The sequence below is a fragment of the Hypomesus transpacificus genome, chromosome 21 (assembly GCF_021917145.1).
Source record: "Hypomesus transpacificus isolate Combined female chromosome 21, fHypTra1, whole genome shotgun sequence".
NCBI lineage: Eukaryota > Metazoa > Chordata > Actinopteri > Osmeriformes > Osmeridae > Hypomesus > Hypomesus transpacificus.
The window spans coordinates 4,894,718-5,018,766 of NC_061080.1; the positions used below are offsets into that span (position 1 = coordinate 4,894,718).

The following is a 124,049-nucleotide window of genomic DNA, read 5'->3' on the forward strand; positions in this document are numbered from 1 at the left end:
AATCTCTGAACGGTTTACTAAATGGAATAGCTCAAAAAGTATATTACAACAATGGTGAAATAACAGAAGAATTTTTGAAAAATGAACTTTTTCCCGACCTCGCGCAAGAGGAATTTAACGCTTTGCACGAGAAGATGAGAGGCCTTTTGAAGGTAGTTGTTCAAATAAATATGCTGTGGATTTGCAAGCTTTCTACCGTATCACCAGTTTCAGACTACAAAGCATGTATTATCACACTTAGCGTTATAGCTAGTATTTTCAATAACCTTGGACAGTGACAGACTCACTTTGGGAAAGCATGCCCTACTGGGAACATTAGGGGAGACTGTTGGGCAAAGCATCTAATTGTCTTCTTGGGAAAGGGCAACATTTGGGACACTGTCATGTAGGGGCAGCATAAAGGGCACTTCATAACAGCACCCTTTTCCATTGGAAGTAAGGGCATGAGAACAGTCCAATTTAGGCCATTATAAGGGCACCTTATAGGGTACTGCATCACGTTTTCTATACTATAAAGGAACTCATTAAGACATGTTTTTACACTTATAGAGGGCCAACTGTCATTTATTGCGTGGGGCATCCTGGGCACTCAAGCATATTTCACAATGTGAATGGCAGACAGTAGGGCACTTGGTCTAATTCTTGCCACTCAAAGGCATTTTAGAAACAACCATGGGGGCACCAGGCAGTCACCCCCTGAGTCTTCCACTGGGCCTGGATACACCCATGGGGACAGTATATTGCACCTATAATATTGGGGAAGCCAGAGGAGAGGTAATATAGAGGCTTGTCAACGTACAGGCTACTTTAAACAATGAAAATACTTTATCCAATTGAATAAAGAGTCTCCTTGATTCTTTGTGTTTCAAGATTACCTGAAAAACTGATGATAATATTCAGGTACTGCTTGGAGAAAAGGATATACCCTTCATATTTCCTGGCATAGTTCAAGAACGTCCCACATGCAAAGACATAGACAGATGCAGACAGACTGAACAGTGTCAAGGCTTGGCTACAGTGGGTAATTTGCTTCCTTGTGTGTGATTCCAGCAAACTACATAGTCTAGGCATACCTACATAAACTGCAGTCTACTACCCTCCTTTCTACTATTATAGTCTATGTCAGCCTAATGGGAATGTGTGGTGCGTTTTTTGGGTGGAAGCACTAGTGTGTCAAGACATTAATTTACCTTGATTGCTGTGGTTGCACGTGTGAGTGTGTGTGAACATTGGCAAATGTTCACACACACTCACACGTGCCAATTCACTTGGACTGGACAATTATCATATCGGCCTATCAACGGGCATCGAGGAGGCATAAAGAGAGGACGACGTGACAGGGACAGGAGGGTTCGAACGGACCAGAAAGGGACGACTGAGCACGACAAGGAAAGAGCAACCACACAACAGAACAATAACCGACAGGACGTTCACTGTGGACATTTATTCTGATCCGAGGATTGCTGGGTTTTTCCCTTTTTTTTTTTACTTAATTATCTCTGACCCTTTTTTAATGTAAAATTGAACTACTAGTCTTTTATTATATCTCGTCTTTTGTGGTTTTCTGTGTCCTGGGCATTTTGGAATATTAAGCGGAGGAAATCAAATCAAATAAAATGTATTTGTATAGCCCTTTTTACACGCAAGCATGTCACAGAGGGCTTCACATGCGCCCATAGAACTGCCCCTCAACCAACCTAAACCCTTAAGGAAGACAAGGAAAAACTCCCAACGGGAGAAAAAATGGAAGAAACATTGGGAGGAGCAATTCAGAGAGGGATCCCCTCCTCCAGAGATGGGTGGTAGGAGAGAGGAGCAGAACACAAGCTAAACATAGTCATACAGTGTCAATGGGTTTTGAAACACCAAAACCCATTGTTTGACTTTATAGACGTTGGATGGGACCGGGAAACTCGCTGTTGGCCGTCATGGAGACTGGATTCCGGGTGACGACCTGGTCCAACGTTGGCAGACCGACGACCAAGCAGGTCCTGACAGCTCAAACCCCCCACACCACAGGGAATGTGTGGGGGGGGGACAGAGAGAGGAGAGCAGGGATTAGAGAATGCCAGGAACAGCTAAGAGTTACAGTCATAATAGAATAATAGAGATCCCCACCGGTCAAGTGTGGACTAGTGCAGCAATTTAACAGAGCTAAAAAGGGTATTTGATGCAGCCCCACACACCAAAACAGCGACAGCCCCCCTCGGTTGGAACATGAAATCTTTTCCAGGGGAAAGAACTCTAAAATAGGTTATACTTATACGAATAAGGATGAAAACAACCAGTCCCCCGTTGTCTCCAACTAGTAATAAAAACTATAATAGTAACAAGATACAGTAACCGGTTTACTTTATTTGTAACATCTAAATGGGCAATGTGAACATAAGCTATAATTACAATTTAAAAGTGACATGTGATACACACATAGGCAAGCACACACCCCAGGTTTACATAGAAAGTACATACATACTTCCTTTTAACAGTCATAGAATTGACTAAACAAGAACGTTTTTAATCTAGTTTTAAATGTCGAAACGGTATCAGCCTCCTTAATTGAGATGGGTAATTTGTTCCAGAGAAGAGGTGCTCTATATGAGAACGCCCTACCTCCAGCTGTTTTTTTCTTAACTTTGGGTATTACCAGATAGCTGGCATCTTGAGATCTTAGAGTCCTAGCGGGGTAATAGGGTGCAAGGAGACCGGAGAGGTTCAGTGGTGCCAATCCATGCAGAGATTTGTAAGTTAGTAGTAAAACTTTGCTCTGGCTTGGATAGGGAGCCAGTGTAAAGAGATAAGAGTAGATGTTATATGATCAAACTTTCTTGTTTTAGTCAGTAGTCTAGCAGCAGCATTTTGCACCCGCTGTAAAACATTTTGGTAGGTAATTGGGAGGCCAGAGAACAACACATTGCAGTAGTCCAATCGGGACGTAACACAAGCATGTATTAGTTTTTCAGCATCATCCTTTGAGAGGAATTTTCGTATTTTGGCAATATTACGTAGATGGAAAAATGCGGTTCTGGTGATTTGCTTAATATGGTACTCAAACGAAAGGTCTGGGTCCAATGTGACTCCTAGATTTTTTACCAGCTGGCTTTGAAATACATTGACGCTGTCTAAGTCTAATGTCAGATTGGATAAATTATTTCTATGTTTTTTTGGGCCAAAAATTTGAACCTCGGTTTTATCCGAATTAAGAAGAAGGAAATTTGCTGTCATCCAATTTTTCAACCCGGAAACACATTTTTCCATAGCATGTGGAAATTCTCCAGGCTTTATAGACATGTATAGCTGAGTATCATCTGCATAACAGTGAAAATGTACCCCAAAACTTCTAATTATGTTTCCTAAAGGCAACATATAGAGTGAAAATAACAGAGGGCCTAGAACTGAACCCTGTGGTACTCCGTATTTTACAGTGGAGCTCCTGGATGAGCAACCATCATAGTAGACATATTGTGATCTATCAGATAGATACGATCTAAACCACTGAAGTGAAGTACCAGAAATCCCAACATAGTTCTCCATACGCTCAAGGAGAATCTCATGATCCACAGTGTCAAAAGCTGCACTTAGGTCTAGAAGAACCAGGACAGAGCTAAAGCCTGCGTCAGAGGCTAATAATAGATCATTGACTACCTTGGCTAATGCAGTTTCAGTGCTGTGGTGAAGACGAAATCCACACTGGAGAGGTTCATAGATATGATTTGAGGAGAGCTCAATAAGCTGTTTTGCCACAGCTTTTTCAAACATTTTGGAGAGAAATGGCAAATTTGAAATTGGCCTGTAATTGCTAAGACAACCTGGATCCAGGTTTGTTTTTTTAAGAAGGGGCTTAATAATAGCTTGTTTGAAATCGTCAGGGACTTGTCCAGTTACAATAGATTCATTAATAATACTAAGCATAGGTGGTCCAATAATAGGGAGAAGCTCCCTACAAAGTTTGGCAGGGAGGGGATCGAGAAGGCAGCTAGTGGGTTTCGAGGAATCTATCAGCTTGATGAACGCTTCCATAGAAACAGGGTTCAAGTGAGTGAGAGCCTCAACATGCAGCATGCTGGGTACAGCGGGAAAATCAGTGGTGATGGCCACTCCTCCAGGACTATACAGGTCTGTAGTTTGTCCCTTATTGCATAGATTTTTTGGTCAAAGAAATCTAAGAAATCATTGGGAGAGAGATCTGAACTAACTGTACTAAAACTAAAAGTACTGAGTGTACTTTTCTTAGTGAGTTTTGCAACAGTATCAAATAAGAACTTGGTGTTGTGTTTGTTCTTACTAATCAACTTAGAGAAATATTCTGATCTGGACCTGATGAGGACTTGCTTGTACTCTATTTGGCTGTCCTTCCAGGCCAGGCGGAAAACCTCCAATTTAGTGGTACGCCACTTATGCTCTAATTTTCTAGTGGACCTCTTGAAAGTGCGGGTTTCCTCTGAGTACCATGGAGCCAGTTTCTTGTCTTTTCTTTTCCTTGGTTTGAGTGGGGCAACAGAATCTAGGGATTGCTGAACAACCAAATTCAGGAGGAGTCATACGGCTGACATCTACTCTCCTTTCTATTACTTTCTACGAAGGATGGTAGGCTGCTCTTATGTGTTCATTGCCATCCTTAAGAGTTGCTAAAGTGTTATTTTATATATATATATATATTATTTATGTTTTTTATTTTTAAGAATGACTATTAAATCTATCTAGATGAACTATGCTGGGCCTGCTGAACCTATACTTCTTCCACAGATACTGGTCAGGGAAGCATTACTGTCTCTGAAGACCCTTGGGGCTGGTGGGATAAACACTCTTTGTATAATCTGAGCACCTTCATCCACCACAGGCTTATCAAAGAACGGATACGCCATAATTGATTGTAACTTGTCTTGAGGCTCTGCTTAGTTTCTAAGGCCTTATTTTATGTCAATTAACCAATGGCTTTCTTTTTTCTTAACTTGTTAATTTAAATTAATTAATTAATTGGAGATGAAGTAGGCCTAAACATGTGAATCATTCATGTCTGCACGAGTCTGAATTTACGTTTCCGAACACGGACTAAAGTGCTTTGTGCGCAGGAATTTACTCGACGGAACTGTCTTTTGTACGGCGGCGTATTAGGGACAGTAGAGAAAGAAAAAAAACGGAGCCGGAGGAGAGGGGGGGTAATATTTCGAGATTAAAGTGGTAATTTTGCGAGAAAAAAGTCGGAGATTCTCCGAGTTTAGAAAATCACAAATTTGCTAGAAAAAAAGACAAAATTTTCGAGATTAAAGACGTAAATTTGCGAGAAAACAACTCCGGGATTCTCAGAGTTTATAAAGTTGCAAATTTGCGAGATAAAAACTAGTACATTTACGAGAAAAAAACTCGGAGATTCTCCGACTTTATAAAGTTGCAAATTTGCGAGAAAAAAACTAGTAAATTTACGATTTTTTTATTTTTTATTTTAGCTTTATAAAGCAATCTCTTCAGTTTGCATGGTCAACCTCAGCACAGATGCCTCCGCTTTAGTCTGCAGTAGGATAATGGATGACCTGATCAAACTATATTTTTCATTAGGATTCAGTAATAAGGAAATACTCCTGATTTTAGCCCAGAATCACCAGATAGTAATATGCATTAAGACTTTGAAAATACATTGCCGTGATTTAGGCCTATTCAGAAGAAAACAGAATAGTAATTTGGATGAGGTGTTAGCCTTTGTGCATCAGGAACTTCAACGTAATGGACAGATGCAAAGATATCGCTGGCTACATTTACGGGCAATTCAATTGGGATTCGTAGTTCAACAGGACACAATACGTCAGATCGTATTGTGGTCGTAGAAAACTACGACGGCGTATTAGGGACAGTAGGTAAAAAAAAAAAATCTGAGCTGGAGGAGAGAGGGGGGGTAATATTCCAAGATTAAAGCTGTAAATTTGCGAGAAAAAAGTCGGATATTCTCCGAGTTTATAAAGTCACAAATTTGCGAGAAAAAAACTAGTAAATTTGCGAGAAAAAAGTCGGAGATTCTCCGAGTTTATAAAGTCACAAATTTGCAAGAAAAATAACTAGTAATTTTGCGAGAAAAAAACCCGGAGATTCTCCAACATTATTAGGCTACATCGAAAATATGGATTTGTTTTTTCTCAAGGAACCTCATTCCTTCACTTTGCATGGTCAACCTCATCACAGCACAGACGACGTTGCTTGCCATGTACAAAGCCTGCAGTAATGGATGACCTGTTCGTGGTTCAACAGGACACAGCCAAGACGCTCCTCTTTTCTAAACTGATTCACACCTTGAGGAACGACTAATTTGAGGATCTGTATTGTGTCCTGATGTTGAACCACAAATCGAATTTGAATTGCCCGGGGATGTAACTAGCGATATCCTTGCATCTGTCCATTGCATTGTAGTTCCTGATGCACAAAAGCTATCACCTCATCCAAATAAGTATGTTTCCTTTTGAATAGGCCCAAATCACGGCAATGTATTTTCAAAGTCCGAATGCTTATTACAATCTGGTGATTCTGGGCAAAAATCAGGAATGGCCTATTTCCTTATTGCTGAATCCTATTGAATAGTATAATTGAGACTTTTTTCTTGCAAATTTGTGACTTTATAAACTCAGAGAATCTCCGACTTTTTTTCTCGCAAATTTAAGACTTTAATCTCGGAATATTACCCCCCCCCCCCCCTGCGGCTCCGATTTCTTTTTACCTACTGTCCCTAATACGCCGTCGTAGAAAACAGCACAGGTTAACAGAACAAGATAAAATGTTGTGGTTTGGCGATATCAGCCATAGGATTTCTGCCATCTGCCCAATACAATGGAGTTCAATAGGCCTTCTTTTGTGGCGCTCCGAGCACCAAAATATTTGACAAAAAAAACAGTGCAACTGTGCAAAACACAGTTGAGCATGAGCTACACAATGTCCATAATCCAGATGTTGCTGTCCAACACTGCATTGAATTCGGATCGGAAGTCTGGGAAGTTCTTATAGCAGTCATATATAGCAGCAGTTCTTATAGCAGCTAGTTCTAGAACCCTTCCACATGTGTGCCCAATAGGCCTTCTTGTGAATTCTGACATGTTTGAAAACAGAATCTCAATTATGCTACATGTGATCACATCACTTCCTGTGGTGAACCATAGAAATTTGCCAAGTTTTTCCTCATCCAATTCCCTGAGGTACCTTTTAAGGTGGTTCTTCACCTCCCTTTGTATTGGCATCATCATCACAGGGAACTGAAGGAGTCCCTGTACTTTCTTAGGTGTTGGTTTGAGGTTGCCATACATCTCGACAAGCTCGCCATGGTTAACAGTGATATTTGGCTGTAACACCTCCCTCCAGCAATCTATCACAAACATTGGCTTTTGCACAAGCTCTTTATGTGCGATCTCCATCAGGATCTCTCTGATTGTCTCAGCTGCGACGCTCGTTCGAAATTCATAGTTGTCAAGGATCTCCAGAAGCTCATCTGCATCAACAGAGGTAAAATCGTCAAGAGCCTTCTATAGGATTTCATGATCTTGGCAACTCACAAACTGCATGAAGGTTTCAAGTAGATCACCCTTCACTGCCCCATACAAGACCTGTTCCATAAGAGGGAGAGACAGCTTGATTGGTAGGTATTGACATGTTTCATAACCTTTCAGAAGAATTCTGCCAATAGCCTTCCAAGTGTCACTGCTAAAGTCGTGTCTGATTAAAGGCACTTTCACTGTTGTTCCAACTGTACAACAATCATAGAATTCTTGCCAGAAAAAACTATAAACATCTCTCACAACTCCTGAGCCAGTGCCATTTTCTTCTGTATTATTAGGAAGTAGTCGTTTTATAATCAAGGATTGTGTCAGCACTGCTGGATCCAAGAATTCATTGACCATTTCATTCAGGCAGTTACCATGGTGTATGGTTACAATCTTTGGCGGTCTTGACGTAGAGGGTGGCTGTTGTGGGGACCCATCTCTGGACAAAAGTGAAGTAGAGGGTGACTGTTGTGGGGACCCATCTCTGGACAAAAGTGAAGTAGAGGGTGACTGTTGTTGGGACCCATCTCTGGACAAAAGTGAAGTAGAGGGTGACTGTTGTTGGAGCATGCCCTCAAAATCATATGGCTCTGTGTAATTTTTGTCACTTGAATGTGTACTGCCGCCTGGACCAAATGTAACTTCATAGTCAGATACATCCGTTGTGAGGTCAATGTTTGGTGTATTTTGCAGCACTATATCTGCTACAATACAGTAGTGATCGGTGATGAACTGAGCACCTGTGATATCATTGGAGCCAATGACAAATAATAAAGGGTTGTCCAGTGAGCCACCTTCTATGCCATTGTTTAAGGATTCATAATCTTGCTCGTGCAGTAGGAAAGGATCCTGTTCCTGAAAATAATTGGCACTCACTTGACCAACATCATCCTCCTTCTCTTGAACTATACCAGAAGCATCCAGATGCAGTTGATCTAAATCACTATCTTCATCATAATCACTTATCTCTCCTACATTCTACTCCAACAACTACTGTCCTTGTGCCCCCTCCTTGTTTTGTTCTCATTTGCTTTACTTGTCCATTCTCACAAAACAGCCACCCTATTTCAATTTTGCGTTGACTTGCTCTCCCTCTTTTCTTTGCAATGGTTGGAGATTCGATGTTTGGCATGGTTGGAGATTAAAGTCTTAAATTTGCGAGAAAAAAAGGCGGAGATTCTCTGAGTTTATAAAGTCACAAATTTGCAAGAAAAAAGTCTCAATTGTACTATTCAATAGGATTCAGCAATAAGGAAATAGGCTATTCCTGATTTTTGCCCAGAATCACCAGATTGTAATAAGCATTCGGACTTTGAAAATACATTGCCGTGATTTGGGCTTATTCAAAAGGAAACATCATACTTATTTGGATGAGGTGATAGCTTTTGTGCATCAGGAACTACAATGCAATGGACAGATGCAAGGATATCGCTAGTTACATCCACGGGCAATTCAAATTCGATTTGTGGTTCAACATCAGGACACAATACAGATCCTCAAATTAGTCGATCCTCAAGGTGTGGATCAGTTTAGAAAAGAGCAGCGTCTTGGCTGTGTCCTGTTGAACCACGAACCAAAGTATAATTTGATCAGGTCATACATTACTGCAGGCTTTGTACATGGCAAGCGACGTCGTCTGTGCTGTGATGAGGTTGACCATGCAAAGTGAAGGAATGAGGTTCCTTGAGAAAAAACAAATCCATATTTTCGATGTAGCCTAATAATGATGGAGAATCTCCAGGTTTTTTTCTCGCAAAATTACTAGTTTTTTTTTCTTGCAAATTTGTGACTTTATAAACTCGGAGAATTTCCGACTTTTTTCTCACAAATTAACTAGTTTTTTTCTAGCAAATTTGTGACCTTATAAACTTGGAGAATCTCCAACTTTTTTTCACGCAAATTTACTAGTTTTTTTCTTGCAAATTTGTGACTTTATAAACTCTGCGAATATACAACTTTTTTCTCGCAAATTTACGACTTTAATCTTGGAATATTACCCCACCTCTCTCCTCCAGCTCAGATTATTATTTTTTACCTACTGTCCCTAATACGCCGTCGTACCGTCGTACTGATACGCCGTCGTAGCAAACAGATTATCTTGTCACGTATCACTCATTAAATTAATCATTCATAACCCACCTAACTACTTCATTAATTTCACTTTAGGTACACTTACCGGATGCAGCCATATTCAATAGCCTGTTGCACCTTGCCCGTGTCTGTGACATTCCGTGCAGTCTGTGTGAGGTTCCTTAGAAAACCCTCCCCCGCAATTATTTGCAAATTTACTAGTTTGTATCTCACAAATTTGCAACTTTATAAAATCGGAGAATATCCAAGTTTTTTTCTCGTAAATGTACTAGTTTTTATCTCGCAAATTTGCAACTTTATAAACTCGGAGAATCTCAGAGTTGTTTTCTCGCAAATTTACGACTTTGATCTCGAAAATTTTGACTTTTTTTCTTGCAAATTTGTGATTTTATAAACTCTGAGGATTTCCAACTTTTTTCTCGCAATATTACCACTTTGATCTAAGGGAGGAATATTACCCCCCCTCTCTCCTCCGTATCCGATTATTTTTTCTCTACTGTTCAAATTCGATTTGAAGTTCAACAACAGGACACAATACAGATCCTCAAAGTCGATCCTCAAGGTGTGGATCAGTTTAGAAAAGAGCAGCGTCTTGGCTGTGTCCTGTTTAACCACGAACCAATTGAAAAGTATAATTTGATCAGGTCATCCACTACTGCAGGCTTTGTACATGGCAAGCGACGTCGTCTGTGCTGTGATGAGGTTGACCATGCAAAGTGAAGGAATGAGGTTCCTTGAGAAAAAACAAATCCATATTTTCGATTTAATAATGTTGGATAATCTCCGAGTTTTTTTCTCGCAAATTTACTGGGTTTTTTTTCGCAAATTTGTGACTTTATAAACTCTGAGAATCTCCAACTTTTTTTCTCGCAAATTTACAACTTTAATCTCGGAATATTACCCCCCCCCCCTCCTCCTCCTCCGGCTCCGATATTTTTTTTTTACCTACTGTCCCTAATACGCCGTCGTAGGAGGGGACCAACTACAGAAAACCAGAATCTGGGCGAACCAATGAAATTGCCAGGGCGGGCTTAATACGATGATGGACAGATGATCAACAGTAACGTAATCACCCACGACACAAAAGAGCGCTTAAGTTGAATTCGTTTTGAACAAACATGGCTATCGCTGGAGATCTGGGATGTTATGATTCTGCCATTGAGTCTGTTTTAGAAGACAGCGCATTAATTTTGAAAGAGGAACAGAGAGACGCAATCAAGGCATTTGTCGATGGAAAATGTTTTTGCCGTCCTTCCTACGGGATTCGGTAAAAGTTTAATTTATCAGCTGGCCCCGATGGTCGCGAAGAAGATGGGACACAATGAAAACCAAGTGGCCATTGTGGTTTCTCCTTTTCTTTTGTGGAGTTGTAATCCTAAACGGAGAACTTGTTCGTATATGCATTGCCCTTTATTGTTTCGCTCAAAAAGGTTGACCGTGTGAACAAGTACTCCCCCTACCCTTAAATTAATTTTACAACACAGGCAAAAATCGTTTGTATTCATTCTTCAAGCATACTTCAAGTCTGCTTGCAGTTTAGTCAGTAAAGATTTAGCTGCCTCTCAGTTTAGTTCTGTTGACAACAAATATGCGGCGCTTAACATACGTCACATACTCTGTTGCTCTGATTGGTTGTAGATCTATCCAATTGAGCGAAGAGGCATTTGTTTTCCAGGCTCGTGTGAAACAGGCCCCGTAGTCAAAGCCCATTGGAGAATTCTTAGACTCATATTCTGACTAGAATTATGAGTATGATAACGTCAGGCTACACCCCCCTGGGGCCTGTACTACGAATCAAGATTTGGCGTTAGCGAGGTAACTTCAGGTTCAACCCAGGGTTTTCTGTACTACGACGGTGGATCACTTGTTACCGGGGTAGATCGCCATGGTAACACATGCTGAACGGCTAACCTGGTCGGGAGCAGGATAAGTTGGAGATCAGGGGCCCGTTCGTCGTAAGGGTTGAAGCTAAGTTAATCAATTGTGATTAACATCACAATTATCAATTGTGATGATTCGCTAACTGAGAACCGCAAATCTAACTGAGAACCGCAAATATCTGTTCGTCAACGGCTGATCCGCATCCAAATCATGTGGTTAATTTCAATCAGGCTAAACTTATCAGGGCAAGTGCACGAGCACGTCCTACTTCAAAAGGCAGGAAAGGTCGATCACCAAAACCGTAATTTTTTAACGGTATGATGGCGGAAAAGACGAAAGAGAGAGCGGTGATATTCTCGTCATCTGAGCAAACTATTATAATGAGTCTCTACGAAGACAATAAGCATATTATTATGGCTAGGTCAAACACCGCCACAGCTGCCAGAGCAAGACAGGCAGTTTGCAGGGCTCCAGACTAACTTTTTTTACTAGGAGCATAGTAGCCCCTATCTGAACATTTTAGGAGCGCAAGCAGAAAATTTAGGGGCACACCTTATATTGAACTGCAATGCATTTATTAATGTAACTAGAGAGGGTACAATTCAGTGGCAATTTTAGACCTTTTTTAGGAGTGCTCAAGCACCCCTAAATTTAATCTCAGCACCCCTAAAAATAATATATCTTTTAAATATATTGTTTATTATCATTTGATGCTGGTAGTTCATGAAGAAAGTGACATCCTTAGTTTTTTCATTCAATATTTTACATAATAATACATAAATGTATTAATTGTTATCCAGTGAAATAAGGGATTTATATTAGCAAGTGGGTTTACGTTTAGCACTTTTGCAAGGCATGATGTCACATTCTCATTGGGGGCTGAGCACCCCTGATCCCTGCACGCGCTTAGATTCACAAATGCATTTTTTCTAAAAGATATCCTCTGCAGCCTATCAGATGTCCCCAATTTTAGCCAATCATCGGAGAATGTCTAATATGGGTAGACGGGCTCTGCGTTAGCCTAGGAAACACGGTAAATGACTAAACATGAATCCTGCCATTCTCAACAATATTCAATCACGTATGATCATCGGTTTAATAAGATTAACAAGCAACATTTCACCTACATGCTACCAGACGACATTGCTCGTGATCTGAAGGAGACGATGTCCGTCATTATGGCAGGTTGTTGAAGACCACATAGACACGTTAATGTCATTGGCTAAAATTCGAAGAGACGATCTGATAGGCTGCAGAGGATATCTTTTAGAAAAAATGCATTTGTGAATCTAAGCGCGTCAGGAAAGTTCCAAAAATCCTTACCAACGAATGCAGGGATTCACACCAACGAATGCAGGGATTTGTAACTTGTGTTTGTCAGGTTGCAAACGAATGTAATAGGGTCATTTATTTGTGAATCGCGTTACATTTGTGAATCACAAAATACAATTTGTGAATCGTGTTACGTTTGTTTGAATCGTGTTACGTTTGTTTGTTTGAATCGTGTTATGTTTGTATGAATCGTGTTATGTTGGTTTGAATCGTGTTAAGTTTGTTTGAATCGTGTTGTCTTTGTTTGTTTGAATTATGAAACTAATCTAACTCCATACTTTTCGATCAGTCCTCTGACACCGCAACACGATACTTGCTGAGTATAACAGCGCAACAGCTCAAACACAGGCAGGGATACAGTAGCAACACTAGTGCTTAATAAGTATTTAGCTGCTAGGCTCCATGACGCCGGGTAAGAAGGGCTCTTGAAACTGCTCACCAAAAGAACGAAGGGCAACCCACTTGGCAGATTAAGACGTTCGTAGGAACCTAGCGAAAAATAGCCTAAACTTTCCAAGACTTTTAGCTAGGTTTATAAATACTTAGCAAAAAATAGCCTCAACTTTCCTAGACTTATAGCTACGGTATTAATGCAGAAGGAACACTGATATCGCTGTCTTACTAGAACGTCGTATATGCGTCGTTGCTAACGTGTCCTGACATTGTGCACACCCAATTAATTCAAAATGTGTAGGTCGCACAAGCGCGAGTGTTTGTCAAAAATGCTCGCACTGTCTCAAAAACTGGTCGCAAAATGCGACCATTTGGTCGCAGTCTGGAGCCCTGGTTTGGCAAAAAAATTGCCGATAAACTAAATGCGTATTTTGGTAAAATGTATAGGCTCATCTTTAGTACCTTATATTACCCCGATCAATCAGATCAAATTTTTTTTCACATGTGCCTGCTGGCAGTAGGCTTAATGGAAATTAATCATCGAATGAGATCTTGCTAGCGAAAATAATGATATCAACTCTTTCAGAATAAGTATAAAAACAAGGCCAAAGAGTATCTAATTGATACGAATTCATAGACACTTATGAGGATATATGTAGGCCTACTGAAAGTGCATGTACTAGGGTGATATCAGGTAAAATGGGCCACTTTTTGGTAAATCGTTTGGGACAATAATACAATACCATGTATGCCTTTTCCATGTGTTTTTATGATTACTAATGACTGTTTTTGATCCTTTTTTTTTTAAATGATGTAACAAAATATAATTATTTAGGCCCTACAGTTCTTGAAACATCAGCTGTGGCAACTTTTTTGGCACAAGCAGTTTCAGGTAAAATGGACCAGCTGTTCAGGTCAAATGGGCCATGTGAAACTGCAAAGGGAAATAGTAATTTATCATCAATTTACATTTTTAAACACAGTTGCTTACACAGCCACATAGCATTTAAACTGCATTGAACAAACATATTCATATGTGCCATAATAAAAAATAAAAAAATTATCCTGAAGCCCAGACTCGTCAGAGTTCCATATATATGTGACGATGTGCCCTCAATACCCAGCTCGACCAAAAGGCTCTCATACTGGTTAAAACACTGGTTAACCACCTCTTTGTTAAGTCCAGCAGCCCGTGCTGCAGACAGGACCTCTGGCTTGCGCATCCCAAGCTCTGGGTTGCGCTTTAGAATGTTTTGATTGTGTCAATGTCTTGGCGCAGAGGCAAGCTCCCTTTCCACCTCCTGTGGAAGGTAGGGCTTCCGCCCTGACACGTTCACTGCCAGTCACCTTTCCACTGATGCGTCTTTGCAGTGTGGATCGCGGCACACCCCATGCACACTCACTGTAATTCCTTTCTTCTCTCCCTCCATGTATTCATCTAAGGCCCCCTTCATCCTCTCCTCTTTCCACAGATTGTAATTGTTTGGTCTTCCTTTCCATCCCTGTTTTATCTTTGTATCCTTTCCTCTCTGGTCCTTGCCCCTCCTCTCTTTTCTCTCTTCCTTCTCCCTCTCTCCTCTCCTCTCGCTTCCTTCTCGTTCACCATACTCACTGTACATAAAGTATCTACTACCATTATTACTGTTGGGGGGGTCATGGTGTGACACACACCCTCACACACACACACCCTCACACACACACACACTCCAACACACGTGTATGTGTGTTTGTGAGTGACACAGAGGATGGCCCATTTTATCTGAAACCATGTTGCCCATTTTACCTCAGTGGGTTAAGGTAAATTGGACAACATTATTTGTGATTGATGCCATCAAGACAGATATTTTGCATAGTTTTTTATGCGCATGTTTAAAAAAATAAATATATTTATCATCCTTATAATAGTTTAGTTAGATTTAGTATGCCAGGCTACTTACCATGCAGCTTTCTGGTGCAGGCTTGTTTGAATTATTGGCCCGCCCACCATAGCAACCATAAAGCAATCAAATCCCCTGTTACTTGTCAGGGCTGGGTCCCCTAACCTTAAATGGACCATTTTACCTGATGGCCCGTTTTACCTGATATCACCCTATATATGTGTATACAGCGTCGGAAATACACGAGGGCAAAGGGCAAAAATGCCCCTAAGAAATATCATTTTGCCCCTGATATCACTAGGAGAGGGGCAAAAATTGCCCCCAAAACAAACGTTTTGATTTTTTTTTTATCGATCCAGTATTTGCTTCAAAACCAACTTAAATGCGATTTTGCTCCGGAGGCAGAAGCGCTCATTGCCACAGGCAGCAGCACTCGCTGCTAGCTTTGTGACGCATTTGACGTCAATCGCGTCACAAAGCAAGGGACAAAATTAACTCCGCTTCAAACCCCCACAAACTTTTCTCTACCTTCTCCACCCTTCTTAACCCACCTCCCCCACCCCCTCCCTCCACCCTGACAGCAGACGATTTCTCCTCCTTCTTTGAGAAAAAAGTCGCCGACATTAGCAGTCGGTTCCCTAAACCCACCCTTCCTACCCCCTCACCCTCCATTACTGACCCAACTAAATGTCTAAACTCCTTCTCTCCCCTGTCCGAGGCAGAGCTCTCTGACCTCATTCTCTCTCATCGCCCCACCTCCCGTCCCCTTGATCCTGTCCCCTCCCCTCTCTTTCAAACCATCTATCATAACTTTTCTGCTCCATGTTCTAAACTCCTCTCTTACCTCTGGCACCTTCCCCTCTGCCTTCAAACAGGCCAGAGTTACCCCTTTACTCAAAAAACCCTCCCTTAACCCTGCCGTCCTCCAGAACTACAGACCGGTACCATTGTTGCCCTTCTTTTCTAAAACAATTGAACGTGCTGTATCTAACCAACTGTCTAACTTCCTTTCTCAGAACAACCTGCTCGACCCCAACCAATCGGGCTTCAAGACCGGCCACTCCACAGAGACTGCCCTCCTTTCAGTCACCACTGCCCTCCAGTCTGCCAGAGCGGCTTCCAGGTCATCCGTCATCATTCTGCTGGACCTTTCTGCGGCGTTTGATACGGTTAACCACCAGATCCTGCTCTCCAGACTTTCTGAAATGGGCATCACTGGCACTGCACTCCAGTGGATCTCATCCTACCTGTCGGGAAGATCCTACCAGGTCTCCTGGGGAGGCAAACTGTCAGGCCCACGCCAGCTCTCCACTGGTGTCCCACAGGGCTCCGTCCTTGGTCCCCTCCTCTTCTCTCTGTACACCACCTCACTTGGACCAATCATCACCTCCCATGGCTTCTCCTACCACTGCTACGCTGACGACACGCAGCTGTACCTGTCGTTCCCTCCGACCGATCCGGGGATCTCAGCTAGGATTGAGGCCTGCCTCGCAGACATCTCCGCCTGGATGACTGAGCACCACCTCCAGCTGAACCTTGCCAAAACGGAACTTCTCATCATCCCGGCCAAACCCTCCATCTCCCATGACTTCTCAATCACCCTGGGATCTGCGACGGTGACCCCCTCATCCTCTGCCAGGAACCTTGGGGTTACCATGGATGACGAGCTCTCCCTCACGGCCCACATTGCTGCGGTCTCCCGGTCGTGTAGATTCACCCTCTACAACATCCGGAAGATCAGGAGATACCTGTCTGAGCACTCCACCCAGCTGCTTGTCCAAGCACTTGTCCTCTCCAAGTTGGACTACTGCAACTCGCTGCTCGCCGGTCTCCCATCATGCGCAACCCGACCTCTTCAGAGAATTCAGAACGCAGCGGCCCGTCTGGTCTACAATCTACCCAGATGCTCCCACGTTACCCCGCTCCTCATCTCCCTCCACTGGCTACCCATAACGGCCCGCATCAGATTCAAGACCCTGGTACTGACCTTCCGAGCAGTGAACGGGACTGCGCCCGACTACATCAAGTCTCTCCTGCAGCCTTACACCCCCACCTGCCACCTACGGTCTTCTTCAGACAACCGCCTGGTGGTCCCACCTCTCAAGACCGCCCGGTCCCAGCACAAGCTCTTCTCCTGCCTGGCACCCCAGTGGTGGAATCAACTCCCCACCTCCATCAGAGACACGGACTGTCTCTCCACCTTCAAGAGAAGGCTCAAGACGCACTTGTTCCGGGAGTACAATGGTACTTAGGAATGGTTTGCTGAACCCAACGCTAGTTTCCTCAAGGTTCACAATGACTCTTGCTTAGACTGTTGCTCTTGTTGGTTAGTGGTAGCTGATTTAAACCGTTGTATTCTTTTTTTTTTAGTTAATCCTATTTTTATTGCTTTCCTACAGGTACACCTGCACTTAGAGATTAATGTTGTGTAATTTTAACTTGTTTAACTACATGCTCTTATGGTTTCTTCCCTTTAGCACTATTTTTTGGTTGTTCACAATATGTACTTCTTGTTTTTGACTACCCGCAATGCTGTGGGGCTATCTTGTTGTTATTATCAGTGACCTATGCACTTTGTGAAGCTCTCTCTTGGAAGTCGCTTTGGATAAAAGCGTCTGCTAAATGAATAAATGTAAATGTAATGTAAATGTAAATAAATTTCTGATTGAGAAATTAGAACACTTCTAGAGTTGTTTACTCAAAATAGAAGCGTGCTCACGGGGAAAGTTGTAGAAAGACCTTAAAATAGGGTTTATCATCAAAAACCATTAAGACGCTCTGGATAAGAGCTTCTGCTAAAAATGACTAAATGTAAAATATTGTCGTTATGTATGCGTTATTATGCTATGATTACTGCTCTGGCCCACTTGAGATCAAAGTGCACCATATGTGGCCCCTTACCTAAAATGAGTTTGACACCCCTGCCATAGAATGTTTTGGATTCGCGCCTTGACCTATGTTGCATGCGCGTATATTATCGAACGTTCTAAAAAAAGAAAGAAAAAATGGAGCGCTTCTTGATCAGACCTGCGAGTGTGAGGACACCTGAGGTTAATCAAACAGTCTCCGTTACCATCTCTGGTTCTAAGGACTAAATTAACTCACCCAGCGACCATAGAAAAATGGAAACTAGATTGGCTTGGGGTGGAGGTAAATGACGAGAAAAAGACACATTTTTTGTAAAGCCTGTCGAACTTGTGCTCAACGAGTTGCTGCCAAAGTCGTCAGTCCAGCACAAGCAAATTCTTCCGCTGATTTCATCAAGGGGAGTGAAAATATCAAGAAATACGTGGCCTTTTGTCACCAGGCGACCAAACAACACGCAATCGCCTTCGGTGAGTGATAACTTCATTCATTTCATCATTGATTTGTCGGGCCCTGTCATAGCCTAGGGCTGTCAGGCCCTGTCACACAGGACTGTGACCAGCCGTGACAGGGCCTGAGGTGACAGGGCCTGACAGTCGGCCAGTTTAACCATAGATATATGAATTTAACTGCCATTAGGCCGTGTTTCACACTTAATTTTTTTTAAGCGCTGCCTTCAGAGCCTTTAGAGCGCTTTCACCTCAGTCTACAACTTTCATGTTGATCTATTTTGGGGGTACCGGTAACTACGGTAGAAGGTTACTACCTTACTACCTCGTCCTGATTGGTCAGTTGTCAGAAAGGCGCTTGACGTCACCCAGCGATTTTCTAAAAAGTTGAGAAAATTGTACTCAAAAAGGCGTCCTTTCCCCATAGGGTTGCATGTAAAAAAGGCGCTGGCACTTGAAAAAAGAAGTGAAGTGTGAACACGGCCTCAGCATGCTAGCTTCCTTGCGTCAAAACTGATAGCTTGTAAGCAAGGCATTTCAGTAACATTTTTGGTTTTCCAAAACCTTTATTCTTTTCTAGGATATTTAAGTGTGACAGCAACTGACCCTGTAGCTGGTCCTCTTCAAAAAAAAAACATGCAAAAACAAGCTTTAAATTATAAGTAATTGAGAAAAACTAATCTTTATCAGTGACAGCTTCAACTCAGTCAAATGATGTCACATCCGCTGAGTCATAACCTTAAAGGCATATTGCACTCTTTGTATGTCGTTTTTATGTAATGTGACAGGGCTGACCGAAAACATGGAGACAGTTGTAAAATGTGATTTATTTGTAGAATTTATTTAGCATTTATTGATTTTAATGAATTAATGTGAATGATAACAACTTCAACTTTTATTAATAGTGGGGTTTGTTAAATAACAATTTTCAGAATAACATCCTCTATTTGGGTAAAGTTGAGACTGCAGTTGACTGGGGATTTTCAAGGTTTAAATGTATAGATGAAGTCTCTTATCACATATAACATACTATTTTTGTTTTTACAGAAGCATGGAGTAATCAGCTCAATGACAGAGAGCCAATTGTGGAAGCTGTGAATCTGATGCAGAAGACAGCGTTCTGCAAAATGGTCAAGTTGTTTGACATTGCTTACCATATTGCTAAACACGAGAAACCATTTGCTTACTATCCATCTCTTGTCAAACTGGAGAAGCGGCATGGAGTTGATTTGGAAAATGCCTACATTAACCCCAAACAAGCAAGGGTTTTTACCCAGTACCTCGCAGAACAAATACATCTTGAGGTTAGCAAGCAAGTACTGTCTTCCAGATATATCAGTGTCCTTGTTGATGGGAGCACAGACAGGTCAACAACTGAGAAGGAGGTCCTTTATGTGAAATACCTGCATAAAGATGGTGTCCCTCGCATGGCATTTGTGGGGTAATTATCTATGATCAATGATCTCTTTTCAATTATCTATTGCTCAAGTTGATTGTTTATCAATTAATCTAAAGGTTATTTACACACATACAGTACAATGATTTCTCTGAAGTGGCTAACTTCTGTTTGGTGTGTTAAAAAATTACATTGTGTGTTTTTATCATCCTAATAGAACTGAGGACATTGAGAGTGCCACAGCTGACGGCTTCCTGCATTGCATCCGGTCACTGTTAATCTCCAAGGGCATCCCTACCTGGACCGATCATCTTGTTGGTTTCGGAGCAGATGGAGCCAGCGTTAACTTTGGATGCAGGCAGGGCATCTACACAAAGCTAAAAATGGACATGCCATGGCTAATAGGCATTCATTGTTTAGCTCATCGTTTGGAGCTAGCCTGTAAGAATGCCTTCCAGGGAACATATTTCAATCAAGAGGTTTGTGTGATATTTTAACTTTTGATATAAAAAAACATATTATAAAAACCATAGTATTTATTAACATTGCTGGACCCTAAATCCAACAGTATAAACTTTGTGGGCCTTTTATTCTCAACGCCTTGTTTGTGTTTTTCTTTTCCTTTTTCAGATTGATGGGTTCCTATCTTTCTATACATCCTTCTATCGAGGGTCAGGGAAAAGAAGACGGGAGCTGGACCGGCTGGCTGAACTGCTCGACGAGTCTGTCCTGACACCCACTAGGGTAGATGGGACCAGATAGGTTGATCACCGCAGAAGAGCCCTTAAAGCACTCGAGACGAACATCCCTGCAGTCATCGCTCATCTAAGTGAGGTGGGAAGTGATCAGCGGCAAGATATAAAGAAAGCAGATGCTGCAAGAGTGAGAGGATGGCTCAAGAAGGTTGAGTCCAATAAATTCCTCCTCCATATAGGTCTTTACATGGATGTTTTGGGTGAGTTGTCCCATCTATCTCTCCAGTTCCAGAAAGACAGCATCTCTCTCCCCACAGCTGTGGAGGCTATTGAGACTTCCAAAGAAGTGCTGAAAGACATGGCGAAAGGTGATGGCCCAAAGCTTAGAGTAGTGAAGGTGCAGTGTAGGTGTGGTAGTTACAGAGGTGTAGCGCTTTCTGACACTTATGCAGATGCTGAAGAAAGATTGAAGAGTTCCAGAGAGCCGCTCATCCATGACATTGTGGCCTGCCTGGATGACAGGTATCAAACAGACACAATTCTCATGGCCATGTGTAAACTGGACCCTAAGCACTGGCCTGAAGATCTGACTGAGTATGGTAATGAGGAGGTCTTGCTGCTCCTAGAGCATTTCAAGGAAATACTAAAGAAAAACGGGTGTGATGTAGAAAACGTAATGGCAGAGTGGACCCGTCTTAAGAAGGTCATCAACAGGAATTACAGAGGTCTAAAGTGGGAGGAACTATGGTCACAGATTCTAAGGGTGTGGTCTGAGGAGTTCCCCAACATACTCCACATCATTGAAATCATTCAAGTCATGCCGATGTCCACCTCCAAGGTAGAGAGGGCGTTTTCTCTTCTGAATCGAGTCAAAACTGACTGGCGGATCAATCTCAACACAGCCACAGTGGAAGACCTAATGATGATCTCACTGGAGGGACCAGAAGAAGAAGATGCAGCTGCTGCTGCTGGATGTGTCGAATCTACTGTGAAAAAATGGTTCTGCAGTGGGAAGAAAGCAAGGCGGCCCCATATAAAACCCTATGGGAAAAGGCAGCAGGTCAGACCAGCAACTTCTCCAATGGCTGACAGTGACACAGATGACGACAATGATGAACTGGTGCTATTTGACAAATAAGCCACTCATTTATGTATACGTACATATTTATAATTTTTCTCCACTGTACATATAACCTAATATGTACTTTTTAATTATCTGAAATGACATTTTCCCCTCAGCACTGCTGAGCGTTTTGTTTGTAGATTCAATTTAATTAATCCACGTATAGCCCTTTTATTGTGTTTTGTTGTTGTTCTTTGTTTAGTCTGTCCTATCTGCATTTCCGGTACTAGGTAGGAACAACATGATTAAAGGTAACAAAATAAAAAGTATATAATATAATAAAATAAATATAATAAGTTATAATTATAAAAAATAATTATAACTTAATAGTTGTAAAAAAAAATAAAAAGAAGAACAAAACAAATATGATTGTCTGATTTTTTCTTTGAAAAAAGAATCTAAGAAAACACTTTGAATCTGTAGACTACTGCTTAATAGTCTTATTTTTGCCATTTGGTGACAATTGCTCATATACTGTTAGCCTAAATAAGCATATTCATTATCTTGAACAAAGGTTAAATGTTATTTCACAATTTTCAAAAAGTGCCCCCAATTTTTTTTCAATGCCCCTGGATTTCAGTCAGTGGGGGCAAAAATTGCCCCCCCAAAAATGTGTAAATTTCCTACCCTGCATGGAGGCGCATTTAAAAGACATGAATCAGAAGGGTTACACTACTTTAGTTGCTTTTTCTGTCAGTAATCCAAAGGCATTTCCCATATTGGTAAACCTTTCTTAAACCAAGTTGTAATTCTAGACAGAGAAGAACAGACAGAAAACTAAGACCGCATCACCAAAGCCTGTTCATTGGAAGAAGAGGGACCACAATGGGGACATTGTTCACCAGCGCCCACGAGCCCTTAGAAAGCAGTCAACATCACAAAGACCAGACGAAGGAAGACATGTTTCTTCTTCACCGCCATTAGACCATGGCCAACACCTAGACCATGGTGAATAATCTTTTGTTCCAAATGCTGTATTTCAACAGTGTTTTGTGGCGATGTTGGAGTTACGATATTATTCTTTTTTCTCCTCCCTTTTGAAGATTTGAATATGCGGCAGCTTGAGGACCTTCTACAGGACTCAGAGAACATGTAATCGCAAGATTTTGTTCAGCAGCCACCATTGTCCAGTTGGAGTCAAAGGCAGAAAGAGGTCCAACAATGTTGGCAACAGGCGAGGCCACAGAACCTTGACAATTTACTTTCTGCTGAGAACATCGTACAGATGACATGCAATCACTGTCACGTGAAAGAAGCTGTCATCCGTTGTGGGGAATGTATGCCCTCAGAGTGGTTTTGTGCTGAGTGTGATGGCTCGGTACATAAACACCACACTCTACACAACAGGCAAACCATCATGGATGGATTTTTCAAATACATCCCACCAACAGAGTCTGTGACACTCTGTGACACTGGAAAATACAGCATTTGTGAACAAGGTTGGCATTTCTTTTACAATTGATTGTCAATTTTCTTAACAGATCATTCTTATCTGAAATTGAAATGTGTTATTTAAGTCATTACTCACAACCCAAACATTATTAATTGTATACCTTATGGTTCTTTGCCTTGCAGATTGTTTTCTGCCAACAGCTCTACCTCAAAGGATATGCTCCTGTGACACCGCTGATGTAGCAGTCTCTGTTGGTAGATCCATCATACTGGTTTGCATAAATGGTAGGATCTTGTTAAACTGTTGAATTTTTTTATATTACTAACACGTCACTTTGGTTTCATGTTATTGATTTGCCTTTCATGTGCTCTCAGGCCGTTATGATCTTCACGTTCCGGTGCTAACATGCAAACATTGCAACCAGAAATGGGCTCCAGAAGTCAGTGACTTTGTAAAGAGTGGTTACTGGCCTGCTACCATGCAGGCACAGACACTGTTCCATCAAGATCTCTTCCATTCCTTTGAGGCTATGAAGACAGCAGCTCCAGGAATGTCCAGACAAGCCTTTACAGCAATGTTGGACCAGAGAACAAAGCAATATGGAAGAGTAAGTAAAGAGCAGTTCACAAGGTCCACAAGTGGCTGTAGTAGGTAGTACATATTTCAGATTATAGACTGAAGACCTTACCACACAAAATAGTCATTTGCATCCTTATGGATTTGAAAAGTTGCATACAAAACACAAAACATACAAAGGCAAAGATGTAGTTTATCGTTTTTGAAAGCTGTATTATATTATTTTCTTTAGACTGGCAAAGTGAATGCAGATGCATTTCAGAGAAGATTTCTGCAATTTGTGTACTGCAACTATGAAGAGAACCAACTTCTTGGAAAGGAGCCATTGGTCTGTCCAGTCTGTAGCCCTGAAATGGTGGCTGTTTCTGTGGATGGCAACAGAAAGTTGTACAGGTTCCAGAAAACAAACCAGTGAGTTCTGTGCACACATTATGAACAGCCAATGTAGTTAATATACAGTATGTCCAGCTGTTAATGACACTGTTAATGTCAATGTTTTTTTTGATAAGTGCTACATAAATAAAAGGTCCTATTACAAAGGTAGTCCATAATACATTGTCTTAAAGGAGTGAAGAGCCAGGGTTCTTCGATGGAGTGTTTTTAGCCCGAGACTCTGAGGTGTCCAGTTTTGTTGAGGAGGTCCGGGGAACTGTCAAGAGTGTACGTTTTACATTATTCTGAACAACATTTATTGGGATTATTTTGTTCTAATTAAAGTAGAAAACACGATTGCCTTTGGAGAAGGGAGTCTATGATCAGGTGGGGATACAGCACTAGATTCTTATCCAGGGGGCACAGTACATTCATATTGCATATTGCTTTATCCTTCAAATGTAAGATAGGTCAGGCAATGACAAAATCTTGACAGTTAAAGTTTGTGTGTTTGCGTGAACAGTCCTGCAATCTAGTGTACTTGAATTAACTATTGTCATGTTCAAATGATTTACTTTGGTAGACCGCAGGAAAAGCGATGTGTGGTGACACCCAATGGAATGCAGCAAGAGAGACTTCAAAGCGGGTCAACAAGTTGGATGAAGAAGGTGTGGAAATTGCTGTGTGTAGACATGGATTTCTTCTCAAAGGTTGGTATGGGTCTGATTAAGTAGTAGTAAAAAAAATAAAATAATATATATTTATATTATGATCTAAAGCCTCTTTCATGTGCATTGTGCTTTTTTTAAAGGTCTGAATATGTATAGAGGAGAAATCTTTGCATATCCAATGTTTCTCCAAAAAGAGTTCCAGAGTGCTACATTGTGGGCCATGGATGTGACCTGCCGATATGTGCCATACTTGACAAAAGTGTCAGAGGCCTTGACGCATCTTCAACCCCTTCAGGAAATGAGGCGTTGCTTGTCTGTGATGCATGCCAAAGCCCACAATACAAAATGCGAGGTGATGCTTTTAGCTACTTGACCATACATTTTAGAGTATGATGTGGCAAACTGAGTGTAAAATGCCATACAACAACTGACCCATACAACAACCTGGGAGTGTATTTAAAGTTTTTCTGTAGCCCGTAAGTGCTGCCCTCTAAAGTTGGTAATCTCAGGATATGCTTCAATAACGTGTGTCCACACCGCTTTACACATTATCTTCTTCCTGTAGATTCTGTGGACTGCAAGGAACCAGGAGGGCGCCGGCACCACTCTCGGTGAAGAAGTAGAGCAAGTGAATAGTTTTCTCTCCAGATGTGCCCTTACCACCAAGTATATGGCCAAGTCAGGTTTGTAAGCTTATTTCCCCCTGCAAGCCTGCAAATGTACATGTTTTACAAAATTGTATTGTGATTTTGTTTTGTTCTTCACAGTAAGAACTGACATGCTGACTGTCCATGCTATGGGGTGGAATGAACGGAAAGAGAATGGCCTCCATATAGCCTTGTCTTCTAGATTCAAGAAGGTATGTTCACATACTGAAGATGATTAACTTTTTAAAGCAGTTACATATAAACGTAACTTTTACTTATTATACCCAAAATGCATCAGGTCGTTATAGTACCCCCTAGTAGAAATTGTAGTGGTACAGGACCTCTGGTAGTTTAAAAGACCTTCTGTATTGTTGTTTTCAGACAGTAGAGAAGACTGTGGATGTAGCTGAGAGCCTGAAGACAATGCAGGAGCAGTTGCATTGCTGTGATGACATGCTGAAACAATGGGTTGTTGATGTCAAGCAGTGGGCCAGTAGCAGTAAGAAAAATACTTAATTCATAAACACTCTCAGTCACTTGGTTGTAATATCTGCATATCTGTAGCTTAAATGTTAAAAGTGTATTTATTTTATCTTTAATCAAGGAAGCGCAGCACCTGGTCCTGTTGATGCTCAAAGTTTGCAGATCACAATCGAAGCACTCTTTGTGAGCATTTGTCAGAAAAAGCACTACCTTTACAGACAGAATGGTATGTATAGTGTAAACATAACTAATGCAGATAAATCTTAGGCTATAATGATATCTTCATTACCATGGCAGCTCTTTTTACGTACTATTGTTTTTACTGTATTTGCAGATCGCAACAAAAGGCGACAGAAAATAACTCAAAAGATAGCCCAGGAAAAGAAACGGTTGCTGGAAGACATCCAGAGATACAACCAACAGCCTGATGGTGACCTTGTGGACACAGAGTTAGTTGTGCAGAAACTCTCTAACAAAGCTGCAGAGAGCATGATCTGGCCTTGGCAGGAACAGAACACAGGTGTTGCATCAAGATTTAACTTAAGTATGCATATAAAATGTCATCAAATTAGTTTATTAATGTCAAATGTTTTTATTCCTTGACAGACGGTGTGGACATCCTCACAAAGAAGAAGCTCTTTGACCACATAATGCTTGCCTCACGACTAAAAGAGGAAAAGCAGATCCTTGTGAAGGAGATGCTGCAGCACTGCCAGTACCTCAAGGACTCAGTGGCAAAGGTCCAGACACTGATGGGCACTGTTTTAGTGAGCACACAGACAGGAAGTAAGTGTAAATCAAATGATCTGGCTACATGCACTTTCAAATTTATAGGTCAAACTATTTAAGTGGAAACGAATCCTGCTAGTATAGTCTTCAGTAAATTAATTTCAACATAAATTAACAACATTTCCAGGCTTGCCAAATGGATTAACCGAGGAGGGGTCCAAGGGCCTCATCAGTGCACTAAAAAGAAGACTGCAAGACCTGAGACTCCAACAGCAGACCATAGCAGGCACCTACAGATGCACTCTCAAACCAAGTAACAGGCTGGTGGAAGAGGAGGACAGGGAAATGGAAGAAGACATGGACTGGCAACGTGGCAACAGCTCGGATGATGATGATAGTGATGAGGAGGAGGATGCAGAGAATTGAATTCAAGTCACTTGGATCTGAATCACTCAGTCACAGCTGTAATCGCCTCAGACCTAACTTGATATACTGTAATGTATACTGTGTGTTCTCTCCCTTTGATCTCTACCTGTAATGGCCCAGGCGAGTCAATTGCAACAAAGGCTGCCTCCAGAGCATTACTGCAGCAGAGCACAGAGCATTATTTGTAAATGAGTGGTAGAACATAACACTTAACTTATAACATGGGTGAGTTGGTGACCAAGCTAACGTTTTCGGGTTTTTGTTTTAGATTCACTGTTAGGTAAGGGAGTGCGCTGGCTACGCCTTCCCATTGCGGGGAGGGCCAGCGGCTCCCAGGTTTTGGTTTTATTTTCACTAACTCAGTCTTGTTTTTCTGTTCAATAAACTTTCGTATTATTTTTTACATACATTGACTTGCGTGGTTGGACTCAATTTATGTTGGCTGGCAGATTGGGCAATTGGGAAATGATGGGGATAAATTATTCATTTATTATTCATCATATATTTATTCATCATATATTTCAATTATCCAGATTGTTTTTGAAAAATTCTGATTTAAGTCTGTATAACTCGAGACAACTATTATCTCAATATTTAATATTGATTAGTGACCATTAGTGAAAATCTGAGTCTGGATGAGGTTGAAGTTCTGTGTGTAATATAAGGTGCGTTCGACTTCATGCAGCGCCGGCGTCGCCTGCAGCCCGGCTGACATGACGCAGCCAATGGTATTCTCAGATTCAAGGCAGCCGGCTGTCGACGCCGCCGGCGCTGCATGAAGTCGAACGTACCTATAGACGCATTTTCTGTTGATAGAAATGAGTGGGAATATTTGGCGTATAAACCACGCAAATAGGGATCCTCCCAACGGAACCCTGAGTTAGCTGAAAGCTACTGATAGCTAACTGTAGTTCTTTAAAACCAACGAGATTCCAAACAATCGTAAAACGAAGTAATCGGATGGTTTCTAATTATGCGAAATTACACATGATGACAAACCAAAAAGGCTAAATATAGCTACCAACAAATCTTGCCATACACCATGATTTAAGTAGCCCTAGCCTACACAAAAGGTGTGTTCGACTTCATGCAGGGCCGGCGGCGCGGACCAGCCAATGGCATTCACTCCTTCAAGTCAGCGAGGCCGGCTGTCGGTGCTGCCGACGCTGCATGAATTCGAGTAGACCTAAAATCAAGGCTAATCCCTCGATGCGTCATCTCATTTAAAATACTACTCCATTGCCAACTAGGGCATTTAATGCTAATATTGATTACCTCTTCAACACCTCCATTATATTATAATCTATTCATACATACTTTGTATGTGATATATCAATTGTTAAGATGTTCTGTTTTCAAACCCTAAACATGTAAACTTTGAAACATGTAACATGCCTAGTTGAACTACAAATATGGCGTCGTTCAACATCTCGATTCAGTGTTTAATGGAATACGTTTGTAGTTATTTTAGTAATTTGTGTTTTACACCAATATCATCTCCAATTTTATATTAGATTGATCAGAAATGTAAAATGTACTTGCATTATAGATCAATACGCATTATATTTAATCAGCACTACAAAAGTAAACTTTGGAATGTCTTTTTCTCATACTTTTATTTTATATTAAATTCGAGTTTTGAATGTTTTTGTCACACATTGCATGGAATGTCTCAATGGAGCAACATGGAAATTTTCAGCCTGGTAGCAGCATACTTTGGAGTACAAGACACATTTTAGATTTTGAAAATGAACATTTCAAGGTGGCGCTGTTGAGCCTCTATCTGGCTTAGAGGTAAAGCCATGTGAAAAAAAGTATTTACTAGTCCAAAATATTCGACAGGGCAAGCCACGGACATGTACCACCAAGGACATCAAACCCCTAACCCTAGCGCTGTCTGTTCAGACCATGTCTTATGCAGAGCAACTAATCATCTTTTAAGTTTGGGGATAAACAAATGCACAAGTGGTTCTGTACCCTGGTTCTGTTTGTGCTAAACCAGGACTATGTGCCACCAAAACATAATTTGACTTTGACCACTGATGTCGTCTATTTAGATTATGAATGGTCTTGGAATCTGTCCAAGAAGACTGTCGTACAACTACGTCAAACCCATTTTTGGAAAGGTCTTAGCTTGCGGGTTCATTTATGTAAGTTTGACACATTCCTGTAAACCCTTATCTGATATATTGACCTTTGAACCCTTGCCAGGGGTCACCTTAAAGCCCTATATTTAGTAGTAGTATGGTAACTAGGGTTCCTTTCATGGCACATAGTCCTGGTTTGGTACAGTGAATGACTGGGGTTAGATAAACTGTGTCTTTTAGTTTCATAACCCTAGCCCCTACAGGGGATCAACAGCGCCACCTAGAAAACGTAATTTTTCCTAAAATTCAATTCAATTTTCTTTCCTATCTGAAGCTAGGATCATCCTGGGATTTTGTATTTAGACCAATATTGACACTCTTCACATCATACTGGAACCATGTACGAAGATTATGATGTCAAATAATGTTAAGTAAAGTTTACATATAAAGATATTTAAATGTTGACTTTTCAAGTACTGATACATTTTGTCTTTCATAAAAGACCAATGAATGTATATTTGTCATATTAAGTGATTTAAATGTAACTGAGGACAAAGATCTTCTCAAAAAATTAGTTTTTAAATTGAAAGTAAAAAAGAACTACATTTCCCACAACCCCGCCAATGTTATGTTTTAACGCTAATATGCGCCATATTTGTAGTCCACGTAAGTTCGCTATGGTTATCATTTTAGTTAAGTGTAGCCCACATTATTTAATGACCTATTCAATTACTTTAAAAACTTGTATAAGTCTTACCACGTGTCAACATGCAAAAAAATAGAATATATAATGTATAATTCACATAGCCTATCTTCATGCCATCACCTTTATTAAGGCATGGATTATTCTGAATGTGACGTCATCGCGCCACACTCCCAGTACAGATTATTCATATTCAGCCAAAAGGAATCCATCATTTAACATTGTATGTAATGTGGTGTTAATAAGATAACACATTTACATCCGCTTGTGATGGCCTAACTTTTAATCTAAGTTTTCTCTTCATAGGTAGTCTACTCTTACCTCCACCAAGCAAAGGATCAGACGGTTGCTTGTAGGCTAACATAAGTGAGTCCAACCATGCAAGTCAATGTTTATAAAAGTAATACCAAAGTTTATTGAACAGAAAAACAAGACTGAGTTAGTGAAAATAAACCAAAACCTGGGAGCCGCTGGCCCTCCCCGCAATGGGAAGGCGTAGCCAGCGCGCTCCCTTACCTAACAGTGAATCTAAAACAAAAACTCGAAAACGTTAGCTTGGTCACCAACTCACCCGTGTTATAAGTTAAGTTTTATGGAGGCAACCATAAATCGATGCCTAGAACCCAGGAAGTGACTAAATGACTAAATGTAAATGGATAACAAACAAAACTTGAACTGAGAAAAAGATTGTGGCCGTAACAGTATCACAATAAGCTCATAACATGTTACAGTGTATATCAATAACAAATATAGAATTGGGAACTCTTTAAACAATAACCAGGCAGCTAGGCACAGAAATATTAACAGCAGACTTCCAGGTATCCTCCCATTCTTTTACACTGTGAAAAGAAATACACATCAGAATCAGAATATGGTTTATTCACTATGTATGTGAACAAACACAGAATTTACGGTGGCAGGGAGGGGCAAACAATAAACATACGGATCTTAAAGTAAGTAAAAGTGCAAAAGTTTAACTATTTCTTAGAACTAAAATCTAAGAATAAAACAATTTAAATATAAAATATGTATAAAAATAAGAGTAAGACTAAGTAAGTACAATTTTGATAACATAGTGGTTACTTTATCAAAAGTTAGTGAAATACAGTGATCAATGTTATCTGTTTTTACAATTTAACCATGAGATTATGTGACTTAAGTTAAAGGTCCCCATGGCATGCTGTTTATGGATGCTTTTGTATAGGCCTTAGTGGTCCCCTAATACTGTATCTGAAGTCTCCTCCCGAAATTCAGCCTTCGTGCAGAATTACAGCCACTACGAGCAGTCCCACAATGACCTTTCCTCAGGATGTGCCGTTCCTGTATCTGTAGTTTTAAATGCTATGAGGAGGAGAGAGGCGGGGCTAACTGCCATGCTTCGGTCGTTTGTAAGCCATGATGTCTCTCGAGGAAAAAACAATATCGTGCTTGCTCAGTCATAGCTAATTTTATCATTGGCGGGCCATATTCTTTGGACGGTGGCCATGATGTTGTGGCCCTCCTCCCCACGGGGTTCGGGAAAAGTTTGATTTTCCAGCTACGCAGCTTGCTCCCCCCTCCTTGAGTCACCACCTTACCGCGGTGGGGGGGTTTGCGTGTCCTAGTGATCCTGGAAGCTATGTTGTCGGGGGCTTCATGCCCCTGGTAGGGTCACCCAAGGCAAACAGGTTCCAGGTGAAAGACCAGACAAAGCGTGGCTCAAAAAACCAACCATGAAGAAATACAACAATGGTTCTCAGTTGCCCCTGCCCGGAAGCGGGTCACCGGGGCCCCCCCCTGGAGCCAGGCCCGGGGGTGGGGCTCGATGGCGAGCGCCTGGTGGCCGGGCCTTTTCCCATGGGGCCCGGTCGGGCACAGCCCGAAGAGACAACGTGGGACCCTCTTCCAGTGGGCTCACCATCCGCAGGAGGGGTCATGGGGGTCGGGTGCAGTGTGAGACGGGCGGCGGCCGAAGGCGGGGGCCTTGGCGGTCCGATCCTCGGCTGCAAAAGTTAGCTTTAGGGACGTGGAACGTCACCTCGCTGGCGGGAAAGGAGCCTGAGCTGGTGCGCGAGGTAGAGAGTTTCCGGCTAGATATAGTCGGCCTCGCCTCGACGCACAGCGTGGGCTCCGGAACCAGTCTCCTTGAGAGGGGCTGGACTCTCTTCCACTCTGGAGTTGCCCTTGGTGAGAGGCGTCGAGCTGGGGTGGGAATACTGGTTTCCCCTCGGTTCGGCGCCTGTACATTGGGGTTCACCCCGGTGGACGAGAGGGTAGCCTCCCTCCGCCTTCGGGTGGGGGGACGGGTCCTCACTGTCGTTTGTGCTTATGCACCAAACGGCAGCTCAGAGTACCCACCCTTTTTGGAGTCTCTGGGGGGGGTGCTGGAAAGCGCTCCTCCTGGGGATTCCCTCGTCCTCCTGGGGGACTTCAATGCTCATGTGGGCAATGACAGTGAGACCTGGAGGGGCGTGATTGGGAGGAACGGCCCCCCCGATCTGAACCCGAGTGGTGTTTTGTTGTTGGACTTCTGTGCTAGACACGGTTTGTCCATAACGAACACCATGTTCAAGCATAAGGGTGTCCATATGTGCACCTGGCACCAGGACACCCGAGGTCTCAGTTCGATGATCGACTTTGTAGTCGTGTCATCGGACTTGGGGCCGCATGTCTTGGACACTCGGGTGAGGAGAGGGGCGGAGCTGTCAACTGATCACCACCTGGTGGTGAGTTGGCTTCGATGGTGGGGGAGGACGCCGGTCAGGCCTGGCAGGCCCAAACGTAATGTGAGGGTCTGCTGGGAACGTCTGGCGGAACCCTCTGTCAGAAGGAGCTTCAACTCCCACCTCCGGGAGAGCTTCGATCATGTCTCGGGGGGGGCCGGGGACATTGAGTCCGAATGGGCCATGTTCCGGGCCTCCATTGTTGAAGCGGCTGACCGGAGCTGCGGCCGCGGGGCGGTCGGTGCATGTCGCGGCGGTAACCCTCGGACCCGGTGGTGGACTCCGGAGGTGAGGGATGCCGTCAAGCTGAAGAAGGAGGCCTATCGGACTTTATTGGCTGGTAGGACTCCAGAGGCAGCTGATGTGTACCGGCAGGCCAAGCGGAACGCGGCTTTGGCGGTCGCGGAGGCAAAAACTCGGGCGTGGGAGGAGTTCGGCGAGGCCATGGAGAATGACTTCCGAACGGCTTCAAAAAGGTTCTGGACCACCATCCGGCGGCTCAGGAGGGGGAAGCAGTGCTCTGTCAACACTGTATACGGTGGGGATGGTGCGCTGCTGACCTCGACGGGGGACGTCCTGGATCGGTGGAAGGAATACTTCGAAGACCTCCTTAATTCCACCAACACGCTTTCCGACGTGGAGGCAGAGTCTGGGGACATCGGGGGGGGCCCTTCTATCTCTGGGGCTGAGGTCGCCGAGGTGGTTGAAAAGCTCCGCGGTGGCAGGGCCCCTGGGGTGGATGAGGTCCGCCCGGAGTTCCTTAAGGCTCTGGATGTTGTAGGGCTGTCTTGGTTGACACGACTCTGCAACATCGCGTGGACATCGGGGACAGTGCCTCTGGACTGGCAGACCGGGGTGGTGGTTCCCCTCTTTAAAAAGGGGGACCGGAGGGTGTGCTCCAACTTTAGGGGGATCACACTCCTCAGCCTCCCTGGGAAAGTCTATTCAGGGGTCCTGGAGAGGAGGGTCCGTCGGATTGTCGAACCTCGGATTCAGGAGGAGCAATGTGGTTTTCGTCCTGGCCGTGGAACAGTGGACCAGCTTTATACCCTCCGCGGAGTCCTGGAGGGTACATGGGAGTTCGCCCAACCAGTCTACACATGTTTTGTGGATTTGGAAAAGGCGTTCGACCGTGTCCCTCGGGGGCTCATGTGGGGGGTGCTCCGAGAGTACGGGGTACCGGATTTCCTGATCGGGGCTGTCCGGTCCCTGTACGACCGGTGCCAGAGTTTGGTCCGCATTGCCGGTAGTAAGTCGAACTTGTTTCCGGTGAGGGTTGGACTCCGCCAGGGCTGCCCTATGTCACCGATTCTGTTCATTACCTATATGGACAGAATTTCTAGGCGCAGCCAGGGTGTTGAGGGGGTCCGGTTTGGTGACCTCAGGATCGGGTCGCTGCTTTTTGCGGATGATGTGGTCCTGTTGGCTTCATCGGGCCGTGACCTTCAGCTCTCACTGGAGCGGTTCGCAACCGAATGTGAAGCGGCTGGGATGCGAATCAGCACCTCCAAATCTGAGGCCATGGTAATCGACCGGAAAAGGGTGGAGTGCCATCTCCGGGTCGGGGAGGAGATCCTGAACCAAGCGGAGGAGTTCAAGTATCTCGGGGTCTTGTTCACGAGTGAGGGAAGAATGGAGCGCGAGGTCGACAGGCGGATCGGTGCGGCGTCCGCAGTGATGCGGGCTCTGCATCGGTCCGTCGTGGTGAAGAAGGAGCTGAGTCGAAAGGCGAAGCTCTCTATTTACCAGTCGATCTACGTTCCTACCCTCACCTATGGTCACGAACTATGGGTAGTGACCGAAAGAACGAGATCGCGAATACAAGCGGCCGAAATGAGCTTTCTCCGTAGGGTGTCCGGGCTCTCCCTAAGAGATAGGGTGAGAAGCTCGGTCATCCGGGAGGGGCTCAGAGTAGAACCGCTGCTCCTCCGCGTCGAGAGGAGCCAGCTGAGGTGGCTCGGGCATCTGATTAGGATGCCTCCTGGACGCCTCCCTGGTGAGGTGTTCCGGGCACGTCCCACTGGGAAGAGGCCCCGGGGAAGACCCAGGACACGCTGGAGGGACTATGTCTCTCTGCTGGCCTGGGAACGCCTTGGGGTCCCCCAGGAAGAGCTGGCGGAAGTGGCCGGGGGGAGGGAAGTCTGGGCCTCCCTGCTTAGGTCGCTGCCCCCGCGACCCGATCCCCGGACAAGCGGCAGATGACGACGACGCAGCTTGCTCCATTACAGTAGTGGTGAAGGAGTTGGCTAAGGCGAACGCTTGCGATTGGCTATGGCAAATCAGAGTGGTTCTGGGCGGATCCAATTGTTTTACACTTCAACAGAGGACCCGCCTTTCAAGAAAAATGCTTGGACAGTAATATGAATCTGGTATCTGTGGTTGTTACAGGACTATAATTAACACAAAGAATAACGAATCCTTATTGGATACTGCAGTTCTTTAGTAGAGTAGAAGTTAATTTCTCTGATTCAAGTTGGTGATAGTTTCTCCACAGAGGCAATGTATGTTTAATGATAAATGTTCAACTTTTAACAACAGGAACTATAGGCTTTTCACAAGTTGCTTGTGATGAAAAATGCTGTTGGCTACATTTCAGATGGAGGAAAGAACTTGAGATATAGCCAAAAGATAAGAGTACAGTCTCTTAGAGTTCGATGGGCCTAAATGTTAACCTGACAAGTCAGATAGTTTGTTGCACAGAACCACCTGGGGAAGTCATCCTTGGAAACTGAAAAGGGCAGGCGCTTTTACCCCTAAAATTGCAAGGGATTTTATCTGTCTATTAGGGCCGGGCGGTATGACGGTATATACCGTGCGACGGCAGAAACCGGGAGAGTTTTGGCTATACCGTTTCAACCGCGGTATACTTTTTGACTACTTTTAAATGTTTTGGGTTGGGCAAAAAGGGCTTGCATCTAAAGTCTTTACAAATTTGTGATATTTTTGTATTTCACGTCAATTAAATGTCTGGTTGTTGTATTGTATATAAGACATTGCATGAATCGTATTCCTTCAATATTTAGAATTGTAGTTTAACTTTTATTTGATTTGCTATTTTCGTTTGACCTTGATGCAGATTTGCGTTGGTCTGACAGAATTTTTGATGTGGAGTACATTCATGCCGATGCTAATTAATTATATATTTGATGACCCATTCTGCAGGTAACCAATTTGATTTGTTGCTCAAGTTGTATGTCTCATGCTGTAAAATTATTGTTGTAAAATTACACTGGTGGTGTTGCTAGCATTCTTGATTTAGGATGACTAGTGAAGGCTAGCTACTAACTAATTGAGAGTGAGGACATGCCGGGAAATATCAAACTGAGGCTTTAACGTATCGACCGAGCTTTAACAAGGTTGATACGCCGACACCGAAGTTAGATATGGATAGTAAAACTCTGAGCTGTGAGTACGTCACCATGCGGATGGCATGACTGTGCATCCGCCAATCGGAACGCTCGTACTGTCGTTGCCTTTAAATAATAGCCAGTAACGTCTTGTAGTACATGCAATACCGTTTTTTCCACCACACTAGTGGCACTGGTAAAATTTCTTAACTGACTTTACAGAACAATTACTATACCGTGATATATACCGTAACCGTGATATAAAATTACTCATACCGTGATAGAAGATTTTGGCCATATGGCCCACCCCTATCTATCACTCTCTATCTAAGGCCTGTAGCTGCCAGGAGTTCCTCTGTAGGATGATAATTCGTTTGGCCACAAGTGCATTACTTCAGACGGCCTAAGGTCAGATGGCTGAGCGGTTAGGGAATCAGGCTATTAATCAGAAGGTTGCCGGTTTGACTCCTGGCTGTGCAAAATTATGTTGTGTCCTTGGGCAAGACACCTCACCCTACTTGCCTCGGGGGGAATGTCCCTGTACTTGCGGTAAATTGCTCTGGATAAGAGTGTATGCTAAATGACTAAATGTAATGTAAATGTAACTTGAAGCCTGGCAAGATGGATTCATGGACAAGCTAACTCAAAAAAGCTTTAATAATAATTAAACCCCCACTAAAAATAATTTAAATGAAACACAATCGCATGCATCTGAGCTTACCTGCTTTGAACGTCCCTCTTTTTAAACAGGAAATTGCAGCCTGAAAATATATGAACAGAGGAATAACAAATAAGATGATTTGCCTGATTTTTGGGGGGTCATTACAAGAAAAGATTATTCATAATGCATAAGCATATGACCCTTACATAAGACAATCTTTACCTTAAATTATTTTTCTTTTTCCTGGGGAATGATTTTTGGGAAGACCTTGAGGAGAAGAGATGTGGGAAGAAGTAGAAAGTGGGTAACATAGAGAGAGGGTTGGTGAAGGAGGTAAAGAGAGCGAGGGACTGGGGAAAGGAGGTGCGGAGAAAGAATGGGAGGGAAGAGCAGGAGAACAGAAAGAGTGGGAGGGAAGAGGAGGGGAAGAGAGAGAGGGAGTCATAGGATGTGAAGAGAGAGAGGGAGTAGGAAGAGTAGATGAAGAGAGAAAGGGAGTAGGAAGAGTAGATGAAGAGAGAGAGGGAGTAGGAAGAGTAGATGAAGATAGAGAGGGAGTAGGAAGAGTAGATGAAGATAGAGAGGGAGTAGGAAGAGTAGATGAAGAGAGAGAGGGAGTAGGAAGAGTAGATGTAGAGAGAGAGGGAGTAGGAAGAGTAGATAAAGAGAGAGAGGAAGTCATAGGAGGTGGGTGGGGGACCGGGACAAGGTTAAGGGTGAAGGTTTGATCCTGAGTGGAGGCAGGGGATGTTGCTTCTGGTGTTTCTTCTCTTGTTTCTTCACCAGCTGTGGCAACAAGGCTATTGTGGTCTGAGAGATAAAGACAAATAAGTAAATGTAGAGGGAAGCAATATGTTCTCTGCTCCCAGCTTGAATTTAACTATAACAGCCCCACAAATGAGGTTAATTAAACAGAAACAGGGTCTAATCGGGGAATATTTACTCATCAACAATATTCTATTAGTATATTTTATGTTACATAACGTGTTTAGAAACTAAATGTAAATGCAAGTTATAAAAAAGCATGTCCCAGTGCAAAATATGTGTTCTTACATTTCAGATAGTATTCATAAAGGGTGGTCATTTTTTTAATGATCTCCCTCACAGGCCCCTCTGGTATGAAGCCTATGCCTGCAATGACCTCTGCTGTAAACCCCCCCCTTCTCTTCTCTTTCCCCATGAAGAGCAGGGGCTTTAAGTCCAGTTCATGCAGCTTATTGACCTAAAAAACAGACATTAACAAGTTATCAGGCTTTGTCCTCTGTATCAGCTCTCTTGCCATCTGATCAACTACTTTTGAAATGGTATCATACTTCTTCCTACTTTTCAAAGTATCTACTAAACTTCTTTTCAAATTGACAAAGCTAGGGGTCCTTACAGGAAGACTATAAGATGTGATGCTGCTATTGATTAAATGATATGGCCTGATACCAATGAAACTGGCATTGATATCAAGTTCCGACCATTATAGTATGGATCTGAATGGAACCGTAACCTAAGACCTCCACATTCTCACTCACAGATATGCGGGCTGAATCTATCACTCTGCCTGCGTTGCGGTGCTTCTTCACATTCTCCCCCCAGTCACCAACATGCAAACTCTCCTCCTTGGACTTAATCCTCTTTTTTTGTGAGAGGCTTGCAAAACATGAAAGGCATGTTTTGCGGTTGGCAGTATTCATGACCTGGCAGTGAGGGCAAGGCCTGCTTTTGGGTTTGGTCATTTTCTGCAAACATAAACACATTGACATGTTATATAAGCATTACAAGTAGGAATATGAGTAACACACATTAGATAATAATTATTCTTACATTTCATTCCTATGGCTTATGGGTATTGTAGTAAAGCATGAACTTCGGCATGAACATGGAAAGAAGTAATGTATATATTTGTCTCACAAACACCGAGGCAGGTAGCAAGCAGAGCGCGTAGGCAGGCAGATGGAGAGTTGGGGTGAGTGGGATGTTTCTTTGGGACACAAGAAAGTGCAATATTAGAACACTTTGAATACAAATAGTAGATAATAGACTCGGAAGTACAAGGAGGCCAGGAACGTAGGTACCAGGTTGTAAAAACAACGATCTGGCGGTGAGTGGAGGGCAAACCAGGGTATGTCACCGCAAGTTATTGGGAAACTGGACCGCAGGTGTGGATCTTGTGCAGGTAGGGTGGACTGGATCACTGGAGCCTGGAGATTCACACAAACACAGACAAACAGAAAGACACAAACAGAAAGACAGGCAGAGCCTGTGGAGGGCGTAACACAGGTAGACAGAGGTAGGTGGACACAGGTAAACACAGGTACGTCCTGACAAATTATTAAAATAGACAGTAAGGCAAGGATATGGTGAGGTAATAATATGGTGAGGTAATAAGGATATCGATATCGTTTCCAGAAAATGCGTGACTTCAGCTGCAAGTAAGAAAATATAAAAAATACAATACAATAAATGTCATACCTAGCAAGCTATGAGATGTAAAAAGGACCACGCCAGCAAAGATAAACATTGGTCTGAGTCCAATGAAAGTGCACCGGTTCATGACCTTGCATGACATAACGTTAGACTATCTAACTAGCTAGCACAGTGTATTAGCCTATTTTTGCAGTTTACAAAGTCAATTAATTTATATTGGTGATGCAAAGCACCGGGCAATGTACGTCAAACATAATAACATTAAACCAACCTAAAAACAATAAAAAAAAACTGTATAGTAGGATAGTATCTTAAATATATGTTTACCTCATCGATAATAGCTTACCTTTTCAGTACGAGAGAGCGGAGGTTTGGGTGACAAGAAGTAGTTCCAGTCAGATATTGAGCGTCAAACTTTTAGGCGACTTGTGTGTAATAATAAAATTACAATAATGTTGGATAATTTATAGGTTTTGCTGTCAGTGCATTTGACATGATTGCTTCCATGCGCTTAAAATTATGATTAAAATAAAATGATATTCCTCCCCCGATGGATTTTATTTTTCTTTTTTTTTTATGCATATAGGCCTACCTTTTTAGATCGGTTTATTTGGTATCAGTCCATTTTATAAATAACTTTTATGTCCTTAAATAAGGTTTATGTCATTTATAACGTTTATGTCTTGGATATAACAGCAATTTCCAGCCCTTCCAGATCTGACTGAAGAAACCACACTGCTGGGCAATGTTTAAAGACTGGAGACAACCATTATTTAGTATTGATGCAGTAAAGAAGAATCTGAATGCAGCATGAGAGTAGATTAATTATTGTTTCTATGAAATGTAACATGTATTTCTGGTTAATGGCTATTTTCATGTTTTGATTTGATTATTTCTATATAATCATAATATCATAATATTTAGTTTGGAAGGAAGATAGCGCACCAAGACTTCTCCACTCCAATCAACAGAGAGGCAGCTAAATCTTTTTTTGCGTTTTGGACGTCCATATGGACGTCCATAGACTGACGGCGATGGCTGCTGATCTTTGCATGGATGGACGGACGGCGATGCTGTTCAGAGTGCCGTCCATAGAGGGAGCATATATTTTGGACGGCGATGGATTAGCAGGGACGTCCCTCGTGCCGTCCATGGAGGGAGCAGATATTTTGGACGGCGTCATAGCCGTCCATATGGACGGCGATGCTGTTCAGAGTGCCGTCCATAGAGGGAGCATATATTTTGGACGGCGATGGATTGAATGTTTAGCAGGCTGTTGAGCTAACAGAACTGCCGAAGGCTACCATAGCATGTAGCTAGCTACATTAACTTTGGATGACTCAATCTTTTGTCAAGTTAATTTGTATGAATTGCATGTTAGTGCAATATTTACGCCTTTATTCTGTTTTTTTACATAATCAGCAGTATGATCTCATGACAATATAGACTTGAAAAACAATATGTTATGGTTTGGGTTTGCCTATAGGCTACATATATTTTAATTATTTCGAGAATTGTTAATAAAGACTCATTTAAAATTTGGAGTGTTAGGCCCATATATATGCTAATAAAAGCTAACACATTTACGTTGCCCTGACGTTGTCGCAACGTCACGCGATGACCAAACATACGTTGCCGCAACGTCTTTGGCGTTGATCCCGCACTATCGGCAGGGGGACCACGTCATATGTCCGTGCTGTGGTTGGGGGGGTGGGGGGGGGTGGGCGGCGCCCTGATTTGGGCCCCCGGGAAGGGCAGGGTGCTGCTGGTGATAAAACTTGCCTGGGGCGCCAAATATGCGAGGTACAGGGAAAACCTCATGCGACAGCTCCTGGGGGAGCATAACACACCAAGTCGTCCTTCAGCTGGAAGCCGTCCCTGTGTGGACAACCCCATGCGACTCACTGGAAGTCACTTCCCCAGTGAGATTCCTCAAACGTCATAGCAGGGGAAAAACAAAAGGCGTCATTGCACAGTATGTGCACACACAAATAGGCGTGAGAACCAGCGCAAAATTAGTCACTATGTCTGTGAAGCCTGCAACGTAGCTCTGTGTGCTGCTCCTTGTTTCATGGAACACCACACACTGAAGCACTACTTGGTCAATGTATATAGTTGATCAAGATCGACACAAAGATTCAACTTTATTCAATCATCAGAAAAAATTGGTATCCGCGCCTAAAATCACGCGTTAGAAATAGAGCATGGTGACCGCATCCAGAAAGCATTGGAACGTCAATCCTGCTTTGTTGTTATTCTGAATAATGACTGTTAACATTAATACCTAACACAGAATAAAACTTAAGTGAGTACTTTGCTGGTGAGCCAAGAGTTTATTCAGTGCTGTACATTAAAGAGCAAGATACCTCAAGATGGTAACTACTTGAGCCTGCACCATTGGTGGAAAGAGAAACCCAGTTGGAAGAGAGCTCAGTAATTTGCTGATACCAAGGCGTCCCTGGAGGTCAATTGAAGTCATCTCAACAGTGATGACCCTAGTCGAGCTGGACAGGGGATGGATGTACTCACCATCCAGGGGAATGGTTTCCCACTTCCATGCCCCATCACAGAACTCCTCTCCATTTCGTACCTCTGACTCTTGTCTCCATGAATTAATATGGAGGGAGGTTCTCCAAAGCAAAGGCCTGGGCGAGTGGCTCAGATGGAAACATATTCCCTGTGCGACACGGGATCTTCTTCTCAGAGGTCTCCACATGGAGCACGGCCCAGTCTGCAGACGGAGGGCTGAGAATCACTGGGAGGGCCTCAATGACGAGTTAGAACACTGTTCCAGTCCCAGGGTGGACGACAGATATCTTTGAGAGCTTTCCCTTGTATCTTGACCCCATCCTGTGATTCAACATCAAGGAGGGTCTCGACATGTTACTGGGCCTCTACACTAGATGTAGACCCTCCCTTCACTGCTGCGTTAGGTTCCTCTCTTTGAGGTTCTCCATCCCTCTCTGTTTGTTCACCACTGGGCTGGTCTCTGGATTGATTTCAGCCAGCTCTTCCTGTAAAGTTTTAGGGGACATTAAAAGGTATGCTTTCCTCCGAGGGAGTCGCATTCAAGGGTTTCACAGTAGGGTTGGGCGATATTACGAATACATTGTCATTCGATGATTGTTGCAGTTCATTGTTTAGCATTTTTCTTTGCCGATGTTTTACCAATTTAACCTTTAGATCAAGGCTCAGGAAAATAAGAGAAACGGCTATTCTCACAGATATAAAAACTGGATGTTGAGAAAATCAGGTTTAAACCAAAAAGAAAAATTAATTACAAAAAAAACGAGAGAAGCAGAAAATTCAGGATTCCTGAAGAGCTACTCCAAGTCAAGGGAAGTCTGGCTCCAATGCTGGTCATGTAAAGCCTGGGCCCACAAGGACTGTGCAGACGGGAGTGACTTTTACACCTGTCACAACTGTGACTGAATAATTGATGATAATGATATTCAATAATAATCAATCATCCTCTCTCCCCTCCCATGATTTTATGTTTAAACTTGTTAATGGATGTGTTCTGCCTAATAAATAATTTTTTTAATTATCATTTTGACTGCTTCCCTTCTTTTTTGTCATGCAGGAGGTAAATGTAGATCAATCATTATTTTAAAACAGTTAATAGTCACAATAATGTAAATTATTGTAAAGTCTGTAAAAATCAGTAAAGTATTTTACAGATGAATAATTGTTATCATAAAATTAAAATTGATTGTTAATTATGTACATTTTAGGCATGTCTCTGAAATGTGTTACAACCGTCCCTGTACACTGGACTGTAACAGTGGTGTGACTGTATTTACATCAATTTTGCAATATGTAGGCCTACATATTTCATAAAACTACTCAAATACATTGTTTTAGTAGTTGACACATTGAAGTTTATAATATATAAGATTGGCAATTCCATTGTTTTAAAGTGTTAAAACCGTCCCTGGTCTCCCCTATATCTGAAAATATATTCACTTAATACTTGTTGTTCTGTTCGCTAGCCATCCGAGATGATCGGACTCCATATCAGATACCAAGTAGTACATTTTGTAGTATAGTACCAAGTAGTACATTTTGAATTTCATGTGAAAACAATCAAGTAGTAGGTGGTGATTCATTTATTGGGATTTAACAAGAAAAAAAGCCAAAAAGAAAACAGGATTGTCACCAATTTGATAATACATAAATTAATCTTCTAGCTTTTGGGAAAAGTTATTGGGAAGCAATATACTATACATTCAACATATTTGTTCTCCTTTTTCAATGTATTGTTATTATTACTGTATCACTGTTGGTGTTACTGTAGATGGAAAGTCTCTCTTATCGGTGGAAATGAAAGGCCCTCTTAACCTTCTCCAAGAAGCCACAACATTTCGGGCGAGAATCAATTTCCAATCTAGCTTTTTCAGCCTTTTCCTTCTTCATTTCCTTTCTCTCCTCATCTGCCAACCTTTGCATCTCTTTCCTTTCAAGATCTTTCATTCTGCGTTTCTCTTTATCCAACTTTGTCTTAATCTCCGTATTTCTTTTCTCTGCCTGCTCCAGTTGCTTCTTCTGTTTCTTCTCCATCTTCTCTAGTGCCTGCTTTTCAGCTTTCTTCTGCTTTTCTATTACCTCCATCTCTGTCTTGGCTGGTTTCCCGTTTTCAGCCTTTACCTCCTTCTCTGTTTTCTTCAACATCTCACTGTTTAATCTCTTCTCAATAGATGGATCCTGTACTTGCATATTTGGCAGTCCACTCTCTGATCTTTCCTCCTCCTTCCCTTCATCCCTGAGAATGATCCTCCCATAGTCAAGTCTCTCAGCCACCTATCAGGGAGATTGGTTACAAATATTGATGGGAACAAAGCTTCATTATTTAATTTTGATTAAATGTATTATACAAATGTTTGCTTTGTGGACTGTGAGCATTCCACCATCAGGCCTGAAGACTCACCTTTGCTTGTGCAGCAGACCGGAGGCAAAGCAAACTCTTTTGCTGCTGAACGCCGCTTGCTTCACAAGCCAGGGGAAGTGTTTTCACAAACTCTGAAGTATGGGAGGGTAAACGCTCCTCATCGAATGTATCTTCCGAAGTCTCTTCATCGGATGTCTCTTCTGAAGTCTCCTCATCTGATGTATTTTCAGATAACTGCAGGCCCTGGTTGGCCAGAGGGAGGATGCAGCTGTGACTGGCCCGAGGAAGAGGTGTACAGGTGGGCTGCTGGTCCCCGTGGGAATGCCTGGCCTTAGCTTCCAGGGGTTTGGTGGTGAGGCCCATGTAAGATGTCCCATCTTTACGTAGTGGGAGGAGTGGGGTGGTTGGGGAGACTGGCTGATGGATGGGAGACATGGACGGAAGTTTGATATCTGCAATCTGTGTGTGAGACAAGGAGACTGTTATCACTGTAGTGGAATACCTAACACAAACTATTCTGCCATTCGTAGATCCAGAAAACGTCATTCTGAACCAATGAATTAAACTTTTTTTTGCTGGTCTTTTGCTGGCATATTGTCATACCTCCTCAAGCAGGTCATCCATCATCTTCAACTCTTCCCAGAGGGTAGGAGACTTAAGCACCTGTGTGTGAGGTTTCCTGGTCTCTTGCAGATCTAGTTTTTTCTTGGAGGTGTTGAACTCCTCCTTCCGTCTCTGCTCTAACTCCCACTGTGCTCTCTGCTTCTGCCTCCACTCTTTCCACCTCTGCTCAGCCCGCCTCTCATCTGCCTGCTTCTTCTCTGCCTCCTTTAGTTCTGCCAGCCTTTGTGCAGGAGGCTTCTGTAAGGCCTTTCTCAGTTCCACCCACCTTTTAATTATAGACCTCCGTTCTGCATCCTTCTGTGCTGCGTGCATCTGCTGGGCCCATCTGTGTTCTGCCAGTCTCTGTGGCCAGCTTTTTTTTTCTGCCTGTTTGCGTTCTGCCTTTCTCTTATCCACCTGCTTCTTTTCTGGAAATCCGCTCATGTTCTCCCTGTTTTGTTATTTGGAAAAGAAAGTGAATGCTACACAGACGTTTATCATACACAAGTATGTTACTCATGTCGACCAGCAGATATGACCCATTAGAAATGACACATTGCTTTGTGACATCATTGCTAGATTGTGCCAATATTCTGACTCCTACACTCGACATTTCAATCTGACGTTTTTCAAACATGCCATTTCATTTCAAATATTTAACATGCCGCATTTACCGTCAAGTGACACAATGGCCTGGTTTATGCCATATAACATGCCTGAACTGCCAAAAAAGTCCCTGAAAAGCCCATACATGCTTATGGAAAAGTTTAAACGTCGCTGCCTGAATTAGCCTATAATCAGTAGGCTAACAATGTACGAGTCACATAGACTCAGAGGAAGGCATTCTATAACCAGAGATGGCGCTAGATTGTTGTAAAACTGAGGCGCACACCGACGACAGTCGCGCTTGTTTGCTTAATGAATATCAACATTTTTTATCAAAGTTATTTCAATCGATCTCAAACGTTGTGCCTAGCCTAAACATATTTTCTGGTAATCGAGTAACACAACTTGTAGGGTATGCTATACGGATCATACTCAATACATTTACATAATTCGAACATTACTGATTATTAATTGATTATTTTAGCGGGACACATTTGTTTGTGATGATGGTTGGCATTTTATCCATATTTTAAATATCTAATCAATTATGAGTCAATGTTTGAGCGCAACTCCTATGAATCAGTGGCATGTTAACAAACAAGAGCACATGAAAAAGGTATAGGCTTACTTCTAGATTCAGAATAGCATCCTGCTTGTTGACGTGTCTGTACAAATCACGGTACAAATCTATAATGACATGCACAGTCATTCAACTGTACTCATCTACTTTGATGATGTCGTCATGGACTCCATTTGTGACATCATCAAAACATAGACAGGAGGTAGGAACAAAAACCTGCATAGTGAAACTGTCACATAAAATAATGACGTTTTAATGGTCCAATAGAACAACAAGCTGTTTGGGTTGAACTACAGAGGATCAAACAAGGTGTTGGTGAAACTCTTCCCGTCATTGCTTGGTTGCACTGAACAGGAATAAAACAAACTGCAGAGTAGTCTACATTTACTTTAGCTTTGTGGGATTTTCTTCACTCTGGTGGTTTCTTTGGTCTGCATTCTATTGGTTCACTCTGACAGTTAGGGCAAAATCCAGAATTGAGTTGGAATTTTCACAGTTGGAAACTTTCCTTGGGAACTAACAGGAATAATTGGGAATGAACTGGAGATTTGTCAAATTGCGAGTTAGCCTATAACTGGGAACTGAAATGCAGTTGTTAAAACCCATCTTGCAGTATAATCTTGGTTAAAATAACCAGACTTAATGCAAATTTGGTTGAATTTCTTCCGTGCGCATTCCTCAATAACATGCACACGGCACATTAAAGCAAGTTTCAAATTAATGCCCTTGAATTTCTTTTAATTCCCGTATTCCTGTGAAGATCCCTGTGATGTTTTGCCCCTTTGCAACCCAAATCCTGGAGCACACTGGCCTTGGCAGGACTGGGCCATTGGCTCAGCTTTCACAAACCACTCTGCTTTAATGATGGCAACACTCAGCTGGAACAGGTTGTCCCCTCTACCTGAAAGATGCAGTACAGAGAAATAAATGAATGCACACTGGATTACCTGCAAATTCTCCATAGTGAGGGGAGTGGTGTTTGACCATAAAATCAGTCAAGTAAGAGGTTCCCCTATCCCCCTTCGGTAGTTCAGAATGGATCCCTCTATTCATGAGGGAGCTCAGGATAACATTGTCCTCTTCAGAGGGGCTGGGTGATGAGGCCTTCCCCCTGTCCCTCTGACTCTCCCCAAACTCACGCTGCTGCCCTCATGCTTCCTGGATATTCTGAAAGTAAAAGATAGAAAATTAATTGTGCTTTTCTCATTTTTAAAAACAAAACATGCCGAGAACCCCATTCCTGAACCGTTAACTTGACATGAAAGTACTAGTATATAGAAGGTCCACCTAGTCTTTAAGTTGTAAAAAGAACTACAATGCCAGAAAATAGCAAGCCACCGGACATTCGCTGAGTCATGTAGTTTAATGTCTTAAAACAAATATTAGCATCATTATAATAATCGTGCCTCAGTGGAAGTTTGGAGCAAAATTACAGTTTGTCTTGAGTTTGTCTTTCGAGATTGTAAACTTTTTATTATTGGTACATTTGATTACCATTTCTTATATAGGCACTTCCGGGCCTAACACGAAGCACTACTTTGTTACATCATGAGTCAGAGGGCCTACCTGTGCAGAAAAGCAGGGCTCTTAGAGTTGTCACCAAAGAAAGGGATGGACCTTTTGTAATAACTGGCCAGATCTAAGAAACTTTTTCTACTGAGGTCTTGGTTGTGGGGCGAGGCCAGTTCTTCACCACCTCTACCTTCTTACTTTGGGCCGTAAGGAGCCCACGGCCAACAGAACAGCCCAGGTATTGCACCTTACTTTGTTCCGCAAAACATTTCCTAGGATTGGCAACCAGACCCACTTCACGATGGGCACTCAGAACTCGTCGCACCTGGTCCCCATGATCCTCCCAGTCCTTTTAGTGGACTACCACATAATTGAGAGAGGCTGCCATGTTCCACTGCTGGGGTGTAAACGTCCCAAAACTGTTGGACTGTGGCTGGGCTCTATGGAGGCTGAAGGGATGTCTAATATTGAAATAAACCGGTAGGTGTTGAAGAGGCAGTCTTTTCCCTATCATAGGGGGTTAAAGGGACTTGCCAGTAGCCTATGGTCAAGTCCAATGTGGTTTTAAAGCGGGACTCACCCAACCACTTATCATAAGTGTTGTGAGTTTGAAACAATAATACAAAATCAATGTTTTTGAGTCTATAGAGAAGGGAAGAAGGAAAGGCAGTGGTATGCAATAAGAATGCTTTGTTTCTCAGAGCTCCAAAATATGTCTGGCGGTGATACATTTGTACAATACAGTTTTGGGCAACAATGACAAGAAGATCAAGACTAGTTTGTTTCCAAATCAAGATAGCTCTGAGCAGAGTGCTGGCTGTTTGAAGATTTACTGTACACATTTGACAGTTTTCTTAACTTCTTAACTTAATTATAATTGTATAGTCTTATTGACAATTTTTCATATGAGGCCATCAACATACAGTACTTGTTTTGTCTGTCTATATTTCTAGATATGTTAATACACCAACTTACCAAAGCAAATCGCTTGTACGTGTGAGCTTGCCTGGCAATAAACCGATTCGGATTCGAAAATCAAGACGTTTAGGGTTTAGCTCTCATGGGCTTGCCCTGAATGTTTATGTACTGGCAAACGTAAAAGGGGTGCTTCCCTCCATGAATGCCAATTCAAAAGCAGGTGTGAAGCAAAAACTAAAGATCGTAATCACACCACAAAGCTACCAAAGTCAGTTTGGATCATCTGGATCTGGCCAAATTGTTCTAAGATTCAAAAGAAAAATATCTTGAATGAATCACTGGTATGAAATGATTTGGAAATTTGACTGAAAGACAAAAGCCTTGGAAGAAATGCCGGTATCAGGGTGGACCTGCTTCAACACTTTGTAAACATAGATAGCATAACTCTCTTTCCTAGACTTTCTACGCTTCTTGCCGCCTTTTGTGGCAGTTTTGGAAACCGCCTTCTTGGAGCCCTTCTTGGGCGCGGACTTCGCTGGCTCGGGCATGACTTCTGCTATGAACGCTTCTTCACGATATAAAGGAGTGGAGGTTCAGTTCTCACTTTATATAGAGGGAGGGATGTAAATGTATAAGGCACGCCTCCCGCTCTTTACAACGTTGAGGCGATAACTCTTTCTGGACTAGCCATGTAAGTTAAACGCGCATGCGCTTCACCTCTTCCTGGACATCATCATTGTAAATGAGAATTGGTTCTCAATTGATTTTACCTGGATAAATAAAGGTCAAATAAACATCCCGCCTCCTCAATTTACCTTCTCCCGGTCGGTCTTTTATCATCCTACTGAACCTCTATAATGTACTTTAGCCGCTTTAGGGCTGCTAAGCTCGCCTTCTTTCAACACTGCGGTTTTTCAAAAGTTGGGCCTCTTATATTAGCTATAGGCGCCAAGGGTGACGGGTGTTGTCTTGGGTCTTGACTAAACCGTCTGGTGTGTGCAGTCTTTTACATGGCCGATTACATGGTCGTGTCTGTGGTCTCCCACGTTTTAAAAATCGGTTAAGATTTGAACATTCTCAAACCTGCACGAAGCATAAGAGCGCGAAACAGTCGCGGAGGAAAGAGAAGTCGGTGAAAAGCCGGCTCATGAATGTGCGCGCGCATCGACACCGGGTAAGGCGGAAGGAAGGCATAATCTTTCTCCGATTGGATAGGACCGCACCGACTTAATGGCCAATGAGACTCAGTTCTAGGGGAGTATATATCTGTGGAGCGACTTCCTGTTGCAATCTAGTTTGAATCTTACTGATTGATCGTCATGAGCGGAAGAGGCAAAACCGGAGGCAAAGCCAGGGCGAAGGCGAAGACCAGGTCATCTCGCGCCGGGCTCCAGTTTCCCGTGGGTCGAGTGCATCGACTTCTCCGTAAGGGCAATTATGCTCAACGTGTTGGAGCTGGCGCACCGGTGTACCTGGCCGCTGTGCTTGAGTATTTGACTGCTGAAATTCTTGAGTTGGCCGGCAATGCTGCCCGCGACAATAAGAAGACTCGTATCATTCCTCGTCACCTCCAGTTGGCCGTCCGTAACGACGAAGAGTTGAACAAACTTCTCGGAGGCGTCACTATCGCCCAGGGTGGAGTTTTGCCTAACATCCAGGCAGTACTTTTGCCTAAGAAAACCGAGAAAGCCGTCAAATCAAAATAATTGAGGCCAGTACTCACTGTCAAATCCCAAAGGCTCTTTTAAGAGCCACCCACTTGTCTTAAAAGCGCACTATGTCCGTTTGAGTAATAACCTGAAGTAGTTAGACTGTGGATATGAGTGAAATGTCATGACGCTTGGTCTACTCTAGGCCGAGTCCATAATAGTTTTTTTTACTCCAGAATGGCTACTGAATCCCATCAAAGTTATGGTGGACCTCTTTTTCAGAAATCTCATGGGATGAAAGGGAATTGTAGTGCACGTGGGTATTTAAAGATACTAATTGTGTAGTGACCCGACCAGACAGATGTTACATGTTGGGCTGTTGGTTGTTTGCCATTGCCCAGTGTTCGTGGGGTCTCACATGCCGATCGGCCTGCTGTCTGCCAATTGCGGTAGTGCCCAGAGTGTTATGATGCCGGGTGTCCTGGTTGTTGGTGGAGGGGCATGGAGAGGGGGTTGGGCAAGGGGTGATGGGGCATTGGCGGTTATAGGACCAGTTTTGGTCTTTGTTCTTCCTGTTACGCCTGGGTTATTGAAGAGGTTGTCACGATTGTTTTGTGTGTTACCATTCTTTTATTTGGCGTGGGCTATGGCCAATCAGTAGCCTGTGTGACACTGGGTGAATAAACCTTAACTTCTGAAACGTCATCGCATGTCTAGACAATTGTTGCTTTCTGATCTAGTCGGTCATTACAATATATTCGTTAGTCTTAAAGGGGTCATTGACTGCAAAACAGTTTACCTTGTCATAGTTGAATAACGACAGTTTGGTGGGTAAAATGGACATATGAATCTCAAAGTCCATTGACACCTGTTTCCTATGCAAATCTGACAATTCGAAACTGCCGCTGTAAAACGGTCTGTTTCCAAGAAGCCATGTAGCTCCACCTTTTTTGACTCTTGTCTGCACCTTTGTCACGCCCCAAAATCTTTTTAGGAAGGGAGAAGGAGCACCCTAACCATACGTTGCCATCTCACTGTGGATTTTGAATTGAAATGTAAGCAGTTCAAGTCCAGTGAATAACCTAAAATGCTAAAAAGGTAAACTGCCTGAGGTTAAGAAAAGTAGTTTAAGTTTTTCAATTAACAAAGGAAGACAGACAGACCATTACATACGGTGGCCGACATGTGCAAACGCGCGGCAAATGAAGAAAACACATGCAAATTAAGAAAACATCTTCATGAATTTGACAACACATGCGCAGCATTCAGAGCGCTTGCAAATACACACAAGACAACCAACTACATAAACGAAACAAACTTCTATGTTCTCTTTCGCTCCGTGGGTCGGAAAATCAAGCTATACTTAGCGCTCCTCCTGGCCTGGTCAACTTCCGTTGTGAAAACTGGATGCAACGTTTTTGGTTTGCGTGCATGCTTTCGTTTTTGCAACGCGTTTATGTGTGTGCAGCGCGTTTGCTGAATGCTGCGCATGTGTTGTCAAATTCATGAAGATGTTTTCTTAACCCTCTGGTGCGGTCACTACAGTGGACAGCTATTCAAAACTCTGTTTCTTGTATATGCATGGGTTTTGGTGGTTTAGTTGCACATCAGCCACTCTAGTGGACGCTTTTGCATCATCCCATACACTGCTACCCACTGGCCAGTTGTTCTAAGTGAAACAAAGCTTTCGAAATTCCAAGATGGCCGACGAATTTTCAAAAATGCTATCTAGCGCTAGCCTGGCTACCAGCCCAACTTCTCCCCGCCCACAAAAAAATGTAGTCGGGAAGTTGGGTCTGGAGGGTCTCTATTGTAGCCTGGCTGCCAGCCCAACTTCTCCCCGCCCCCAAAAAAATTTGGTCGGGAACTTGGGTCTGGAGGGTCTCGTATTGGGGACCAACTACAGAAAACCAGAATCTGGGCGAACCAATGAAATTGCCAGGGCGGGCTTTATACGATGATGGACAGATGATCAACAGTAACGTAATCACCCACGTCACAAAAGAGCGCTTAAGTTGAATTCGTTTTGAACAAACATTGCCACCGCTGGAGATCTGGGATGTTATGATTCTGCCATCGAGTCTGTTTTAGAAGACATCGACAGCGCATTATTTTTGAAAGAGGAACAGAGAGACGCAATCAAGGCATTTGTGATGGAAAATATGTTTTTGCCGTCCTTCCTACGGGATTCGGTAAAAGTTTAATTTATCAGCTGGCCCCGATGGTCGCGAAGAAGATAGGACACATTGAAAACCCAGTGGCCATTGTGGTTTCTCCTTTTCTTTTGTGGAGTTGTAATCCTAAACGGAGAACTTGTTCGTATATGCATTGCCCTTTATTGTTTCGCTCAAAAAGGTTGACCGTGTGAACAAGTACTCCCCCTACCCTTAAATTAATTTTACAACACCGGCAAAAATCTTTGTATTCATTCGTCAAGCATACTTCAAGTCTGCTTGCAGTTTAGTCAGATAATGTATAATAAAGATCCTTAAACAGGCTCTGGTTTAGTTCTGTTGACAACAACGATGCGGCGCTTAACATACGTCACATACTCTGTTGCTCTGATTGGTTGTAGATCTATCCATTTGAGCCAAGAGGCATTTGTTTTCCAGGCTCGTTTGAAACACTCCCCGTAGTCACAGCCCAACGGAGAGTTTTCAGGCTCCTTTTCTGACCAGAATTATGAGTATGACAACGTCAGGCTAATCTAGCGCTTAAATATCTTGCCAATCGTCGGTAAAAAAATGTTTTAACATAAAATAACTAAGGAGCAGTGCTATTGTAAAATCGCAAAAAAAAGTATTGCTTTTATTTTTTAGAGGAAATTACGACTGATCATCTGTCCACTAAATTGGACATCATGTGTCAGAGGCTTTAAATCACCCAAGATTTAATCCAGTACTGCAACGTTGATTTTCGATATTTTGATATGCAACAACTTTTTGGGGTGTCATAATTTGATGTTTTTTTTACCTGCCTGTTTGGTTTTTGCTCCAACAACACTTATTTGACTTTATTCTACACTAGTTACCTGGTAAACCAGCTAATTATTAGATTCAGGTGTGCTACATTGTTGGGGCTAAACTCTACAGGCAGGTAGCTCCCCAGGACCAGGGTTGGAGACCCCTGTAACAAATGTTTTTCACACCTGATTCAAATGATTGAGTTGTTATCTACCTCATCAGAAGCCTGATAATGACCATTCATTTGAATCAGGTGTGTTGGAGCAGGGGAAACATGCAGGGCAGGGATGTCCCTAAGGACTGGGTTTGAGAACCACTGGCCTACAACAGTGGTTCTCAACCCTGGTCCTCAAGTACACTCTGTCCTGAATGTTTTAGATATTTCCCTGTTCCACCACACTTGATTCAAATGAATGGGTTGTTATCTGATAACGGTAAAGGGAGAGGGAAGAGGCTGAGGAGTCATATTTCATTGCATTTCATTGAGAAAGATGGTAAAAATGTGACACAATAGTTTTAACAGCATAATATATTATTTTTCTCATTGATTTGGTTAATCCATATTTTTTAAACTTCTTATTTTTTTACAACCCTGATGCATGCTGCCCACCTGAGTGGACAAAAAATATTTTGTAAAAAAAAAAGTGTGTACAAAATAAATAATGTTCAACTTCATTTTTGTATGCCTAAAGAAGACTAAAACGCATGGGGGGAAAAATCCAAACTAAGGTTGTCATAATTCATGCATCAGAGGGTTTTCTTAATTTGCTTGTGTTTTGTGTATTTGCATGTGTTTTTTTAATTTGCAGTGCGTTTGCACGTCGGTGACCGTAATTATAACCCTTAAAAGTGTAGGTCTTTACTTTAGATCAAACCACCTGTCCTGCATGTGTTAGATGTTTCCCTGCTCCAACACACCTGATTCAAATGAATGGGTCGTTATCTAGCTCTGTAGAAGCCTGGTAAAGAACATGCATTTGAAGGTGTGTTGGAGCAGGGAAACATCTAAAACATGCAGGACAGGTGGTCCCTGAGGACAAGTTTGAGAACCACTGCTAGACATTGTAAACTACCAAGTCAAGAAAGTGAATCACACAGTAGGCCTACTCAACATATGTATTATAGATCTATAAAGTGCAGGTGTCTGATACACTCAAGTTGAGCATTTCAGAAGACTGGACAAAGAACACAGGAATCAGGGCAGTTAAATAGTAGCCTATGGCTGTTTATCAATCCGAAGAACGCTGAGAATGCAAGTACATTCTTTTGAAGAACGTTCTGGCAAGCCTCGCGAGAATGGTCTTGCAATGAATTGAGATGGTTAGGGTTTTCCTGGACTCGCAGCATTATGATAACATATGATGACAAACTACAAAAACTAGATAACAAAGCTAAAAAATGGTCCTGGACCTGTAATTTTAATTTACAAATTAGCCGTTTCATCAATAAAATAAGAAATTTTTCAGCGACTAAACTGCCTATTTCTCGTCACATTTTAATTCAGATGCTGATTTACACGTACCGTTTAGCTGAAATATGAAAAGTAAAAAAATTACAGTTGTGAGGTTTTTCCGCCTGGCTTGACATCTTGCAATGACTTCTGGGAAATCAGAAGCGTTCTCGCTGGTCAAGTCACCATCCGATGCATCCTCGATAAAAGGGGCGGATCAGGAACATTTCCGGGTATTTTTGGCGTTCTTGGTGACTTGTGTTCTTTGGATTGGAACCGTACTTGGGCAATAAAAGATGACGTCAAACGAGTTCGCAAGAACACAAGATGGAAAAAAACGTGGATTGATAAACAGCCTATGACTATGGGTTTTTTTACTCACGAGAAATGTCAGGGGGTGATAATCAACATAGCCTTTGCAAGCACAGAAAGAGGCCGCATGATAGATAACTTTTGTTTAGGTCATTAGATATAGAGCTTCTAGAAATGGCCTTGACGCTCTTCCTATTTTCCTTGTTCAAAGTTGCATGGCATTATACACTTTGGTAATATTGTGACCACTGACCTACACTAGTGTCACAGGCATGTCTTAGTCGCACCTTACAAAGAACTAACTTATGGCTATGCAGGCATAAGCAAACAGACAGTTTATCAATGATACAAGCAACATAATTCATAGAGGCATATTTCTCTCCTGGAAATGACCAATATGTTCTCATGAGCTATTTAGCAGGGTATAGATCAACCATTGTTTATTATATATAGAGTATTCCAAACAGTATAAAAGTAATCATTATCTTTAATTAACTGACCAGTGGTTAAGGACAGACCTCTTCGATACACAGTAGCCTAGGGGTGTACGTTCACTTAAGGTTTAGAACAATTATTGGGCTACACCACTAAAACAAAATGTAAGGCAGTATTAAAATGGGAAAAACATCAAAGTTAATAACATGTAGACTACATATTAATCTATTTTCAGTCTTTGAAAAGCAGTGTTTTGGCTACACAAAGGAAAGAATTAAAGTGAGATAGGCCACAAAAAAATAGTTGAGATATTATCCACTGCCTGACTTAAATAAGAACCAACAGTTTAAAGAGGGATCCATGTTTAATGCCGTTGTCATTACGGTTTATTGTGCGGCTCAAAAAATATTAATTATGATACATTAAATGGCCTATTAACATGGGGGAACGAGTATAGCACTGTTAAAATGTAAGCCTATTTTTTATGTTCTCAGGTTACATGACTGTAAATATGATTTACTCTTAGCGACACAAGAGAGCGCAAGAGCACACAATAATTAATGTGATGAATGTTTATGTATTGTATTGTGACCTAATGGACTTCCCGTACATGGACATTTTTATGCGTAACGTTTCTTGCTTTAAAAAAGTTAGTTCGCGCTCAACCCAACTGGCAGATGGCCACATTTCATTGTTATGGAATAAATGTCCTATAATGAGAGAAGTCGTCAGCCTCCTTCATACGCATCGTCAGCAGCACCACTCTGCTGATAAAACTCAACAGGTTATGGGCCCAGGAGGCGTTTGGAGGAGAAGATAGTCGACGAAAGCCAAGAAAGTTGCAACGGATCGCGTGCTGAGGAAGGCTGCTAACCTGAGAAGAGGGGCAAGCTAGCATGGCAGAGCAACGAAGGGCAAGTAGCAGCAGGCTACATCGACTGGTATTCGACGGCGACGAAGCAAAGTATGAAGTTTGGGAAACTAAATTGTTGGGATACTTTCGTTTATTAGGGCTGAAAAACACTGTGTTGAATGAGCCAGTAGAAGAAGCTGAAAAAGCAGCAGATCCTGAGAAAAACGCGGACGCCTATGCAGAGTTGATCCTAATGCTAGATGACAAAAGTCTGTCTCTGGTAATGAGAGATGCTCAAGATGATGGCAGAAAAGCATTAAATATTCTGAGAGACTATTATGCAGGGAAGGGAAAGCCTCGTATAATTAGTTTGTACAACACGCTGACCTCACTTCAAAAGTCCATCGGCGAAAGTGTAATGGACTATCATTAGAGCAGAGACCGCCATAACTGCCCTAAGAAGCGCGAGAGAAACGCTGGGGGACAGTTTTCTGGTGGTGCTGAAGGGATTGCCAGAGAGCTTCAAGCCATTCGCAATTCATGTGGCGCACACCTACGAAAACATCACGTTTGCTGACTTCAAGACCAAATTGCGGAGTTTCGAGGAAACCGAGAACATCAGAGCAACCGGGTCGAACGATGACAGCGTGATGAAGACCCAGGGGAGAACCGGACGGCGACCTCCCAGTAGCAGCGCACATGGACCGGGCAAAGACGACAGCGAGATGGTGTGCTTCAAGTGCGGGACCAAGGGGCACCGAGCGAGAGCGTGTCGACAGAAGACGTGGTGTAGTGTTTGCAAAAGTGACACACACAGGGACGCAGACCGAAGGGACGGCGTGAGCAAAGTGTCGGAGAATGCTGAGGTAAAGGAGGACTTCGCGTCCAAGATGGCGGACGGAAGGGCCAGTAACCAGCGGCAGCCGGCGCGCACCATCCAGGAGAGGGGCCTGATGGTGGACACCCGGGCCACATCCCACATCATCAACGACATCGCCTTGTTCACAAGTTTCGACAGCACCTTCAGGCCAGAGACTCACAGCGTCGAGTTGGCTGATGGGACCAGATGCAGCGGCGTCGCTCAGCGGAGAGGCACGGCAGTGGTTACCCTCATCGACAGCAGTGGACAGCGGTGCAATGCGAAACTGTTGGACGCTCTGTATGTGTCGTCGTACCCGCAGAACATTTTCTCGGTGAAGGCAGCAACCACGAGTGGGTCCACAGTCGTCTTCAAAGAAGACAATGATGTCTTGATAACCAGATATGGTACCAGGTTTGACATTCATGTGTTTGGCAGGTTGTACTACCTGCACACTGAGATTGAGTCAACTGATGATAAGTGTAATGCAACCCATGACATCCAAGCATGGCATGAGATACTAGGCCACTGTAATTATGATGATGTGCTTAGGTTACATGATGTTGTTGATGGTATGCAGATCAAGGGAAAAACGAGCAAGCCTGAGCAAGAGTGTGAGGTGTGTATTCAAGGGAAGTTTACACAAACTAGAAATAGGAACCCCGATGCCAGAGCAAAGGCTCCTTTAGAAATGATACACACAGATCTTGCAGGTCCAATAGCCACTGAGTCATTAGATGGGTACAAATATGCACAGTCTTTCACCGATGATTACTCAAATGCAGTATTTGTTTACTTTCTAAAGAAAAAGAGTGACGCAGTGCAGGCAAGTGAAAAATTCCTTGCAGATGTATCCCCCTATGGGTAGGTGAAGTGTGTGCGATCTGATAATGGAACTGAGTTCACAGGTGGTGATTTCCAGGCGCTGCTGAGGAAAAGCAAAATTAGGCATGAGACGACAGCTCCGTACTCACCACACCAAAATGGAACAGCAGAACGTGGGTGGCGTACTCTTTCCGAGATGGGCAGGTGCATGCTAATTGAAAATGAGTTACCAAAACACCTTTGGCACTACGCAGTACAAACAGCAGCAACGGTACGCAACAGATGCTTGAACAAGCGCACAGGGCTGACTCCTTACAAGATGTTGACAAACAAAAAGCCCAATGTGTCCAGAATGCAACGATTCGGGTCTGTTTGCTACAACTATAAGCAGGAAAAGGGAAAGCTTGACTCCAGGTGTGATCAGGGGCGTTTTGTGGGGTACGATAAAAATAGCCCAGCGTATTTGGTGTACCACCCAGATACAAACAAAGTGCAAAAACACAGGCTGGTGAAATTTGTGAGCAAAACAGCTGCAGAAAAACAAACACAGACAGATGAGCCAGATCTAAATAATGACAGTGTGGGGCACAGAGTCAGGACTAGGGGGACGCAGGGGGTCAACAGGAGTGCAGAAAAGGCTCTAGAGCAAAATGAACCCGGTAAAAGTCCACATTGCGATAGTCCAAGGGCAGCAAATGAGTCTACTGAGCATAATGAAACTGTTACAAGCGTCGATCCTGAGAGTAGGCGGTATCCAATTAGAGAAAGGAGGGCACCAAATTACCTAGACGACTTCGTGAGAGAAGACAGTGATAGTGACGGGATGCATGTCACAGTAGACTACTGCTGCAGAGCAGTTTGTGGCATTCCGCAAACTTATGGTGAAGCAATGCAGTCAGACAATTCAAAAGAATGGAGAAAAGCAATGAATGAGGAAATCCAGTCTCTAAATGAGAATAAAACCTTTACCCCGACAACACTACCCGTGGGCAAGAAACCAGTGGGGGGTAGGTGGGTTTACGCAATCAAGTCTGGTGTAGATGGGAATGACCAGTACAAGGCTCGATTTGTCGCCAAGGGCTACAGCCAGAAAATGGGGGTAGACTATGGGGAAACGTTTTCACCTACAGCAGACCTAACCAGTGTTAGAATTGTGATACAGAAGGCAGTGCAGGAAAATTTACTGGTCCACCAAATGGACGTGAAAACCGCGTTCTTACACGCCCCCATCGACCACGAAATCTACATCAATCCACCAGAGGGCTATGAAGAAAAAGAGGGTGTAGTCTATAGGCTAGAGAAATCGCTTTATGGTTTCAAACATTCTGGAAGAAACTGGAACAGGGTTTTACATGATTGCTTAACTGAAAATGGTTTCACTCAAAACCAAGCTGACAACTGTGTTTATTCCCAAGAGTCTAAAGAAGGGAAATTAATCATAATTTTGTGGGTCGATGACTTGATCATTGCTGCAAGCGATGAAGGAAAACTGAAAAAGGTGAAAGGGATGCTTGCAGAGCAATTCAAGATGAAATATTTGGGGCAACTCAAACATTTTCTTGGTATTGATTTTGATTTTTCTGATGGATGCATTAAGATGTCACAAGAGAAGTACATTAACAAAATTCTACAGCGTTTCAACATGTCAGAATGCAGGGTGAGAGATACTCCATGTGAGCAAAAGCTCGAATACAGTAATGATGCAGTTAAAATGACAGATATCAGGATGTACAGAGAGACCGTGGGCAGTCTGATATACCTGACGACCTGCACTAGGCCTGATCTGAGTTTTGTGGTGAGCAGGCTGTCACAGTACCTAGCTGAACCTACAGAGGAGCAATGGGTTACTGTGAAGCATGTCCTGCTATACCTTAAAGGTACAGCAGGCAAAGGTTTAACCTTTAGGAGAAGCACTGAGAATCTTGGTATAAAAGCCTACAGTGATGCAGACTGGGCGGCTGATATCAGTGATCTCCGCAGTACCTCAGGATACTGTGTTAGTCTTAGTACAAACAGTGCATTTGTTTCATGGAAGTCAAAGAAGCAACCTACTGTTGCACTTTCCACATGCGAAGCAGAGTATATGGCACTTGCTTCTACTGTTCAGGAATACCTTTACCTAGAACATTTACTGGAGAATATGGATGGTTACCAATACACACAAACGGTAATACACGAACACAATCAGGGGACGATTGCTCTTGCCAGAAATCCTGTAAATAGAAAGCGTTGTAAACACATAGACATTAGGTATCACTTTATTAGGTCTACTGTGAATGAGGGTAAGGTGAATTTAATGTATTGTGCTACATCCAGCACTGCATTGATGACGTTGTCCCCAAGAAGGTTGTCCGGTCTTTCCCAAATCAGAAGCCCTGGGTTGATGCCGCGGTCCGGGCCAAGCTGAGAGCCCGTACTGTCGCCTTTAATTCTGGGGACCCTGATGAGTACAGGAAGGCCAGATACGACCTTCTGAAGGCCATCAAAGCAGCGAAAAGGGCCTACAGGACCAAGGTGGAGTCCAGCTACCATGGCTCTGACCCCAGGCGCATGTGGAGTGGACTTAAAGCCATTACAGACTACAAAGGGAGAGGCTACAATGAGACCCAGTCTTCTGTCCTACTGCCAGACGAGCTGAACTCCTTCTACGCTCGCTTTGAGAGGGACAGTGAACCCCCTGCAGTGGAGCTACCTGAAGGCCAAGCCAGTGGTGTGCCTACACTAACTGTAGCTGAGGTGAGGTTATGCTTTAAGAAGATCAACCCTCGCAAGGCACCTGGCCCAGACGGCATATCAGGTAGGGCCCTTAGGGGCTGCGCTGACCAGCTGGCAGGGGTCTTCAGTGACATCTTCAACCTCTCCCTTAACCTGTCTGTACTCCCCACCTGCTTCAAGAGGACCACCATCATCCCTGTGCCCAAGAACACCAAGGTCACATGTCTGAATGACTATCGCCCAATAGCACTGACCTCTATCATCATGAAGTGCTTCGAGCGGCTAGTCAAATCATTCATCTGCTCCTCGCTGCCCCCCACACTGGACCCTATGCAGTTTGCATACCGGTCCAATAGGTCTACAGACGATGCCATCGCTCTGACCATGCACACCGCTCTCTCCCACCTGGACAAGGGGAATACATATGTGAGGATGCTGTTCATTGACTACAGCTCTGCATTCAACACCATCATCCCCTCCAGACTGGTCTCCAAGCTTGTGGACCTGGGACTAAGCACCTCCCTCTGCAAGTGGATCTTCCACTTCCTGACGGGGAGGCCACAGGTGGTGAGAATCGGTGACCGCACTTCATCTGTACTGATCACCAACACAGGCACCCCCCAGGGCTGTGTGCTCAGCCCTCTCCTGTTCTCCTTGTTCACCCACGACTGTGCGGCTACGCACAGCTCCAACCTCCTCGTTAAGTTTGCTGACGACACAACCATCGTGGGCCTCATCTCTGACAGTGACGAGTCAGCCTACAGAGAGGAGGTTGACACCCTGACATCATGGTGTCAGGACAACAACCTCTCTCTTAACATCAGCAAGACCAAGGAGATGATTGTGGACTTTAGGAGGCGGCAGGAGGAGGAGCATGCACCCCTATTCATCAATGGATCGGAAGTGGAGAAGGTCAGCTGCTTCAAGTTCCTCGGGGTGAACATCAGCAATGACCTCACCTGGTCTGTTCACACGGACAAGGTGGTCAAAACGGCCCGTAAGCGCCTCTTCTTCCTGAGGAGACTGAAGAAGTTTGGTATGGACTCAGTCATCCTTACTAACTTTTACAGATGCACTATAGAAAGCATTCTGACTGGTTGTATCACAGTGTGGTATGGGAGCTGCACAGACCGGGACCGCAAGGCCCTACGAAGTGTGGTCCGTTCTGCTGAGTTCATCATCGGCAGGAAGCTCCCAGCCCTACAGGACACCTACCACACACGTTGCCTTAGGAAAGCCAGCAGGATTCTAAGAGACTGTTCCCACCCATCCTTCAGTCTCTTTACCCCGTTGCCTTCTGGCAGGCGTTACCGCAGCATCCGGTCGCGCACACGCAGACTGGACAACAGTTTCTACCCAAGGGTCATCAGGCTTCTCAATGGACACTGATATGGACATTTTTACTGCACACTAGTCACTTTACACTGTCACTTTCAGCTACTGGTTGCTCTTTCAGTAACATTGCACTACTGTACCTCGCCACCAGGCTCCTGTTTGGTCATTGACAAAGTCACTGATCTGTAAATTTTCACTACTGCACTGTACTCCATTTAGGTTAGATTAGTTTATAGGGTTGTAACAGGTTTTTTTTTTTGTGTATTAGGGTTAGTATAGCGTACTATTTATTGTTATCTGTAATTTAGGAAGTTTTAGTGTTAGGGTTAGTATAGTCGTTTATTTATTGCTATCTGTATATTTAGGAAGTTCACTTATCTAAGCTCAGCATAGATGTAAATTTGTTCTGTGTACTTATATGTTATGTTATGCCAAGTGCTTGCGTTGTCTTGTCTTAAGAATTTCAGTGCCCAGTCTAACCTTGTGTTGCTCTGTGCACCTGACAAATAAAAGACTTGAACTTGAACTACTGATGAAATGGTCGCTGATGTGACGACGAAGCCTGTCAGCAAGTTCAAACTGGGAAAGTTTGCAGGTCTTCTTTTTGGTGACTAATATGTGTAAGCCAAAGGTACACATTTGTTTAACTTGTTTTGGTGTTTTTGTGTTACCAACCTGAGTACAAGTGGGGATGTTAAAATGTAAGCCTATTTTTTATGTTCTCAGGTTACATGACTGTAAATATTATTTACTCTTAGCGACACAAGAGGGCGCAAGAGCACACTAATTAATGTGATGAATGTTTATGTATTGTATTGTGACCTAATGGACTTCCCGTACATGGACATTTTTATGCGTAACGTTTCTTACTTTAAAAAATTTAGTCCGCGCTCAACCCAACTGGCAGATGGCCACATTTCATTGTTCTGGAATAAATGTCCTATAATGAGAGAAGTCGTCAGCCTCCTTCATACGCATCGTCAGCAGCACCACTCTGCTGATAAAACTCAGCAAGCACAATACAAGTATGTTTAAATAATACACTACAATTCTCTTTCATCCCATGTGAATTGGGTGCAATCTGTCATACTACAATGACGATTTGATGGACAGTAGAAATGTTGGCGGTTCAGAGACAATTCTGGGGTAAAACCCCCAATTAGGACTCGGCCTAGAGTAGGCTTAGAGCAAGCATCATGACATTAGGTTCACCATGTCCATTTTACCCACCAAACTGTCGTTATTCAACTATGACAAGGTAAACTGTTTTGCAGTCAATGACCCCTTTAAGACTAACGAATATATTGTAATGACCGACTAGATCAGAAAGCAACAATTGTCTAGACATGCGATGACGTTTCAGAAGTTAAGGTTTATTCACCCAGTGTCACACAGGCTACTGATTGGCCATAGCCCACGCCAAATAAAAGAATGGTAACACACAAAACAATCGTGACAACCTCTTCAATAACCCAGGCGTAACAGGAAGAACAAAGACCAAAACTGGTCCTATAACCGCCAATGCCCCATCACCCCTTGCCCAACCCCCTCTCCATGCCCCTCCACCAACAACCAGGACACCCGGCATCATAACACTCTGGGCACTACCGCAATTGGCAGACAGCAGGCCGATCGGCATGTGAGACCCCACGAACACTGGGCAATGGCAAACAACCAACAGCCCAACATGTAACATCTGTCTGGTCGGGTCACTACACAATTAGTATCTTTAAATACCCACGTGCACTACAATTCCCTTTCATCCCACGAGATTTCTGAAAAAGAGGTCCACCATAACTTTGATGGGATTCAGTAGCCATTCTGGAGTAAAAAAAACTATTATGGACTCGGCCTAGAGTAGACAAAGCGTCATGACATTTCACTCATATCCACAGTCTGACTACTTCAGGTTATTACTCAAACGGACATAGTGCGCTTTTAAGACAAGTGGGTGGCTCTTAAAAGAGCCTTTGGGATTTGACAGTGAGTACTGGCCTCAATTATTTTGATTTGACGGCTTTCTCGGTTTTCTTAGGCAAAAGTACTGCCTGGATGTTAGGCAAAACTCCACCCTGGGCGATAGTGACGCCTCCGAGAAGTTTGTTCAGCTCTTCGTCGTTACGGACGGCCAACTGGAGGTGACGAGGAATGATACGAGTCTTCTTATTGTCGCGGGCAGCATTGCCTGCCAACTCAAGAATTTCAGCAGTCAAATACTCAAGCACAGCGGCCAAGTACACCGGTGCGCCAGCTCCAACACGTTGAGCATAATTGCCCTTACGGAGAAGTCGATGCACTCGACCCACGGGAAACTGGAGCCCGGCGCGAGATGACCTGGTCTTCGCCTTCGCCCTCGCTTTGCCTCCGGTTTTGCCTCTTCCGCTCATGACGATCAATCAGTAAGATTCAAACTAGATTGCAACAGGAAGTCGCTCCACAGATATATACTCCCCTAGAACTGAGTCTCATTGGCCATTAAGTCGGTGCGGTCCTATCCAATCGGAGAAAGATTATGCCTTCCTTCCGCCTTACCCGGTGTCGATGCGCGCGCACATTCATGAGCCGGCTTTTCACCGACTTCTCTTTCCTCCGCGACTGTTTCGCGCTCTTATGCTTCGTGCAGGTTTGAGAATGTTCAAATCTTAACCGATTTTTAAAACGTGGGAGACCACAGACACGACCATGTAATCGGCCATGTAAAAGACTGCACACACCAGACGGTTTAGTCAAGACCCAAGACAACACCCGTCACCCTTGGCGCCTATAGCTAATATAAGAGGCCCAACTTTTGAAAAACCGCAGTGTTGAAAGAAGGCGAGCTTAGCAGCCCTAAAGCGGCTAAAGTACATTATAGAGGTTCAGTAGGATGATAAAAGACCGACCGGGAGAAGGTAAATTGAGGAGGCGGGATGTTTATTTGACCTTTATTTATCCAGGTAAAATCAATTGAGAACCAATTCTCATTTACAATGATGATGTCCAGGAAGAGGTGAAGCGCATGCGCGTTTAACTTACATGGCTAGTCCAGAAAGAGTTATCGCCTCAACGTTGTAAAGAGCGGGAGGCGTGCCTTATACATTTACATCCCTCCCTCTATATAAAGTGAGAACTGAACCTCCACTCCTTTATATCGTGAAGAAGCGTTCATAGCAGAAGTCATGCCCGAGCCAGCGAAGTCCGCGCCCAAGAAGGGCTCCAAGAAGGCGGTTTCCAAAACTGCCACAAAAGGCGGCAAGAAGCGTAGAAAGTCTAGGAAAGAGAGTTATGCTATCTATGTTTACAAAGTGTTGAAGCAGGTCCACCCTGATACCGGCATTTCTTCCAAGGCGATGGGAATCATGAATTCTTTCGTCAACGACATTTTTGAGCGCATCGCCGGCGAATCTTGTCGTCTGGCTCACTACAACAAACGTTCAACCATCACCTCCAGGGAGATCCAGACCGCCGTGCGCCTGTTGCTCCCGGGTGAGCTTGCCAAACACGCCGTCTCCGAGGGCACCAAGGCGGTGACCAAGTACACCAGCTCCAAGTAAATGGATGCAACTTGACAGTTCCATAACACCCCAAAGGCTCTTTTAAGAGCCACTCACTCCTCTATAAGATGGATGTTCCATGGTGCCTGCCGTTGTCACTGTATTGATTTAGTTTTTGAGCATTGGATACATAGGCCTACAATGTGTAGTTGGACCCAATACGATTTGTTTACCAGCTATGAACGTATTCTTCACCATCATTACTCTTAAGGATTGAGTGGGGGTTGGACCATTTTACTAACATGGGTCTTTTGTCTTTCAGTCAAATTTCCAAATCATTTCATACCAGTGATTCATTCAAGATATTTTTCTTTTGAATCTTAGAACAATTTGGCCAGATCCAGATGATCCAAACTGACTTTGGTAGCTTTGTGGTGTGATTACGATCTTTAGTTTTTGCTTCACACCTGCTTTTGAATTGGCATTCATGGAGGGAAGCACCCCTTTTACGTTTGCCAGTACATAAACATTCAGGGCAAGCCCATGAGAGCTAAACCCTAAACGTCTTGATTTTCGAATCCGAATCGGTTTATTGCCAGGCAAGCTCACACGTACAAGCGATTTGCTTTGGTAAGTTGGTGTATTAACATATCTAGAAATATAGACAGACAAAACAATAACTGTATGTTGATGGCCTCATATGAAAAATTGTCAATAAGACTATACAATTATAATTAAGTTAAGAAGTTAAGAAAACTGTCAAATGTGTACAGTAAATCTTCAAACAGCCAGCACTCTGCTCAGAGCTATCTTGATTTGGAAACAAACTAGTCTTGATCTTCTTGTCATTGTTGCCCAAAACTGTATTGTACAAATGTATCACCGCCAGACATATTTTGGAGCTCTGAGAAACAAAGCATTCTTATTGCATACCACTGCCTTTCCTTCTTCCCTTCTTTATAGACTCAAAAACATTGATTTTGTATTATTGTTTCAAACTCACAACACTTATGATAAGTGGTTGGGTGAGTCCCGCTTTAAAACCACATTGGACTTGACCATAGGCTACTGGCAAGTCCCTTTAACCCCCTATGATAGGGAAAAGACTGCCTCTTCAACACCTACCGGTTTATTTCAATATTAGACATCCCTTCAGCCTCCATAGAGCCCAGCCACAGTCCAACAGTTTTGGGACGTTTACACCCCAGCAGTGGAACATGGCAGCCTCTCTCAATTATGTGGTAGTCCACTAAAAGGACTGGGAAGATCATGGGGACCAGGTGCGACGAGTTCTGAGTGCCCATCGTGAAGTGGGTCTGGTTGCCAATCCTAGGAAATGTTTTGCGGAACAAAGTAAGGTGCAATACCTGGGCTGTTCTGTTGGCCGTGGGCTCCTTACGGCCCAAAGTAAGAAGGTAGAGGTGGTGAAGAACTGGCCTCGCCCCACAACCAAGACCTCAGTAGAAAAAGTTTCTTAGATCTGGCCAGTTATTACAAAAGGTCCATCCCTTTCTTTGGTGACAACTCTAAGAGCCCTGCTTTTCTGCACAGGTAGGCCCTCTGACTCATGATGTAACAAAGTAGTGCTTCGTGTTAGGCCCGGAAGTGCCTATATAAGAAATGGTAATCAAATGTACCAATAACAAAAAGTTTACAATCTCGAAAGACAAACTCAAGACAAACTGTAATTTTGACTCCAAACTTCCACTGAGGCACGATTATTATAGTGATGCTAATATTTGTTGTAAGACATTAAACTTCATGACTCAGCGAATGTCCGGTGGCTTGCTATTTTCTGGCATTGTAGTTCTTTTTACAACTTAAAGACTAGGTGGACCTTCTATATACTAGTACTTTCATGTCAAGTTAACGGTTCAGGAATGGGGTTCTCGGCATGTTTTGTTTTTAAAAATGAGAAAAGCACAATTCATTTTCTATCTTTTACTTTCAGAATATCCAGGAAGCATGAGGGCAGCAGCGTGAGTTTGGGGAGAGTCAGAGGGACAGGGGGAAGGCCTCATCACCCAGCCCCTCTGAAGAGGACAATGTTATCCTGAGCTCCCTCATGAATAGAGGGATCCATTCTGAACTACCGAAGGGGGATAGGGGAACCTCTTACTTGACTGATTTTATGGTCAAACACCACTCCCCTCACTATGGAGAATTTGCAGGTAATCCAGTGTGCATTCATTTATTTCTCTGTACTGCATCTTTCAGGTAGAGTGGACAACCTGTTCCAGCTGAGTGTTGCCATCATTAAAGCAGAGTGGTTTGTGAAAGCTGAGCCAATGGCCCAGTCCTGCCAAGGCCAGTGTGCTCCAGGATTTGGGTTGCAAAGGGGCAAATCACACAATCCCACATCACAGGGATCTTCACAGGAATACGGGAATTAAAAGAAATTCAAGGGCATTAATTTGAAACTTGCTTTAATGTGCCGTGTGCATGTTATTGAGGAATGCGCACGGAAGAAATTCAACCAAATTTGCATTAAGTCTGGTTATTTTAACCAAGATTATACTGCAAGATGGGTTTTAACAACTGCATTTCAGTTCCCAGTTATAGGCTAACTCGCAATTTGACAAATCTCCAGTTCATTCCCAATTATTCCTGTTAGTTCCCAAGGAAAGTTTCCAACTGTGAAAATTCCAACTCAATTCTGGATTTTGCCCTAACTGTCAGAGTGAACCAATAGAATGCAGACCAAAGAAACCACCAGAGTGAAGAAAATCCCACAAAGATAAAGTAAATGTAGACTACTCTGCAGTTTGTTTTATTCCTGTTCAGTGCAACCAAGCAATGACGGGAAGAGTTTCACCAACACCTTGTTTGATCCTCTGTAGTTCAACCCAAACAGCTTGTTGTTCTATTGGACCATTAAAACGTCATTATTTTATGTGACAGTTTCACTATGCAGGTTTTTGTTCCTACCTCCTGTCTATGTTTTGATGATGTCACAAATGGAGTCCATGACGACATCATCAAAGTAGATGAGTACAGTTGAATGACTGTGCATGTCATTATAGATTTGTACCGTGATTTGTACAGACACGTCAACAAGCAGGATGCTATTCTGAATCTAGAAGTAAGCCTATACCTTTTTCATGTGCTCTTGTTTGTTAACATGCCACTGATTCATAGGAGTTGCGCTCAAACATTGACTCATAATTGATTAGATATTTAAAATATGGATAAAATGCCAACCATCATCACAAACAAATGTGTCCCGCTAAAATAATCAATTAATAATCAGTAATGTTCGAATTATGTAAATGTATTGAGTATGATCCGTATAGCATACCCTACAAGTTGTGTTACTCGATTACCAGAAAATATGTTTAGGCTAGGCACAACGTTTGAGATCGATTGAAATAACGTTGATAAAAACTGTTAGTGATGTGTCGTTCGTGAACGATTCGTTCATTTTGAACGAATCCTTATAAGGACTCGGGAGTAACGAGTCCTCTCAACGAGTGATTCGTTCATTTCCCGACTCGGTCTTTCTACGAGTCTTTGGATCATTTTTCACGTGACCTGCATAGGCTCTGTAGCTAGAGGAAACGAACGATTCGTTCCTTTCCCGACTCGGTCTTTCTACGAGTCTTTGGATCATTTTTCACGTGACCTGTATAGGCTGTAGCAAGAGGAAACGAACGATTCGTTCCTTTCCCGACTCGGTCTTTCTACGAGTCTTTGGATCATTTTACAAACATATTAAAAAAATTGTACTTGCGGCCTCATTCATTATATACAACCCCCTACGTACAGCACAGGAATTATAAATTAAGATCTTAAAATGGACTCATCGGTCATCTTTTGGATGCTCTCACAGCATGATCTGCTCTTACCAATAATGGAGCAAAACCCAGACTACTATGAACATGGACAGTGAAGCAAACCTACTGTATACTAATGTGAGAAAATTATAGACAGTACTCATTCAGTATTTCATAGAACAAAGGGCTTCAAACGTCCTTAACGTTTAATCTTCTTTACTTACATTTCCTAAGCTGTACAATGTCGTTATCAAAAAGGGTTTTTGTTGTTTCCATCTGTTAAGTGGCATTAAGAATTTCTACTGCTGAATGGAAAGTCATCTGCAACATCTTACCTCTCAGAAGTGGTATTTTCTGGAATTGACAAAAAAAAGTCCAATGAATAAACGTGGCAAAGCAGTATTTGGGGTTGTTGGTACTCACGGTGAGGGTCACAGGGACCTTTTTTCACGTGACCTGCATAGGCTCTGTAGCTAGAGGAAACGAATGATTAGTTCCTTCCCCGACTCGGTCTTTCTACGAGTCTTTGGATCCTTTTTTCACGTGACCCGCATTGTATTTTTTAGTAGAGGAAACAGTTTCCTTATTCCCTTTCGCGTGGCCGCTGTTTTAGTAAGACGTGAATGAATGATATTCGCTCAAGTCATCATACTGACTGGTTTTGTTATTTTTACTTTACATTTACACTTACAGTTTAGTGCAGTGTAATTGTTTGACGTGATAATTAAATGCTAGTGTGATAATACATGACCAAATCATACAAACTCATGATACATTATTTTAATGCAGGAATTTATTTTGAAATAGTATTTGCTGGTGCACATGTCATGCACTAACCTACAGTGGACGTATAGGGGCTATACGTCCTTTGCAGTGGACGTATAGCCCCCAACCCCCCCCCCCCCCCCCCCTGAAATGAACAAATGACTCGAAAAAAGATTCGTTCATTTTACTGAACGAGATTCAAAGAACCGAATCAGTAAAAAGAACCGAACTTCCCATCACTAAAAAATTTTGATATTCATTAAGCAAACAAGCGCGACTGTCGTCGGTGTGCGCCTCAGTTTTACAACAATCTAGCGCCATCTCTGGTTATAGAATGCCTTCCTCTGAGTCTATGTGACTCGTACATTGTTAGCCTACTGATTATAGGCTAATTCAGGCAGCGACGTTTAAACTTTTCCATAAACATGTATGGGCTTTTCAGGGACTTTTTTGGCAGTTCAGGCATGTTATATGGCATAAACCAGGCCATTGTGTCACTTGACGGTAAATGCGGCATGTTAAATATTTGAAATGAAATGGCATGTTTGAAAAACGTCAGATTGAAATGTCGAGTGTAGGAGTCAGAATATTGGCACAATCTAGCAATGATGTCACAAAGCAATGTGTCATTTCTAATGTGTCATATCTGCTGGTCGACCTGAGTAACATACTTGTGTATGATAAACGTCTGTGTAGCATTCACTTTCTTTTCCAAATAACAAAACAGGGAGAACATGAGCGGATTTCCAGAAAAGAAGCAGGTGGATAAGAGAAAGGCAGAACGCAAACAGGCAGAAAAAAAAGCTGGCCACAGAGACTGGCAGAACACAGATGGGCCCAGCAGATGCACGCAGCACAGAAGGATGCAGAACGGAGGTCTATAATTAAAAGGTGGGTGGAACTGAGAAAGGCCTTACAGAAGCCTCCTGCACAAAGGCTGGCAGAACTAAAGGAGGCAGAGAAGAAGCAGGCAGATGAGAGGCGGGCTGAGCAGAGGTGGAAAGAGTGGAGGCAGAAGCAGAGAGCACAGTGGGAGTTAGAGCAGAGACGGAAGGAGGAGTTCAACACCTCCAAGAAAAAACTAGATCTGCAAGAGACCAGGAAACCTCACACACAGGTGCTTAAGTCTCCTACCCTCTGGGAAGAGTTGAAGATGATGGATGACCTGCTTGAGGAGGTATGACAATATGCCAGCAAAAGACCAGCAAAAAAAAGTTTAATTCATTGGTTCAGAATGACGTTTTCTGGATCTACGAATGGCAGAATAGTTTGTGTTAGGTATTCCACTACAGTGATAACAGTCTCCTTGTCTCACACACAGATTGCAGATATCAAACTTCCGTCCATGTCGCCCATCCATCAGCCAGTCTCCCCAACCACCCCACTCCTCCCACTACGTAAAGATGGGACATCTTACATGGGCCTCACCACCAAACCCCTGGAAGCTAAGGCCAGGCATTCCCACGGGGACCAGCAGCCCACCTGTACACCTCTTCCTCGGGCCAGTCACAGCTGCATCCTCCCTCTGGCCAACCAGGGCCTGCAGTTATCTGAAAATACATCAGATGAGGAGACTTCAGAAGAGACATCCGATGAAGAGACTTCGGAAGATACATTCGATGAGGAGCGTTTACCCTCCCATACTTCAGAGTTTGTGAAAACACTTCCCCTGGCTTGTGAAGCAAGCGGCGTTCAGCTGCAAAAGAGTTTGCTTTGCCTCCGGTCTGCTGCACAAGCAAAGGTGAGTCTTCAGGCCTGATGGTGGAATGCTCACAGTCCACAAAGCAAACATTTGTATAATACATTTAATCAAAATTAAATAATGAAGCTTTGTTCCCATCAATATTTGTAACCAATCTCCCTGATAGGTGGCTGAGAGACTTGACTATGGGAGGATCATTCTCAGGGATGAAGGGAAGGAGGAGGAAAGATCAGAGAGTGGACTGCCAAATATGCAAGTACAGGATCCATCTATTGAGAAGAGATTAAACAGTGAGATGTTGAAGAAAACGGAGAAGGAGGTAAAGGCTGAAAACGGGAAACCAGCCAAGACAGAGATGGAGGTAATAGAAAAGCAGAAGAAAGCAGGCACTAGAGAAGATGGAGAAGAAACAGAAGAAGCAACTGGAGCAGGCAGAGAAAAGAAATATGGAGATTAAGACAAAGTTGGATAAAGAGAAACGCAGAATGAAAGATCTTGAAAGGAAAGAGATGCAAAGGTTAGCAGATGAGGAGAGAAAGGAAATGAAGAAGGAAAAGAAAATGGCTGAAAAAGCTAGATTGGAACTTGATTCTCGCCCAAAATGTTGTGGCTTCTTCGAGAAGGTTAAGAGGGCCTTTAATTTCCACCGATAAGCGAGACCTTCCATCTACAGTTACACCAACAGTGATACAGTAATAATAACAACACATTGAAAAAGGAGAACAAATATGTTGAATGTATAGTATATTGCTTCCCAATAACTTTTCCCAAAAGCTAGAGGATTAATTTATGTATTATCAAATTGGTGACAATCCTGTTTTCTTTTTGGCTGATGTTCTTGTTAAATACCAATAAATGAATCACCACTTACTACTTGATTGTTTTCACATGAAATTCAAAATGTACTACTTCGTATCTGATATGGAGTCTGATCATTTAGGTTAGATCAGTTGTAGAGATACAAAACAAATACTGCCGGACAGAATTTGGTCAGACAGGTTCAGAACAACTGGATGGCAGTTTTTTGTGTATCCTGTTTGTCTCTCTGTCACACATTCACACAACAAATTCAATATCGGACTCAAACTGCTCATATAAAACCTGACTGATTTAATTAAAAAGCTACTTTACACAGAAAACCCACTTCACAGTTGGTACTGTAGTTGGAATCAGCTTTTGGTTTTTACAACGATAACAACAGTGACAGTTACAACAGTGACGGTTGAGGTTATGTCTGCAAAAACTGACGGATAACAATTACAGGTCAGTATGATTTGGCCCTGTGTTCCGTTACCAGGCAACAGCACTGGAATTTAACATGTGCCAGCATTAGACTGAAAATGTACAGATGTGAAAGTCAGTCAGGTTGATGTGGTGACTTCGTCAAGTAGTCACCACAAAACCTTTATAATCGTCTTATTTGTCTGAAATGTGTCAAACCTGTTTGAGGTAAAGTCATTTGTACCTTTTAATTCAAGAAAATCACCTTGTACTCTGTATTGATACTTAACTCAAAATACAACAAATGTCACTGCCTTTAAGGGGACTACCTATTTTTTTGCAATTCCACATAATTTTGCAATTATTTTTTAAGTACAAAGCAAAAAATAAACCATAGAGAAACATTCTACAACAGTCCCTGCTGTACAATGATGTGACATTCAGGGTCATTATGCATCTGTGTGTGTGTGTGTGTGTGCAGAGGTATTTCTAGGTATGGCAAACTAGGTGGTCACCCCACCCGCCCCTTATAAATGAATAATCCACAAATAACACACACATTAAGATTAAATGTTTCATGAGTGACATGAGATGGTGGGGGAGGGGTCAAAATGTTGAGTCTCCTTTTTTGCACACCTGCTGTTACGTTTTTATCATGTATTTTGCGTTAATAATAGTTAAATTAAAATGTGCTATTTCCCCTGACGATGACGCTTCCATTTGGGAAATAGGTAGATATCTCAAAAATAGCCAGAAATGTCACTATGCGTGGAACACCATGTGGAAAAATGAAAGTTTCAGAAAGCAAACTAGTTTTCATTTCCTTTCTCCACTTCCTCTGTCTCTTCTTCTCATCCTTCTGAGTGTGTCCCCCTCAGCAGATGTATGCAGTAAGGCCCATCGGTATCCTACAACCCACACTAGTTTTCTCTTTATTGTATCAGCTCAGATCTGAAGACTTGTTTAGGTCCACCTGGACTCCTTTTTCTCCAGCACCTACATAGAAAAATACATTGAAGTGGGAACAGATGCAGACATATTTATATCAATGCTCTTAAACGTATGTACTACAAAAAGAGGGCAACGAAACAAGTCTACTTCTAAGTAGCTCTTGTTGTACATACAACAGCTGTACAGTGCTAACACAATGCATGCTACCATGAACAATATAACCAAAACGTTTTTTTCAGTGTTATCATGCCTCCCAAACATTTTATTCAACATGCATCATATAACTACGTTTTTCAAAGAAACTACAATCTTACAAAAACGGACAGAATTTCCAATCTCAAGAATAAAAAAACTTCTGAGTAAATGTCTGTTCTATTTTATATTATCTGCAGGATTAAAAAACAACACCCGGACAAGGTTTTACCTGTTTGGTATTTCTCCTTGGCTCGTGCTCGTTCATCACCGTCAAAATACCACACTGTAATCGCATATCTGCAAAGACAAAGATCAAATTCGTAATATGTCTAAATGTCATGTATAGGTTGTTTGTGACACAAACAATATTCCTCCCAAAGCTGGTTATTCCTAAGAAGACTTTGGTCTGGAGGAAGCTCTTAGTCACTGGTCCAAAATTGACACACCGGACCGGCCACAACCATTGTGCAAATGTGGGGCTAAAAGGCTCACCTGGTGGCGTAAGCTGGTTGCACTTCGTGGGGGTTTCTTCTGTCTGACCAGAAGAACAGGAGGCGGTCAAACTTGGGCTCGATGTCCGCAAGTTGAGCCTTACCCTCAGGGAAAATCCTCAGGAGACCTCCATGTTCCTGCAGCACAAATATGATTAATTCATCTTAATTTATTGATTTCTGTACATTAATGGAAACCTTATAGAAAGTCACCACCTCTAACCTCCCACCTTAACTCCAAGTACCTGAATTAATCAGAAACATAGTTTTTTTGTGAATACCGAGAAAATGCTTGAGAGAGACCTGTTTGGTGGAGTGTTGGTGGTGTTAATTTGATAACTGTAGAAGTAAGTATTCCGTGTATGTGTGCTTTGAACTGTGCCTCGCCCTGCAGAGGCGTTGTTAAGACATAAAATACTGGGGCACAGGCCCCTATTAATTTTTTTTCTTCCAAGCATGCTCTGCACAATACACTACTCGGCTATAGAAACTCCCCTTGCTTAACCCACTATACAACAGTTCAGGGACGCAGGTTTGATATCAGCTATGGTGGCAGGGAGAGGTATAGACATTGTTGGAATACTCTGCTGTTCGTTTGAGGTTTTATTTTCATGAAAATATTTTAAAAGTCATAATAAAAAAAAATTGTATGGGTAGTTTTCACCCGGTCCCTAACGCGACACTGCAAAGTAGTGTCTTCCGAATGTGAGACGAATGTCGAATGTCAATGTCGAATATGAAACTATCTTCACTTCGGTCTTTGGCAGGGACATCAATAGTTAATGCCAGCACACATTTATTTTCGTATTCATTTGAGTGCAGATACTGTTTTATGAGCTTCATGTAATATTGTTTTTATGTTTTAGTCAAAATAAGATGATCGGTAGGCCTATCATTTTGAAACTTTCTTCGTTTTGTAATGTTTTCTTAGCCTACCTCAATTGTTGTATCCGAGTTCGACACCTGGACTTCTGTGTGCGTGGTGCAGTGGCTATTTGGCAAGATCAGAAGAGCGCGGTGACATGGAATTCTGCAGGCATTGGTTTGTGTTTTTGGTTAAACTGCTTTGATTTCCCAAGCGTTGATATGTTAATTTTTTCTGGGATTATCGATCTAAATGAATGCACTGACTAATAAAATAAATTGTTTAAACTCAAACTTTTGATTTTACTGGGGCACAGCAGATTTATACTGGGGCACGTGCCCCAGTAAAAAAGGTCTAACAACGCCCCTGTCGCCCTGTATCCTTTCATAGGTATTCTTACCTAGGTTTCAACCCATGGGTGTACATTGCATCACATTGATAAGTGGTCTTCAACCCTCAGGGCTTGTTTCCCTGCTCCAACACAGCTGATTCAAATTTATGGGTTGTTTTCAAGCTGTCCTGAAGCGTGATAATGACCATTTAGAATAAGGTGTTGGAGCAGGGAAAAATCTAAAACATACATGATAGTGTATGTTCTCTCAGATTGCACCAAATTAAAGCTTTAAACTGCTAAAATCTAAAAAGAAATTCCAGGGGAGGATGCCCCCCCCCCCCGACCCCCGTACTAACATTTCTTTGCCCCCCCCAAAATGTCTCATTAACCCCCCTACTAAAGTGGGCTGGAACCGGGCCTGGGTGGAATGAGAAGCATGTGTATTTTAGACCTAAGGGGCATTGTTTATTGTTTGCCAAGAATTTTTAAAAAGTAAACACAAAAGCAATCAACACCCGTATCTCTCTAGAGTGCTCTGCTAAAACCATTAATGCAGCCCTTCTTTCGTTCTACACACACATGCATTCAGGACACATTCAAAGATCACCAATATACTAACACACACACAAAGACATGTGCACACACACATGAAAAAGATAACTGAATCCGAGATAAACACATATGTAGATCAAATAAGCCCCTCTACAAAAACACAATAGGAATGTTTGGGTGGAAAGCTGAATGGGTGTTTTCTGGGAAGGGTCTGACCTGTTCCGAGGACTATAGCATCTGCACAACCATAACCAAGGACCACATTTTTGTAAAATGAGATTATAGTTTCTCCAAAATTATGAGATGGGTGTAGTATATTGATACTATAACTGTGTAGCTAGACCCTGCTATCTTATTGGTAGTTAAAAAGTCCCTTCTAGTTATGAGGTAATCCCCGTATGTTGCCTGCGTGTGTTAGTTCAGAGAGTGGCAATAAAGAGAAGCAGACGTGGGTAAATTGGTCTCCGTCATCTTTAGCTGTTAGGAATAGATTAACAGTGTAAGAGCAGTCCAAAGATATTACAATGGGAAAATCTGATTGACTAGGAAGTAAGAACCCTGTTTTCCGTTCAATTAATCTTAACTCTATACACTTCAAATGTTGATCTTTCTGAATTAAATATTTTCAGAGACAATCATAACCCTCTTTTCTGGAGCACAAATACTCAAATAACAAATACAGAACACTGTAACATCCAAAATACTGTTTCCACAATCCTGACATAATCAACAAGATTTGCTAAACTTTTGGTAGAGTCTAGATGGAGTGATTTGCATAAGGAAAAATAAATCAAGTGCACCTGTACTTCTGTTGGTTAGGGTGTGTGCATGCTAATTTCTCAGACTGTGTTGTCTAGGCAACATGGATAAACCACTATCTCCCTTCGGGGGATGAAATCAGTTTGTGGATTAAAAAGGGATATGTAATTCTGGAAATGTGGCAATTTACTTTGTTGTGCTCTCTGCTCTATTATAGGCATTTGGGTGGTATTTGGTGAGCTTGCTCATTAGTTTAGTATTGAGAAATTTGAAGATTGCTTTTCATTCATTGCTTTTACACATTACAAATTACTTAACATTTTTGAAATAACTTTGATTTTTGTTTTGTTTTTGCATCATGCATGTTTCATGTGATTTCACTGCAATAATGCCAAAAAACATAAAAACTGATAATTCAACAGAAACAACTCTGCTGCTAAAACGTAGTTTTCATGAGAATAATGGTGTTTGACAACAGATGTTGCCCAGAGAGCTAATAGTGAGAATGTGCTAGGTTACATCTCAATAAGCAGGCCCTAATCTCTAATGAGCATAATCGTGTAACAACCCTACTCCTTTGAAAGTCTTCCCTTCAGACAACCCTTATGCTCAAAACTAATGTGCACTCAGCAACAAATAGCAACATCATCACGATCTGAAAAGCATGATCAGTCCGGTACTATTATCTTTTGCTGGGACTTCACGTCTCACAAGGACAATACGCTGTACTAACCTGGAATATTAAGGCAGCCAAAAACAAAGTGACGTGGGTTTCAGATTTGGGTACTTTAAATGGGCTTCTGTTAAATACATCCTTCAATCTTGGGGAACCACTCATACCTGCTCTTTCTCACACTAATCCACTGATTTGTAATATTTGAGTGAGAGATAGAGGTGCTGCTTCATTTAAATATTACATTTAGAGTAAGGTGTGATTAAATCTAGAAAATAATACACACAAACATTGCATCAAATTGTGCGATAGCTGTTCATCTAACTTGTTGGCTTACCTGGCTGTGGAAAAGGAAAGTGTTAGCATTTTGTAGTTTGTGTCAGTTTGGTTAGACTTGATCTAAGTAAAAAATGCATTATTGTTTGTTTGTATTTTTTCTGTTTACATACCTTGGCATCCCAGTCCTTGTTGAGATAATATATACATGTCACACATCTACCATCTCCATTGGGGTTATCTACATGCCGTACATAGCCAGTCCCGTTGCCAGGGTAACATGCCACCATCGCCTAGCAAGAGGAAGAGGTTTGGTTAACAATTGGGGTTTGTTTAAATAGTAGTATTACTGTAAAATAAAAGATGGCCAGACGTATCTTGAGATACGTCTGGCCATCTTTTATTTTACAGTAATAAGAAAATAGTAAACAGTAAATATCAGTCCAAGTGATAATCACAAAATAATGATGATGATGTTCATTTTTAAATACTTTTGAAAAGTGTGTTTCTTAAAACACCAATGAACAAATTGTCTTAATGTTTAACATATATAGCTTGACATCGAGAGACCAAAAGCTTGCAGATTTGTCTGTTTCCCAGGCTACATATAACCCGTTTTTCCCTCTTTTGATAAGATTGACGGAAGTACAGGAGAAGAGCAAACCAATCAAACCGAATTGAACGGTTTTCCTATGTGCATTACATACTGATGCAACTGCAAAAAATATGTCAGATGTAATTGTGACCTACCTCTTTCATGAACAGGTCATGAAAGAGTTCTAGCCAAAGGATAAGGACATCTACCCTACAGACAATTATTTATTTGCAGACACACGTTAGTCATCAACCAAATTAGCTAAATCAAACATTGTCTTGTTACTTGCTGCTTATGCACAAGGTCATTGTTAACAAAATAGACTGTTGCCTTCTACTTTTTATACTATCTGAACAACTAGTATGTTTGATTGATCTGTGAGGAATGGACTCACTTCAAGCCTTAAAAGTGTTTAAAAAAAAACAGCAGACTGACTACAATTGGCATGAAGTAATTTTCTCCCCTCCATTGTAATCAGTAAAACAACCATGATAACCATGATATTATTTTTATACAAAAAAACATACTACTCAATTGGAGGCAGGAAATAGAAAAAAAGTAAAACATTCTCTGTCATAATGAATATACTGTCTTGCAACCATCTTAATTCTGTATAAACCAACAACAATATTGTGCTTTGAGGCGTATTTGAGTGACAATTCTAGAACATTCCCCATTAGGATTGTCTCACACCATTGGAAAGAAGGAACAAACATACTTCAGAAAAAAACATTTCTTACAGTTGCTAGGGTCCGAATGTGTCAAGCCTCCTTATCCCTCCCTCTTCCCAAACGCTTGGCTTTGTTTGTGTTTATTTGTGGCTTGTTAGCCCCTCTATGATCTCTTTTAAATCTGGAAAAGGTGATGGAAAAGTAGCCACAGGGGGAACAGGGGGAGGAGTAGAAAGAGGAGATAGAGGAGAAAGAGGAGAAAGAGGATGAGGGGGGCATGGAACCACCAGGATGTTGTGCGTAGCGCTCTGTGATCACGCCTCTCGGCCGGGATCTATTTCCTTTGGGTGATCGGCCACCCTAACCCTAACCCACCCTAACCCTAACCCTAACCCACCCTAACCCTAACCCACCCTAACCCTAACCCTAACCCACCCTAACCCTAACCCTAACCCACCCTAACCCTAACCCTAGGTGATCGGCCAGTCCCAGCAGCCTCTCCTCACGCACGCGGCCGTCCTCCAGCCCCTCCTGGGTCTCCTGGGGGCCTGCTCAGAGCCCCAGCAGGGAGGCTGCCCCCCCGCCTTCCTTTGGGTGTAAATCAACCTGGAGGACGGAAGGGGTATGAAAATCCCCCGGCTGTTATTTAAGAGAGTCCCTGCACGTAAAAAACGGGGAGATCAAGAGACAGGAAGGATGTGCAAAATGGGTCAACGGTGCTGGGGTCCAACTGTGTGAATGGACATGTCTTTCTGTTGTCTTTGGTGACAAAATGGTGAAGAAGAAAAATGTGTTACTCATGTGTGTGCTCAAGGACACCATGGACAGTATGTTCAACCTTTCCATAGCCCACACACTTGAGCCGTAAATAGTTATCAGTGAACAAGAATTCCAAGGATAGAACCTTGGGACAAACAAGGACAACACCGCTATTGTTGTCCTTTTCTGTTGAACTCATCAAGATCGTTTTGCCCTCACAACACAGGGGCCCGCTTAGATTCCGAAACAGTGAATGTGACCTCGAAACACAGGCTTGTCATGCCACGCTACGGATGACAGACCCCAATCAACATGCCATGATTGCAGCCATTAGCCCTTTCCTACTAGCAGGTGTGAGGGAGAAGAAAAACACAGACACACGTACAGACAAAAACAAAGACGAGTCAGGACAAAGCAGCGGCCCGGGGTGTTGACGCACTTTCGGCAGAGGGACTCGGGCTGGTGAGAACGGAAGAGTAAAGACTTAACGATAATAACGTATTGCGTGCTGTCGGCCGTTTGCGAAGTCAGCAGCCAGCGGCCCGCAGTGCATCAATCTCGTCCAAAAGGGAGGGCCGGAGGAAGGCATGAGCGTTTACATTACGCCACCTCTTGCGTCACTTGGCATGGGTGAGAGCTGCGGCATGTCACAATATGTCTCCACTGTCTCCTGTCAGCGCTATGCTTGAGTGATTTCTCAGTTGCCCCTACTGAGGAGCGAGCAGGTGAAAGAGGAAGAGGAAGGGGGAGGGAAGTTATTACATCTGCCTTGCTGAGAGAGCCTTTCACAAATTGGCGCGTCATCTTTTTTTTTCTTAAAACACACATTTCAGCAGGACTATGACACACATGTAAACAAGTACATATACTCACACTCTTTCTGAGCACCATTACCTTGGAATGACATGCTAAAACTGGAGAAATTGGTCTTGAGAGGTCTTTATGTGGAAGTGTCCAAAGACAATTCAGCTTGGTTATGTGCTTTGTTTATAAATAAACTCCCCCTGGTGTATTATAGTTGCCTGCATTTAAGTCACAGTTCGGTACGTATCGCGGTATTGGGATCACGGTTCAATGCCAATTTGGGACAACAAGAAAAAGCACAGAATCCCAACGCGTACCCTCTAGCAGTAGATTGAGCATGTGCACTCTGAATGGTCTGGATGACAGCATCTGACAGACATCTGTGCTCTAAGAGTTCCCTCTCAGTAGCCAAGTCATAAGTAGGCCTCCAGTCACTGGAGGGCTCTTCACCAGGTCCCTGGCCTGAGAGAGCGCATCCATCTGGTGAGGTATGGGCCAAGGCCCGCCTACCAACATCCCCATCAGCTCTGGGAACCACGGGGCTCCGGGGCAATCGGTGGATATCAGAATAGCCGACAGTCCCTCCGACCTCACCCGAGCTAGCAAGGGGAAGATGGAGACCAGAGGTGGAAATGCGTACAATAGACCTCTCGGCCATGAGCGGTGCGCGAACGCATCAACTTCAAGCACAGGTCCTGTCCAGTGCGTGCAGCCGGAACCATACACAACTCTGTGTGTTGGCTTGCGACGCAAACATATCAACCTGTGCTGGGTGAAGCGCACCCAAATCAGAGACACAATGTACGGATTCAACCTTGATAGTGAAACCTCGATTGCCACTGATCTCGATTTTATTATCAATCTGCGGCGGTGTCGCACAGGATCCAACCGCAGCTGAGTGAACCTCCTCTACAGCTTGAGCATGTGTAACAGGCCTAATGGCACCACTACATGAGCCACCGCCATCGACCCTAATACCACAGAAATTCATGACAAATCCGTGTATCATTTTTGGGGAGGATGAGTGACAGCCCCCTTATATAGAGTACCTGTGTGAGACAAATGCTGATACATTTGATCTTCAGTCACGGGCAGCACTAGACAGTGGGTAAACTATTAAGAGCAGAGCTCCCCTTTGGAGCAGGGCTGCACAAAATAGAACTGACACAGTTGTTGAATCAGGTAGTTTCAAAGAGTTTTCTTTATGGATTAAATGCTGGCTAGCTAACAAGCAGAAAGACATTATTAAGAGGGTACTTTAGTTTCAGTAGAGATGCAGTGATATTGATCAACATGTTAATGAATAAACGCGCATGCATTCAATATTTTGACAACACACAACAAACGTCACTGTCCAGGTGGCCCGATACAACAGCACTATGTTTCAGAACTAGGCTTTGAATGTTGTTTGACCAGCGAAAAAAACTGGATCAGATGGCTAACAAGCTTCGAATATTTTATGGTGGAATATATGTTTCCACTCCCACAAAACTACAGTAACGAGCATTGAGTGGAGGGGCAGAGTGCGTGCAGGTAGGTAGGTAGACAGACAGGTAGCCCGACCAATCAATAGTCAGGGTACCCCTTAATGATTGGTCGTGTTTATTACAGTATTAAATATATATCCATAGATATATATAAAGGCTAGATGTCTCGTCCGTGTTGCCAGCCAACGGAGTCGAATGTCCGCACATGGTGGCCATCTTGCCACAGTCAGCTCGCTCACCCATAACATTGTGTTGGTAGTACATGTACTTTTTAAATAACCATAACTTGCTCAATTTTCAACCAATTTTTTTATGGTTTGGTTTGTTATAAATGTCAGAGATGTAGTTATGATATGGCATACTTGTCATAACTACATGAATAATTATGTTATGTTCTAAAAAATATCCAGAATTATAACCATGTTAATAACGTTTGTAAGAAACCAAATTTGTTAAATCCGTCAAGATTTCAGCAAGATAAGAGTATTAGCGTTTGTGCAGATCACTGACCTTACCTCAGGTACCACAGATCCCACCAGAAAGCTTGCCTGTGGCAAGATGGCCGCCTGTGATGACGTTCTAAACTCCGTCGTAAGACATCTAGCCTTTATATATATATCTATGATTGCGACGCCCACAGATGTTGGAATGATTTAATATTGCCGTTGCTATCAAGACGTGAAGTTAATTTTGGCAAATATGACAAAAAGTGCTTCTCAACAACATTGCCTACCCTGCCATTAATATAGTATATCCTAGTATAGGCAGTTTCCACCATTTCTCTTTCAATATTGTTTTTGTCAACATACATTGTTGCATGTTATACTGTTGCATGTATGTGTCCTAACTTACCGTGCCCTCCGAAAGTTGACACCCCCTTTAAAAGTACTCACATTCAGCGACCTTACAGTCATGTACACATTGCAATAGTTAGAATTGGTAACATGTATTTGTGTATCTCCTCCTTCCTCTATTTACTTTACAGAGAGGGAACTGAGTGTGCAAAAAATATGTGCTTCGCATCGTGTGAGTGCAGTGAGTGCTGTGTTAAAGAATCGAAGTGACTCCACCTCCCACCGATTAGCCTGGGCATTGTCATCTCATCCATGGCATGGCATGAGATGACAATGGCATTTCCATTTTCCATCCAATGTGTGTTGGCAAACAAAATTGTTAGTATACACAGTACAGACAGTATTTAGATAGTATGACCTTCATTCACTATAACCCTGCGGCCGTTTTGAGAGCTGGAAACAAGACTGAGCTAAACTGGGCTGTAGCTGGAGTGCATCCAGACAGGCTGTATTTTAATGATCTTGCTACGTGTGGTGCGTGTTGCTGTCTGTGCGCTCCTCTTATACTGACCCCGGCAGTAGTGAAGACTGCTGGAAGAGGTGTAAACACATTTTTCTCCAGTCGGGGAGAGAGAAGGGAGGAGGTGTGTGGGGGGGGGGGAGGTAGTAAACTGATGAGATGGCCACAGTGTTTCCTTTAGGATTTTTTTTTAGCAGTGGGGGCAGGTCTGTCTGAACAACAACCCCTGCTTAGTCTGCTTAATTTGATCTTGACATATAGGCTAAGCATTCTGTAGCAAATAATAACAATAAACCCACTATTAATTACATTATCTTAATTCTTAATGCAGTGTAACTACTCCAGCATAATAATGCACCTAAAATACAAACGTGAGCAAGGGCGTTCAGCAATCGCTATCAAATCAACAGCTACGTGCAATTTAAACGAAAATCACAGCTATTTATTTAACGACATTACCCATGCACAAACTGCTATTATTTTGGAGGTGAGCAAGAGAGAGAGGTGAGCAAGAGGTCTCCTGAGAGCCCTGAGATAGCTGACACTACAGTCAACAGTATCTGACCTTTAACTACTCCAAGCTGAACCTGAAGGGACTGACAGGCGATGCTTCTAACAGTACATTCTGTAGTATTCTTAGAGAAAAATGCAGAAGGTATGGATGCATGGTAGGCTATCATGCTGTGATTTCCTTTGGCAAATGTGCATGCACCCACTAGGCATTGAATCTTAAGCTTAAATTGTTCCACCCCACTGTGGGCCCATTATAAAACCATTTATGGATAAAACTCCAGCCAATTAATCACAACACCAGATATTCAAGACCTAGTTTTGGCAGAAAAGCTTGAGAATGCAGACAAGAATGTTAGAATAGAATACAATATTACTATGTGAGTATTGTGTGAGGTTTTGGCATCTTCAGGAAAAGGCAACATGCAAGTAACTTGGGTGTCTGCCTGTCTCCTCATTAGGAGTTGAACTTCTTCCCAGTCTGCTTTGTTTACATCCCCTAAATGTCAATTTTAGTGCCCATTAGCCTTTAACTCCTTGAGCCTGCCAGGGTCAACCTACTAGCAGGGCTACCAGACCAAGCCAGAATGGCATAATTAATCTATATGGCTCCCGGACATGGTTCTCTTCATCAATTAGTCACTGACAATAAATCTTTTTGAAAAGTCTTTGAGAAAAATCAGAACAAAAGACTTCTGGAATGTTAATGAGTCCTTACTAAAACAATATTATTTGGGAAAACAAGTATCTAGGCCCTTTGAACAGAGTAAAGAATTGTATTCAAATGACCAATATGGAAATGATTTCAGGTACCTCTGGCCTAAATACAAGGATTAATTGACATTTAAATGTAAGTTTCGATTCCATAGAATTTTTCCAATGTAAAAATTATTGTGTACGGCAATATTATTTAGTTTGTCATTTCACAGCTGTGTTCAAATTTACCCTTTGAAATCTACTATAAACATTTAAAGAAAATGCTGATCTCAACTAAAATTCCAAAATATAACATATAACCGTGTCATCATTTGGTGCTGTTTAGGGTATTGGCCTAATGGAGATGAACCACTATAAAAGGCTGACAAAACTGACCAGGTGCTATGAGAACTTTTTAAGTCCAATAAATGTGTAATTGCCAGCATACTCTGGATAAACTATAAGTCTAGATGTTTCAGTTAAAGATACCTCTTCTAAGTCAGTGCGTCTCAAAAAAGTCAGCCCTTTTCTTCAAAGTTTAGGAAAGGATTTACAAAAAACACCCATTGTAATTAGTCTGTCTACACTCCTGAACTATTTATAAAATAAACATTCTTTGCATTCAGAATGTAAACAGCACTTTTAAAAAGTGTCTTATAAATGACAGAAGATAGTAGCTATTTCCAAGAGGAGCTGGTAAGTGATTTCCCTATAAAGAAAATGCATCAGGTTCATGGACCTTGAATGTCGAGCTTGTGGACCGGAAAGGGTCTCGAAGCACATGTCTTCGTGGAACACAAAGTTTAGCTTTATGTGTGCTTGTGTATGTGTGTAAACCGATAAGAGAGAATCTCAAACATGAGTCTAGACAGTCATTGAACCATCGACTGGTGTCCCACTTGTCAGGTGTGACAGAAGGAACTTAGTCACATTATGAGACATCTGTGTGTAGGCTATTGAGAAGGACAACAGCAACAGACAACATACTCTAATCCCAAAATAACAAGGCAGTGGTTATAAAGAAAAGAACAAACATAATTCCAGGACTTTCTTTTTCTCTCTGAACCAAATTTTATGAAGAAAAAAAAGTGTCACTAAAGTTAGGATTGGAGGGTGTTGCTCATTTGACGTAAACACGGCCTTTCACTGACATAGGGTTTTCTCTACCAGGAAGCAAATGTTAAAAATGTAATATCAGAGAGTTCTAAACAATAGAAAGCAATGCAAGGCTTTGTGTATCTAACTTTAACCCCCTAGATCTGCCTCCTCACTGGCAAACATAGAAGCTATTTTTTGTATATGTATGCTTCATTAGTGTGGAATAAATGCAGATTTTCTTCTCATAAAGGCAATATAGTTCCATTGTATTTAATGAAAGCCAACTATACTTGTTAAACCAAGTTAAAAGCAGTGCATATGGTACAGTTATCTAAAACTGTAATTAAAAATTGGCCCCAGTCAAAAGACGGAACAGATGGAACACAGTGCTATGCCTAAGAACACGCAAGTCAGTGGTTCTGTTAGTCAAGCAACTATCCATGACTTATTTTCTTTTGGGATCAATAAAGTGAATTCGATTGTAGGTTGCTTGTGACGGAGGATGAGCACTAAACAGGGTTAAGGGGGAATAAATAGGAATCCAAAACACAACAACCCAGCTCTTGACTACTCCTGTCTACTCATTGGCCAGAATGGATCTTTACTCTCACATGCACTTCACTCTCAGAAAGATGCAGCGCTCACAGTCCTACAGGCAGCTGTACACTTCATTCTAATACTACTTGCCAGTTCTTCTGGAGGACTGCCTTGCACATTGAACAATCTTCAACACTTAATACTGTGAACCTTTGCACATCCCTACACAAACTGTACAATTCTTCATCTATTTAAGTAGTACTCATATTGTACACATTTTATCTGATGTTTATATATGTTTTTACCTTATTGTCAGGTCTTCAATTTTATATTCATGCCTTTTACTACAGTACATGTTTAATCTTTATCTTTCAACTTACTATGTTAAGCACCAACCTACCATAAAGAATTTCACCTATGTGTAGGTTTTAAAAGTGCTTAGCAATAAACCTGATTCTGATTCAGTGGTGGGATGAGAGCCAGGCAGCAAGTTACCATTTTCACAACAAAAACTAAAAATCGTAAACAATTCTGGAAATACATTGTATTCATATTTGTATTAACAATGAATTGTTTATACATCTAACTGACCTCTAGTTTTTATCTTAATAGCTTTCGCAAATATCCTGTTTCAAAATTGACTTGATTAAATCTGACATACAGTCGAAAATGATTTGACACATTACATTGGCCAGAAAGTGAGTCTGATGGTTCCTTTTCACCCATAAATGTGCCCAATCAAATGATAAACTGGAGGCAAAACAATTGGACCTTAATGTTTTTTCCCAACTTCTTGGTATGTTTTGGCCTTAAGGTAATGTTCCATGTTTTTATTAAAACCTGACCTGAAGATATATATCAAACTACAAATTCACTTTTACCTTCTATTGTTAACATTAAATCCAAAATGTTAACAAAAATGAACCATATATAAATCTATAAGATGACTAATATAAACAAAATTTTAGGTCAAATTGATGATGGGAATTGACCAATTCCATGGCCAATACTTTGATTGTAGGCATATTTTGTTACGTTTGAGCTTTTGTTATTTTACTGTCTTTGATTCTAGTAAGCCCATCTGTAAAATTAGATATACCAGTTTGCTATGTGTCCACATGTGAATATGTAGTGTGATTACTTTCACTCGACTTTTTGATTATAAGTAATTGAAAAACTATACTTGTATTTATCTGTTAGTGTAATATAAAAGGGTAGGCCTACAGCGGTAAATTCTGATTCTGATGCAGTAGGCTAATCTTCTGCACAATGCAATTGCCATAATGAGACAGAAAGTGTTGGCTATCTAACGGCAATCTGTTGTAAATAAACAGGGATAATGACAATTAGCCCATTCAAAATATCGATTATAATGAAGAATGATAGGCTGATATAGGCCTAGCCTACAACATGGGCTTATGACAGCATATATCATTTAAAGAGGAAAGCAAAGTTTGAGAAATCTTTATTTTTTTAATGAAACTCGTTCACTTGGGTTTAGGCTACTTACTTTCGTTCTTTCGTGTATTTTGTAGTTTCCCAGTTTAACATTAAAGTGTCCGACCAATTCGTCCATGTGTTTCAATAGGAAAGCTATATTCTTGCAACCAGGCTCTCTTCCTTCAATCCAAGTTATTTTGTCACCTCGTATATCTTGAGATGAGTCGCTTCTTTGACTGACCAACTGGCCATCAGTAAATTTGCCAGTCTTATGAAGGGCTCTCACGTCCTTCAATACACTTAGTCCTGTTTCTTCTCCCAGGAAACTGTCAACAACACATATGCCATGCTTATTCATACATGGCACTATGTATTCCATTGCCAGTTTTTGCGGAGAAGGTTTGGTTCGTCCGTTAGGCTTAATGTAGTTAATATCTTCCTTGGGTTCTCGGTTGTAGGTACCGGAGCAAGCTTCTGATGTGATAAAATCTTTAATTAGTTCGCCGTCAGTAGACAGCTCCGAAAATCCAGTGTTGGTTGGGTTCTGTGAGAGACTGTTCTGTTCAGTGCTCTTCTCTATCGACAACTGCTCTCGCTCTGCCTCAACATTTCCAATTGGCAATTGTGGATCGGGTGGTCGGGGCTGACACAGAGGTTTCTTGGCCTCATTACACATCCGCTTGTGCCGTTTCCAGTCCTGTATTTGGTGTTCCTTGCTGCAATAGAAAGCGTTTCGACACCTTCCACATTTGAGGAGGTTTTCCATTTTACCACAAAGCTCACAATACTGCCGATTCATATCCTCCCCGCTTTTCTTAGCACCGTCCCTCTCCATGGTCAAAGACGTCGGTTACCTCGTCTCACACGCTGCTAAACGGTGCACTTTTAGAAGTGTCCAAAACAGTGTATGCAAAAACGGAGAGTCTCCCTGCTTCCCAGTCAAACAATTTCATCACACTTGTTAAACCACCCTTCTTTCGGGTTTAGTTATCCATACACCTAATTGCCGGATAGTTGTGTAGCACGGCCGCATAGTGAAGATCTGGACGAGTCGCATGGCGCCGTGCCCTTTTTTCCCCTGAACTTCGGTTCACACGTAGTCCAAAGTAACCCAGCCCCTGACGTCAGCACAACGAGGGCAGGGCAAGCTTCGGTGCCACTGGACCAATTCTTAATATTAAATAACAGCAATTTGAAAAGAGGCTTTAGACTGATGTGTGTTCAGTGTTATCATACTGCAAGCCCACCGTTTAAAGGACATTTCAAAAACAGTAACCTGTAGCCTAACTGTCACAATGACAATTAAATACAGTTCTCTCATAATCAAGAGGTCAAAAGGCATTTGTAGACTACAGTAGGTCTGTTTTTGTATAAAATCTGGTTAGAGCCTACAGATGGCTATTACATTATTATGGTCCCATACCATAACCACCTAATCTAAATCGATAATGTGATCAAAACTAGTTATCTAATTAGTTTGGAATAAAGAACCACTGTCATATAAATCACTTACCCAGTTAACATAGAAACTGGTGTACCTTTCCCTGAAATTCCAGTGCACCCTGCAATAAAACACTGGGATTATTATTAAACCAAGTGGAACACCTGCCTGGTAAACACTGGCACATTTTCAGGAGAATCGAGTCCCTCTGCACGTATACTGTTGGCTCAGTCCTAATGTCAGCAAATACCTCATATAACTCTCAACCTTCACCTTGTCAGCAGAGCCATTCTGTTTTTGTAGATCTTTGTACGGGTCACAACTGAACTGAATGATTTTACAGAGGCCAGCGTCATACCACTATTATTGTGTTTATGGCTGAGGCTTCCGTATGAACAGTGTTTTAATAAAAGGCTGCATGAGAAACTGTTATCTCACTGGGCTTGATCAGCAATGGCTCTCTTATTGGACAAACATGATCATTTCAACTTCCATTCTTACAGATTTTCTATCATCCCTGTCCTCACATAGAGCACAACAGTTTTCACGACTGGGATGACAATTTATGTTTAATTTGTTTGTCCTTTTTCTCCTCCACCTTTCCCTGGCCCCATGCAACCACTCATTTTACTGTCACAGGACACATTGGCAATGTCAATCTGTTCCCAACTATTTAATCTTGGCAGCGATGACATACACTCTCATCCCAACAGTAATACTTTGTTAGGGGTTCCATGATGAGGGAACTGCCTTGTGGCACCTGAGGGTAAACCAAACATGGACGCACCATGAATCATACTATACTACATTGGCTTTGCCAGGTCTTGGTTTGCTGCAGCGGGTACCTCTCCAAGGCATGTACAATATGTGCCTTATGGCAGGCGTATGGACTAATAGACTCTCAGAAGACTGTAGACCTATTGGATAACTTCTACTCCAAACTTTTACACTATTTAAACTTGTTTAAAGCTACATACTTGAAAGTCAGCTACTGGCATCAGCTATTGTAGTGCCCAATCCCATCCAGTGTGCCTGCTTGTGCATTGCAGACCAGAAACCCTCACAAACCTTCCCTCTAAACCAATACATCCATGGACTACAATTTAACTATATATCAACAATATAACCGTTAGATAAAAGCACAGCCCTGTAAAATGAATAAATCTATATGAAACCTATCCTTTGACATTTTGGAAAACAAGGGGCCACCAGGGGGGAGTCATGCCACTGACCTGAATACATCCAAGTTAGACCATCTTATGAATGTATATTGTCCTAATTTATTAAATCTATACAAATTATAATTGTCATCAGCACTCTCATAATCTGCTGTAACACTATTCTCAATTCACCATTGCATACAAGGCAGAATACATGGGTAACTGCATTAAAGCACATCCAGTCTGTCAAATAAAGAAAGGCCCAGTAGATCCAAAGTGCTAAACAAACCCTTGCTTTTTGTCTGATCCCTTATCAGATACAGCCATGTCTGTGGTATTGGTTCAACCAAGCCCTATAATAATGTTCCACGGATAGGAAGGTATGATGCTGTTTTGAATGCACTTTACTATGTCATATTGTAGTTGATAAGTCATATTTGCACTATACCTGGTAAAATACCAGGTGGTGGTTGGCTCTAACCACTGAAATGCTGTTGGAATTATGCACTTTTTTGTTGCTGCATGTTGCTTTAAGCAAAACAATTTGCTAAATAAATGTGACACATACGTATTGCTAAAAATACTGAAGTTTTTTTCTAGTCACTCTGCTAATTTCTTTAGTTGTTGGTGTTTCTCTCTCTGTTCAGTGCTCAGATGGAAGACATCTGAGTTGTTCACTTATCTGACACAATGAGGACAGATAAGTTCCCCTTTGGGCAAACCTGGAACTGAAAGTACATTGTTATTTCGTTGGATGAGTCTAGTTTGCTGTTTAAGGGACCTGTTGTGGTATTTTGCACTTGGGAAATGTAAAAGTCAAGTAAGTCAGACAGACGTGTATCGAACTCTTTTCTGTTTAACACTTTTTATTGGTGTTTTTTGGGTAATACGTTTTCTTTTATTGTTTCTTATGCCATCTGATCTCTCTCTTGTATTGAGCTTTGTGTGCTCTCATAGAAAGTAAAGACAGGGATCTTTCCATACAGACCTTTACAAAGCTCTGTATGGAACCTTTCAGAGTATATTTAATATATATATATCTATTTTCTCCAGTTTCAGGAAATACATCAAATGTCTGGCAAGAAGAGAGGTGAAAGCTATGACAACATGGTCCCTGCCCTTAAAATAACACGTTTCATCAGTAAAGCCAAAAATGGCACACATAGGGTTTGGACAAATGACCACAACAACATACTTGTCCAAGGTAGAGGGTGGGAAATTGTAATTATTGACAATTGGGGAGTGAATCAACATTGTAGACAGGTTTAAATGTATTTTAAACTTTGACCAGATTCTAACTGAGTTAAGGACAATTGGGTTGGAGACCCAATTGGCTTTGTGGGGTCGGAGGGGACGGAGTTTATAAAACAGAGCCCAAGTGGATCGGGCCGCCTGTGCACTCAAGTTGTATCCAGGCCTCACTGCTGTCAGGTTTATAGTCCTCCATCCAGAACAGTATTTTCTGAATATTACAGACCCAATAATAATATATAAAATTGGGCAAAGCTAAGGCAGCAAGCCCTTTGGGTCTTTCCAGAGATTGCCTATTAATCCTGTGTGATTTACAATTCCAGATGAAGGATGCTATGCATCGGTCCAAAGTGACAAAAAAACCTTGTAACTCTTTTCTTGCTTTATTCTATTCCCCTTTTCTCCCCGCCAGCACACTTGCAAGTCATACGCATCACAGTTTCTCACAGCATCCAACATAGTTTCTCTTAGTAATATCACGACATAATACGTTTTAATGTGCACTGCCAATACAATTCATTTTAAAATGAGTTGACCTCACAGTTGAAGCTATTTTTACTCATCAATGCGATCTCCACATCTTGCCTAGTTAAAAAATACATTTGTGTTTAATCGGGAATCGATTTTGGTTTTGTGCATGTGGTTACTTGAATTATCGCTCTCCTGATAGATCAGCTACTGTCAGATTCATTCACTGGAGTATTGTTATGTATTTTTTTACAGGAGTGACATTTGTTACCTTCAAACTTGTTTTTAAACAGAGTCAATTTCAGGAAAGTGAGGGTACCCTTTCCAATACCCAATGATTTGACCCTTTATTCCACATCTTTCCCAAGCATCATGGTGTGACATGTACATATACATATACACTGAACAATCTCTCATCAATCTGCAAAGAGGAGTCTGTTGTTATTTTTACCAGAGGCAAGATTGCAAAGGGAAAGAGAGTAAAAGAGCGGTGACAAAAAAACTACCCTAGCTCTGTGTATCATACTGTGGCCAAATAATGAAGAAATATGTCAAACTTGGACATTAAGTGCTGCTATAAAATGGACTGAAAGACCAACCCCACTTTCCTGAGCTATTACAAAAACGTAAACAACTTCAAGAGTGTAATTCAAAGCGGCGATTTGTGTTGACGTTAAGAGGTCAAGAAACATGTAGAGAAAACACATCTCTCATGATTGATTGATTACTAGATTGTTTCTCATCTTAATTCGTAATTTGCGTGAGTTGATGTTTGAGCTAAACCAGAATCATACTATTATTTGAGGAAATTCATTATTGTTGATAGTATTTATTCAGGAGAGATTGATTAGGAGATGAAGGTCCATAATGGAACGTCACACTTAATTCTATTGCATTTATAAGATCACAGAGAACCAACAAATTACTAATCTCCACAAGAGGCTGCTGTTGTACTGGTAATGAAACAATTCGGTTGAGGCTGCTCTCACGCTGATGTGAGACACTGACTCAGGTTCATGAAGCAGTCCTGTTGATGTTCATGAACATCAGCCTCTTGATATAGGGACTCAAGAGACTATGCTTCTTCTGTGCTGTTTTTTGGTCCCCTTTTTGGTCCCCTTGTTACCACAATGATTATAACTAAGAAGTTTAAATTAAAGGTAGAGGGAAGTTCAGTGGTACTTTTTTTTCTGTTCTACACTGAAATAGTACAAAGAAAAATATTCCATGCATAGTCATGGTGCTGAATTGTTCATCTTTAATGGGGACAAATTCACCAAAAATATAGGAAAATTGCAGCAAGTATTCTACTCCCTCAGACTCCTTCCTAATTTGTGCTTATGACATCACTCCTAGTGGTTGACAAAGCCAAAACCACGAGTCATAGCCACTGTCTAGTCTACTCTTCACACCGCACTGAATGTCTGACAGTTATAAACCTCTTTTGTTTATACAACCACCCCATCTGCCACAGTGGCCCAGTTGCGTCACTTAGACAAAAAAAGATGTCAAGAGAAATTGGCTCATCTGAGAAGTTGAATACGTGCGCAAGCTATGAATCGCCTGCAACCATTGTCAAAATAAAGGCCATTTATTTTGGCGTGTCAATATCCTCTTTTGATGACTCAAGGTTGAACCTGCCTCTATCAGGCAGAAATGCCAGACCCTCATCATCCGCTACTCCAACACCTTTGAATTGCTGATTGCTTTGGATTGTTTTCTCCTATTTGTGCTTTAGTGCTGAACCAGAAGCCATCCTGTGTGTAAAGGTATTGCTCAGTGTTGTGTGTGTGTATTTGTGTACATATGTGTGTGTGTTGGGGTGGAGTGTGGGTGCAGGTTTATAACAATGCCCCTCATTATGCACTTACTTTAACAAGTTTTCTAATGTTCATAGTTATGAGGTGGCTAAACAAACTAACTAGAAAATGATTTACTTAAGCAATAAGCCCCAAGAGGCCGTGGTTTACGCTGATTTTAGAACAGGTAAGGGGAGTTGTTAGGCACGACGCGAAGCGGAGTGCCGAAAACCCCCTTACCTGTTCTAAAATCAGCGTAAACCACGGACTCGCGGGGCTTATTGCTTTTCTAAAACTGTTACTACAAATATTTGATATGGTTTCATCAATAAAAACAATTAGAAACAAAATAGTTTAATAATAAACCGTCATTCTTCCGCTACTACAAAGTATGGTTCCTACATAAATAGTTGCCACGCAACAGCCAGACGGACTTCTTTGCCGTCTTTATCAATTTGAAATATTCGATGCGCAGTAATATGGAATGTTAAAGAATGTTATGAGGACAACCTGTGAGGTTATGCTGGATTTTACAACGGCATGGAACGCGATATAGCCAATCACAATCAAGGATGGGAACAACCAGTTTTAGAAACTGATTTATTCAGCATCTGCCTGTGTAGTTTAGTTTGTTGTATTATTTAGGAAGGAACAACATGACCCAGCAAGGTAACCCAAAAATCCTGTCTGTGCTTGCCTTGTTTGTGGGAAGAATTTTGGATTTCAAGTTAAACTTTTTAACACCATTAGCCTACTGGAGTAACACATGCCTAAGGCACTCTCTCAAGATTTGTATGAATTCAGAATGCGAATGATTAGTCTTTTTACGCAGACTGCTTAATTTTTTTTCTTACTTATGTCTAAAAGTTTCCTAACCCTTGGGGCCTTTCAGTCCACTTATGCATGTGATAACTCACATTCAGAGAGAGTCTTTATGAACTTATTAGAATTTTGAACGTTCTTCTCTAGAACATGATGTCAAATTGTGCATGCACCTGGTTTCCTCCATATGTCCTGACTGAGGAGGGGTTCACACCTGACTTCCACTTTTCTGTCGTTTGTGGCACATGGTACACCTAGGAATATCTGCCGTTGTAGCTGAAAGGTGTGTAATCAGAGAGAGTTAGGCATTCCAGCTTTAAAACCCTTCATCCAGAAAATGCTGCAACCCAAAAGAAGTGTGTTACTTATTATATTAAATTGTCTTTTTTTTTACTGTGTAAACATGACTACCTGCTGGCCTTTTCTTATTTTGTAAACTTTACCAAGGGCTGCTGACAACACCTTTGAACACTTTTAGTCTCTGATTCGGCTGGTCTGTTTTTCTTGCTTGAAGACAAAATGCCTTTGGTGATTCAGTTTAGATGCTTAATATTTACTGGTTGTGTGGAGAGTAAGTGTTCTTCAGGGTACACTGTTGAGGCCATAAAGTGACCATCTAATTTGTCACATTTGAAAACAGAACACTTGACTAACACGACTTGGCAATTTGTTAATTTACTCTGTCAAGTCAGATTGCATGGTTGTACATGGTGTTGTCTCAAATATTTTTTGAAAAGTGATTATTTCAATCCCTTTCAATCCTCAAAATCTGCATTTTTTTGCCCTTCTTTTGCTTTTTTGTTCTTTCGTACCATTTAAAGGGACAGTCATTATCATATTAAGAAGAGATTCAGAAAAATACTCAGACATAGGAGTATGCTCTTTATTTATAAAATATACATTTGTATGTGTTAAGTTCAAAAATACAGAACATCCACAAATATTTAGTGTCCAGTATTTTGAAGCTCTTGAGTTCACAAGTTCTTGAGCTTGTTCCATTGTGTTTGTAATATGTTTTTCTTTGATCTGAGGTATAAAACTACTGAGAAGATTAACCAATTCCAGATATGACGTGGACTTATGTCTTCAGATACTCTTTCTTTTTTTCTACAGAATTCAGGGGATGACCTTTCACGTAGATAGGCATGGCCTTTGTGACGAGGCCTCTGTCTTTCCACTTGACATTTCTGGGTTAGGGTGCGTGTGTGTACTGTACGTGTGTTAATCTGCACGTGCAAGTGTATGTGCGAGTGTTTGTACGCTTGTCGGTGTGTTACACCCTGACATAGCGTGCAGAGGAAGAACTGAATCTTGTGACTGTTCATGAAGGTGACAGCAACTTATTGCTCAAAAGGAGATCAGTGTTGAATTTTCCCGCTGCAAGGGGCTTGCCACTGACAGATGCTTTTTGCATCTGGCAGGCAGGATAAACTGGTATGTGTGTACAGTTTGTGGTAATATATGTGTATGTTGATAGTGTGTGTGTGTGTGTGTTTTGGATGTTTTCTCATCAGCCTCTCAACAACGCTTATTGAGTGTGTGTGCGTGTGTGCAGGGGTGTGTGTGCTTATGTTTAAAGTGAGTGTGGGTGTGAGTGAGAGTCTTGTCTAGTCGCGTATTGCAAAGCCATGTGACCGAATTAACTAAGAGACAATTAATACAGCCATACCAGACTATGGGTCAAAATATACTTGAAAAAATCCCCATATCCTCACGCAAGGTCCCTCAGCACCGTTGACAACTTGTGTAGGTTTGTTTGTCTGCGTGTGACTATGCATGGTGCTGCAAGCATTTAGCACAGTTAATTACAAGTCATATGAATGTCGCACAGTGCATTTCACTTGAAACACTTGAAAGAATGCTTCAAACTAACCCTCAACCAGACATCAGCCTGATAGTGCCATTCCTTTAGTTCAGCACAGTGTACAATGATTTAACTTCCCATAACTATGTTAAGTACATTTCCTGACAAAGTCAAAAAGTTACAACCTTATCAACCTTAAATGTTGTGGGTACTAACTATTGAAGATATAAACAGACATGGTGCGACCTCAAGGCAAAAAGTGCATTGCCACACATCAGAATGTGTCGCATACCAGAATGCACCATTCTGGAATCTACACTATTTCGTGTATTTCATTTCACCCCAGGTGCGAATTACCTTGACTTTGGCAAGAGTTCTGCGTGAAAGAGATGATGGCGTGCATGTACAACTAGTTTGAAGGATCCAGCAGTAATTTTAGTTTTATTCAAGTTTGAAAGATGGGTGTTTTGAGATGATGATTCCCATGGTGTAGTGTAGCCTGAAGAGAAACACGAGCCTCAACCATCTACAAAAAAAGCTTTTCATTGGGAGTTGTTACTAAAACACATCAGATCTAACTTGTGTCCCACTCACATTCCATTATGTCCATTCCTTTTTTTTCCACCACCAGAGGTGTATGTTTGTGTATGTCTGTGTAACACAGATTTGAATGTGTGACTCTTGTTTTCTCTTTACTTTGTTTGCTATTGAGATAATTAATGCAGACATTTGCCCTTTGTGGCTCACTAGACTTCTTAATGTAGCCTAGAATTTCTGGTTTGGTCATATCTGACAAATTACTATCATGTGTGGATTTTTAATTTTCAGACATTTTATGCTTTTCAGACATGACTCATCTGTCCTTCCTATTATAGAAGTACATGTAATTAGGTGTGATAAACAGCAGTGTTATTCTGGGTTGTAAATGGAGCATAAAGAGTTAGCTGCACATCTTACTCTTGTTATGATAATTGAGTCATACATGGTCAAAAATGGCAGTGATTGGTGGCACACTGCAACAATCCCAGGTTGTGGGTGAAGTTCGCATGTTTCTTGAAGTCATTATTCAATCTTCCTGACTGTGCAAAAGATCTTGGTCTGACAATAGAACAAGTGCTTGTCCAATTACTTACATTAGATGACATGAGACCACAAAGACCAGAGGACAAATTACACATTGAGATGAAATTGTTTTGATGGTGTTGTGTATTATATTTTCATTTTCAGTGGTGGGATTTACCTAAGGGTCAATGTATAAAAACTTTGTGGGAGGCTTTTTACTTGCATGTTTGAGTTTAATTAATAATTATCCGACAATTAATAATCTTACTTAATGACTGGGAATACCACATCTCCAGGATGTCTGTCATCACCAGCTCACACTGACAATACACCTCACATAATTGGGCAGTTGTTTTGTTTTGATAGTTACATCCGTCACAGTTCTTAGACACATCCTCAGTGATGTTGCTGAGTTTAACAGTCATTCAACATCATGCATCCCAGTAAACTTAACTAAAAGTTGATCAGATCTCAGCTTGCGTCCATCTGGCATTACACTGGTCATGTGTGAATTTTTTGGAACCCACACCATTTCACAGACTGACCAACTTAGATACCTATCTAATAACTCAACAAGTAACGCCCAAAGACTCTTCTATCACACCCTGTTTGCTCAACAGACAGGCATTTATCCTTCTCACCAGTCAGATCCAACTATTACTTGTTGGCTTGTATAGCCAGTTCCACCACCAGAATTCACATTCTGATTTAGGGCACCTGATTGCAACCCATCCAAACAAGTCCAAGAAAGTCTTGTTTGAAGTCATGCCTACCCAATTATTAAAGCCTGCTATCATCAGCTTGTACATACTTTTAAAGGTATGGGGGTTAAATATTCGCCCAACAACCGAAAATAATTCCTCTATGGTTTAAAGGAAGATGGGAAACTGAACAGTGTATTAGCATGAACCAAATAATTCCAATACCAATGGAATTATAGTTATTTGACTATTGGTTATATCAGAGCAAGAATGGTCAAAGTAAGGTTAAAATGAAGTACACATTTGATAACATTGCAAATGAATGAAATCAATTACAATGCAAACATGTTACAAAATGAAGGTTAACTCCTACCTACGCTACCATGATTATTGTAAATCAGAGAGACAGCAAGATGTGAGGAAGGAGAATGAGTACAAGGACAAGCAAGAGCTGAGGAGAAGGTCTCAGGGGATCAAGAATCCACAGAACAATGCTTCACAATTCCTTTTATACACAAGAACAACCAATCAGACCAAATATTGACCCTTACTTATCAACGTATGACTAACAATGCTACAGTAAGTTACACAATGGGGTGTGAGAGCCATCCAGTTGAGACCCTGTCGAGCAACTCCAGATTTGAGCATATGAGAGGTAGGGGAAGGTTTACACCCAGCCTTACAAAAGGCATGTACCCTTCACCAAACGGAGTCAGGTGGCTGAGCGGGTAGAGCATCGGGCTAGTAATCTGAAGGTTGCCAGTTCGATTCCCGGCCGGTGCACATGATGTTGTGTCCTTGGGCAAGGCACTTCACCCTACTTGCCTCGGGGAGGATGTCCCTGTACTTACTGTAAGTCGCTCTGGATAAGAGCGTCTGCTAAATGTAAATGGAAAGGCTAGCCTCATAGTACTCTTGCACACACAATTAGAATCCAACCTCATTGACTGGGATGTCAAACACCACTACCCCCAGCACTGGAACACAACTGAAAGTCAATAAACCAAACCATATCTCTTTATCCCCATTAGCTCCCTAAACATTTAGTATTGAATTAATAACCCCTTTCAATGGAGTAACCCCGTCAATAGAATGCCTCAGATGACATCGCCCAAGACCAGTTTTGAGATGTCACAGGACTATCCAGTTAAATAGAGTCCAGTGTGCAAGTGTCTGTCACACAACATATCTTCCACACAACAGAGTGGACTTGCTGACCGCTAGTGTTCCCGATTGTGGCCTTTTGCTTCAGCGCGGCTCAATGTACTGTGTGAGCTAGTCTTTCAGAGTCCACTGGACCTAACAAAGGATGGCATGCAACTGCCATTTCTCCTCTTCAGCCCCATCTTGCTCGGAGGACTGCCTCAAGGATTCCCACTGTTTGTTTGTCATGCTACGCAAGCGTTGTCCTCCAGCTTCTTTCTCTCCCCAATGGCCTGTTTGCAGTATCATCGCTGATAGATCGCCTTGTTGGAGCATGTCTCCTTCACATAGTGACATCTTCATCAGCCCATCTATCAAACGGTGCCTTTGTGCTGTGCAACAGCATTTCAAGGTTCACTTTAAAGGCTGTCGGGAAATAGATGGGGCATTTAAGAAACTGAGAAGCTAGGAATAAGAACAAACCAATATATTAATGTATATTAAAGAGTGATTGATCATCTTCTGCATTTTCAACAAGTATATTTGATTTAAAATGTTCTGTAACCTGTTTTACTGAACTGGTCTATGAGTTAATTTGGTAATACCTTGCTTTACATGCCCAAAACCACACAGAGAAAAACATAAAAGTCCATTATAAGCACAAGCATGCAAGACCAGGCCATTTGTCTACTATTTGAGTGTTATGAATCATTTAGAACTGGCCCAGTTGTAAGCTCACAGTAGGACAGAACAAACACATCCATGGGGTGTGTATGGAGCTAGTGGGCAGTTCCCATGAGGCAGTGGGGCATCCACCGATGAGCTGTTGATGAGACACACCGCAACAGGGAGTTGCCAAGGGGATGCTGGGTACATTATTAGATTTATGTGCCAGTGGACCAGAAGTAAAGCAGAGACAATAAAAAGGGCAGCTAGAAGAATGTTGTATGTGTGTTGTGCTTACAATGTTTACAGACTTTGTAATCCAATAATGTCCACAGCCGCCTGCTAGAGTATATGAGACTCAATCCCAGGCGGATTACATTGAGATTTTGCACAGACCACAAAAATGTAAAGATTCAATTTTTAGGATATCTGTGATGAACAAATGTACCTCAGTCTGGTCAAAACGTCTGTTAAAGTCTAACCTGTCTCCTGACTTGACATTTCCCCATACAAGCAGATTTGTAGTATGTTTCCATTAGCAATACAAAACCTTCTATATTCTGTTTGTAAAAAGATGAACTCTGTGTTTTCTTTTTCTTTTTCAACATGCCCAGTTAATTATGCAAAAGAAGTCCTTTCAAATGATGAGCCTACAATTAAAACTCAATAGGACAATCTCAAATTAGAGGAAACAACGTTGCCAGATGCACTACATTTCCCTAAAGTCCTCTACTGGTAGCTGGATCTAATTGAAATAACCAAGACACCAGAGTTATTCCAAAACACATGCTTTAAGCACCCACACACAGCTTAACATCCAGAACTGGGGAGCACTTGCATTTCTGAATCCTTAAATGCCATATGGTCAATATTAGAGCAATCAACCCCAGATTTGAAACAAGAGGGAAATGACACGTATTGTATTGGTCAGGGACATTTTAGGTGTGGCCAGACCTTTCTGAATTATGGAACATAATCCTTGACCTGACTGATAAGAATGGCTGAATATATTTGTCATACACAAAAATGTATGCAAAAGATACATACAAAATTTTAAGAAAAATAATAATCCCTGCTCGAAAAAAAGAAAACGAGAATTCATATTTTGAAAGTGGTTGTAAATCACTACCATTCTACCTTCAAGTCCTCCGATTCTATATCATCTATTTTTATACAAGGCACTTTGTCTTGACTTGTCTTGTGCTGGTTCCTCTCTTGAGAGTCATTGCTCTCATTGATGATCTCACACAATCACACCTCACACTCACACATCGCAGTACACCTCTTGGTCACACTGGGTTGTCTTTTCACACATGCACAGGTAATAACAACCCAACCCATAGCTGCCATGGCAACATAATGATAATTCACTCCCTGCAGGAGGTGTTACTGGGGACTCTGGGAAGGCAATAGGTAGTCCATTATCTATAATTGGATATTCCATTAATTTTGGCTGAATGTGGAAATTAGGCTGGCAAAGACTATTGTGCCATCCTGGAAATGTGTCTAATTATCATTGAGCTGGAATATGATGATGATGGCCATAACAGTCCAATTATTTTGACTGTAATTTTGAATTAAACATTTGACTGTAAATAGCAATTGGAAAGCACACAGAGCATAGTAATAGAATATAACTTAACATATAGCATTCAACAATCCTCAATAAAATATCTGACACACTCTGTTAATTGAAAACCCTTGCTCACCCAGATGCACAGTGTAGTTCGGTTTACTACTGAAACAGCATGTTATGAGTTGCTTTGTGTTGGAATTTATTCAAATGTTTAGGATTGACATACAGTGGAAAAGTTCATCTTATTTCATGGCAAAACAGCGCAGAAGTATAGTTTAGTGACAAAACTAAATTTATATTGTAAAGCAAAAGTGCATTTTAAACCAAAAGCAGCAGATATTTAGGCTGTCAAGAGGCCTTACTTGTAAAGGTCATTGAGTTCCCATGAGTTGACAAAATAGTTTTTTAAGTTCTAAGATGTTTTTTAGGTCCGCAAAGCCAGCTGCACTACTACACTCTACTACACACTACTACACACTACTACACACTACTACACACTACTATACACTACTACACACTACCATACACACCGTTCTTGAACTGTTGCCTTTGGTACACACCTCCATATGGTTGAAAAAAGTATTTGTTAACTATTTTGTTTCATTTATCCTTACAACACATTCACACATTCACAAACACAATCCTCACTCTCCCAAGACAGTGCCATATGTAATCAATCAATCCAACTTTATTTATATAGCGCATTTCATACCAGAATGCAACACAATGTGCTTCACAGAAGGGAGGGGGGAATACGAACACTTATTTTTGAAACAAATTTTCTAGAAGGAAGCAAAAAACCATATCACTCATTTGGGCCGGTATAGGACTGTAAAAATTCTTCCCTGACCTCTCTGAAATTAGACAATCGAGCACTCTCCTGGAGAATGTGAAGTGCCAACATATTACAAAGCACACACAAAGCATGAATGAATACTACATCATGGGAAACATGACATGTTATACAAACAAAAACAAAACTAAAATTAAGTGAATAAATAAAATAAATACAACATTTTACAATGAATGGTAGGCGAATATATGTGCCTTAAGAATATATACGTTACAAAACACAGTAAGCATGTAGAAGCAAGCTACTGGAAAATATTGTATTAACGAGAGGCCTACATACTTACTTGCCTAAAAGGGTCTATATTACCTGAAACACCATAGGACACCAACAGAATTCTAGAAAAACAAGCAACATTTAATGCCAAGCTTGCATAGCTAATTATGCAGCATAGGTAAAGAGCTAGTGGAGATGCTACTGGCTTGTAAAGCCCACTCAGCAGCAATAATAAAGAGACAGTACAGACCACAAAGTATCCATCCATGGCTTTAAGATCCCGCTCAGCAGAATGGTGAAGAGATACGGCAGACTACGACGTCCCTATCTATGACGCTTTTTCTTTTCGTTTTAGGAGGCCCAATGGTTCTCTACATGGCAACTTTCTCAGGTAATTGGCCCCAGTGATGTGATTTTCACAGTGTCACTTTTTGCCATGCCAGATTGCCAGTACCATTGTATCCATTTGAACGAGCACCATGCCAAGCTACCATACAAAGACATCTCAGTTGTTGAACATAAAGTGAATGAAAAGGGAGTGAGAACCTATGTGTTGAATTGACATTGCATATCAAATGTGTATCTGGAGACCTAAACCACTGTCGATTTCTGTACATTGATTTTTATCCATGTAATACTCTAATCATGCCCCCCCCCCCCCCTTCCCAACACACCCACAATTTCACTACCAGTTGAGTGCTATACACAGCTGTTGATCTTACTGAAAATCCTCAAAATTGGGATGGAAAGGGTCCAAACAGAAACAACAATTCAAACATGAATTGTTCACCCAAATAAATCGACATTATTTGCAGTTCCACAAAGTTTCAACAGATTTTTGCATTATGAATAGACAATCTTGTAATTTCATGTTACAAAATGGAGTTATTCAATGAATGTACTGTTCATCAACATTCAACTGCATCTATTCATTGCATGAGACAAGAAAGAGCTTTGCTCTACATTGGTATGTTGGCAACACAAAATCTAGTCAAGTCATTGTCAGCAAAGGCTGAACGCAGGGGGGGGGGGGGGGGGGGGCAGGAGTGGGCCATGGGCTTTGCAGATATCTTTGCCAGGCTTGACAAGCCCGGGGGGTTCTGGCTCAGAATCGAGTAAGCAGCTGGATTTAGACTTTGTCTATGAGTAGTAGATGTCTTTCTTTCTTTGAAGGGGAAATTTCTCGGTTGAGTCATGCTTGGATGGGAACTCCATGTGACAGGGCTGTTTAAAAAAATATATTTACTTTACAAGTTTAGGTTGAGGTCAGTGGGGGGTTGGGCAGCATATTTGGTGCTGCTGGGGTCTCAAACTTTTTTGTATAGTGGATATTGAAGTTATCTGACTTTTCCATTGCTTACCAACTAAATGCGATGGCAGGGATTTCGGTCAAGAGTCAAAATAGTATCCTGTCGCAACAACATTGCTTGTGATATTATAAGCATGTATTGAAACAGTGGCACATCAATTTCGTTCACACTGCACAATACACATGCCAGGTAGAATGTGTTCATTTGTCTTTTTGATACTACAATGCCAAATTGTATGCTTTCTCAGTCACTGTCAGACAAACGTTTACAATCAAGTTTTTCTGTAACACCTAGAAAACAACTACAGTAAGGTGTTCTTCAATTCTTACAGGCAGTAGATGCATTTATTGGGTTGGGAAATAACAAAGCCTTTATCTTGTTTGTGTCAGTGGATCAGTGCAGAAGTCTACTGGAGAGAAACATTATGCCATAATCTGGGTGTAGGATGTTGTGGTTCAAGAAATACTGTTGATTCATGTTCCATGAAAGTGAACATGCATTGTACAGTTACACACTAATGAAACTAAATAACATTGACACACTATGCCCAGAAGTAGGCTGTTCCTTCTATCCATTAATTTCTGTTCTCACCCATTTAAGCTTTGGTACAACTGTTCAATATATGCTTACATACCATGCTTCCATAACCTGTAACTGTAAGTGAACCCAAAAAATGCTATTATATAGATTTCCTCCAACTGAGACCTCATGGATAAGGAGCCACAGGGGAAGTAAAAACAACAACAAAAAACAACGAAATATTATGGAAACAGGACCATTGACGGTATTTTAGCGGTTCCCATGTTTAGATGCATGCGTGACTAGTACTAAGAGCGTAGTTATTCATAATTCATCATCTCTTTTAGCATTCTGAATGCTAGGTCAGTTATTTTGGTTAGGGACAAAGAGGGGTAGAAAGATAGTCAGTACATGGTCTGGGGTTTAGCTTATGGATCACAGTCAGTGTTCCACAACACTGAGCAGCATATTCACTTAAGGGGCTTCTAAACCGCCATGTGCCATCGTCTGATGGAAAAACTGTAGAGGGGTACAAGGGTGGGGTAGGCGGGGGGGGGGGGCACAGAGAGTAAGAGAGGGCAAACACACAACAGAAATCAAGAACTGTAAAGGTTTGGAGACAGAGAGAGAGAATGAGCAAGAGAGAGCGAGGGAGAGAAAGAAAGAAAGAGATTGAGAGAGAGAGATGAAAGATGGGATGAATGAGAAGGGAAAGAGATAAATTAGATGCTTTGTTAAGATAACAAAGCCGGGCACGTACTCTGAAGCGGTGGGAGATGTTTGTTTTTGCTTGGGCAATACTGTCTCCCGCTGTCCTTTTTTTATTTGAGAGAGATGCTGGGTAAAGGTTTTAATGATTGAGTCAGTGTATTTCAGAAAACTCAAGCACAATGACCCCCAATGCAACCATGTGACTCGAGTATTCTGGTTCCAACTGCCTTCAGCCTCCTGAATTTATGGATGTGAGTTCACAGTTGCGTACACGGGAAGCTGGGTAATAACTTTATTCCTTTCAGATTCTAATGAGAGCTGCCTCAGATTTACAGGACGTGCGCCCAATGCTAACTTATGTGAATTGTCAACATTGCTGCCTACAAAGTCAGTATATTGACAATCCAACCCCTGAGATTAACATTCTTGTCTCAAAATAGGATTGTCACTCAACTCTCACTGGTGACTAGTGAATGCAGATGCAGAGAATGCCATTTAATGAAAAATTTAAATCTCTGAGACAGGGGTGTTTATTTAAATTATGCTAAAAGTATGCAACCCTGTGTGTTCACATCCAGGCAAGCTTGCCATAATGTCAAAATGTGAAATCTCACACACACCAAATGTACCTTCAACATGTTTGATGCATGGTTGATGCACACTTCAAATAAAAAAGCAAATTTTGACTTGAAGACACAAGTTAATGGCAATCATTTTGGCTCCTGTCTACTCTTCAATCTGCTTCTTATGCCTGCCTGGCTTGGGTGCATGTTGGCTCAGTCACAAGAGTCTACACTGAAAATGTGTTTCGGAAAGTCATCTGTTCAAAGGAAGAGAAAAAAATACCACTACACTTTGAAGTTCCATCCGGCGGGCCGTTCTGTACTTAACACGTGGAAATGTGCTCTATTTATGGTAGAGATACACTCGCACCCCTCCTCGCATTTCTAATTAGGTTTCCTCTGGACCCCCCTGCCCTGCAGCCAGCACCTTCCTCTCACCATTTCAAAATCCTCCTCTGAGACTCTGTCAATGCATAATCCTCCAAGCCAAAAGCTTGGGGATTTGGTGGAAAGAAAGTGAGTGTGAGAGAAACAGAGAAAGAGAGAAAGAGGGTGGGTGAGAGATACGGGGATTGGCACCACCTTGTCACTCAAAGAGTCCAAACACTCAAAAATACTTCAGTGCATTTCAAAAAGGTTCCTGCTTAGGGTCAAATTATGTCCCTAAGCAGGAAGTTGCGTCTTTATGTTTGATAATGTAATTCATTTCTCAATAACATTATTATTTTCATTTGAGGAAAACATGCATTGGAAATCATGTCTTACCTATATAACCAAACTAGCAATGTGCAGAGAAATAAACTCCCTGTACACTAACTGTAAGAAGCACAAACAATTTAACCTCTTTAGAAACCTCCTTTCTGTTCTAAAAATGCCACATTTTACAGTTGTATACAATCCTTCTCACTATTCTTTTATTTTTTGTGTTTTTTAACCATTTTAAAGTTGTATAGTATTGTTTTATGTCATGTAGCTCTCCCGTCTCCAAAATGAAAAATATGATAAGTAATGGTTCTGTTTCTCAGTTTTGTATGAGAGCTTATTCTATACATTCTATATTTAGCAAAATAATATACCTGAGGTCCTTGAAAGTCCAGAAAGTAAGACCAATGAATGGTTAAGAGAGAGATTGGGTTCAGCAACATAGCCATTTCCAAAGTCTCATCTGGGGGGACTATTAAGATCCAATCGAAGTCGAAAAAGGCTCAGCATGTGATGGTATCAATGTCAAGACCTCTTCGTAATAGACTCCACTGCAGAGAAAAACTATGGAAGGACCCCTGTGTCCCTTATCAAACCAAGGTCATTCTAAAACTGGCTTTATAATTGGCAGGTGGGTTCTCCATTTTCAAAAGGTGGTGGGAGAGCAGGGTTGGAGGAGTGTGTATGTGTGTGTGTGGGGGGGGGGGGGGGCGGGGGTATTGGTACCTCAATGTCACTCATATGCACACTTTTGGAACAATCTCTTGGGCTCTCATTCTCACACGCACACATATATTTTATATATAGGCCGATATACCAGGGACCGTGACATGTGATAGGTTGGAGGATATCCCTTAATAATCCCACTGCAGAAATGTATATGACAGTAAAATACCACAAGGCAAAAAGCCAGCAAGGCAGAATTTGGCAGAAAATTGCATAATATCTTTTCATCACTGTGAATGCCTGTATTTATGCATCAACAAAGAGATGACCTAATTTAGAACAACTGCACATGTTATTATTTACATCTATTTGAAATATAAAAATAATATTACAACTGTAAATCATAAATATAGTTATAAAAAAATTTGAAAGAGAGAAAGACAAAAAAAGAGAGAGAGATACAGAGAAAGAGAGAGAGAGAGAGAGAGAGAGAGAGAGAGAGAGAGAGAGAGAGAGAGAGAGAGAGAGAGAGAAAGAAAAGGTGAGGGAAGTATCATCCAATTACAATACGTCCTATCAATGCCAGGGACAACATGCGAAGCTCCAAACTGATGCCCATGGATGCCAAGGACAAGGATTTTAGTGTGAGAGGTAGAACAGACCCAGATGGTACTAGCAATCCCCTTGGGAAAGGAATTAAAAATGAAATGTGCCTCAGCATTTTGTAGCCCCTCCTCATCTCCTTTCCTCTCCATGTATCTCCTTTCCCCCTCCCCCATCAAGAGCTGTGTAAATGTGCATGAACAAGGTTACTAAATATGTTAATAATAGCCATGTTGATCTTTTTATTTATCTGCATCATTTTGCCAGTACAATATTTTTGTGTACTTCATCCATGAAAGGGGTACTGTATTGTAATCATTTATCATTAAGCAATTTATGAGTAAGATCAAAATACATTTCCCAAAGACACAAACAGAATTTAAATTCCATGCTCATTTGTGTCCAGCCATTGCCCATGCAGACCAGGAAATCATGAAGTGCAAACCAAGTCAATCTGCTTCATTGGACAGAAAACTGCAAACTATCAACCATATTACCGTAATGGTTGTGTGGAGAGTACTTACTTTATACTATGTATAACTACACCACGTGCTTTCTGTGAAACAGATGTTAATCCAGGCTAACAGGGTCCAATGGTAATCATATTTTGCTCAATCTGTTACCCACAACCACATTGTTCACCTTGGGGACCCCATCAAGAATTACGCAATCCAATTGTGCTCATAACATCTACTATAAAAAATGATAATCCATTGACAAATCTTGGATGCATGCTTTAAAATATATACATACAATTGTTATTTGATATAATGATACACAAACTGCTATTAGAACTGATAAATCAACATCCTATACCTATTGAAAGACCTCACTCTAACCCTTTATAACAACAAAAGCAGCATGCAAGCAAAAAGAAAGTAAAGAAACAGTTGTAAATTGTAGAAGTAACATGGGTGTACATATTCATACAAGTAACGTGCACATATATGCATACAGAACGCAAACATCACACTATTTCCTTCCTCTCTCCCCTTCCCATGTCCCTGTTGGACCCATGTAAGTATATGCATTGCATAAGTAGCACTCTAGTTGTTTGCTTTATGCCTGCAAATACTGCTATGAGATCAGCAAGAGAATAAGATGTGAGCATGTACCAATCTTTTTGTTTTTAATGTGAACTGTCAATGTAATGATCTTATAAATCATACGCAGTGTCACAAAAATGTAAGACACTTTTGGATTGATTTTTTTTATCCCTACATTCTCCGACAGTATTTTCTGAAGGCTTTTTTGTGAACCATTAATTTAGTAATTCCCCAAAGTACAAAGTAGGCCATGTCACTTCCACCTATACATGAAAACATTCTACTTTGAAACTTGTGATACAATAAACAGATCAATCCGCTCGATTGCCAAAAACTGGTGACATTCAATCTAAAGGTCACATCTAAAGATGCTAGGGTACACAATTTGTGTCCATAGATAGCACAAAACAACACTAAAGAATACCCTGTAGATAGACACACATTGGAAGACAGACAAGAGGCATAAGATAAAATAGAAGAGATTGGTTCTCATTTTGGAATGGAGGGGTGCACAAAGTAGCATGGTCAATAATTCCCAAAGGAAAACTGTGTATACTTGAAGAAGGACATGAGGTAAATGCCAAAGAAAACCTGTCAGAGACTGCCTGACAACTGCTAAGGGCTGCCTGACCTACATACGTACAAACAGCGACACAGACAATATATCCCAGGGATGTGCTGAAGAAGCCACATCTTCAGCATCTAGCATCTGCTATCCCAGTAAGCGTTCATCCATACCAGGAAAGCGCTTTACTTTGCAACAACTTAAAAGCGACAGGAGCTACTCACCCATCAACACAAAGCCATTTTTTGAATCCCATAATCCTCCACTTCTCTTCAATTGAAAGGCACTTCAACAGGTCATATTCCAGTGTACCTTATAATTTTAACCTTTTACCTTGCCTGGGCTATTCATGCTCAAAGCTGCTTTTGTGGAATAAATTCCAAATTCTGTTTTCAAAAATAGATAATCAAATCTCTAAATACACTTTTGACTGTTAATAGCAGGTTGTCACAGGTAGAAAAATATCTGAAGTATTACAACCATACAAATTTAACAGCAATATGGTTATGACTCTGTCCTACTTATGATACGTTCCAATAAGAGGTTCAACCACCCCAAGGCAGTGTAACAACAAACAGGGTCACCAAGGACAGACAGGGTTATCTATTGCCACAGTATGCATGTCCACAAGTTTGTGGAGACTAGTGTGGGATGAATTAAGTACTACTTACTCACTGCCCTCCAGTCTGCCAGAGCGGCTTTGAGGTCATCCGTCATCATTCTACTGGACCTTTCTGCAGCGTTTGACACGGTTAACCACCAGATCCTGCTCTACAGACTTTCTGAGATGGGCATCACTGGCACTGCACTCCAGTGGATCTCATCCTACCTCTCGGGAAGATCCTACCAGGTCTCCTGGGGAGGCAAACTGTCAGACCCCCACCAGCTCTCCACCGGTGTCCCACAGGGCTCCGTCCTTGGACCCCTCCTCTTCTCTCTGTACACCACCTCACTTGGACCATTCATCACCTCCCATGGCTTCTCCTACCACTGCTACGCCGACGACACCCAGCTGTACCTGTCGTTCCCCCCGACCGATCCGGGGATCTCAGCTAGGATTGAGGCCTGCCTTGCAGGCATTTCCGCCTGGATGACCGAGCACCACCTCCAGCTGGACCTCGCCAAAACAGAACTTCTCATCATCCCGGCTAAACCCTCCATCTCCCACGATCTGTCAATCACCCTGGGATCTGCGACGGTGACCCCCTCATCCTCTGCCAGGAGCCTTGGGGTTACCATGGATGACGAGCTCTCCCTCACGGCCCACATCGCCGCAGTCTCCCGGTCTTGTAGATTCACCCTCTACAACATCTGGAAGATCAGGAGATACCTGTCTGAGCACTCCACCCAGCTGCTAGTCCAAGCACTGGTCCTCTCCAAGTTGGACTACTGCAACTCGCTGCTCGCTGATCTCCCAGCATGTGCAACCCGCCCTCTTCAGAGGATTCAGAACGCAGCGGCCCGCCTGGTCTACAATCTACCCAGACGCTCCCATGTTACCCCGCTCCTCATCTCTCTCCACTGGCTACCCATCAACGCCCGTATCAGATTCAAGACCCTGGTACTGACCTTCCGAGCAGTGAACGGGACTGCACCCGACTACATCAAGTCTCTCCTGCAACCTTACACCCCCACCCGTCACCTACGGTCTTCTTCAGACAACGGTCTTCTTCAGACAACCGCCTGGTGGTCCCACCGCTCAAGACTGCCCGGTCCCAACACAAGCTCTTCTCCTGCCTGGCCCCCCAATGGTGGAACCAGCTCCCCACCTCCATCAGGGACACTGACTTTCTCCCCACCTTCAAGAAAAGGCTCAAGACGCACTTGTTCCGGGAGTACAACGGCACTTAAAAATGCTTGGCTGGACTTGTTAGTTAGTTTCCTCCAGGATCACAATGACTCTTATTGAGTGACTTTTTGCTCTTTTAGGTTAGATATAACGAAGTTAAGTCTTGTACTCGCTGTGAAATATTTTTACTGTTGATTGTTCTTCTACAGGTACAGTCCTGCACTTTTGTGGTTCATGTTGTTCAATTTGTAACTTGTGTAACTGTATGCTCTTATGGGTCTTCCCTTTGGCACTTGTTTAGCTTTTCACAATGTATGCTTCATGTTTTGGCTACTTGCAATGTTTGGGACTATCTCGTTGTTATGATCAGTGACCTATGCTCTTTTGTAAGCTCTCTCTTGGAAGTCGCTTTGGATAAAAGCCTCTGCTAAATGAATAAATGTAAATATAAATGTAAATGTACTTGATTACCATGTGCTTATATTAATTACAAATAGCAGATCAGCTGTTGCCTTTGTTCATAATGTTATGTATCTTATTATTCATTTCTATTCAGGTTTTCTGCTGTAAGCTACTGTATAATATGTCTATGACAGTCATCACCCTGAGTGTAGGACAAACACCTGCTGGTGCAACTGCACATTTGTATGGTCATTATTCTTGTCTTGTCAAGTGGGGAGTTCACTCCGTCCAATCAGCTGGTTGTCTAATACTTACATACCCGGAACCTGAACTTGAAATCACACAGTTATATTGGAGACTGACAACAATTGATTCCATTCCATACAACCATTTAGGAGAAGTGTGGGGTGGAGACAGGGAAGTGGAGGGGGCGGGGGGCCTGGGGAGCCCCTGTTAAGATAAACTGGCAGTCTCAGTGCCAGAAGGGGTCACTCTGACACCATCTATATGGTGCCCAGGGCTGGCCGCTAACAACATTTTGATAATCCAAGGGTTAGGGTTCGGTTGTATTCCACATAAATTCAGATTCAAGTAACTGTGTAGAAGATTGGACACAAACAATTGTGTTGTGTAGTTTACATTTTTGTTTGAATGTATGTTCAAATTGTTGACGCCAAACCAAAAGTGTTTGGTCTCCATACATAAAATTGAGAATGGGATTATGTCTACAACAAATCAGATTGAGGAACAGGATGCTTCATGAGCTATATACTGTACATTACAGGAAAATATTGTCTTATCAAGATATTACTGAGCATGTCACTAAGTTGTTTACATATTTAATCTATCTTGTTTTTGCAAAATGTAGAAGTCTGTGTCCAGCAGACGTTTGTATAATACTATTAAACTTTGCCAGCCACAATACATACTGTTTGCTTTGCATTTGACTTTCAGTAATGAACTGCCTATCTTAAAATAATTCCATTCCAGTATGCGCTCCAGTTTGGTCCATGACCATGGAACTAGACTACGGAAGACTACGGAATAGTTTGCTTACATTACACTTGCCATACACTCCAACTTGGAGAAAGAGACACTGTAAAAGGCCCCCTCACAGAAAAGACCCCTGAGATACAAGAGTTCCACTTTTTCCACACAGCACTATAGCTGTTTCCTTAGGCGGGATTCATGAAACATTAATGTCATCATGATGTCGCCCACCTGCTTCCCACATACTAATAAGTGACTCACCTAGGGTAATTAGGCAACTGTTGCATTGCATTATCTTCAGCATTACATGGTTCCGGTCTGAGCAACTAACTACGTTCGAAGATGGCATCTGTTCTAATTGGATGATGTACAGTTCTCTATGACCTGGTTTGTGCTTTCAGGACTTTCAGGTCTTTCTCAAGAAACGGCCGGCTAAGGATGGCTTATGCATCATTCAATACTTACTACTGTTATTTCATGGGAAGTATGTTACTGAATCAAGTGATACTGTATGCTGTGACCTGGTTCTGTATGTTTTAAAACTGGCCTACAGAGGGTTACGAAGTGTCCAAATGGGGATTTTATTTTTAAGTCTCCATTGAAACAACTTCTGTCCCCCTAAAAAATGCCTAGAAAGTTGTACTGTGCAGCTACAGCTGTGCTCCCATAAGGAAACATACTTTGCAAACCTGCAAATGTTTGTCAGACAGTCCTGTCTCACCAAAGCTGTCACTTCCTTAGATGTGCTTCATTGGGACTGGATTTGAGACTACATCCATACATCTTCAAACAACATGTTTGATCCAGATGTTTGTGTTTAGTTTTTCATAACATCTTTCTCATCAGTTGTTATTTTTGGCATGTGCCCTGAGTTCTTCCTGTGGTTGGATAGCTTGCATACATGTGGTTACCATATACATCTTGTGTCACACCACTAACATAATCTTGTTTTACATCCCTGCTCACATTGTTCATATGTAGGTGCTGGAAGTAAAGATAATAATGTACTAATGTAAATGTAGCTTTCATCGCTTTTATCCATACCAAAACACAGTAGAGGGGATCTGATCCTATGACATCTTTATGGACATAGCCATACCTTTGATAGCTATACCCTCTCGTAGAAATATCTTTCAATAATCAATATTCAAACAATAATTCTCCTCTTTAGGTTGGCACCTCAAACAATTGATTATGCTGTTATAAATTATATCACTATCCCAGGGTAATAGTCTGTTTACAACGTTGTTTCCAACATTGTTGGAAAGAGGGAGAATTCTTTGCAAGGTATTATAGGTGTTTAATAAATATGTGAATATGTTCATTGTCTGGCTGTATATTGCAACTGGGTTTGCACCAAGACAAGCTGATTTCTTATTGTTAATGAGAGAGTTAAAATTATACCCCATCAATTACAATTACACAGACAGTTTCTTAACCTGCCCATATTGTAACTACATTACCAGCAGTTCTTGGTCATCATTGAGTCTCTTTTATTTGCAAACCATGTGAAGGCTCTAATATGAGATTAGTTGATAGTAATGCATTAAAAAAGATCATCAAATGTCAAATATCGTTAAGAAGATATACAATTGACTTATTAGTTACAATCTAGTTGTACAGTTACACAATCACTATGACAAAAATATTAAATGTTGTATTGCTTTGAACATACATAATGAACAGTAACCAGTATAATGAATAATTGAAGGTTACATAGATACATACATAGATGCACCCATGTACAATAGATCATTAATGGCACAGGAAAGGCCCATCCACCTCTTTCACATGATCGACTAGGCCAACATTACAGTACGTTTGCTTATGCAAATGATCTTCACTGTGAATTCACAGTGAATCTCGTTTCACAAGAAATGAGAACTGAGAAGAATAGAACAGAACTGAAAGAGGAGGAAAAAATGCTAACAAAATAAGAAAGGGAATAAATAGAAAATGCTAATGATTTAGGATGGAAAGTTGAGAAAAAAATCAAGCATGCCACCAAATGGTCAGCTCTGGAAGCCATTGTGCATAAGCAACATTTATAAATCAGCTATTTATTTTCTTCTTATCCTCATCAAGTCAAGAAAGCAGTGACAAGTAGACAAAGAGGAGTACTTAGAGGGGAGCATCCGAAGAAGGGAAGCCATTGCAGGGCCCCACTGTGTGGCTGGAATGCCACTAGCACAATAAACAGACATGGTATGAAGGAAGGAAGAAGATACATTAAATATTAATCCCATGGCAACACGGCACAGCAGCTCTGCAATGTTCCTGACTATTGCCCTGTTCTTGAACAACATGGGGTCCCACAAAATCTACTCTCTACAGTATTTTTTGCTGTCTGTGCCCTAAATCAAACACGGCAATACCAACTGTTTTGTAATAGATGCTAAAAGAAGGCTTTATAGACGGTCTGGTTTGAGACCAACACATTTGGGTATTGATTTCCATATGAGGATAGGAATGTGTGATGTTTAATCTAGCAAGTACTGACAGGAATGACAGGCAGAACATGGCCGATGGCTCCTGTGCCGTCAATCATGTTGACTGTCTGCTCAGCCAGTCCTTTTCTCAATTCAAACTGGTTGAATGAGAAATTGTCAATAATATTTTTCATGCAATTTCAGCATGTAGTTTTTCTATTTTTTAATAAGCTTTATTATTTTACTTTTTAAATTTTTTGTAATGTATTTAGTTCCCCTGCTGCAAACCATACAAATAAATAAAATGTTACAATTTACTGGAAGATTACTGTATAAGAAGGGGTAAAAAGGGTACCAACATTTTCGGCTATAACTGTAGTCTTGTATTTAAGTAGTTTTAAGATGGTCAATGTTTCAAAGCAACCTGACATCTTTACTGTGGATTTTCTGGTAGTTCCCCAAGAGATACATTTTAGAAATAAATGGACATATATGGACGCACACAAACACACACAAGGTCGAGGGATGTTTCTATCATCAACCTTGTCATTGATGACCTCTACTACACAATTTCTCTTCTACTCTATCATCTCAGTATTCCACACTACTGCTATCTAAAAATAACAAAGGTGTAACTACTCTCAACCCTCTTCTCTTGACCATCACTTAGGAAAAGAAACAGACTGAGGTCATTCTGGTCTGTTTGTCCCCTCTCCCTTCGTTATTTTGGGGATGTTTATCCCTTTAAGCTGTGTGACATGAAAACCAATGTGCTCAGACATTGCTCAAAGATGTCAGTGAACTATTCGTTCCAGACAAAGTTTTTTTTTTTTTTTTGTCATTTGCTTTTAGCAAATGACCTTTGCCAAACAAAATATCTGAAGTTGCTACATTGATTAGATCTGACATTGTTCCTTATTGAAAAACAAGAGTTGTGCTTCATAGCATCCTGGCAGGAAAATTTAAAGGAACCTAAGTACATGCCTAAATTTATATGTGAGTGACATATTATATTCACATACTGATCATTGATACTTGTTCTGGTCCAATGAAGTACAGCAAGCAACTAACTTTCCCATGAGAATCCCAGGTTCCATTTTTGGGTGAGGCAGTGACACAAAAGCTTGTGATGTTGACAGTAAGTGAAGATAAAGTTACCCACATCATATGAAGGTAATACTTTAAAAACATTTTGAACAACATTCGTTTAGGAATAGATTTGTCAGAGCTTTGCAATTCAAATTTCTTCAGCCAACGTTATTACATTGAAAAACAACTTACTTTCAGGGGTTACAGATTGTATGCATAGTCATACAGTATGAGCACACACTAGGAATGGAAATGAACATGGGTAAAAACAGCATCAATACAATATGTTATGATACAGAGAGAGAAAATGATATTTTACCGAGAGATTGTCAGAGAAATGGGATTCAATTATATGTTTACGTAATTGTACTAGTAGTTAGTTTCACATGTAAATTGTATGAATACCAGCATTGCATAACAGTGGAAGCCCAGCTGTCTGCTTTATGTGTTGCCCACAGTTAGTTTACGGAGATCACAGATGCATACACTCATAACAGACAGCTAGAGGAGTGAAATCATGCAGTGGGCTTGTTTGATATTGTTTGTAAAATTCTGAAAGATTGTGTATTTCCTGATTCATTCACAATCACAATACTTCATAAAGTGATTATAAAGGACAAACAGTTGTCTACTGGTAGTACAATGACTATGTCAATACATAACTATAACATTTTGAGTCGAAAGCAGCAGGATCAGCAAGAGGGTGCAACACCTCCAAGAAACAAAAACATAGGGTACTGAAATCTATGTTCTAGCCTACTTTGTTAACTGACGGAACACTGCTAACAAAAAGAACAAGTTGAAAGCTAAAGCTTGAAAATTACACACATTGCTGAACCATGAAATAATACAAAAAGCTTTTCTGAGTGTAATACAAGTTCCAAAGCAGCCAAAGTACATTTCCAATTTTGGAATAGTTAAATCATGCTTAATCTTTGATGATATAACAATTCTGTGCAGTTCTCAGTAGAATAGAAGATTCCTGGAAGTGATTTAAAGATTTTGTTTCGAGATTTTCAAGATTTTCTTTGTTTAAATGCTTTTTAAAGGCGTTTATTATACTATGTTCATTTTTGGTGCAGCGTTTATTCGAGGGCGGCGTTTAATTAGTAAGAGAGATTTAGTGAATTGTAGCTGCAGTGCGGCCATACACAAACAAAGAATAGACAAGGTCAAACGCAAAGCCTAGTGTAAAATTGAAACCACGCGTGTGTCTACATTGTGTAGAAATCTGAAGCAGGCCCTATCAGTAAACGGCGCGCGGCCCACTCAAAACACGGCGCGTTGTCCACTCAATGCATCGCACGTATCGTCATTGGCCTAATTGGAAAAATACCCATACACTTCGCATTATTTTGGATGATTACAAAGAAATTACATCATATATGTTTAATTTCTTACGTTAAACTTCCGAAGTCCGTAATAACACATTTCAGAAGACACGTCAGAACATTTACAAAAAATTGGCACCATGAGTGTGAATACAGATCGCGAGGAGCAGTATAAAGCTCAGTCAGTGTTTCTATACTACAAAAGGTCTTAGAGCAATTTATACATATTTAAACTGTGACGTGAAATAATTTGAAATGCTGGCGATGTCAGAAGGCCGGTTGGTAATGGAAGTGGGCCGGTATTTTGGACCATTCCAACCCTGTCGGCCCACCGGGGATTCTCCTGGTATCCCCGATGGCCAGTCCGCCCCTGGGTGGCACCCCCGTGTCAGAAGTATATATGCTGATTTAATCTTAGTCATATTAATCAATGTTTATTTGGAATCAATGTCTATTCAAATGCTGCTAGGTTTTTCGGCATTCAGGCTGTCTACTCTTTTACCCTGGTCCCTAAATATGACACAGAGCCTGAACGGAGGTACGAATATGAATGTCTGTTGAATCTCAAATATAAAACTGATTTCACCTCAGTCTCAGTCGGCGCAGTGGGGAGGGTGGGTTGGAGTCGTCTAGTGCTGCATTCACTTGCAGTGGGATATTAGCAGGACCAAACGTAATTTGCAAGCGCAGAATTCCGACGAAAAACTGCGGAATTTCAAATAGAATGCATTTGTCTGAGGCAAAATTTTAATAAGCTTGTCAACTCATATTACGTCTCTATTCTCTCAAAATATTTTACCTGTAAACAGAGCCCATTGCCACCAGTGTAGTGCTAACATTTAAACTGGTTGTCTTGAGAATGAGCGCGGGTCCCTAAGAAAAACCTACAGTAATGCTGCAGAATGTCGTCGCCGCAAAAGGCCAATTCAGCAATAAAAACAGTGCTATCTGGGGAATGTGAGATTTAAATAATATTGTAATTACAGTTCATGTATCCTATATACACACACCATCAAAACCTTCCTCAGTTTACGCTGTCCACAGAGTGTAACCTTTAGGAAAAGCGGGAATGTATAGCTTCTGTCATGTTCTGTCCAGGCAGATCGCTATAGGATCTTAAATGATTTCTTATTGAGATTGACATCCTTCAGAGCCAATGAAAATAGGGGGGCACCTGAGAACCAATCAGATTCATGGGGGGGCACATGCCACTCTGTGCCCCTCCATTGGCACCGCCCCTGTTTCAAACAGAAACCTGTGCAGAAAGCACTCACCAGCAACAGATCTGTAGCACACGAACTTGGGATTGAAGTAAGGCGAGTTCACGAGTGGCGAAGTCAGCTATAGCTTGCTAGGCTACACTTGTGATTTACTTGTGTAATAAATATTGTGTTTTAATTTAACCAATTAAAAAGTTATTTGGAATCAATGTCTATTCAAATGCTGCTAGGTTTATCTGATTGTTTTGGCTCAGCTTTTAATCGAGGGCGGCGTTTATTTGAGGGCAGTTGACGTTGCAGAGCGATGCACGCCAGTCGGGGCATAGGGCAGTGTGATGTCCTGGAAGTATGCAGGGGCCATTTCATTTGCATCAAACATAACATAGTGTTGGGTGTTGGGACAATCCATCCATAGTTACCAATCATGCATCACCTGTCTTAATTTCATCATCCCAACAAAGGAATTACAAACACATTTTCTTGTGTAAATTCATCAATTGGTGTGATCTTTTTTATCATAATTTTTCTTTTGTACCAGTTTTGATATTAACTTTTGTAAGATTTTATATGGGTACAGTATCTGAACGCCTGTGTGTGAGTGTGCATGATGTACGTGATGCCTAGGTGATGTGAGAAGGCTGTGTGGCAACTTCTCTTTCGATTACATGGCATGTTGGCACCGTAACCAGGTCACCCGCAGAACATGACAAACAAAGTTACTGTACAGGGAGTCACTGGAGAGCTTGGATAACACTCCTAAATTCCAACTTCTAGAATCAACACAATCTATGTTACTCACACACAATTCTGTGTAAAAAAAACAATACTGTGTAATCCTGAATGAAATACATCAAGTATTTAACTACAGTGAAACAAGTTCCTAAGCTTTTTTTGCAGAAAATCTATATATTATTTTTTTTAACTCAGAACTTACTGATGGACTGTGCAATGAATGTTATAGGTAGCTAAAGCTACAAGGGCTGGAAAGCAACTGTTCCTGTAATCTAAAAGGACAGAATCTTCGGTCAGTACAACTTTCTTTGAAGCACTTTGTCAGAACAGCTGAGATCTATCTGATTATCAGCTATATCTCACAGTTCTCCAAGTTTGTAACAAAGTTTGCATAATATTTGTAAACGTGTAAAATTTGTAAAAAATGCCTCTTTGCTCAATTGGATAGACCTACATCCAATCAGAGCAACGTAGTATGTGACGAATCCCGTAGGAAAGACGGCAAAAACGTATTTTTGATCGACAAATGCCTTGATCGCGTTTCTCTGTACCTCTTTCAAAATGAATGCGCTGTCGATGTCTTTTAAAACAGACTCGATGGCAGAATCTACACATCTCAGCTCTCCAGCTGCAGCCATGTTTGTTAAAAACAAATTCAACCCAAGCGCTCTTTGGTGACATGGTTGATTACGTTACTGTTGATCATCTGTCCATCATCGTATAAAGCCCGCCCTGACAATTTGATCGGTACGAACAGCTCTTGTTCGGGCATAGTTGCGCCCCAACGGAGCAATGCCAGACTGAACTTCCCGACCTCAAATGTTGTGGGCGGGGCTATGTTCGGCTGGCACCCAGGCTAAACAACAACAAACATTAACTTGCAGGAAATACAACTGAAACTGCTGTTACAAAACAATACGTCCATTTTGATTTCAAAATCAAATCTTTGGTTTGTTTCTTTTCTTCCCCAATTGCCCACAGTGACTCCAGACAATAAGAGTAGGTTTGCATTCAAATGCTAGACACAGTACCAGATGTTTTTCGTCAAATAAAACAGATGGGGTGCAGACAAAACTCCTAAGCCTTTCATCTTTCCAAGGCATTCACTCTACTCACATAAACGGTGTCAGTTACTAACAACCACTGTCAGATAAGGAATTACATCATACTCACAGGCACTAATCTGCATTGTGATTGTCTTAAGGATTCTCCACTCTTACGCTCAGAGATAAAAGCTGTCTTGACTTCTTAGAGAATCCATTAGATATTTTTCAGTGAAAGCTGGACTGGTGCTGCTGTGATATGGGTCGTCTGTCTCTATTTTAAATATACCTTGGATGCGGAGGAATGTGTTCACTGAAAACTCCACGTAAATTTGCATTTGTATTTATCCAACTTAAAAGTATAATAGATAAGACACATTGTGTATAGCAACAAATGTTGCCAATTTTCAACTGAAATAACTGGGAAACCTTTAAGAATGTATGTCTATGTCATCAGATTTTTGGTGACCTTCCCGTGAACTTTCCTTAAGGGAGTGAGTTTTTTTTAAATAATGAGGTGCATCATTTGACATGTTTGCACGCACATCCGTACAACCACACGCAGGCCCATCCACACACACAAACACTCTACAGTAAGTGCTGACAAACTACATTAATTAGTGCTTATTACATCGCTTAAATTCTTGCTTAATATACAAATGCATTTTAAATGTAAGGCCAACTGGAGTGAAACTAATAGTGGACTCCAGTTGACTTAGTTTAATTCAGGGGCAAATCTAGGTTCCCACTTTTGGGGGGGCTAAGCCCCTAGATAAAACCTATTATTTTCCCTGTGACCCAACAAAACTAGGGGGGTCTGGGGGCATGTTCTCCCAGAATAAATTTTTGAAAATGTCCTTTTAAATAGTGTCCTCTATTGGGTTTTAGGAAGAGAAATTAACAAATGTAGATTTAAAATATGAAGAAAGAAATATATATAATAATTTGGGGGGGCTGATGAAACTTCTGGGGCTCCAGCCTCCCCAAAATAGGGCCAGATAGACCCATGGAACTTGTAAATATATTACACTGTAGCGTTGCACTTCCACAGCCCCCATGTAAAGATTTCATTCATAAAATGATTATTTTTACAATCCCCTGGGGCATTACAACGTTAAAATAAAACGTTATTGAAAATTTTGGGGGGCAATTTCAAATAAATAGTACAAAATTGTGAGATTTTAGAAAAGCAGCCTCTGTATCAGTAATGTACAATGTAGAATATTGCATCAGCAATGTGATCAAAATAACATTCCTTCGTATGTCTATGCATCTCTGAATGGCTGACTAATACTATCGACCCAAAATGGACCCAAATCTGCATGTATGTGCAAACTATAAAACTGTATGTAAAACTACTGTGTGATTACCCTGCACTTTTTTTTTTACATTGTATATTTTGTAATATGCATAATCTGGGCCCGTTGATGCAATTATAAAAGCAATATCGTGCTTGAGTAGCAACACAATGCAACTCTACTCTCTCTACTCTATCTTCACCAAACATGGAAACCATTACATCTACGTCTTCTACGTATGTCTTCAACCATGTACATATGTATGTATGTTTACATAAACCTTCCAGTCCACTCCAGTTGACCCATAACGCAAAATCCAATACTGTCCACTTCAGTCAAAATGGAATCCCTTTCATAAATATAATTTCTACATCTTCACATCGCAATGACTGAGAAGATCTCACATCTCTCTAAACTCGTAACAGGGCTCTCCGTGTTTCTTGGTTTGTATCCAGGAGAGTTCACAATGTCAGAACTGCTACTCTGCTAACCTTCTTAACAGACAGGTGTCACCTCTGGGACACATCTGGGACCTGTTTGAAGACATGGGTGGCATCGCATTGCTGGTGCCCAGCAGTAACTCTTCACTGTCCTTTCTGCCCGACCCAGATGTTGTCCTTCTCAGATTCTGGGCAAATTTGATAAAATCAAGATCAAAATCAATATATCTTAAGGTTTCACTAATATATCGGTTTATAAGTGAGAGACACTTAATTTAACCTATTGGAATGCAACATTACTTCTAATGATCATCTTGTTTAATAAAACAATTACAAAAAAATATGTTTATTTATTGAACAATTGTTCTTTTATTGTCTATATTGAACGCATCTTTCAAAGATTAATGAACAAATACTGTAATTGCAGCTTTAATCCCTGTGTCACCTCTCACTACAAACCCAGACCTACCATTCAAAACCTCCAAAGTTGGTTCTCTCTGCCAAAGAAAAATCTGTATAATTATTTTGATTGAAATTATGTAGACAATGACTCACCCCTTCCTGGTCTCTTGCTACCACTTCCTCAGTCTCCACTAACGATGTGAAAGCAGGAAGGTCAGAGAGCAATTTGTTTCTCACAGAGAAAACAGATATAAAAAACAGCTGTTATACAGAAAAGCAGTGGTTGAATACAAAAGGCAGTGCTTGAATGTGAATATTACCGTCCCAGGACAGGACAGAAAATACAGTTGAAGGGGACATACATGCAAGACTGCAATACAAGAATCAAGAAACATCAAACTGTTTAGTAATATTAAGAAACAATGGATGTTATAATATACATTAATAAGATAATAAGGTAAAAAAAAAGTTAAGACTTGACCTGCTGATTAGAACTAACACGTTAATGGTCAATCGTTCAATTTCTCAGACATTATGAAACAGAAGGGTGTATTCACAGCATACACTCAATGGACCATGCTGGAGGCAGTGCCTGGCCTCTGTAACCGGACATCTAGTAGACATTTTAAGATCCATGGCAAAAAAGGACAAGAAACATATAATACAAACTAAATGCATAGATGAATGCTCACAATGGCATACAAGACCTAAATAATATTCATTGTATGGTTGGAAGAATCAATTCATGTTTTTATTTTTATTTTTTTTATTAAGAACTGTCCTTTGACAGAGAATGATACAGCTGTGTTGAGGTCAAGGCGTGCATTGGGAATACAGCAATACTACACCTTAAGAACAGTTAAAAATATATTGTACTGCATCCGTATTGTAAAGAATGTTTTCATATACATTTGAAAAGGCTTTGGTCCCATTCAAGATATTTGAAAGTGTTTCATACCTTTGGGGGAAATGCATGCTATAAGCATTAGCTATTATTCATACATTTATTTTAAAAGTTGTATTTTCAGGATTGGTTATTACATTCTCAATATTAAAGTTATGGCCTCTGTTTGGACTGTTATTTTGGCTTATTTTGGCCTGGAAAGTTATAGGTTTTGCTGCTTGGTTGAATAAGTTGCCTACTCAGCTAAAACCAAGAAAACCTAAAATCAAAATACTTTCCACAGAGTACCTAGAACCAGAGCATTCAAGCATTGATCATTTTTCTCCTCTTCAGATATTATAAATTCAGGTCTCCAGGTCATTTAATTATTGAGGTCCTCTCTGACGAGTTCCGGTGCTTTCTCTTCCAAAAATTGACAGCTTCATTCACCCTATTCGACTCCTCTGTTTGGCTTTTGGCATGTGCGCTGCCAACTTCTTTATAAATTGAGCATCCATTAAGACAACCTTGGTTCAATAAACTGGGAATGTCAGGGTGATGTGGTGTCTTTCGTGTCGCACTTTCACTGGTTGAGGCTCTCGGAGTAAAAGCACTTTGTCATGCACAGGTGCTCGACATGTATGCCACGTAATCTCCAAAGTGCTCAATCAATAATGAAAGGCCCCAACGATCGGCTCAACTGACTGAGGCAGATGCGGGACAGGGTAGTAGGGTGCCGGATTGAAACATGAGGTGAAACTCGAGGCGTGATCTAGAAATTGTTTCCTGTATTTCGGAAAACAAATCTATGTATTTGCCTCCATCACAAGATTTAGCGGTAGCAGGTTTTGTCTCTATTTTCTCTCCATCACCGTTGAGACAACAACCACCCACTGCCTCACCCCTTGGACACAGCCCCTCAGTATTTGGTGCACTCCTGTTTTTTGCAGTTTTTTTTTCCACTCATTCAGCTCCTCCACTGTGGTCAAACCATATGTGAGAGAGGTGAACTAATGGCTACCCAAAATGTTTGGCTTGAGCTTGTGGCCATCTGGGAAATGGTCCCACTTCCTCCCACTCACAAT

At 41.7% G+C, this 124,049-nt stretch overlaps 9 protein-coding genes and 2 long non-coding RNA genes across 12 annotated transcripts in view; 5 read left to right on the plus strand and 6 right to left on the minus strand.

The window, feature by feature from the left end:
• The window catches only part of LOC124483489 (m7GpppX diphosphatase-like), a 1,397-nt gene extending 1,224 nt beyond the window's left edge, over positions 1–173 (minus strand). The window contains exon 1 of the mRNA XM_047043967.1: positions 1–173. This exon is cut by the window's left edge and continues 1,224 nt beyond it. The gene's annotated coding sequence lies outside the window, so the exon portion shown is untranslated.
• A 17,509-nt stretch (positions 174–17,682) lies between these two features.
• LOC124483584 (zinc finger protein 862-like) lies at positions 17,683–20,685 on the plus strand. Its single transcript, XM_047044085.1, has 4 exons — positions 17,683–19,223; positions 19,450–19,843; positions 20,016–20,277; positions 20,429–20,685. The coding sequence occupies exons 2-4, from the start codon at positions 19,506–19,508 to the stop codon at positions 20,558–20,560; spliced, it is 732 nt and encodes a 243-aa protein (XP_046900041.1). The 5' UTR covers positions 17,683–19,223; positions 19,450–19,505; the 3' UTR covers positions 20,561–20,685.
• Positions 20,686–22,371: 1,686 nt separating this feature from the next.
• Positions 22,372–27,326, plus strand: LOC124483686. The gene is made up of 15 exons (XM_047044225.1): positions 22,372–22,564; positions 22,660–23,055; positions 23,192–23,293; positions 23,384–23,616; positions 23,818–23,996; positions 24,152–24,245; positions 24,541–24,667; positions 24,769–24,980; positions 25,194–25,311; positions 25,396–25,487; positions 25,657–25,774; positions 25,880–25,984; positions 26,093–26,278; positions 26,365–26,544; positions 26,675–27,326. The coding sequence occupies exons 2-15, from the start codon at positions 22,842–22,844 to the stop codon at positions 26,911–26,913; spliced, it is 2,199 nt and encodes a 732-aa protein (XP_046900181.1). The 5' UTR covers positions 22,372–22,564; positions 22,660–22,841; the 3' UTR covers positions 26,914–27,326.
• A 2,762-nt stretch (positions 27,327–30,088) lies between these two features.
• Positions 30,089–36,521, minus strand: LOC124483585. Its single transcript, XR_006957876.1, has 2 exons — positions 36,474–36,521; positions 30,089–30,542 (listed from the first exon to the last, which is right to left on the minus strand). It is a non-coding gene; the product is annotated as an uncharacterized LOC124483585 (long non-coding RNA).
• A 956-nt stretch (positions 36,522–37,477) lies between these two features.
• On the minus strand, positions 37,478–38,517 carry LOC124483609. Its single transcript, XR_006957879.1, has 4 exons — positions 38,477–38,517; positions 38,313–38,382; positions 37,934–38,140; positions 37,478–37,635 (listed from the first exon to the last, which is right to left on the minus strand). It is a non-coding gene; the product is annotated as an uncharacterized LOC124483609 (long non-coding RNA).
• Positions 38,518–42,992: 4,475 nt separating this feature from the next.
• Positions 42,993–48,245, minus strand: LOC124483610 (calponin homology domain-containing protein DDB_G0272472-like). The gene is made up of 5 exons (XM_047044128.1): positions 47,993–48,245; positions 46,453–46,672; positions 44,320–44,770; positions 43,756–44,175; positions 42,993–43,628 (listed from the first exon to the last, which is right to left on the minus strand). Exons 3-5 carry the CDS (start codon positions 44,761–44,763, stop codon positions 43,140–43,142), a joined length of 1,353 nt encoding a protein of 450 aa, XP_046900084.1. The 5' UTR covers positions 44,764–44,770; positions 46,453–46,672; positions 47,993–48,245; the 3' UTR covers positions 42,993–43,139.
• Positions 48,246–49,104: 859 nt separating this feature from the next.
• LOC124483611 (histone H2A-like) lies at positions 49,105–50,289 on the plus strand. Its single transcript, XM_047044129.1, has one exon. The coding sequence runs from the start codon at positions 49,255–49,257 to the stop codon at positions 49,639–49,641; it is 387 nt and encodes a 128-aa protein (XP_046900085.1). The 5' UTR covers positions 49,105–49,254; the 3' UTR covers positions 49,642–50,289.
• A 12,394-nt stretch (positions 50,290–62,683) lies between these two features.
• LOC124483497 (histone H2A-like) lies at positions 62,684–63,762 on the minus strand. The gene has a single exon (XM_047043979.1). The coding sequence runs from the start codon at positions 63,716–63,718 to the stop codon at positions 63,332–63,334; it is 387 nt and encodes a 128-aa protein (XP_046899935.1). The 5' UTR covers positions 63,719–63,762; the 3' UTR covers positions 62,684–63,331.
• Positions 63,763–63,848: 86 nt separating this feature from the next.
• Positions 63,849–70,138, plus strand: LOC124483496 (histone H2B-like). 2 transcript variants are annotated; one of them, XM_047043977.1, is made up of 3 exons: positions 63,849–64,860; positions 66,756–66,975; positions 70,070–70,138. In XM_047043977.1, the coding sequence occupies exons 1-2, from the start codon at positions 64,490–64,492 to the stop codon at positions 66,859–66,861; spliced, it is 477 nt and encodes a 158-aa protein (XP_046899933.1). In that variant the 5' UTR covers positions 63,849–64,489; the 3' UTR covers positions 66,862–66,975; positions 70,070–70,138. The 2 variants fall into 2 exon arrangements, with proteins under 2 accessions (XP_046899933.1, XP_046899934.1); XM_047043978.1 differs by lacking the exon at positions 70,070–70,138 and having other exon boundaries at positions 63,849–65,434; positions 66,756–66,833.
• A 48-nt stretch (positions 70,139–70,186) lies between these two features.
• LOC124483495 lies at positions 70,187–71,910 on the plus strand. Its single transcript, XM_047043975.1, has 3 exons — positions 70,187–70,519; positions 70,664–71,083; positions 71,211–71,910. The coding sequence occupies exons 1-3, from the start codon at positions 70,187–70,189 to the stop codon at positions 71,499–71,501; spliced, it is 1,044 nt and encodes a 347-aa protein (XP_046899931.1). The 3' UTR covers positions 71,502–71,910.
• A 290-nt stretch (positions 71,911–72,200) lies between these two features.
• On the minus strand, positions 72,201–88,375 carry LOC124483494 (egl nine homolog 1-like). The gene is made up of 5 exons (XM_047043974.1): positions 87,343–88,375; positions 77,535–77,654; positions 73,904–74,040; positions 73,641–73,708; positions 72,201–73,261 (listed from the first exon to the last, which is right to left on the minus strand). Exons 1-5 carry the CDS (start codon positions 88,105–88,107, stop codon positions 73,206–73,208), a joined length of 1,146 nt encoding a protein of 381 aa, XP_046899930.1. The 5' UTR covers positions 88,108–88,375; the 3' UTR covers positions 72,201–73,205.
• Positions 88,376–124,049: the final 35,674 nt, after the last annotated feature.

What these genes read in the sequence shown, in the direction of transcription:
- LOC124483584 (XM_047044085.1), top strand. Translation starts at nt 19,506, where the DNA reads ATGCAGAAGACAGCGTTCTGCAAAATGGTCAAGTTGTTTGACATTGCT. An exon ending in CCTCGCATGGCATTTGTGGG is followed by an intron (nt 19,844 to 20,015) that starts GTAATTATCTAT and finishes TCATCCTAATAG; the next exon opens with AACTGAGGACATTGAGAGTG. An exon ending in GAACATATTTCAATCAAGAG is followed by an intron (nt 20,278 to 20,428) that starts GTTTGTGTGATA and finishes TTCCTTTTTCAG; the next exon opens with ATTGATGGGTTCCTATCTTT.
- LOC124483686 (XM_047044225.1), top strand. Translation starts at nt 22,842, where the DNA reads ATGACATGCAATCACTGTCACGTGAAAGAAGCTGTCATCCGTTGTGGG. An exon ending in CAAGTATATGGCCAAGTCAG is followed by an intron (nt 25,312 to 25,395) that starts GTTTGTAAGCTT and finishes TGTTCTTCACAG; the next exon opens with TAAGAACTGACATGCTGACT. An exon ending in CTACCTTTACAGACAGAATG is followed by an intron (nt 25,985 to 26,092) that starts GTATGTATAGTG and finishes CTGTATTTGCAG; the next exon opens with ATCGCAACAAAAGGCGACAG.
- LOC124483610 (XM_047044128.1), bottom strand. Translation starts at nt 44,763, where the DNA reads ATGAGCGGATTTCCAGAAAAGAAGCAGGTGGATAAGAGAAAGGCAGAA. An exon ending in TGGATGACCTGCTTGAGGAG is followed by an intron (nt 44,176 to 44,319) that starts GTATGACAATAT and finishes TCTCACACACAG; the next exon opens with ATTGCAGATATCAAACTTCC. An exon ending in GGTCTGCTGCACAAGCAAAG is followed by an intron (nt 43,629 to 43,755) that starts GTGAGTCTTCAG and finishes TCTCCCTGATAG; the next exon opens with GTGGCTGAGAGACTTGACTA.
- LOC124483611 (XM_047044129.1), top strand. Translation starts at nt 49,255, where the DNA reads ATGAGCGGAAGAGGCAAAACCGGAGGCAAAGCCAGGGCGAAGGCGAAG.
- LOC124483497 (XM_047043979.1), bottom strand. Translation starts at nt 63,718, where the DNA reads ATGAGCGGAAGAGGCAAAACCGGAGGCAAAGCGAGGGCGAAGGCGAAG.
- LOC124483496 (XM_047043977.1), top strand. Translation starts at nt 64,490, where the DNA reads ATGCCCGAGCCAGCGAAGTCCGCGCCCAAGAAGGGCTCCAAGAAGGCG. An exon ending in ACCAAGTACACCAGCTCCAA is followed by an intron (nt 64,861 to 66,755) that starts GTAAATGGATGC and finishes TTTTACTTTCAG; the next exon opens with AATATCCAGGAAGCATGAGG.
- LOC124483495 (XM_047043975.1), top strand. Translation starts at nt 70,187, where the DNA reads ATGCACGCAGCACAGAAGGATGCAGAACGGAGGTCTATAATTAAAAGG. An exon ending in TGGATGACCTGCTTGAGGAG is followed by an intron (nt 70,520 to 70,663) that starts GTATGACAATAT and finishes TCTCACACACAG; the next exon opens with ATTGCAGATATCAAACTTCC. An exon ending in GGTCTGCTGCACAAGCAAAG is followed by an intron (nt 71,084 to 71,210) that starts GTGAGTCTTCAG and finishes TCTCCCTGATAG; the next exon opens with GTGGCTGAGAGACTTGACTA.
- LOC124483494 (XM_047043974.1), bottom strand. Translation starts at nt 88,107, where the DNA reads ATGGAGAGGGACGGTGCTAAGAAAAGCGGGGAGGATATGAATCGGCAG. An exon ending in AAATACACGAAAGAACGAAA is followed by an intron (nt 77,655 to 87,342) that starts GTAAGTAGCCTA and finishes TCCTCTTGCTAG; the next exon opens with GCGATGGTGGCATGTTACCC. An exon ending in CAAGGAGAAATACCAAACAG is followed by an intron (nt 73,262 to 73,640) that starts GTAAAACCTTGT and finishes TTTTCTATGTAG; the next exon opens with GTGCTGGAGAAAAAGGAGTC.